The 144,179-nt window shown below is 35.7% G+C and overlaps 3 protein-coding genes across 4 annotated transcripts in view; all 3 read left to right on the top strand.

Annotated features, from left to right (window-relative positions):
- The window catches only part of LOC136035643 (HIG1 domain family member 1C-like), a 15,487-nt gene extending 4,747 nt beyond the window's left edge, over nt 1-10,740 (top strand). The window contains exon 2 of the mRNA XM_065717550.1: nt 10,368-10,740. Coding sequence (XP_065573622.1) covers nt 10,368-10,564 — 197 coding nt within the window. The 3' untranslated portion in view covers nt 10,565-10,740. The remainder of the gene's footprint in view (nt 1-10,367) is intronic.
- A 17,775-nt stretch (nt 10,741-28,515) lies between these two features.
- Nucleotides 28,516-117,943, top strand: LOC136035650 (calcium-binding mitochondrial carrier protein Aralar1-like). Of its 2 annotated transcripts, XM_065717556.1 has the most exons (18): nt 28,516-28,650; nt 40,061-40,105; nt 44,285-44,341; nt 48,039-48,181; nt 59,881-59,996; nt 63,897-64,036; nt 66,048-66,194; nt 70,747-70,891; nt 79,935-80,028; nt 86,266-86,356; nt 88,452-88,527; nt 94,970-95,178; nt 97,553-97,633; nt 101,134-101,274; nt 105,329-105,523; nt 106,264-106,366; nt 109,603-109,693; nt 116,566-117,943. In XM_065717556.1, exons 1-18 carry the CDS (start codon nt 28,615-28,617, stop codon nt 116,720-116,722), a joined length of 2,067 nt encoding a protein of 688 aa, XP_065573628.1. In that variant the 5' UTR covers nt 28,516-28,614; the 3' UTR covers nt 116,723-117,943. The 2 variants fall into 2 exon arrangements, with proteins under 2 accessions (XP_065573628.1, XP_065573629.1); XM_065717557.1 differs by lacking the exon at nt 40,061-40,105.
- Nucleotides 117,944-122,015: 4,072 nt separating this feature from the next.
- On the top strand, nt 122,016-139,920 carry LOC136035648 (cytochrome c oxidase subunit NDUFA4-like). Its single transcript, XM_065717553.1, has 3 exons — nt 122,016-122,171; nt 133,361-133,507; nt 139,710-139,920. Exons 1-3 carry the CDS (start codon nt 122,130-122,132, stop codon nt 139,764-139,766), a joined length of 246 nt encoding a protein of 81 aa, XP_065573625.1. The 5' UTR covers nt 122,016-122,129; the 3' UTR covers nt 139,767-139,920.
- Nucleotides 139,921-144,179: the final 4,259 nt, after the last annotated feature.

The raw sequence follows: 144,179 nt of genomic DNA, 5'->3' as shown, positions 1-144,179 counted from the left end.
CTTTAAATCAATTTGAAGAAATGAGTGACTTGCAGAGAGTTTGGTGCTTAGGCTATTTACAACTGGGTTTATATTTGTACATTAGGGGGGAGGGTGTTAAAGTTCACTTCTGATGTTAATAAATGTTACATTTGGATTCATGCCCCTCCCCCTAGACCTCAGTTTCCCCCCTTCAGCTGAAATTTAGTTTCTCAAAAAATCTTGTCAAAACTAAGATAAGTATACATAATTCAAGCATCCACAGAAACGGATAAGTTTTCTTTAGTATATCTTTACCCTTTTTGTTACTATATGGCCCATTTTTTAGTTTTCACTGTTGTTTTCACTTGATGTTGGAAACTTGGCTCCAATGTTACCCCCTTCCAAGATTTTGACAAAATTATACCACTACTCAAAGAGGGTGCTAGTCTATTTCTGCATCCTGACTTGTTAGCCAGTTGGCTGATACTTTAGTGATTGACCATAATAAAGGAAACTTGACATTCACTACCTCCTGGTATGGAGACAGTTCCAAAGCTGCCAGTAGCAGAATTTGATAGAATTCCAAAAGCTGCTAACATTTCAGCAGCACAGCTTGGCTTTTGACAGCTTTCCTTTAGCAAAAAATGGTATTTTCAGACAAAATCTGCCAATAAATTTAAAAACAGCCAAGAATCATGCTATTATGCTACCACACTTTTTGCATGGCAGAATAACTCTTTCAACACTCTTTTGAAGCATATCAATTGCTAGCATTACAAGATAGATAATGCTCTGGTGCATATCTTCTGAACTAAGTATTAAAACTAAAGTGTAGCTTTATTTGGTTCCTCATTTAGTCTTGTTACCAATTATAATGGTTGCTACCATGACAATTTGCCTGCTCCCCTCCTAATGAGGCAAGGTATGACTCATTGCTATATACAGAACTTCACTGATTTTGTTGTTTTTGCACTTATTTATCATTAGCTGGTTTATAATAGGAAGTACTGCTAATTTAATATACAAATAAAATTATTCATTTTTTTTTGTATGCAGCCTCATTAGTAGGGGGCTGGGACATACTTGTTGTGTTAGTGATCAATGTATTTGGAAACAGAGTTGAATGGTACTACTCTTTCATTGTTAAATTGTTCACAACAAAATACATCATGCACAAGAGTACTATCCCATTGCAATAATGTGATGTTCACTACTACTACTACAACTACTACTAATAATTCAGTGCAGCACCAAGCTGCCTGAGGCCAACACAGCTATGCACGGCTCCGCCTCCAACCTAATCTATTCAAGGCCTCCCTCTTCACACCCTCCCTGGAAGTTCCCATTTCTTTTAAATCTTTATTTATGACATCTTCCCAACCCAGACAAGGACAACCTGCTTTCCATGTAGCCCCATATGGTTGGCCAAAAAGGACAATCTGTCATCCTTCATCTGCAGAATGTGGCCTAGCCATCTCAACCTTTCTTTTGTTATAGCCCTAGAAAGCAGGATTAAACCACATTTTTCTTGGAAAGCAGTTGAGTTAGGTGAATACAGTCTCCAGCAATAGAGCCCAAGCCAAGTTATGTCATGTGAATGTCTTCTCACAAATTTGTAGTGTAAGACAGAAATTAGATAGAAAATAAAGAAATTTGCCATTTCATTTTCATTACAATGCTCTCTCCAAATATAATAATCACTGCTATTATTATTGTTATCATTATTATTTATTGAATACCTGTCTTTGTACAAAAAGAAAATGGCGGAGCAATGCAAATAGAAAAACAAAACAAAAGCAAAATATCAGCTATGACAAGGTAATGTGTTTCTTTGTAAGTGTAGAAACAGCTATTGGAATATCTCCTATGTGAAGGCTCTTCATGAGTTTGGATCGCATTTCCAAATTGGTTATCTCAGTAGGTATTTTGCAAAATGGAAAAAAGTGGAGTGGATTTTCAAATTATCAACATTTGGAAGAATCTTCCAGGTGCAATTTAGAGGATGTGGGGAAGCACCAAAGCTGTTCAAGTTGTAGTTTCATAGCCTGGTACCTAGTAAGTTTGGATGTTGAACATGTAACAATACAAGAGGTTGATCAGACTGCCAAAGCTATTTTTTATCTTAGGAAGGAACATGATTGTAATTTAATAGGTGAAGTAAGTGTTAAGGAGAATTAAGTTGGTGTTTAAAAATCTAAAAGGAGGGTCTGCTGAAGGTGTTGATGGTGTAACTATAACAATATTTAGGAAATTTACTTTACAGAGTTCACTGAAAAATTTCATCACTGATCCCTCTCCTATTTGCATAGGTGAGGGAGCTCGTACCGTTGCTGTTTGGACATGTTGTGAACAAAAAGGGTGTTGAAGCAATGGCTGAGAGGCTAGATTAACTACTTGATGATTTGTCAAATGGGAAGAACCTAATATTCTTTGGCAAGGAGACATGAACTTACACCAGGAATTATATAAAAAATTCACCTGAAAGTAAGAAGCGACATTGAAAATTAAAACAAATAGAAACAATAAGATAGTAAGGTGGACTGCCGCCTCCAAACACCAGACTATTCACCCTGAAGTTTTTTAGTACTTTAGCTTCTTGTTGTTCTATTTAAATGACAAACGTGTTTTGGGAATAGTTCTTACAGACTAAATTCAACATTAAGCGTAAAATCAGGTGTTGAAGAGAGGGGGGTTGACCCCTGTAATATATGTATACTTTTTTGTTCGTTTTAATGTGGCTCCTTAGGCGTACTTTCAGATGAAAAAAACTTTTATTATTTTATTTCAAATATTTTTTTTTAAATGCCAGGAAATCTGGCTCCACCTCCACGGGAAATCCCTCCTCTCCCCAGAAAGATCTTCTAGACAATTCAATTCCATCAAAAATTTATCCCGGATAATTACTCTTAAAATCCCCATGCGTAAGATTGGGTTGACAAAGAGAAAGTTAAAACAAATAAAAAGAATTTTGTTTATGAATTCTGGCAAATCCTCTCAGTGTATAATTCCCCTCAAAATTTCATCCGCGGAAACTTCCTTCCCCTTGGAAAGCTCTCCCTGGGGAAAATACGTGCATTGTTCTTTGGAATGGCTGCATTTTTCTTGTGGGTTTTCAACATCGCATGGTTTGCCAAATCATTTCTTCCCTTTGTGTTGCTCAGTTGAACATTACACCATTAGCAAATTACCGAATCACCACTTTGTTTCTTTGCGAGCCAGCCTTTGAACATGTCTTCAGTTTCCTGGGATTGTAAATATTTCTGAAAATAGTTGTCAGTTTCCCCCAAATATTTTCTTTTTCGAACTGGTAGAAACGAGAGAGCCATTTGCAAGCGAGGAGTCGCTATCATCGCTTTAAAAAATTTCTAGCTTCATGGAAATAATATCAGGCTGGGAGTTGTATTTTTTTTAGATATTTATATATATATTTTTTTGATATATTTTTTTAGCTTTGCCTTTGTTTGAATCTGAAAGATCGCTATCCAAAACAAAATCATCCCCGTGAAAATTTCCTATTTCAGTGAATAAAGCCAGTGACTTTTCAGCCTGGATTTAAAACAGATAACAAACACTTAACCAAGAAAATATTATAGTTCTTTTATAGTGAACAGATGAGAACTGTAAATACTAGTAGCAATTTTTATAAAGTCATTAACCTCATCAATTCATTAATAATATTAAAAAAAATATATATATTGTTGGTGGTTTCTAGATAGGTAACTTCTTTTGTCTTTTGTCTAGATAGGTAACTTCAGTCTTCTTTTGGTATTTAGCCAGTTAACAACAAGTTGAGTTAAGCCGGATTAATCGTGTAGTTTCGGAATAAATTATAAGTGAAAAATAGCTCTTTTTTCTGGATCTTAAGAAGCTGTTTGGCAAGTCTTCTTATGAATTATTTTAACCAGTGAAAGGAACCGTCCTTTGGCTTGATTATTATTCTGATTTTGACAGTGATTTAGACTGAGTTAAAGGACTGCTTTTAGTTGTTTAAAGTAACCCTAATGGGCAAACAGAAGAGGGGCAGTTCCCCGTCGCAAGCGCCGTTGTACCTGCGGGGAGAGTCTCCCTTTTGAACTGCAGGGATTAGGTGAACGGGGACTGACGCTTCCCTTCTTTATCCCTTGTTATTCCCTTGTTTATGTTGACCTATGCTCCGCCCCCGACTTCTGATTGGATATTAATTACGCTAGTCTTGGCTCTCGACAAGAGAAGTTGCATTTGATTTTTCCCGTGTAAAACCGGTTTGTGATGGGTGATACCCTAGTACGGAATGCAGTACTGAACATTATCTCAAGAGCTATGATAGCAGATGTGAAAACAAATGTTTTTACAAAGCGAGGACATGAGTTTTTCAGCCGTGAAGCGATTTTAGAAGCAAAGGAAATTATCTATTGCAAGTTGGATTTAGGGGAACGTGTAATAAAACATGTAAAGGACGAGGACAACTTGCTGGACATTGCGAAGATGTTCGCTTGCTGTGCCAAAGAAAAGAGACAGCTTCCTCAGTTCGTTATTTTTGAGCCCCGAGAAATTTACACCTGCAATGAAGAGATCGCTGCTTGTTTAGTATCCACCATCAACGAGATGAATCGTAAGTTCAATGGCCTCCTTGACCGTTTGAACCAGAAATCATTACCATGGCCTGAAGGCAACCCTGTTGCTGCTCAAGCTAATGAGTCTACCCCTTCTCCTCCGTCTTACTCAGTAGTCTTGAAAAAGCCTGCTCCTACCGTTATTACTGCAGAAGAAAAGAAAAATTTCCTGTCGAATATTTGGCGTGATGCTTTGAATGGTGACGATTTTAAACTCCGTCGAGGGAAATATGAATGGCGCCTCGTTACTAAGAACAAATCTGAAGCAGCAGTACCCGCAACATCTATTAACAAAAAATCACCTGAAACACTGACAAGCGCTAAAACTCCCACTTTCATTGGTATGATCAAGTTTGCCCCAGCTCATATTAATGGTGACGCACTGAAGAGAATTATACCGAATTGGGAAAAAGCAGATCAATGTGACAAAACCAGATCCTTCACATTATACTTCTCATCCCGCCAGCATCTGAACCTCGCCATGAAAAACCCTCCCAAGATTGCCTTGGAGCGGTACCCCATCAAGGAATTTATCTTTCTCCCAAAGCGCTGTTTTAACTGCAAGAGTTTTGGTCATATTTCTGCTACATGTTCTAGCCAGCAAATTTGCTATTGATGCGGAGAAGGAGGTCACGGCTCTAGCCCCGACAAGTCGTCCGTACAATAATCGGACGTACAATAAGAAAAATCGTCCGTGAGCTAAAGCAGCCCAATGTCTAATAGCCCACCCTGTGTCAAAATTACGTCGTGGAATATCAACAGAGGAGTCCCCAACAAACTTGCCATAATTCAAAAATACTGTGCAGACTGTGCCATTATGTTTATACAAGAACATATGCTCTTTCCTCACAATTCTCCTAAAGTTCTCGCATGAATTTACTTTTTACTTCGGGCGTCTTTCGGACGCCCCTCCGGTGGCTTGGCAATTATTAGCTGCCCGTTTATTGAAAGTAAGGTGTTATTTATGCATGATCACTTCTTGGCTATATCTTCTGGTAGTATCGCATTCTTCAACGTATATCTTCCTACAAACTACCATGATGATAAATAGAAGCGAAAGTTTAGGAACGCAGTTCGTGAACTAGCGAAGTGCCTGAAGTCTGTGACCCATAAAGATTTGCAATACGTAGTCATGGGGGACTTCAACTGCAACCTGCGTGACAGCATGTGTGCCCGTTGTCAGCTTCTAAACGGCATCTTTGATGGCAAACTTATCATCCTCCCAAAAGACAGTCATTACTCCTTCGTTCACAACTCTGAGTCTGCTTCAAACATTGACCATACGGCCTGCTCTAAGAATATTAACGGAAGTGTAACTGTTCTAAAAGACGCTGTCTTCGCTGATCATTTACCCCTACTAGCATCTCTAAGCATAAAACCAGCTCTGCGTCAACCCAAGAATGACAAGTGGAAAGTCATAAGTGAATTTGATAAAATTAATACTACTTTGTATCATCAGGTGCTGAACTCACTTCTTGTAAAGATACGAATCCCCTTCCATTTTCTTCGAATTTTGATCCCGCAGATGCGAGAGTACTCATCAATATATTTTGTCCCAAGATTACTCACTCGCTCCTCTTAGCTGAAAAAAGCAGTTCCTACTAGAAAGGTTATAATGAAAACAGAAATTCCCAAATTCTTGCAAAATCCGGCTCTAGTTAAGTGTTGCAATGATGCTAAGTTTTGGTTTAGAATCTGGCAAGATTGTGATAGGCCCAAATCCGGTCCTGTTAACTCTGTCCGTTTATGGACGAAACGAAAGTTTGACAAGCAACTGAAAGCTCATCATACCAAATTAAAAGAAGAATACTCCTCCAGAATCGTAAGTGACCCAAAACTAATCTGGAAAGCCCGGTTGAGCGAACCGGCCGCCGGAAACCCCATGATTCGATTAGCAAAAAAGATTCGGAATCGTACTTTTCTAACGAATTCAGACCGAAATACGTCTAATCCCTTCGCAAACCAGCTAGAATCGGTATTATCCAACCAGTGTCTTCCTGATTTCGTGGTTACTTACGGAAGCGTACATGAAGCTATTTTAAAGCTGAAGAAGAAACATTCCGTGATGTTGACGAACTGTGCATGCTAAATCTGCTACACGGTACTACTATGCTTATTGAGTATCTGATGCTGCTGTCCCAGATTATTTTCACCACTGGTATAGTACCTGACTCTTTTTGTGTCGGTTTGCTTTTGCCCATCCTTAAAAAAGGGAAATCAACAGATCAATGCTCTTCGTACAGGCCAATCACTCTTGCTCCAGTGCTCTGTAAAGTGCTAGAGCTCTTAGCCACAAAAGAAATTCAATATTCGTGCGGAATGCCTGACCACCAGTTCGGTTTCCGACCAGGTCTAGATTGTGCTAACGCTCTCTTCAGTCTTGCCGCTATTCTAGCAGATTCTCACGAACCTGGTGACCTTATAGTGATTGATGCTTTTGATGTGAGTAGAGCGTTTGATTAGTCGATTACTGCTTACCAGCAAGGTGTAAACCTCCGTGTCACTAGCGTACTGTACGATATGTATTGCCGTTTAAAAGCGCGTATAAAGATAGGTAACTGTATCACATCGGTGATTGTTACAGTAAAGAAAGGTGTCCGCCAGGGTTCATTATTATCCCCAAGTTTGTACAATAACAGCGTTTGAAATGCTCAGGCATGTGTCAATGTTTCATGTATCTTCAAGAATATAAATGTGCCGCTACTTACATACGCGGACGATCTAAAGTTTGTCTATCAGGGTTCTGCAATCAAATTTCTTGATGCTACGTGATGAATACCGAATAATCGGCCTCACTTTCAATATTTCTAAATCTGCAGTTCTTTTTTTCAACAATAGTGCTGGGTAGCGAGTCAATTACCGTTTTATTTCATGTCGTGTATCTGGGTCTGCCCTTAGGCTGTAACCTTAACGAAACTCGTCTACTGCTCGTCAAATACGTCGAGAAAAAACTCCGCACCACGTATGGGTCTATTGTCGCCAGCAGACTCCTCTTATGCCGAAAGTATCTTGCGAATAATTGTAACGCTGTCGCACAGCCGCATATTCTATGAATCGCGCCATTTTGGAATTTATTAACTGACACCCAAAAACGCAAGCTCCGGTCCCTTTATTTTAGGTTCGTGAAGTTCCTGCTGCGATGCCCCTTGTGGACGAGAAATACTTATATGATAGATTAACACAGGATTGCAGACCCTAGTATCGCGGTAAACCGGTTGATTTCTAATTTCCAGGCAAAATGGAACCACCCCTGGCTTAAAGATTTCGACAGTTCTTGATTGTGTCTTTTTCCATGTTGTGTTTTAAATTTCTCGCCGTTTTTCTTCTCTTTTTTCTTTTATTTTTTTTTTTTTTCTTGTAATCTGTTTTGTTCCAAGTGAAAAATACGGGTAATAAATATTTTACTTTTACTTATTTACTTACTTAAATAGCCTAAACAAAATTTAACCTATAAGTAAGGGGCAACACAAAATACTGCTAAGTATTTCTAGGTATAGCTAAGTCTTCATTTGTTTTGATTCAATTTATCCAGCTCCGAATGGTTTGATTTGACTCTCTATCCTTCCACTTTCCTTTTCTTTTTAAAATAATTTACTGATCAAACTTCTTCTTGTCAAACCTTGTCAAAGCAAAGCCTTGTTCTTTGGGTCACTCATTTCTTCAGGAGGGCGTTTAATTGGGTGGTTTAATTTCAGCATTGTTAGCATCCAGTTCATCATGTAATCGGGCCGAAAGATTTTCAACATTGACTGGTGCTGACGCGTTCAAATTTTGAAAGTTCAAGTCAAAAAATTTTCTTTTTTTGGATCAAACCCTTATTACCTAGGTCTTTCATTTGTTCGGAAGTTTATTAGGGTCGTTCATTTGTGGGTCATTCCATTGTTAACACACACAAACACACACACTAAATACCGCTAAGTATTTCTAAGTATAGCTAAGTCTTCATTGGCTTGATTCAATTTATCCAGCTCCGAATGGTTTGATTTGACTCTATCCTTCCACTTTCCTTCGACACTTTCACAATTTTCTGTATAAAATATTTTATATATTCTTCTAACACTGGATTAAGGATTCTGATCCTGTTTTTATTAAGTTAATTTTTTGGTTGATGTTGTTGGCTCTTTAATGTCATCTTGAATGCTTAATGTTATGTAATTTCTTGTTCCAGACTAGCCACCAACTGCGTAAGCTCTTGATGCTTCTGATCAAAATAATCCTTCGTAGTAGCAGTCATATTCAAATTCTTTAATGCTAGCAATAAATTCCTGCAAATGTGTTAAATCTTCTCTAAAAAAAACATCGAACGAAAACTTTCTCGCAAACTTTCTTCTAAGAAATAAAAATCCAGAGGGGCTCGCGTTAAAAAATCAAAATAAACAAAAACAAGCAAGCGCCTTGAAGCAAAACAGCAATCACCTCTGGTTACATTAATTGGTATTTCATTTGGCAAATAACCATAAACAGGTAAGGCTGATGCAATTAGCAATCACCCGCTTAGTCGAGACTGACTTTAAATCTTATGTAAGACTGATGGGGATTCCGTTTTAGTACCCATTTTAATAGCCCTCCCTCCCCCCGGAGACAATAGAAAATTACTCGGTTCCCTTTAGAATAATATTGAAGGACGTGACGCTTCTGTTTCCTGGAAATAGCGGTGCACCAACACGTCTTTGTTCCTAGGAAAATAGTCTCTTTAGTGGTTCTGGTCATAGAAAATGGCGGTAAAAATTCCTTGTTTGCTGACACGAAATGATGGAAAAGCATGAAAATTTTGGGCGATTTAAGAACCATGCCCGTACTTGGGAGGATCCTGAAGGTTTTTTTTAAACATAGTAAAAAAAATTGCTGATTTGACGGGGTCTCATAGTTTTTTTTTTAAGTCAAAGCCTATTACGTAATAGCCAAGGAAATCTTGATTTGGTGGGGCCCCCTGAAGGTTTTTCTCTTACAACCTTAGGTTTTTTTTAAAAGAAAAAACACTATTATGTAAAAAGCAAATGCTGTTGCATAGGTGTACTGTATACGTGCGCTCTAGTATTGCATCAGATCCAGGTGTGCATAATAACGTCTTGTGGGGTTAGTAGATCCAATAGTTACCTCCTATGTGTGTCATGGAAACCATGGAGGCATCACTACTCTTAACCCCATTTTCCTCTTTCACAAATATTTCTTAGATATAGATTCGCCCTTTATCTCCGACAAAGCCATGACAAAGATATCAATCGACAAAGCCATGAAGCTATGCCAAAGGCCTGAGACTTTTGATTCCGCCTTAGCTCATAACGTCTATGACAACCCGTGTCGTTTCATTTTGTTTGATAACACCTCCATTATTGCCCCCGTTAAAGGTATCATGTAAGTTTTCAAGGAGGCAGTTGAAATCAAAAAGCATATCCACCAAAGGACTGCCCTTAATGAAGATACTGAAGAAATTCATCCAACCACCATTTGTAATGAACTTATTAATTCTGATTGTTTTTTATACCTATTCACAAAATCATATTTTGCAACCTAATAGGATCTCTGATAATACCATACCTAATAAGCGATTAAAAAGCGGGGATAAAAGGCTTTACATAAAATAAAAGTTTGAATTGCTATTCACTGTCGGGTTTTTTATTCGGTTACCCTTTCATCATAACTTGATGGGAAGGGTCCAAATAAAGGGTACCCTTTCAATGTTACGTTACTTTAGTGTTCGTTTCAAGGTTATTTTTTTCACATTGTCCTGTGGGCTCTTTATCTGTATTTTTTATTATTTTAAGCTGTGTTGTTAATGGGGATCAATAATTGCTTCTTTTCTTCTTGTTTCAGGTTTGGGAGGCCTTGCATCTGCCCTTGGATATGGAGCATATATGTATAAGAACCGTGGTCAGATGTCGACATCAGTATATTTGATGCAACTTCGAGTAACGGCACAAAGTGCTGTGGTTATTGCTCTGCTTGGTGGAGTTACCTATAGTTTAATTACTCAGTATGTTTTAAGTCCAAAAGAAAAAGACAAAAAATAGCTTTTGTTGTGCTATCATAGGCACAATAAATTTTATAAGGAAACCTAAAAGAAATTTAGGAAAATAGTGAATATATTATTAGTGTCTCCTTGCATTATCAAAATTTTGTGGAGTTAAATAACGATGCTGTTTTATGGTTCGGCTTTTATTTATAATTAAAATACTTATGAACTTAATTTTTTGCCCAAAACTTATAGCTACTATTATTATTTATTAAAAAATCCGTCTTCTTAAAAAAAGAAACGTGACGGAGCACTGCAAGAAAAGCAAAAGACAAATGTAGAACTTTGAAAATGTAACTAGTGTAGAAGGAATTGGTTCTAAGTGTTGTTTGAAATCTTTGGTTTTGCTTCTCTGTAAGTTTAGCACCAGCTATGAACCTGTCGGTCCAAATTAGATATCTCAGTATATTTTGAAAAACGGAAGAAAGTGGACAGGATTTTCAATTTATCAGCGTGTGTAAGAATCTCCTAGAAGGGTGCAATATGGCGGATCTGGGGGAAAGTAACAGTATTGCACAGCATTCATAGATAAACGGTGATTGAAAGGAAGCTCAGTAGAGACTATGGAAGCATACGAAGCTGATATGCGGTGTTTTAATATGTTCTTTTTGGAGATGACAAGTGTGAGAAACTGTATTTCCAGTAGAAATACCGAAATAATTGACGTGGTAAAGTGGGTGAATCTTGGAATTTCCCAGTTCCACGAGGAACTGGGCCTTTCCGCTTAAAAAGGACTACGTCGGACTTCTCAGCGTTGAATTCAAGGCCAGACTTTAGTTATTCTATTTGCAGGTTTTGGAAGGTTTCTCAAATTTTATTTGATACTGGTCTTGAGGTTCAAGGTCATAACTATTGAAGTAACAAGATTGAGGCAGCGGCATCTTGCCATGTTCCATGTGGTTTTGTTTTTGTTCAACTGATTCGAAAGCAAAGGCAAAGCACTAGAATGGTAGGATCTCAATTTGTAAATGTTTTCAGCGCACTACCTTTAAATGTAGACATGGTGATTATAGGGATCCTTCGCATAAAAGGCTCAGCACCCCTTCCTCGCTCCATTTCTCTCCACCCCAAGAAAAAAACAAGAACAAGTTTTTAATGTATATGTTTTTCAAGGATAAATAAAAATTATCGACTGAAAAATACAGGAGTACTCACCTTAAATAACTGAAACATCAAATAAGCAAATCTACCCCCTCCTAGGTATAAAGGTATGCGTAATCATACTACCCCCTCCTGTTGTTGTTTACCCATTTTATTGGCCATTTGATGTGTGGTTTATTTTTATTAATTTCAGTGAGATTATATTTTTCTATTTTGTATTTCAGTTATATAGTCCTAATTTTTTATTGATCACTTGATGCAATTTTTCTTTATATTTTACTTGATTCAGCCATGTCCCGGGATTTTTAAGTTTTTTTACGCCTGAAGTGAGTTCAGCTGTCAAAGCTTGTGATAGCCTTTTGAAAATGAATATTATTTTTACCTTTATGTAAGATGCTTGTTCTCTCGGATATATTTTAAAACAACATTTTAACCCATTCTTCACACTCATGCCGAAAGGGACCAAACATTGCACCAAAACCGATGGAAAGTGGACCATGGTTCTGTGGGTTCTATATAGCCCGCTCTTCATTATTCAGGGGTGTCTAAATTTTCGCACTCATGCCAAAAGGGACCAAACATTGTACAAAAACCAATGGAAAGTAACCATGGGTTCTATCCTATGGTTCTATGGGTTCTATATAGCCCGCTCTTCATTATTCAGGGGTGTCTAAATTTTCGCACTCATGCAGAAAGGGACCTAACATTGTACCGGAACCGATGGAAAGTGGACTATTGGTTCTATCCCATGCTTCTCTAGGTTCTATATAGCCCGTTCTTAATTATTCAGGGGTATCTAAATTTTTGCATTCCTGCCAAAAGGGACTAAACTTTGTACCAAAACCAATGGAAAGTTGTCCATGGGTTCTAACCCAGCTACCGAAGGGTGGGCTAGGTATACTTCAAAATTAAGTTGGTGGAACTCAAAGTATATATATATATATATATATATATATATATATATATATATATATATATATATATATATATATATATATATATATATATATATATATTTCTATAATATGGGATATACTGGAATACTCTCATTAAATCACAGTGGAAGCTAATTTTTTGGATATCCTTATATTGGTCTGGAACTTCCTAGCCAACTCGAATGATTAATATCAAATCACTTTCTGGCGTTTCTTGAAATTATTATTCCTTTCGATGACACTGGTATGTCAAAAGTTATTTTGTTGTGTTTTTGTACCCGTGTCGGTGTTACATGTTGGAAGTGTTTTCGAAATTTTCTATTAAAATTGTCCTATCCCACAGCGCCTGAATTTCATCTTCTTCCTTTTAAGTCTTTTGGTCGATATTCTCCCACTAAAATAGTTTGTAATTTCTCATTCGTATCAGCTACCGATATGTGCCTAAATAAATAGTCCTCCAAGACCTACAAATTTTCCGAAGGTAAATAACGAATTCTTATGATGTTTTTCAAATTTTTGGAAGATATGTCGTACGAGCCTAACATTGAAATTATTTCATCTAAGCAGCCCACAAATTGAGGTTCCACCTTCCTTGAGTCGTTGAGCTACTAGTTAGTTTATTTTACGAAAGTTGTTTGTAGTTTGGCTCGTTGAAAGATATGCAAGGCGATGTGAATAGAGATTTTCCTTCGCATAAATTAATCATTCACACAGTGTAGATAATAACAGGGTTGCCACTTGTAGCACGAAAGTGCTATTTTATCACTATTTCATCATTTGTAGCACTATACCACATGCTACATTATGTGTAGCACTTTTGTTCTTATATGATCAAACTAAAAATGTAGACATATAAAATACATTACATGATGTGTCTCATATCAAAATATATATATATATCAAAACATTTATTTATGCGTGATAATAATCAAATACATTTAAATGCTCGTACGTGTACACTTTCCCGTTCACTGCTCTGATCAGGTCAGGATGTATTTTCATTCTTTTACATCAAAAAAGATATAAAAAAAAGGTATTAGTGATTACCGCATAATCGCACATAACCACAATTATGCCGATTTTATCCTATTTTAACCGACCGAGTCCATTGATTTTTGAATTGAAAATGGAATAGTTGTGGGAATATATTTGGAATCAGCATAATAAGCTGATTCTTTTGATGTAGCTATTGATGTTACAATTCCGTTTTTTGGATTCGAATATTTTCGAATATTGAGCCGAGTTGCTCCTTGCAACTCGATATTTATCTAATATTTTTTGTATGTCAATTATTTAGAATACTGTTGATTTAGTCAACTCTAAGTCTAAGCCTTCCACTTAGATTTATTTTTATCGTCCCTTAGGTGTTTGCTATATTACCCCATTTATGCTATTGAGACATGGAGTTTGTCCCCCCTCTAGACATAGTATTTGATACAATTTCCATTACCGTATATCAAACGCTATAGTGTACAAAAAAATGGGGTTCGATCCCATTTTTTAAGGCTAGAATGAAAGAAAATCGATGTGTAGCACATTTAAGGGAATTTTTAAAGATAACGATAATAATTTACCCCTCAGACTCTTTAATCTATGTGTGATAAAGTAGCAACTGTCTTATGGGTACATTTAAAGGAGATAGGAAGTGAAACCTGCAATTAATGTCCTATTTCGACAAAAATTCGTGTGGACTTCTTTAGTTTCGTTGCATATGCTAGAAAAATACATATATAATTTTTTGTAAGGCTCACTGTAAACAAAAAAACTAAAACGACAAAAAATGTGTTTATTGTCAATTTAAGTTTTTATTACGGGAGAAAAGACCGGAGCTGACACTTAAAATGAACAAAACATTAGTCATATATTATGCAAAAACGACAAAACTAGCTGAAATAAAATAACCAGTGATGGTAAAATATATTTATAGAATTCCAAAAGCTAGCACTTTACTGAAGACAGGCCTGCTTGCATTTTTTGAGAATTATAATTATGTGCTAAAATTTATCGATACCGTAGCTGGTGCAAAACTAAATAGGTTAGTGTAGGTTACTTTCTGCAGACCACTCATGAACTTTTCTGCTCCTAAGGGGATATCCTGATTTTTTGCATCGGTTTTGTATTTTCTATGAAGCACTATTTTTTAATTCTAAAAATATTGAGAAGTATCACGGGCTAGTTAATTTTACCTAGTTTTATCGATATATCTTCCGTAATCATCGAAGCAATAATTTTTATAGTTTTGAATTTCAACTTCGCTCTTTACTTCCGTGAGAAAAATTGCGTTCTATTAATTGATTATTTCAGAGGTCTAGTTTACTGCATGCTGTGTTTTTGTGTGGTCGAGAAAAAAATTATGGTAGTAGTTCTATGTTGCTTCAGTAAACTCTTGAACTTATGACCTTGATTTTAAAACTGATAATTTCAACATGGTTCGAGGTTAATCAGCGAAATTTTGCAGAATCTGGCGTCTATTTCTTCTCGATATCCATGAATGTAACCTCAGGCCTCTAGAAACTGCATGTGAAACTACTGCTATTACCAGCAACTTACTGCAGCACCAAGCCACCTGAGGCCAACAGTTCCACGCGCCCTCCTCCTCAATTCCAATCTATTCAAAGCCTATCTCATTACAACTTCCTAAGAAGTTCCCATTTCGCATAAACCTTTTCTTACAGTATCCTTCCACCCAATTCAGGGACGACCTGTTCTTCATTTTGCCCTAAACGGTTGGCCGACAAGGACAATCTTTGGCTATCTGTCATGCTCTATCCGCAGGACATGTCCTAGTCATCTCATCGTTTCTCTCATCATAGCCCTAAAAAGCGTGGTTGAACCAAATTCTTACGCTTCCTACTTAATCAATCTTTTCGGGTAAGTTCGTTAGGTTTGCTCAAATTTTCCCAATATATTATATCTCCAGCCTAAATTTCGCTCGTCGCTGAGTGCAAGGTAGGTTGTATTTGGCAAATTACAAGTTATAGGGATAGACGTATACATTTTTGGAATGAATATTTTTAAATTATACCATTGCAACTTTATGTTTTTCCTTTTAAGTATTGGGTTTATTTTTCCGCAAGAAATTAATTTGCAATTTGACGGAATATTCTAAAATATATAGAAGAGATCGCTATTTACGCTAGTAGGTACAATATAATATGCTAACGGGCTCGCCATGAGATTTAGTCGTTTTAAAAGTGTAGTAATGTTTCAAACTCTTAAGTCTGTAAATACATCTGATAGGAGGATTTTATTCTTTTTACACTACAGCTTGTTTACAAACTTATTAAATTTTATGTGTGAAGTCTTCTAGGTTATGACAATAAAGTCTTTTTTGCTATTTAAAAAAAAGATTTTTTTTTGCTAATCAATCTCAAAATTTTCTAAAAATGGCCCTGATAGTGACCAGAATAGGAAGTTTCGCCTACATCACATTCAGTGATAGTTCTAGGGCTGGACAGAGGCACAGATGCCCCCCCCCCTCACAATGTCATCTGACATTAAATTCCTTTTATTTCATATTTTTAGACTCATATGGTTTGCCTTACCCTCCCCAGATTAAGAGGCCTAAAACCGTTTCTGATCACACTTACAAGGGCTTCATAGTCTCAATGTTCACTGTAATTCCAACCTTCAAAAGCCCACATTAAATCATTTTAACAGTCTGCCAGACTCCATCAAAGGTTAATTGGTCATTAAATTGTTCAGTCTCCAAACTTCATTGATAATCACATTCATCCTATCACTTAAAACATATTATCAAACAATTCGTGGTAACGAACTGTAGTAAGGAGCGACCCGGCTCAATGGTAAACGAAACTCCAAAAAATAGAATTTTTTTTATGTGTTTCTGCTGTTGCATTGGTGATTTCTTTTTCCATTATAAGTTTCATCAAATTTAGTCTTATCTATCAAAATTTACGATCCTCAGAAAATTTGCCTTATTTTGGAAAATAGAGGGAAACACCCCTTAAAAGTCATAGAATATTAACGAAAATGCCACCATCGCATTCAGCCTATCAGAGAACCATGCTGTAGAAATTTCAAGCTCCTATCTACAAAAATGTGGAATTTCGTATTTTGGCCAGAAGACAGATCATGGATGCGTGTTTTTTTTTCCCCAGGGGTGATCGTATCGACCCAATGGTCTTAGAATTTCGCAATAGGGCAAATTCTAACGGAAATTAAAAGTTCTAGTGCCCTTTTTAAGTGACCAAAAAAATTGGAGCTCACCTAGGCCCCCTCCCATGCTCAATTTTTTCCCAAATTCAGCGAATCAAAATTTTGAGATAGCCGTTTTGTTCAACAGAGTCAAAAAAACCTAATAACTATGTCTTTGGAGATGGCTTACACCCTCACAGTCCCCGGGGGAGGGGCTGCAAGTTACAAACTTTTACCAGCGTTTATATGTAGTAATGGTCATTGGGAAGTGTACAGACGTTTTCAGGAAGATTTTTTTCTTGGTTGGGGAGGGGGTTACGCGGAAGGATCTTTCCATGGAGGAATTTGTCATGGGAAAAGAGTATTTCCACAGTATTTTCTAGCTTTATTTAAAACAAAAAATAATGAAAAAATGAATATGAAAAAGTTTTCTACTGAAAGAAAGGAGCAGCATTAAAACTTAAAACGAACAGAAATTATTACGCATATGAGGGGCTCATCTCCTCCTAAATACCTACTCTTTACGCTAAAGTATTTTTAGTAATTTCAACTATTTATTCTACGGCCTTTGTAATTCAGGGGTCATTCTTAAAGAATTGGGACAAAATTTAAGCTTAGTTTAAAGAGCAAGGTATTAACGAGTGGGAAAACCCCATCACATACGTATTAAAAATATACGAATATAGAAGTTTGTTGCGTAAGTTAACTCGTAAGTTACGTATGTTTTTTACTAATAAAAATGTTCGTAAGAAAATTAAAAGTTCTAGTTGTCTTTTTAAGTAACCAAAAGATTGGAGGGCAACTAGGCCTCCACCCCTACTCTTTTTTTGAAAATCGTCCGATCAAAACTAAGAGAAAGCCATTTAGCCAAAAAAATTAATATCCAAATTTCGTTTTAAGCATTCATGTGCGGGGAGCCAAAATCAAAACTTGCATTAAATCAAAGACGTTCAGAAATTAAATAAGTTTTAAAAAGTAGATTTGAGAAAAAGAGTCAAACTTTAGCGTAAAGAGCGGGGCATTGAGGAAAGAACAACTTCTTTCATATATGGAGTAATTTCTGTTCGTTTTAAGTTTTAACGTCGCTCCTTACTTTAAGTGAAAAAAACTTCTTTCTTTTTTTTTAATATAGACTGAGTTCAAAACGTATTAGCTACATTTCCCCATATTTTAACATTTGACCGTTGAAATCCGGCAAAAGAATAGATAATTTCACAGATTAGAATTTGGTAATATCGGAGTTAGGTAAGCACAAGCCTTACCTAATTTAAGCTTATCTAAGGGCTTTTGAATTTAATGGGCTAGACGTCTTATTCTTTTATTTTTTGGCAGTATTATTTTTGTGTTCAAGTGATTCGTTTAAAAAAAAAAATTAGATTAGGCAAAGCAGCGGAATGGTAAGATCTTTATTTATAGATGTTTCCAACATATTGTAATTATAAATGTAGGCCTACTCAATGTGATTTTGGAGATCCGTTTTGTACTTTATGTCATAATGACCATTTGACGTGAACTGATCATTTAACGGAAGATTTTTTTGTGCGTTATGTCTTATTTATTTTTTTGCTTAATTTATCGATTGGCCTGGATTTCACGTTTTTCCTTTCATATGTGAGGAGATTTCGGTGTCAAAGCCTGTAATAGCTTTTCAAATACAAACGTGATTTTGTACATCTCTGTGAGATGTTTATTCTTTCCTATACATTTTTGCAAGATATTAACCACCTTTTCTTTACTCACATGGGTTTAAATTTTCTTACTCATGCCAAAAGTGGAATCTGATTTTAACATTGTATAGAAATCAATGGAAGATTGACCAGGGGTTCGATCTCAGCTGCCATGTGGTTGACAGGGAAGGGGATCTGTCGGTTAAATATATTCCCCCGAAACTCTTGATTATGCTGGTTGAAGAGTTGGCGTCTTGTCTAACTGTGTTTTTACAACAACAACAGCAAAACTCCATATCAACAATTTTGGCTTTTAACAGGCGCAATTCAAGCTTAAGTTATTGGATCTCAAAGTGTGTTTTCTTTTTCTATTCCTACATAATGTGATTTACGAAAATACTCCTATTAAATCACATTGGAAGCTAGTTTCTTGGATACTGTCATACTGGTGTTAATTTTCTTTGGCCACTTCATTGACTGATGTCAAACCACTCTCTCGCCTTGAAATTATCACTTACTTTAGGGACACTGGTGTGTCAAATATGTCTTTTTCATTCTTTTCCTGTATCTGGATCGATGTTGCATGATGGATACGTCTAAGAGGCTTGAATATGAGCCAAACAACAAATTATAAGGACCTCAATTTCACATTTTAAGATGAAATCCAATAATATCTTATTGACATTTTCCTATCCAACACCGCTCAAATTTAAGGTTTATGGTTTTTTGGTCAAGTTTGTCACTATCAAAGTAATTTGGATCATTTATATCAGCAAACAGTACTTAAAATTCAAAATTTTGGAAGATACTTCTTTTGACTCCCCCGTTGAAATTTATTAATAATCTGATTACTTCTAAGGAAGAATGCAAATAATTATACTGTTTTGAACTATTGACGGTATCCACGATTGACCGTTAGTCTAAGTCCACGGGAAGATTTTTTGTGACCCCCCCCCCCCCGAATGAAAATCCTGGGTATGGTCGTGGTCATAATAGTAGTAATCTTAGTAGTAGTATAGGATTTTTAGTGGTAGTAGTTTTATATTTAGGCTACTAGTTGTGGTAGTAGTACCAGTAGTATTGGTTTTAGTAGGAGAGGCTGTAGCATTAGTAGTAGTTGTAATAGTAGTAGTAGTGGTCGGAGTAATAACAGTCATAACAGTAACAGTCGCAGCAATAGTAGCTGAAGCAGCCGTAGTAGTAATAATTGTAGCAGTAGTAGCATGCACATAATGTCTCATTAGTTCAACATCCCCCTCAGCATTCCCTGATGTTGGAGACACAAGGTCAAACGTGCCCCTTTCACAGCAACAAGACTAATGTGTAAACAATAGGCAACTTGCATATTAGAGCCCTTGCCACAGGAGCTGTCATCCCCGAAACATGGTTATTGGGCCTTTCAACTATTTTGAACAAAATAGCTTTCTTAAAATTATTATTGGATGTCTTTAGGGGAGGTTGGCTAAAAGAGGTGGAGTAGAGCTGCTTTTCCTTGAAAACTGTTGACTCCTAGAAAGGGCACCATAAATTTCCATCTTCTATTGAATGAGCCCCTCTGAAGTTTCTAAGACATCTCCTTTCGTACGAAGGGGCATAGGGAGAAAAGAAATTATACATTGCAGCCTTGTCGCCCATTACTTAGGCAGAGCTGCTGTGCTACCTATGATTTCTCAAGCATTAGGGGGCACTCGAACATCTTAGAAAGCTATCTAAATGAAGCAAATTGTAAAGAAGAAAAATCGAGGACATTTCCAGCCAGTTAAAAAAAAGGATAAATATGGAGATGATAAATATTAAAAAAATATATATATAGATAAAAGTCCTAAGGACAAAACAAAAACAAAACAAACATCAAAAAATAAAATACTAGATTTACATTGGTCCTCTCCGAGCAACGGTGAAAAGTAACTAAATAAAAACGTCAAACATTGAATGGCTGTTCAAAATTGGGAAGTTTTTGTTTGGTTTAAGTTTGAATCTTTTAAATCCAAAAAAAATTTTAAATGTTTGAGCCCTAATCACTTACCAGGCATGGTATTACCAGAAATCGGTTGGGAAACTCGGGCTGTGAATAAAAATAATAAAAAGAAATAGAATTTAAAAGTTTATCATAAATGCGGCTAAGGTAGGTTTCACCGGTGTCTCTATTAAGGCCGACTTTTTTATGTATATGTTTCAAATGACTCCCTAAAAACATGTATGAGACCTTTAATTCGGCAATAATGTAAATATTTTCAAATAGAATGAAATGGTAAGGATTATCATAAGCGTATTGAGCCAAAGTGGCATAAAAGGTTTCTGGCCCCCATGGCTATGTCTATTAATAGTATGTTTTACAGTGACCTCTCTCCTAGTTTTTTGGTGGGTTCTCCCAACATTGAAACAGCCACAAGAACACGGGATTTTCTTTTAAGGCTGTTTAAATGGTCATTTGAAAAATAAGGCTTACTTCTATATGCTTGGTATACATTTTTCTTGACAACACCATCGTTGGGTGGTATATGGTAGTTTTCATTCGCAGTTTTTAAATGGCGATCTAGGTATATGGCCACTAATAAATTAAAAAATAGTCTCAATGATCAAACTTTGGATGAAAGTCGTCCAGTTACCAAGTGACAGGTTACTTAAGGCAGCTTATGAAGATTTACTCTCGCAGGAAAAAAAGATCGCGGCCACTAAAAATAAAATATATTTTAGACAAAACAGGGTTTTCCTTTGTTTGGAATGAAGGTAGAGGACCAACAGACATAAATGCAAATTGGGAGAATGAAATTAAGATAGTACTAGAGAATCAAATGATTCAAAAATGGAGTGAGGAGATAAAAAAATCAGAAACATTAAAGTTTTATAAGGATGTTAAGGTGGTTTATGGGCAGGAGTTCTACTTTAAGCTGAATTTACCAGCTAGATATTTGGCGTTGTGGATGCAGCTCAGGGCTAACTGCCTGCCAATTAGTGCAAGATTTATAAAATATTCTAAAGAAAGATGTTCCAATGAAGACAAATATATTTGCCCGCTTTGCAGAGTTAAAGAGGATTATTTAGTGCATTGCTTAAGCCAGTAACTGGGGACCTCTACGATAAGGGAAGGGATATTCGGAAATAATAAGTTGATAACTCCAGGTGTCTTAAATAGTACGTCGCCTCAGTTTATTTGTAGAGTAGCAAGGTATCTGGAAATTTTGTTAAATAAATCAAAATAATAATAAATAAATAAAAAATCTCAGTATAAAGTAAATGTATTTATGTCTTTCTCCGAGTGTTAAGCGTTCTATTCAAGTACCTTTTTTCAAGTATTAAGTACTAGTATTAGGTTAATGCAGTGTTTAATTTAAGCGTTTTATGATGATACGCTGATCAACGTTTTTGTTATTTGTGTCTTTCGTTTGTGTTATTGTACTGTGTTTATGGCTGTATATTTGGCTTTAAAATACACTTATCCATGGGACCAAAAAAGTGACTTTCGTGCCACTTCTGGAGTGGATAAGCTTAGGAGTATAAGCAGCTCACTATTGAAATATCCATGGCTAAGAATCCTTAAGTGGATACTTAAGGTACCTCCTTTGAATACACACCTTTCTAGTTTCCTTAGCAAGTGAAAATTAATAAGAGCGTTTTGAAAAAAAATTCTCAGTGAAAAATACTTTCGCTCAAATTTGAAGCTTTATGAAAAAAAATTATGATGAATGCTACTTTATCCACTACTTTAAATTTTATCCTTACAGTATGAACAAAATATCTTCAAGAATTTTCAAAAAAGCTTGATACCCTTATTTATATATTTCTCCTTCTTCTTTTAACTGGTACTAGTGGGACACCGGGACATTGCAGGTGCGTCGAAATGTGGAGCCAGATGAAGTGTTCACAATTAGGGGTCTACTTCTACGTCAAGGCGTGCATGAATCAGTCGCTGGTTTTGACCTCTCACACAAGCTCGTCATTTTGGGGCAAGGGGTGGGGACTGATCCTTGAATTTGAAGAATTCTCGTGTTCTAACCTTGTAGTTTTTATTATATTATGATTTCAGTGATCTCTTATCCAAAGAGGCTGATATGTTTGAACCAAAAATAACGAAAGTATACTACGCATGAGAAGTTCTAAGTCTTTCATAGCATTGTGGAAGAAAATTTGCAATGATAATACCACGAACCACTATAAATTATATTAGTATACCACTATAATTATAACACTTCAGTTTTCTAAAAATCTCTATACATTCTTTATTGGATAATATTTTATAAATAATTGAATGTATTTATTTGCATCTTTTCAAAGATATTAATGGTTATATATCGCTTGAACTATTTGTATGACAAAATTGCGTTTTTTTTTGTAGGAAGTTTAAGAAAAATAGAAATTAAAACACATATTTATTGCCTATTTTAACAAAAACGTGAAATTTGGCCGTTTTCCGCCTAAGTTAGCCAAAACTCTTTTTGCAATGTTTATTGTATAAATTTAAAACAGCTGAAAACAAACAACATTTATTTTAAAGAACAATTTTCTTATGGAAATAAAGAGCGAAGTTGAAACCTAAAAAAAAAACAAAATTTTTGCTTTGCAGCTTATGCACCATATAGTGGCAAGACTTGTTCAAATAACCTGATATGTCCTTATATCTGAAGAATTCGGAAAAACCACCGCTTAAATGAAGTCTTAGCTTGCTTGAGTTTTTTAAAGTTGTATACTAAAATCTATTGATTTCATGGTCGCTGAAATACTATTGAGAGCTTTATACATTGATCTCTTAGTTTCTGTGGGCTACTTAAGGACTTTTTTGCTTCTAATCATGTTTTGTATTTTCATGGGTGCACTATGTGCAATGGTGTATTGGCATTTTTTTTTTCTCGGCAGTTCTTTTTGGCAAAAAATATAGGCATTTGGCACCAGGAAAGTGATATAACCAAAAACTAACTTATAGCAAATAAAGCTGCACCTTTGATGTGGTCACGCCAATTGGGAATGAGATTGTTTCACCCACTAAAATTTTGAAAAAAAACCTTTTTCGGTGTTTTTACTCAAAATAATCAAAATGCACTTTGAGATCTCGAAAAATACCTGTTTCAAATCTTGGCTTTGAAAAAATTAACCCCTCCCCCTCCCCTCATATTCTAGGACTGTTCCCTCCTCAAAGTCTCACTCTTTACGCTAAAGTTTGACTCTTTGTCACAGGTCTACTTTTTAAAACAACAAAAAGATTAGCATAAAGAGCGAGGCGCTTAGGAGGGGACAGCTCCTTTCATATGCGGAATAATTTCTATTCGTTTAAGTTTTAATTTCGTTCCTTACATTCAGTTAAAAAAACGTGTTTTTTATTTAATTTCTGAACCTTTTTCGACTAATGCATGTTCGAATTTGGCTCATCGTACAAAATTAAAATAAAATTTGGCAGATTTATTCGGTATATGATGGTTTGCCCCCTCCTCAATACCTTGCTCTTTCCGCTAAAACTGTTAGCACTTTTAAAAAATCTTATTGTTCTAATTAAACGGCCCCTGTAATTCAGTAGACGCTCTTAAAAAATTGGGACGAACAGTCAAACTTTACCGTAAAGAGCAGCGTATTGAGTAGGGAGCAACCCTTCATATATAGAATAATTTTTGTTCGTTTTTAAAATAACCCCGGTAAATCTGGCTCACCCTCTACGAAATATACCCCTTCCCTTGACAGAAAACTCCGTGGAATTTTTTTCAAACCTAATTTACAACCCCCCCCCCCCGTCAGATTTCCTCTACAGTTCCATACTCGTTTAGAATCCCCCCTCCCTATAAAATTGCTTGTAAACGATTCAGCCTGAAAAATTCTCCTTAGTATTCTTTTACTTAAATAAAACTTTAACCTCTAATCGGTTTCTCGATCACTTCCGAAATGCCCCGTCCGCGGAATTTATTCCCTGGAAATCAAAAATGCGGAAAAAATTCCCTGGATGATTCCCCTGGAATATCTCCACATGAAAAATTTGGCAAATAGAATGTTAAAAAAATTTAAAAGAATTTCGTATAATAATTCTGCCAAAACCCCCCAGTGTAACATTTTCCCTGCAATATTCCCCCCCAGGAATTTACCTCTCCAAGGTAGATTCTCCCTATAAAAATCCCCCCATGCACAACCCCCAAACCCTAGAAAAAATGTCTGTATACTTCCCAATAACAAATACTGTACATAAACAATGGGCGAATTTCATAGCTTACAGGCCTCTCTCAACGGACTGTAGGGGCTCATTTTGTACCTAAGGACATAATTATTTGATCTTTTAACTATACTGAACAAAATGGAAATCTAAAAATTTCGATCAGATAATCTGGGGAAAATGGGTGTGGGATGGGGCCCAGTTGCCCTCCAATCTTTTTGGTCACTTAAAAGCATGAAACTTCTACAGTAGGGCTCTCTGGTACGCTGAGTCTGATGGTATGATTTTCATTAAAATTTCTTTATTTTTAGGGGGTTTTTCCCCCCGTTTCAAAAATCAGGCGAATTTTCTCTAACACTAAACTTGACAAATCTTACATATTTGGAATCAGCATAATAAGCTGATCCTTTTGATGTATCTATATATATATATATATATATATATATATATATATATATATATATATATATATATATATATATATATATATATATATATATATATATATATATATATATAAATTAATTTTTTGAGTTTTGGCTACTATTGAGCCGAGTCACTCCTTACTTACAGTTTATTACCACGAACTGTTTGATTTCGTAAAAAGCATTGTCAGTTCACATGTCTGTAATTTTATCTTGTGTAGCTGCAATGAGACTAGAAGCTCTAGAAAAATTTAAGTCCACCACCTGTAGCTGCTCAGACAGAGGGATCGTGACAAAAAAAATCCACTAGATGGAGTGTAAATATAGATTCAAATGTCAGAAGTCTGGTTGCGAGTCCCTGGGCCTGAGCTGCTGATTCCCGTCACTTGATGCTTGAGTAATTGATAAAATGGTCAAAATACAGTTGAATCTATTCAGTACTCTATTCGTCGATCTATATCAATATGCCCATCTTGTAATAGATGATTTCTCCAGCCGATAACAGTTGTAACAGCGGCTTTCGGAGCGACAAAAAACAGTTGGTGGTATGTATTGCTATTCGTGATAAAAGAGTACAGCTTTTGAAGAATCAAGAAGATGAATGCCATTCATCTCGAGTTCTGAGTGCAATCGCTTAACTCAAGGTTGGGTCTATGAGCATGGCAGTTAATGTAAATTTCATGCATTGCAATTGCTTTAACATGGGCTTGTACACCTGAAAATCGGCTGCTCATGACACTGGCTTGGTATTCTTATAGAAAAAAAAAACATATTTCATCCCCCTTTGGATATTGAACAGTAAATTTGCCTCCCTTTCAGAGAAGAGTCAGAACAAACTTCAGGAAATATAGATCACATAATCCGTATATATAAACGGGATCACTGCTCCAGAGTCACGCAACCGACATGTATAATTTTATCACTGATGGGTAGCCTTATTCTATTATCAAATAGAATATTAAAGTTTTTCTTGTTTTAGTTGAGAGAAAGAGTCAAACTTAAGCGCAAAGAGCGAGGCGTTGAAGAGGGAACAGCCCCTTTCATATACTGAGTAATTTCTGTTCGTTTTAAGTTTAAATGTCACTCCTTACTTTCAGTTAAGAACAATTGTTTTTTTTATTATTTTAATATCTGAACGTTTTTTAGTTAACTCATGTTTTGATTTCGGCTCTCCGCAGAACGAAATTTGCATATTTATTTTTTTGGCTAAATGGCTTTCTCATAGTTTTGATCGAACAATTTTGAAAAAAAGGAGCGCGGAAGGATGCCTAGTTGCCCTCCAATTTTTTGGCTACGTAAAAAGGCAACTAAAACTTTTAGTTTTTACGAATGTTTTCATTAATAAAAGATATACGTAACTTACGGATTAGCTTATGTAACAAACTTCTACATTCGTAAGTTTTTATTACTTATGTAGGGGGGGGGAGGTTCCCACTCTTCAATACCTCTCTCTTTACACTAAAGCCTAAATTTTGTCCCAATTCCTTACGAATGACCACTGAATCATTAAGGCCGTAGAATAAGTAGTTGAAATCGCTAAAAATACTTTAGCGGAAAGAGTGAGGTTTTAGGAAGAGGTGAACCCCATATATGCGTAATATCTCCTGTTCATTTTAAGTTTAAATGCTGCTCCTTACTTTCAGATGATAAAACTTTTTCATATTTAATTTTTTCATTGCTTTTTTTAAATAATGCTAGAAAATCCTGAACCCCTTCATGGAAATTTTCTTTCCTCATGAAAAATTCCTCTATGACAAGTTCCCCTCAAATACCCCCTCTTCTCAACCCCTCACCCCAACCAAAAAATCCCCCTGAAAACGTCTGTACGCTTCTCAATAATCATCACTATCTGTAAACACTGGTCAAAGTTTGTAACTTGCAACCCGTCCCATGGGGACTCCGAGGAACAAGTCGTCCCCAAAGACATAGTTATAAAGTTTTTCGAATATGCTGAATAAAATGGCTATCTCAGAATTTTGATCCGACGACTTTGGGAAAAAATGCGCGTGGGAGGGGCCCTAGGTGCCCTCCAATTTTTTCGGTCACATAAAAAGGGCACTAGAACTTTTCTTTTCCGTTCGAACGAGCCCTTTCGCAAAATTCTAGGAAAAATGGGTCGGTACGATCACCTCTGGAAAAAATAAACCCGCACCCGTGATTTGTCTTCTGGCAAAATACAAAATTCCACATTTTTGTAAATAGAATCTTGGAACTTGTACATTAAAATTCTGTGGTACGCTGAGTCTGATGGTGTGATTTTCATCAAGAGTCTTTGACTTTTAAGGGGTGTTTCCCCCTATTTTCTAAAATAAGGTAAATATTCTCAGGCTCGTAACTTTTGATGAGTAAAACTAAACTTGATGAAACTTATATATTTAAAACTAGCATTAAAATGAGATTCTTTTGATGTAACTATTGGTATCAAAATTTCGTTTTTTTTTTTAGTTTTGGTTACTATTGATCTGGGTCGCTCCTTATTACAGTTCGTTATCACGAATTGTTTGATAATGAAAGTGGGGCACCACGGCTCCAACAAGAAGGCAATGAAAATGTGTAGTAGAAGGTGAAAATGTGTGAGACAACGAGAAGTGAAAATGTGTAAAAGAAGGCAATGAAATATGAAAGATGGATTTTCCATAATTATGTTTGGTAATGAAGCTCACAATAGATTGTTGTACAGTACTGCTCTGTTAGAAACGGATTTGCTTTAATTGAGAACACTTTTTTTGCACAAATTTCATTTCATACTTCAAATTAATAGAAATTGTAAATACCGATTGGGGTGACTCCTGAATTTAGGGGGGCTATAGCCCCATTCATCCCCCCAATGAAGCCAGTGCAAGGAAGGGAACTAAATCACAAAGCTGCTTTCCTGCGACAAAATGAACCTAAAGCTTAAAATGGAAAAAAATGAAACTTACTTCGTTTAAATAACAACTTTAGAGAATATATGACAATCCTTACGATTTGTGATCAGCTCAGTAACAGAGAGCTATTTTATTAATAAAGTCTATCTTCAGTTCATTTTTCACTTTTTTTTATTCCTATTAAGGAATTATTTTATCTTTAGTTGACTAAAAAATAAATAGACAAACTATTGCTGTTTCGTTAAGGAACGATTCCTTCCCTGTCCAACCAAGATAAATACTAGTAAGAACTTGCTACTGTTGCAAGTTCTTATGATTCCTTAGCCTAGTTGGACAGGGACAGGGTCATTCCTAGGGTGGGTAGCGCCTGAAGAAAAAAGTAATTTCGGTTCCCTCCTGCCGACCCAAAAATAAGTTAAAAAAGCTCCAGAAGACCCAGTTATGTCGCTTAGGATAGTTTATCCTGGTCCCCTCCTTTAGAATAGCCCTAGGTAGGGAAGGAATTATTCCTAAAAAACAAGAAAATTTTGTTTATTCCTTATCAGTTAACTAAAGTTCCCTAATAAGACCCATTAGCTAATAAGACATGGGAAATGATGAATGATTCGGACTGAGGCTTTTTTAACAAAACGGGGGTATAATTTGTAAAAAGCTTGTAATCGTGATTATAAGGAAGAAGCGATTGAAAAATTGGAAAACATTTTCTTTTCAGTTAGCGTTTTAAGCCTAGTCAATTCGCTATAGACATTTTATTTTATTTATCATATGGGAAAAGAAAATCAAAAAAATATCCCTTTTCAAGTAAGCAAATCTTTTGTTTAGATTAATTATTATTTTAAAAAGTGTTAAGCATGTGATTTGTTGCTAGCTAGGCCTATGCTATGCTACTTCAATAAGCATATTGTAAAATTTCATAATTAATATAGGGCAAGGTGAACATACTACTTGTCCATTTTTTAGCCTACACTCTTTTAAAATATAGCCTATACCACTTGGCTTAATCAGTTCACAATAGTCTGTGATTCCATGCCCAATTACCATTTGAACTAGCCTAAGATACAATTTAAGATGGAAAATTTAAGAAAGTATATAGCCTAGGTTTGTCATAGAAGGAAACATGATAATCTGACTAGCCAAGTAGGAACCTTCTGGATATTACAAAGTAAGAATAGTAAAATTCTAGTTGAGTGACTTCTTGCTATCTCAGAAAGGAGTTAGGTTAGGAAAATGAAACTTTCAGGTATGGGTCTACAGGCTAAAGTATATCCTGGGAAGGTATTTTGAAGTACCTACTACCACTCCTCCCTCTAGAGGGTCCTGACCTTTGATGACTTTAAAAATATATGTGTTATAAAAGTGAAACCTTGCAAAATAGATCTTCTACTTGAATAAAGTACAACAAAATTGTTTTCAGCTTCACAACTTTGCTCAATCCCAATTTATAATATTTTAAAGAATACAAACATGCTTCTTTTGCCCCTTTCTGAAATAGCAAGAAGTCACTCAACTAGAATTTTTCCCCAATGTCCACTCCTTCCCCCTCCAGAGAGCCCAGAAATTCACCTACATGACAAATCTATGTACCTATTGGAATTTTGACAAAACAACACTTTACTTTAATTTTCAGTTACCAGTTGCTTTTTCTCTGCCTTTAGTTCTGAAAAATGCAAGTCTTGTTATTTGAGTAGAATTCTGAGCCATATCATTTTTTTTTTTGAAATTTAAGAAGTGTATTTGCATATCTTTAAAATCATATAATAGTAATTTAAAGTAATGTATAATGTAATAGCACATCAAATATGCTTCTCATAAGAGTACAAAGTCCTGGTGTGTCCATTGATACACTGTTTTGTTTTGGGCACCAACCACTTATCCTGGAAAAATATTATTGCTTGTTCTTTGGTCCTTGGCAAATCCCAAATCTTAATTTGAATATCCATAGTGAGACTATATTCTATCACTATGCATTGCAAACTAACTGGTTATTGTCCCATGTGATCTTCACAATCAAAATTCTTAAGTGTTTCTTGTATAATATGTAAGTACACATTTGCAAGTGAATTGATTATTCCAGGCCTATTTAGGAACAGCATACTAAAGGAATTGGTAAATTTGACACAGTTCATAGGACTAACTTACAAATAAAGTGAATATATCATTATGCATTTTTTTTGTGCTCTTTCTAAATATAATAACTGCTTTACTTGGAAATTCAATTTGATTACAGAACATTCACCCTTTACAGACCAGTGGTGGATCCAGGGGGGATCAAGGAGCCCCCCCCCCTAAAGAGGTGGTGGATTTGTGGTTGGGACTGTTTGCTCTGGTTTGGGTTGGAATGAAAGTTTTTTTGTAATTAGTTTTTAATAGTTGAGGTTTTAATAAGTTTTTAATTATTAAGACTGTTCATTTTTGCAAACAATTTTGAAACAAGGCTTTAGCCACTTGGTGTGGTCTCTGTTAGATTTTACTAATGTTGCATACCACCAAAAAGTGTTTAATTAAATTTAGATTTTTCAAGGGAATCTGTCCATATTAACACAAAAGCCAACTGGGAGGCAAAAATCTTCATTGTATAATAACAAGGAGAGGAAATTTAAAATCCTGACTTCTTTAGGCTGTCAAAATGATGTTTCAGAATTTTGCTGTCACAACAGGGCTGAAAAGCAAAATATTCATTTCTTTTTACTGTCAATTTTTGTTCAAGTCTTGCTATGATGCTGAGGTGAAGAAATTGGTATCATTACTCTTTTTGGCTGTCTGTTTTGGTTTTTTGGGTTTGCTTTTTTGCAAAGCAGGGTGGTTTTTTCAACAGGGTGTTTTTTAAAAATCCCTCTTTAGGGGATTTGTATAATAGAAAGTAAATGTATGAAAAGTGCAAAAATTATTAATTCAAGTTTTAGATTTTGATGAGGAAATGGTGGTGACTACTGCCCATTTTCATCTAATTAAAGCTCTGCATTATATGACATTTCACCTCTTCTGTTCATCCTAAAACATTAAAATAAAGGCCAAACTCTTTAGAACTTTAATACAAGTTCACATAAGTATATACTTAAAACCAAGTATATGAGTCAAAATTCTCCTTCCAAGGTTAGAGTAATCATTTAAGAAAAATAAATTTTCAAAAATTGTTTATAAAAGAAGGCAAATAACTATCTGTTTATTGTTTTTTTTTTATCTAGCGGGTATAGATGGGTCTCTGAATTCTCATTTTGAATCAGAAGAATGGCATCAATATTTTTTCAGACATTTACTAATAAAATTTGAAAATTCAAACAACTTGAGTTAACCATGGAAACAGAATGCAAATGCAATATTACTTCAGAATTACTCACCTTCTCAATACCAGCCACTCACAAAACATAGTTATGTTTTTGTATAGGTATTGCATATATTTGTCCATAAAATTTTCTAACTGCTATTTATACTGCTGAGGATTTTTATGCTTACTTTGATACATTCCATCCAATCATATTTCCATGATTAGTTGTTTATAAATCAAAATTTCACTGGACAATTCTTTTACTTAATGCCAAATCTGAGTCAAATTTTTATATTTGTACTTAACAGACATATTGAGATTTAAATATTTGAATTGAATATTGGAAAATTTCAAGATAAAAAAAAGTAGAAGTCTACCACAGCTTGTAACACTGAGAATTTAGATATCTAATCTATACCTATCAAATAAAAAAAAATAACAGACACACAATAATTTGTTTTTAATTAGTATTTCAACTCATATACTTAATTTGAGGCAAATACCTACATGTATCTTTATTAGAGTTCATATTCTTCTGATAATTTTGGTTTTTATTCAATTTATAAAATTGTAAATTCTGTAATTTAAGTGAAATATATTGAATTTTAAAATGTGGAAAGAAATGGTATGTTGTTATGAAAAGTAAAATTTTTGGTAGTAATTTTTTTAAATTTTGTCAAAACAGTATTTCTGTCTATTGAACCATTATTTTCAAAAAGAAACAGTGATTATTTAATGATTTTTTCTATATTAAATAAAAAAACAAGTTTTTTTTTAACTGAAAGTAAGGAGCAACATTAAAACATAAAACAAACAGAAATTACATCATATATGAAAGGGGCTGCTCCCTCCTCAACATCCAGCTCTTTATGATTAAGTTTTACTCTTTCTCTCAACTCTACTTTTTAGAACAGTAAAAACTTTAGCATAAAGAGTGGGGTATTTCTAGTTTCCCTCCAATTTTTTGATTACTTAAAAAGGCAATTAAAATTTTTGATTTTTTACAAACATTTTTATTAGTAGAAGATTTACATAACTTACAAGTTAGCTTACATAACGAACTTCTGTATCTGTATGTTTTTATTATGTATATGAGGGGGTTGACTCCCTTATCAGTACATTGCTCTTTACACTAAATCTTAAATTTTGTCTCAAATCCTTAAGAATGACCCCTGAATCACAAAGGCCATAGAATAAATAGTTGAAATTACTAGAAATACTCTAGCATAAAGAGCAAGGTATTAGGAGGAGGTGAACCCCTCGTGTACATAATAATTTCTGTTTGTTTTAAGTTTTAATGCTGCTCCTTACTTTCAGTTGAAAAAAACTTCTTCATATTTATTTTTTCATTGCTTTTTTTAAATAATGCTAGAAAATCCTGCACTCCATACATGGAAATTTTCTTCCCCCATGACAAATCCCTCCATAGGAAGTTCCCCCAACATATCCCCCTCTTCTCAACCCCTCCCCCCAAAAAACCAAAAAATCGCCCTTAAAACGTCTGTATACTTCCCAATAACCATTACTACATGTAAGCACTGGTCAAAGTCTATAACTTATAGCCCTTCCCATGGGGATTGTGGGGGAGTAAGCCATCTGCAACGACTTGGTAATAAGGTCCTATAAATATGTTGAATAAAATGGCTATTTCAGAGTTGAAATATTTCAGTATTTCAGAGTAGGAGCCCTCCAATTTTTTAGTCACTTAAAAAGGGCACTAGAACTTTTCGTTTCCGTTAGAATGAGCCCTCTTGCAATATTCTAGGACCCCTCGTTTGATATGATAGCCCCTGGGAAAAAAACAAACAAACAAACATGCATCCATGATCTGCCTTCTGGCAAAAAAAAAAAAAAAAATACAAAATTTCACATTTTTGTAGATAGGAGCTTGAAACATCTACAGTAGGGTTCTCTGATATGCTGAATCTCATGGTGTGATTTTTGTTAAGATTTTATGACTTTTAGGGGGTATTTCCCCCTATTTTCTAAAATAAGATAAATTTTCACAGGCTTTTAACTTCTGGTGGGTAGGACTAAACTTGATGAAACTTAAATATTTAAAATCAGCGTTAAAATGTAATTCTTTTGATGTAGCTATTGGTATCAAAATTCTGTTTTTTAGGGTCAAACCCTAATTTTAAATTTTTTTATGCATTTCTATCTGTTACATTATAACAAGGAAAACATTCTGTTTTTCTTGTTACATTCCTAAAAGAACTAGTATTTAATGGTTAATAAATCTTTTATGAATATACAAGTTGTATCTTTATCCTCATATCCTACTCTTCATTACTACCATAGTTACTAAGCAAAGCCACAAAGTTAGGCAACATGCTAAATGGCTTTACCTCTACAAACTGTGACAAAGAGTGCATGACCCCAAAAGATAGTTTGAGATCTTTTTTTTTTTTGACAATAAAAAGATTAACTCACTCATTATAGTGGTCAAAAGTGTAAAGGCAAAAAAGTATACAGAAAATACTAAATATAATTTTTTTATACATGGTGAACAGCTTTTTATTTATTTTTTTTTTATGGCGGGATGGTTTTTATAACTTACTATTTTTTGTATCAATATTTTTATACCATTTCAATTTCAACAGATTTATTAGAACTTTAACCCTCTCCAGGTTTTGGATTAAATTTATGACCATTTCCACTTCCTACTTATGATGCATAGTTGTCAAGGTTCCCTTAAAAAGCGGGGCATTTCTTTGTTCTCAAGTTTATCCAAGCAACATACTATGCACCCCCCCCCCCTAAAGAAAATCCTGGATCTGCCCCTGTTTCAGACCCTCAAAGATGGACACCCTTTTCTCTTATATTTGGCAATATGTAGAATAACCATAGTCAACACATTTTAACTGCAGCTCTACTATGCTCTATCAACACCCCCCCCCCCTACCCCTCCTCATGTGCAAATATATGGCCAAAACTATATTTTTTCCAAATGTTTTCTGTGTTTTCTTATTTCCCCAGTGTTTTCTTGTTCTTGATTTCATCCTAGTCAATTCAGTTTACAGGGATACCAGTTTAGACAAGAGTGATTCTAACAGCAGTGTCTAAAATAAGAAGAAAAAAAAGCCTTCTTTGAGGGATTGTAAAGGGCTTAAAATTGAATTTCTGGTATAGGCCTAGGATTCTAGCCATTCATAAGGAAACTTGTTAAGAAAACAACTCTTACTTCATAATATGCACAATAATCCTAGCTAACACGTTTAGCAGGGGGAGAACCTTTATCTTCACTTCTCTCACTGTTGTAGGCTACAACTTTTGTTATAAAAAATTGTGAAAAATAAAAATGGATTCAATTTTATTTTCTTATATTCAAATGCTATATATGTAATTAAACACCCTCAGTGCTATCTAATTCTTTCTTGCAAAAACATATCAATAGACAAATAGTGATAAACTAGGTTAGTTTAGATGGAATTAGATAATGTTTGGGCATTGGTTCATAAATGATTTTCAAGATTTAGAGAATAGACACAAATATTTAAAAATGTTATAGAACAACTAGAAATACAAGGAAAGAATTAAAGATAAAGGTCCCTGCAAAATATGCTATTCTGGATTATTAAAATGGATTATTCTCCATACTATGAAATAAGAATTGTTTCCTTAACATGTTTCCTTTTGTATGGCTGGAATACTAGGCTTATACCAAATTTCTGAGTAAAGCAATTATTATATTTGGGAAGAGCATAAAAAAGGCATTGAGCAGGTCAATAAACCTTATTGGCAGGTCAATAATATAAACGACCCTAAATGAATGTTGAGTCAACCTATTACCTAATGTTTGCATAGGTAGACTGGGATAAAAGTCAAAAGTAGCACTTATATCAGTCTAATGTAGTAAGGTGTTTAATGAAAGATCTTAATCTGAACTGGCCAGCCATGACAAAAAAGAGAGAAATCTCAATGAAGAACAAACAAACATGATTATAGCCAGTAGAAAGAAAAGGTAAAAACTAAAACAGATATTTCATCTATATGAAAATAGGGTCTCTTCAACACTGGTGAAACAAAGATAAAAACTAAAATGGCCTAAAAACAAAGAAAATCCAAAACCAAGAAATAAGAACAACGAAATCAATATCTACAATTATTGCAACTGATCTTATAGGTCACAAAAGCTAATAGAGTTGCTTCAATGAGAACACCAAAGCAATTCAGCTGCTTTGGTGTACAGTTAATACAGTTTAAAGGACTAGAATGGCTACTGAACTACAAATGATCACAATACTCATATCAAACTAATCAAGCACTTAAAATCAACCAAAAGTAAAGAAAAAACAATTAAAAAAGGTTGTTTTTATGTCCAGCAAAAATACAGCAAAGAAAGTGAGTATTTTGGGAGGACAACTGCCTCTCTTCTTCAGTGCAGACCAATAAATTTTACTTGGGAAAACTACCAAAAATGTAGAAAGATAAAGAAAACCAAAACAATGCAGAGAGTTAACATGAAAGACAAACAAATAGAAGCCAATATTAGAAGGTAAATAAAATCAATAAAAGCCAAAATTAGAAGAATTAAAACTTAGCACCAAAGGCAAGCTACTCACCAATACCCAAAATTAACAAGAACTAATTAATTAGCAAAATCTGAAAACTTTTAGCTGCTCTTGTTGGATACTAGTGAATGATTGACTGGCTTGTTTTTTGCAGTATTTTGGTTGACATAAAACAAAAGCATTTTTGATTGTTTTTTCTTTATTTTTTATTATGGCCAGTGAATGTGGTTTAAGAAATTGTCTTCTTTGAAATTAACCAACAAAGATAAGATTAGAAAAAGGAAAGAAAACAAATAAAGTGAGTTTTGTTTCTCTTTTCAAACATGTTGCAAAATTACCTGCTGTCCTGTAACTAGTTACATCTGGTTTGGTTTTAAATTTCGTTTTTGAGGTTAGTTTGATTGGCTAAAAGCCGTTTAAAAAAAAAAAATAAGTGAATTATTTATCCCAAAACACAGCCATACAAACCAGGCTCAAGCAGCTAGTTTCAACCCAAAAGTTGTAGACCATTTCTTACTGAATTTGAAGTCACTGTATGACTAATTTTGTTTCCATCATTGTTCTCTACTAATAGACTAGTATCACAACCAAACCATAAACAACCTGTTTTCACAGCTTGTCAATCAAAGACAAACTTGAATTCACCCATGGAAGCTTCATAAGTCTTCAGTCAACCTTAGAATCATCCAAGTTTTTTTTTTTTTTTTTTTAACCAAAGAGATATCAATGAAGGAACAGTTTGATACCATTCCTTCACCTGAGGTTTTCAAAAGGAGACATGACAAAGAATGGAATGCTAAATCTTCAAGATATGATTGAGATTGCCATCATTAATTTCTTACAACTGCAACTCCAGAAAAAGCAAAGACAATGACAGTGATTAATAGAATAAACTTAGAAAGAAAATCTAAGGGTTGAGGGGCTTTTTGCTATTTTGAAGTGTAGTTATTAGCTGATTCAAATTCTCAGGGACGAATCAGGGCCTAAAATATACCATAGGAAAGTGTTATCAAGCTATTATTTCTACTTGTTCTTTATTTCTAGTGCTTAGGAGATTACATAAGATATAACAGGTGACCTATCTATATGCATTTAACACTGATTTTGGTTTTGAGTCTTTCATTTGCTGTAGTTATGGAAAACACAATTACTATTATTTTAGCAGTGTTTTAAGACATATTAAGCCCCCCCCCCCTCCCCCCAATCTAAGATGCAGATTTACAAACCTTTAAACCTTACAAATTGGATTGAGTAAAGGTGTAAGGCTCAAAACACTCTGCTTTCACCATTTCACCAGTAGTCTGCTCACGTCATTTCACCAGTAGAGTAAAGGTGTAAGGCTCAAAACACTCTGCTTTCACCATTTCACCAGTAGTCTGCTCACGTCATTTCACCAGTAGAGTAAAGGTGTAAGGCTCAAAACACTCTGCTTTCACCATTTCACCAGTAGTCTGCTCACATCATTTCACCAGTAGAGTAAAGGTGTAAGGCTCAAAACACTCTGCTTTCACCATGCTTTTCTGTTTTCACACTCTGCTTTTCTGCTCACATCATTTCACCAGTAGAGTAAAGGTGTAAGGCTCAAAACACTCTGCTTTCACCATTTCACCAGTAGTCTGCTCACGTCATTTCACCAGTAGATCTTTTTCTCAATGTTTTCACTTTTATATTTTAAAGATTTTAAAAGGTGATTGCCCTTTGGAAGCAGAAGGAGTAGTTCCAATCTTCATAGCAAACTTACTACATATTTCCAAAATTTATGTAAATTCTCTTGTGCTTTTATTTTAGCCAATCAGTTGACTAATTAGAGTTCTTATCAAACTTTTGCAGTTTTTACTTGGCAACATCTTATATATTAGTCACCTAGATGATTAGAAAAATGTTTTTATATATAATTTATTAGCATTTGGTTTTAACTTGTATATAAACAATTCTTTCTACATTAACTATGTAGCAGGTATTTCACTCCTCAAAATACCATTTACCCAACTCAAGTGCTTTTAGTGGTAGTGGTAAAATTTTTGATGATGTTTTTTTTTTTATCTGGGGAATTAGTTGATTCATGTCAATAAAACTTTCATGTTTCTTAAAGACATTATCAGCTTCATTTTCAATTTCCTTATATCTAAATAAATGCTATCACTAAAAAATGCACCATATATGGAAGCCAGTCCTGTGTTTATCTGCCCTAACTCATGATAGCTGTCATATGTTTCCTGTGGATCCATATTATCCTTAAGATTACACAGCGTACCATAACGTCTTAGTTTGTGCTAGTATGAAAGGTTTTGCGTCATAGTGTGAAGCAGCCTAACTTGTTAATACTTGGTAATTTAAAATTGGGTTAAGCCCTAATATGAAGGACTTTTAAATATTGATGCCAATAGCTTCTATCAATATAGATAACTAATACATAGTCTGTTCGGAAATGAGTTACTTCAACAATACACTCTTGAGATGAAGAATCAATAACATTGATGGTAATGACGAAATAAATTAGTATTGAAGTATAAAATATTGATTTTAAATTAAATGTTAACATATAATTATTATATGGATCTCGAGCAAAAAAACTTTCAGGAATGCATCTGGGACCTAAATTGTGGCTGGAAGGTCTTTTAGAGTATTACTTCCACCTTTTCATCCTCCAAATTGTGTTGAGCTTTGGTACATTCAGAAAAATTTGTATTTAAACATAAATCTTTCACAGAAGGAAATCTACAGTCCAAAATAAGGACCAAGGAAATGTTTTCAGCCTCATTATCTTCATTTAACCCTAAGATTACAAGTTTTTTGAACAGTTTTTAAAGCCTGGAGTCAAAGAGAGGTAAAACCTCTCTTATAAGCTCTCGTAAAACCTCTCTCTCTTTGAATAAAACCTTTGTTTTATTCAAAGAATTAAACAAAAGTATTGTGCTTGCAGTCATGTCATTTTATAAGTATTCAATACTGTTTACTGTGACATGAAAACCCAATGGTTTCATTTTTAGTCTTAAAGATTTTCCTTCTGCTGCCACAAAAAAACTTTATTTTTGGCTTGCTTTTACATCTAAAGATGAATGCCTTTCTAAAAATAAGGTTTAAATTTTTTTTTCTAGTTTAAGTTTCTATTAGCACAGTCATACCTAACAAAGCTTAAAAAAAAAAAAAAATAGGAAGAGTTTTTACTCATTACTTACAAATGTTGACATTAAGTTTTTAAATGATTTAAATAAGCCACAGATTCCAGCAGTTGAGTGTTTTTTAATTAGAGCTCTGAATTTTGTGAAATCAGTGAACCATTTTTTTTTTTTGTTATGGATCCATAATATGCTAATGAAAAACACAACGTGTTAGTAGCTAACCCCGAAGCTGTGTTAGACAGGCTCACTAAACAAAACTCTTCTTAGAGTCAGAGCTATATGTGTTGTAGCTCAAAACTTTCATTGTGACCGTTTTTACTGATTTCGACTTAATACTAAAGCCTTGTAGTAAAGTATAATAATAGCATTCATCTAGTGGTATAGCAAGGAGTTCACTTTGAGAGGGATCAAAATGTCCTTTTGAGCAGAAAGTACCTTTTTACAACAGTTGTTAAATCTAGAAACCAACTTTTTTTAAAGTTTTTTGAGGGATACCAAAACCCTACAAATCCTTCACTGATTATGCCACTATATTTTGATATATACTATATTACACACACACACACATATATATATATATATATATATATATATATATATATATATATATATATATATATATATATATATATATATATATATATATATATAAATTTACTGTTTGTCTGTCTGTTAAACTATTTACAATCTAATGTAAAAAAATAAAAAAGGGAAAAAAAACTAAAAAAAAGAAAAAAAGTTAAATTTTTTTGATTTGTGTTACAAAAATAAAAGAAAACACCAGAAACACTAAAAAAAAAGAAAAAAGAGAGAAAAAATTGGTCCTTTGGATAAAAATTTTGTCAATTTTGGACAGATTCAATGTTTTGTATAGTTGTACAGTATTTGTTAGTATCATAAGCTATTTTTGTCACTAAATAGATTCTGAGTGTACAATAAAGTAGGAAAACATGGACCAAACACAGCAAGGTTTATGGGACTTAATTTTCTTATTGACTTCAGAGGATTTAAGAATCAACTAAAAATCTAGTTTTATTGGTCTCTGAAGAGATAAATGTCCCAAAGCTGGTCATTGAGGAAAGTATTGGCTATTAGAAGTGTTTGCAATCTGTATGGTGTAAAATAGATTATTTGAGTGTCAATTTATGCGGAGAAAAAATGAGCCCTGGTGGATAAGTTGTACTTTGAATGTGACAGGGGTAAGTTTGCCATCATAGAATGAATTTTGTCAAATAATGCTAATAATGTGAAATTTATGCTAATAATGGCATTTTTTTCCAATCTATGCTAATGATGATTTATTTCAAAAGGTTCCAGACATTGGCTCAGTAAAGAAAGCATCATGTGAAAGAGAGGTATCACAATTTTTGGAACATACAGATGGTTGTTTGGGTAGATTGTTCTGGGAAAGCTTCTCTTACTGGATAGCAGTTTCTAAATTAACTTGATGTACCATTCATGAGTAGAAATAAATACTCTACATACTTTGTATAGTTCTTTGTGGATTTGAGGAAAAAGCCTAAAAATTTAGCTTGTTTTATTTGGTTTTTAACATATTATTTACTGCTACTACTAGCAACTCACTACAGCACCAAACTGCCAGAACCCAACATAGCTACACATGATACTCCTTCATCTTTATCTATTCAAAGTCCCCCTCTTCTCACCCTCCAAGAACTTCCTATTTCCCTTAAGTTTTTCTTTATGACATCTTCCCACCCTCAGACAGGCTGCTTTTCATTTAGCCTTAGACGGTTAGCCAAAAAGGATAATCTTTGGCAATCTGTCATCCTTCATCTGCAGAACGTGCCCTAGCCATCTCAACCTTTCGCTCATTATAGCTCTAGAAAGTAGGATTGAACCACACTTTTTGCACAACCTAATATTTGAAATTTGATCAGTCAGCTGGATACCCAAAACAATCTGTAGGCAATTTCTCTGGACAATATCTAGCAAATCTTTGTCCATTTCTTGGAGCGCTCACACCATTTAGGGATGATGTGCTGTTTATTTGGCCCTAGATGGCTTGCCAACAGGGACAGTCTTTGGCAATCTGTCATCTTTCGTCTGTCTTAGTCATCTCAACCTTTCTCTCATTACAATTGCTCTGGAAAATATCTAGAAAACTTTCCTCTGTCTTTCAGAGTGGCCGCACTAGGAAAATTACCCAGCAATCATAAAGTTAATGATAAGAAGTTAAGCAAAATATAAATCCAATTGTTTTTAAAATCTCAATTTATTTCTGCTTTATTTTTGGCCAGTTTAGTTTTTAAATAAAAACTATTTTAGAATCAATACAAAAAAAATATGCCTATCAAATTATTTTGGGTACCTGCCAGACAGACTACATTTTAAACACTAAGCTGTAAAAAGAATGTGGTTCAATCCCACTTTCTAGGGCTATAATGAGGTGAAGTTGAGTAGCTAGGACACATCCTGCAGAAGAACGATGGCAGACTGCCAGAGATTGTCCTTGTCAGCCAATCATTTATGGCCAAACGAAAAACAAGTCTTCCTCGAATTGGGTGGAGGAAGTCATAAGGAAAGATTTACAGGAAATCGGAACTTTTTGAGAGGGCATAGAGCAGGACGCTTTGAATAGATCTGAATGGAGGAGAAGCATGGGTAGCTGTGTTGGGCTCAGGTGGGCTGGTGCTGCAGTGAGTTGTTAGTTGTAGTTTTAGTATATTTAATAATTTGAGACAAAAGAATTTGTCTGCTTTCTATAAATTCAATGTTGCATTGAAATCCAACTTATATCAAAGTTTACTTTAGCTTGTTGGAATGTGGCTAGTTCTGCTCGGTAATGCATTTGCTGGTGCTAGTAGTTTCAATTCCTGTTAAGCTTGTGTGAAAAGTTTCCTCTCGTAATTGGTTCCCAATTCTCTTTGCACCAGTTCTGAATTATGTTTTTCACTTGATTCTGTACTGCAAACTGTAGCAGCATTGGTTCACTGGATTTACCAATGTTGAAGGATTATGAAATCCTACTGACCTTTTAGCCTAGATTTATAATCTAATGTTTCCCTTGAGCCTGGTCATGGCCTGGCTTTCCCGTAGAATCAGTCCACATCTAACGAATGCCACGGTTGGTTCTTTTTGTAATTTGCAGTAAAAGTAGTAGATTAAAATAGACTGTTCAGTTGTTTTTTTTATACAAAATACATCGACCTCATTAGGTAAACTGTTGTTTGTATTCAATTAATAAAAGGTTTGTGGCTATTATGATCCTGCTTATTTCTATTTTGCTTCAATTGGGAATGCTTCAATGTTTTAAGTAATTTTTTATTTTTCCCTCTTTAATTTCTGTTCTTGCTGCTTAGTCTGTCTTTTTCTCATGGTTGGTTTATTTTATAATTAGTGTAATTTTTGCTGTAGATTTTCCTATTATTAAGTGCTAATTTAGTTTGGCAAGTCCCTGCACTGAATTATGTTCTGACCATTGTTGTATGCATAAATACATCAGCCAAAGCTGGTCCCTATCTACTATGTATGTATTTCTATCTATTATCTCTCTATTTCCTCTTCTTAGTCTTTCCTCAATCTAAATTTAAAAGGAATTAAACTCCCATTCTCATAGTATTAATCCAATTTTTTCATAATTGTATCAAAGTTAAAAAGAACTACTTTTGCAAATTAGGAGAAAACTTTTGCCAAATTTACCAAACCTACCCTGTCATTTTTAAGAAATCTTAGTTAAATTATTACCACTTATTGTCATACAGACTACTGATGTATAGTAATTTAATTATTTTGTTCTTAAAGGCTATCATCTTGGTCAAGACTTTGTGATCAAAGGCCTTACTTTTATAATTTACTTGGTTGCAGTCAATTGTAAATGGAATAAGTGCCAAAGCTAAAGCCTCAATTTTTGTAGCCACTATAAAGAAAAGGGTTATAATCTCTTCCACTAATAAGAGAAGACTTCGATAATCTATTCTCCAAACTACTTACCAGTATCAGCTGTAGGCCTCATAATAGGAGGGGGCAAGGTATCCACAGGGATGTATAAATATAAAATAAACGGAATTTGATGTCAAATGTTAGAAAAACTGGGGGGAAGCTGCCCCCCACCCAGGCCTAGAACCGCCACTGCACTTACTTTTCAGGCTTGGAAGAGATGAGTTTGGCATGGCAAAAAACACTTAAGAGAATAATTGTGTAATTCATTAATAAGCTTAGAATCCTTTTTCTTCAGAAAAATAAGATTTTAATAGTGTAAAGACAAGCCTATTGTCTACATAATGTCTGGAACTAATCTCATTTGTTAAGGAAAGAGGGTTCAATTCCTTCTTTGCTTATGCAAAATTTTCACCTACTCTTTGCCCTCCTTCCTATTAAATGTTTGCTCTACATGGGATGATTCTGTCTTGCAAGTCACTGTATAATTGCTATATTCTGGCACAAATTCACGCATATTTCGCTCCTCTCCCCCTCATATTATCCCTGCCACCTTTCTGGCCCTTATTTACTTTTGATTAGAACAAAACAGTTGATAAAAAACAGTTAATCAAATTCAAAAATCAACGGACTCGGTCCTTTGTGTTTTATCAATCCGGACTGTGTTTTATGAGTGTGCAAAATATCTGTTAAGCCCCCCCCCCCTCTGGTGAAGAAACTAATAGGTATTTACACACGTTATAGACTGGACGATCCCTTGATAATCTTGATCAGGAGGGAAAGGTTCTTAAAGTCGTAAGACTTTATGCATAGTATGTACGAAACAACAGCCAGCATTTTGTAAATTTCTTTTGAATTTTAGTCCATGCTGGCGAATTCTCTCTCGAATAGTTATGTTTTTTTTTCCAGCTTGATCGTGAATAATTATTATACATTTGGTTATTTTATTTATCATTTTGTCATCACTTCTCTTTTTGGGGGGAGGGATGTCTTTTTTGTGTACATAGTCTCGCCTTTGCTTTCTGGTATTGTTATTTTTCTTTCTTGATATTTTAGCTAGTGATATATTAATTTAAGTTGTTTGTACATTATCCGTGTCTGCTGCTTTCTTTCATTTTGCTTTTCTGAATTTTTACTTCACCTTACTTCACTTTACTTCACTTTACTGTATTTTATTTACTCTATTTGTTACTGTCTTTGTACTTTTAAAGATGGGCTAAATCATTCATATTCACCTCTGCAGTCAGGGGTTTAATACATGACCAGGTTCAATAGATTTAACCTTGTCCATTCGTTACTGTGAGCCCCTTCAAATACTTTTTTTGTAAAAACTTTGATTCAAAAACTACTTGTAATAATATCCTTCATATACTTTTTAAAATAATATATTTTATTGGGTCAGTTAACTTGCTGAAAATCTCTTCGTCTCTAGGTTTCTGAACTGCATTTCTTGTGAGGTTAAAACAACTTGTAAAACTTTTTATAAGCAGATGCTTTCAAGTTCTTTTCAGTCTGTTTGTAAAAATCAAATGTTTGACTTTTTTGGGTAAATGTTATTATTGATATGTAACTATGAATGTTTTTAGTAAAACAAAATTTGTGACAAATTAACAATATACATTTTTTTTTTTTAGATTAGTAATTATTTAAAGCGAGCGGACACAGAGAAGTTAAAAGCCGTTTTTGAAAAGGTAAGTAAATTTTTCTTTAAGTGTATACTATACCAGTAGTATGGTTATTCCTGTTGATGGAAGGGACTGATTAATATCATGGTCCTTTTCAAAAATATCAAAAATTTATATCATTAAGCATTATTGTTCCGTTGAATCCATGTAATAGTTTCTATTTCTAGATCACTTTCGATTGGAAATCTTTTCGCCAATCTGAAAACTTATTTAAAAATTTCGGGTTATGATGGGCCACGATTTGCTTTTGAGTTAGATTGCGATTGCTTTTACTGCAGCAACCATGATGTGAGACTACAATCCTCCAGTGAAGGGTTTCAATGATGGCGATTTCAGTGGTGCACGTTACGTTTCCATCCCATGTCGACTTTGGAAATAGCACCAAAAATTTTCATTTTTGGTATAATATGGCCTTTTAATCTGACGCTACCAAGACAAATTTATAAATAGCTTGTAGATATGGCTGTTAGCTTTCAAATGAGCTTCTGATGTTCTCACCAGTGATGTGATAGTAATGAAGAAAAAATTGAATCACACCACTGTTACCCATGCAGAATTATGGCACTTGGTATTTACCAAGTGACATATAGCGATCGCAAATTCTGTCAGTCTGTTTGTCCCGGTTTTGCTAGTTTAGGCACTTCTAGATAAGATAGGACGATGAAATTTGGCAGGCTTATCAAATTAAATTATAAATAGTCGTTTCCCCGATTTGACCATCTGGGGGGGGGGGGGGCGGTTAATTCAGAAAAATCGAACGGGTGTTTGGATCTTAATGAAACTTGATATTTAGAAGGATATCTTGTCTCAGAGCTCTTGTTGCAAATCCCGACCGGATCCGGTGACGTTGGGGGGGAAACCTAAAATCTTGGAAAACGCTTAGAGTGGAGGGATCGGGATGAAACTTGATGGGAAAAATAAGCACAAGTCCTAGATACGGGATTGGCATAACCAGTACCTATCCGCTCTCTCTGTGGGAGCTGGGGAGAGGGTTAATTCTGAAAAATTAGAAAAAACGAAGTATTTTTAGCCTACGAAGAAGTGATAGGATCTTAATGAAATTTCATATTTAGAAGGAACTCGTAACTCAGATCTCTTATTTTAAATCTCGACCGGATCCAGTGTCATTGGGGGGTGTTGGGGCAGTGGGAACCAGAAATCTTGGAAAACGCTTAGAGTGGAGAGATCAGGATGAAACTTGGAGGGGAAAATAAGCATAAGTCCAAGATACGTGACTGACATAACCAGACCGGATCTGCTTTCTGTGTGGGATTTGGGGGAGGGGGGGGGTTGGCTAATTAGGGAAAATTAGAAAAAATTAGGTATGTGTTATTACGAACGGGTGATCAGATCTTAATGAAATTTGATGTTTAGAAGGATCTTGTCCTTCAGAGCTCTTATTTTAAACCCTGACCAGATCCAGTGTCATTGGGGGGAGTCGGAGGGGTAAACCGGAAATCTTGGAAAACGTGAAAATTGAGGTATCTTTATCTTACGAATGGGTCATCGGATCTTGATGAAACTTGATATATATTCGAATCGAATATTCGAATCGGATCCAGGGACATGGGGGTTAGAGGGGGGAAACAGAAATCTTGGAAACCGGTAACCTTGGAAAACGCTTAGAGTGGAGAAATCGGGATGAAACTTGATGGGAAGAACAAGCACAGGTTCTAGATACGTGATTGACATAATTGGAACGGATCCGCTCTCTTTGGGGGAGTTGGGGAGGGATTTCCAGTGGTTTGGAAAGTTCGGTAGTTTTGGACGTGCTAGGACGATGAAAATTGGTAGGCGTGTCAGGGACCAGCACAAATTGACTTGAGAACAGTCGTTTACCTGATTCGACCATCTGGGGGGCTGGAGGGAGAGGAAAAATAAAAAAAGGTATTTTTGACTTACGAATTGGTGATCGGATCTTAATGAAATTTGATGTTTGGAAGGACCTCATGTCTCAGAGCTCTTATTTCAAATCCCGACCGTATCTGGTGATATTGGGGGAGTTGGAGGGGGAAAGGGGAAATCTTGGAAAACGCTTAGAGTGGAGAGGTCGGGATGAAACTGGGTGGGAAGAATAAGCACCAGTCCTAGATACGTGATTGACATAACCGGACTGAGTCCGCTCTCTTTAGGGGAGCTAGGGGGTTCCATTGCTTTGGCGAGTTCGGTGCCTCTGGACGTGCTAGGACGATGAATATTGGTAGGCGTGTCAGGGACCTGCACAAATTGACGTGATAAAGTTGTTATCCCCGATTCGACCATATGGGTGGCTGAAGGGAGAGGAAAAATTAAAAAAGAGGTATTTTTAACTTACGACTGGGTGATCGGGTCTTAATGAATTTTGATATTTAGAAGGACTTCGTGTCTCAGAGCTCTTATTTTAAATCCCGACTGGCATTAAGCCTCTGATTTAAATCAATCGATCGATTCTTAGAATTTTGCTAGAGCTCATTGCATATGGGCTCTTGGCTCTTCCAACCTCGTCACAAGTGCCATATGAGCTCTTAGCTCTTGTTCAAGATAGGAGGCTGTACAATCGCAGCTCATGACTTTCAAAGATTGTGCTTTCAATGGTGTACTTTTATTTTGACTTGACCATATGCTTGAGTGGTTTCCAGCTCTTATTAAATTCTTAAAAATTTGTTTTCAAAATTACAAATTATTAGTCGTTTGGATCTTAGTAATTTTTATTAATTCTGAATTAGTATTTGCTGAGAAATGTTTGCATTAGACACATACATAGAACATGTGGTTTTAAACTTTCTGTTACTATGGGCTATTATTTGCTCTTTACTAGGTTGCAGGTATTGTTGCAACCACGATTTTTACCTTATATGATCGTTCTAAACCTTTATAGTGTCTTAAGGCTCAAAATAGGCTAGAATACAGTCAGTCATTTGACCAGCGATGTATCCAGGGGGAGGGGACAACCGGATTAGACACCCCTCCTCCTGCCAAAATTTTTGACCGACTCGTAAAAACGTAACAAAAAGGCTTATAAACAATTTTGTAATGCATTTTTTGAATCTTTATGCGCACCCTCCTCAAAAAAGAGAGAAAATGATCCCCCCTCCCCAAAAAAAATAAATGAATAAATCCTTGATACACCCTGACATCTGACATTATTATAAATGGAAATTGAAGCCAAATTATCATTCTGTTGATAAAGAATCTTGTAATCTCATTAGTTATTAATTGACACATCCTTATTCGTTTTAATTCGTTTTAATCTTTGCATTGAGTTGTACATTTGATTGAAATTTTATTATAAACAATAGGTAAAAGGCTCTTTTGTATTAAGCGGTTATTTTCTAACGGACCGTGACCCTTAGTCAATAGATTCGCACCCTCTACGGGCCCCACTCTCTGAAAAAAACGTGGTATTTCGGTTAGCTGTTGAACAAACGTGACGTACTTTATTAACCCATTTTCAGGTCATTTAACTTAAAATTTAATCCTGAATATATATCTAACTGTTATTGACGAGTGAAATTAACTTGTATTTATATTAGCTAATTGTTTTACGATACACTTGGCTTAGAAATGGGAATTTATTTTCGTAAAATATTATACTGGAAGCGTAACTTTTTCCTCTTCCGTCCCAGGCACTGAGTCAATGTTTTTTTTTTGTTTTGTTTTTTTTTTAATCCATGGACCACTGTTGGTTAGTTATAGTATACAGTAGCATCTTTCTCTATTGTAGTATGCTTCAACTGTCAAAAATGGGGAAAAGTATATGACAACGACTGATTTTGTTAGAGGCTTTCTTGGACTTTATCAACATCTAAACTACAATCCAGATGCTGTTCGTGTGATTGGATCAGTTGCTGATACTAGTAAAGATGGGTAAGTGTGTTTTTTTTCTAGATTTAGTACAAAAAACTGTAGATTATGTCTAATCATGGCCCTATCCAGGTCATTTTAGTGGTTTGAACACGCTCCTCTTCTTCCTGAAGTATAAATTACAGAAACATTCGCACTCATTGGTTTTTTGGGACCTAAGATAAATCTCTCATAGGTAAACCCCATCTCTCTCAAAGTCAAATCGCAAGCACGGGACTTGATGTCACCCATTTTGTCAAAATGTTGAATACGGTATTTGACGATCCTATAGTCTTCCAAACTCCTAGAGTTTGGAAAAATTGGAAGGTAGGTCTGTAAACCAAGATTAGGATATTGGAAGCTACAGTGATGACAGTGGTCAAATATGGTTCTGAAGTATGGGTGCTCCGAAAAGCGAAGGAAGATTTGCTAGGTGTTTTCCAAAGGAATTGCCTACGAATTATTCTGTGTACCTGGCTGACTGACCGTATTTCAAACAGTAGACTGCACGGAAAGTGTGGTTCAATCACGCTTTCTAGGTCTATAACGAGAGAAAGATTGAGATAGCTAGGGCGCGTTCTGCGGATGAAGGATGTCAAATTGCTGAAGATTGTTATTTTTGGCTAACCGTCTAGGGCTAAATGGAAAGCAGGTCGTCCGCGGTTAGGATGTGGATATGTCATAAAGAAAGATTTAAGGGAAGTGGAAACTTCTTGGGAGGGTGTAAAGAAGGAGGCTTTGAATAGATTGGGATGAAGGAGCAGTGAGGGTAGCTGTTTGGCCTTAGGCGGCTTGGTGCTGCGGTGAGTTGTTAGTAGTAGTAGTAGTAGAAGTAGAGTCTACGACACGCATTGAGAAGATTAGAAAGAAAAATGTAAGTTTTTGCTTGTTTTATGATATTTTGCATATCAAAATTGAAGTCAACAAGAACGTAATGCTGAAGCTAGCTTGTAAGTTAGATTTTCGAGGGAGAGGGGATTAGAAAATTAGAAAACTGAAATTTAGCATATAGCGTAATAAATTTGAATATTATGCATACATGTTACACATAAAAATATTTTGAGATGTTACTGATACTTCTCCGCGTATCTGTCTCCTTCTAGGAGCTTAGTGCAGAAGGATAGAATCAGTGTGAAGACATGAAGGTTAGAACCTTTGAGAAAACTTGTCGTTATTCTTATTGCTCTCTTTGTACATTTTAGCTAACTCCTGCTTCATAAACATTCTTTTGTCAACAAGTTTGAGATGATATATATTTTACTTAACCACCTCAAAGAAACGTGTTTCGGCAGTGGGTTTTTGTGGTCTAGATACAGGGGACCTAAAATGATAGTGCACCCGAAAAATACATTAGTGATCAGAATTACGTACACGTTTTACGGATCTGATGTAATAATTTATTTTTGCCAACTACCCTTTGCGATTCTACGTCGCGAAATTCTCGAGATTAGCAACACGCTCGAATTAATATGACCCTATCCTACTATTCCTTTCACTGCTATTAACATTTAACTGCAAAAACAAGTCGCGGGGCCAACCCATATGTTTATATAAACATATATATATATATATATATATATATATATATATATATATATATATATATATATATATATATATATATATATATATATATATATATATATATATATATATATATATATATATATATATATATATATATATATATATATATATATATGTCACTGTGAATGTCTGAAATGCCTTTTTCTCTGTTTGGGTTCAATTAGCTTGTCGAATCAGATTTTTCAGTCTTATGCAGGCTTTGATCGTAAAAGTTAGGTTGAATCAGGTTCTAGATCTCACAAATGGGATAAAAACCTAAACTAACCTAACCTGTCATCATCAAACCTTGCATAAACCTGAAAAAGATGACTGGCAAAGCCGACTAAGTCCATGGAAAAAAAAAGGTGTTTCGGGCGTTCACCAGTGTAACGCTGACATTCACCAATTTCGGACATTTAAGGTAACATTCAACCTACCTAAGACCATAGGTAAGCGTCCCTTGTTTACCTCTCATTTGAAGCAATCTAATGGTCCTATGTCGATTTTAAACTCTTGGGTCAACCTGCCGAAGACCATAGGTAAGCGTCCCTTGTTTACCTCTCATTCGAAGCAATCTAATGGTCCTGTGTCGATTTTAAATTCTTGGGTCAACCTGCCTAAGACCATAGGTAAGCGTCCCTTGTTTACCTCTCATTCGAAGCAATCTAATGGTCCTATGTCGATTTTAAATTCTTGGGTCAACCTGCCTAAGACCATAGGTAAGCGTCCCTTGTTTACCTCTCATTTCAAGCAATCTAATGGTCCTATGTCGATTTTCAACTCTTGGGTCAACCTGCCTAAGACCATAGGTAAGCGTCCCTTGTTTACCTATCATTCGAAGCAATCTAATGGTCCTGTGTCGATTTTAAATTCTTGGGTCAACCTGCCTAAGACCATAGGTAAGCGTCCCTTGTTTACCTCTCATTCGAAGCAATCTAATGGTCCTATGTCGATTTTAAATTCTTGGGTCAACCTGCCTAAGACCATAGGTAAGCGTCCCTTGTTTACATCTCATTTGAAGCAATCTAATGGTCCTATGTCGATTTCAAACTCTTGGGTCAACCTGCCTAAGACCATAGGTAAGCTTCCCTTGTTTACCTCTCATTTGAAGCAATCTAATGGTCCTATTTCGATTTTAAACTCTTGGGTCAACCTGCCTAAGACCATAGGTATGCGTCCCTTGTTTACCTCTCATTCGAAGCAATCTAATGGTCCTGTGTCGATTTTAAATTCTTGGGTCAACCTGCCTAAGACCATAGGTAAGTGTCCCTTGTTTACATCACATTTGAAGCAATCTAATGGTCCTATGTCGATTTTAAACTCTTGGGTCAACCTGCCTAAGACCATAGGTAAGCGTCCCTTGTTTACCTCTCATTTGAAGCAATCTAATGGTCCTATTTCGATTTTAAACTCTTGGGTCAACCTGCCTAAGACCATAGGTAAGCGTCCCTTGTTTACCTCTCATTCGAAGCAATCTAATGGTCCTGTGTCGATTTTAAATTCTTGGGTCAACCTGCCTAAGACCACAGGTAAGCGTCCCTTGTTTACCTTTCATTTGAAGCAATCTAATGGTCCTATGTCGATTTTAAATTCTTGGGTCAACCTGCCTAAGACTATAGGTAAGCGTCCCTTGTTTACCTGTCATTTGAAGCAATCTAATGGTCCTATGTCGATTTTAAACTCTTGGGTCAACCTGCCTAAGACCATAGGTAAGCGTCCCTTGTTTACCTCTCATTCGAAGCAATCTAATGGTCCTGTGTCGATTTTAAATTCTTGGGTCAACCTGCCTAAGACCATAGGTAAGCGTCCCTTGTTTACCTCTCATTCGAAGCAATCTAATGGTCCTATGTCGATTTTAAATTCTTGGGTCAACCTGCCTAAGACCATAGGTAAGCGTCCCTTGTTTACCTCTCATTTGAAGCAATCTAATGGTCCTATGTCGATTTTAAACTCTTGGGTCAACCTGCCTAAGACCATAGGTAAGCGTCCCTTGTTTACCTCTCATTTGAAGCAATCTAATGATCCTGTGTCGATTTTAAACTCTTGGGTCAACCTGCCTAAGACCATAGGTAAGCGTCCCTTGTTTACCTCATTCAAAGCAATCTAATGGTCCTATGTCGATTTTAAATTCTTGGGTCAACCTGCCTAAGACCATAGGTAAGCGTCCCTTGTTTACCTCTCATTTGAAGCAATCTAATGGTCCTATTTCGATTTTAAACTCTTGGGTCTACCTGCCTAAGACCATAGGTAAGCGTCCCTTGTTTACCTCTCATTCGAAGCAATCTAATGGTCCTGTGTCGATTTTAAATTCTTGGGTCAACCTGCCTAAGACCACAGGTAAGCGTCCCTTGTTTACCTTTCATTTGAAGCAATCTAATGGTCCTATGTCGATTTTAAATTCTTGGGTCAACCTGCCTAAGACTATAGGTAAGCGCCCCTTGTTTACCTGTCATTTGAAGCAATCTAATGGTCCTATGTCGATTTTAAACTCTTGGGTCAACCTGCCTAAGACCATAGGTAAGCGTCCCTTGTTTACCTCTCATTCGAAGCAATCTAATGGTCCTGTGTCGATTTTAAATTCTTGGGTCAACCTGCCTAAGACCATTGGTAAGCATCCCTTGTTTACCTCTCATTTGAAGCAATCTAATGGTCCTATGTCGATTTTAAACTCTTGGGTCAACCTGCCTAAGACCATAGGTAAGCGTCCCTTGTTTACCTCATTCAAAGCAATCTAGTGGTCCTATGTCGATTTTAAATTCTTGGGTCAACCTGCCTAAGACCATAGTTAAGCGTCCCTTGTTTACCTCTCATTCGAAGCAATCTAATGGTCCTATGTCGATTTTAAATTCTTGGGTCAACCTGCCTAAGACCATAGGTAAGCGTCCCTTGTTTACCTCTCATTTGAAGCAATCTAATGGTCCTATTTCGATTTTAAACTCTTGGGTCAACCTGCCTAAGACCATAGGTAAGCGTCCCTTGTTTACCTCTCATTCGAAGCAATCTAATGGTCCTATTTCGATTTTAAATTCTAGGGTCAACCTGCCTAAGACTATAGGTAAGCGTCACTTGTTTACCTCTCATTTGAAGCAATCTAATGGTCCTATGTCGATTTTAAACTCTTGGGTCAACCTGCCTAAGACCATAGGTAAGCGTCCCTTGTTTACCTCTCATTCGAAGCAATCTAATGGTCCTGTGTCGATTTTAAATTCTTGGGTCAACCTGCCTAAGACCATAGGTAAGCTCCCTTGTTTACCTCTCATTCGAAGCAATCTAATGGTCCTGTGTCGATTTTAAATTCTTGGGTCAACCTGCCTAATACCATAGGTAAGCGTCCCTTGTTTACCTCTCATTTGAAGCAATCTAATGGTCCTAATTCGATTTTAAACTCTTGGGTCAACCTGCCTAAGACCATAGGTAAGCGTCCCTTGTTTCCTCTCATTCGAAGCAATCTAATGGTCCTATTTCGATTTTAAATTCTTGGGTCAACCTGCCTAAGACTATAGGTAAGCGTCCCTTGTTTACCTCTCATTTGAAGCAATCTAATGGTCCTATGTCGATTTTAAACTCTTGGGTCAACCTGCCTAAGACCATAGGTAAGCGTCCCTTGTTTACCTCTCATTCGAAGCAATCTAATGGTCCTGTGTCGATTTTAAATTCTTGGGTCAACCTGCCTAAGGCCATAGGTAAGCGTCCCTTGTTTACCTCTCATTCGAAGCAATATAATGGTCCTATGTCGATTTTAAATTCTTGGGTCAACCTGCCTAAGACCATAGGTAAGCGTCCCTTGTTTACCTCTCATTTGAAGCAATCTAATGGTCCTATGTCGATTTTGAACGCTTGGGTCAACCTGCCTAAGACCATAGGTAAGCGTCCCTTGTTTACCTCATTCAAAGCAATCTAATGGTCCTATGTCGATTTTAAATTCTTGGGTCAACCTGCCTAAGACCATAGGTAAGCGTCCCTTGTTTACCTCTCATTCGAAGCAATCTAATGGTCCTATTTCGATTTTAAATTCTTGGGTCAACCTGCCTAAGACCATAGGTAAGCGTCCCTTGTTTACCTCTCATTTGAAGCAATCTAATGGTCCTATTTCGATTTTAAACTCTTGGGTCAACCTTCCTAAGACCATAGGTAAGCGTCCCTTGTTTACCTCTCATTTGAAGCAATCTAATGGTCCTATGTCGATTTTAAACTCTTGGGTCAACCTGCCTAAGACCATAGGTAAGCGTCCCTTGTTTACCTCTCATTTGAAGCAATCTAATGGTCCTATTTCGATTTTAAACTCTTGGGTCAACCTGCCTAAGACCATAGGTAAGCGTCCCTTGTTTACCTCTCATTCGAAGCAATCTAATGGTCCTGTGTCGATTTTAAATTCTTGGGTCAACCTGCCTAAGACCACAGGTAAGCGTCCCTTGTTTACCTTTCATTTGAAGCAATCTAATGGTCCTATGTCGATTTTAAATTCTTGGGTCAACCTGCCTAAGACTATAGGTAAGCGTCCCTTGTTTACCTGTCATTTGAAGCAATCTAATGGTCCTATGTCGATTTTAAACTCTTGGGTCAACCTGCCTAAGACCATAGGTAAGCGTCCCTTGTTTACCTCTCATTCGAAGCAATCTAATGGTCCTGTGTCGATTTTAAATTCTTGGGTCAACCTGCCTAAGACCATAGGTAAGCGTCCCTTGTTTACCTCTCATTCGAAGCAATCTAATGGTCCTATGTCGATTTTAAATTCTTGGGTCAACCTGCCTAAGACCATAGGTAAGCGTCCCTTGTTTACCTCTCATTCGAAGCAATCTAATGGTCCTATTTCGATTTTAAATTCTAGGGTCAACCTGCCTAAGACTATAGGTAAGCGTCCCTTGTTTACCTCTCATTTGAAGCAATCTAATGGTCCTATGTCGACTTTAAACTCTTGGGTCAACCTGCCTAAGACCATAGGTAAGCGTCCCTTGTTTACCTCTCATTCGAAGCAATCTAATGGTCCTGTGTCGATTTTAAATTCTTGGGTCAACCTGCCTAAGACCATAGGTAAGCGTCCCTTGTTTACCTCTCATTCAAAGCAATCTAATGGTCCTGTGTCGATTTTAAATTCTTGGGTCAACCTGCCTAATACCATAGGTAAGCGTCCCTTGTTTACCTCTCATTTGAAGCAATCTAATGGTCCTAATTCGATTTTAAACTCTTGGGTCAACCTGCCTAAGACCATAGGTAAGCGTCCCTTGTTTCCTCTCATTCGAAGCAATCTAATGGTCCTATTTCGATTTTAAATTCTTGGGTCAACCTGCCTAAGACTATAGGTAAGCGTCCCTTGTTTACCTCTCATTTGAAGCAATCTAATGGTCCTATGTCGATTTTAAACTCTTGGGTCAACCTGCCTAAGACCATAGGTAAGCGTCCCTTGTTTACCTCTCATTCGAAGCAATCTAATGGTCCTGTGTCGATTTTAAATTCTTGGGTCAACCTGCCTAAGGCCATAGGTAAGCGTCCCTTGTTTACCTCTCATTCGAAGTAATCTAATGGTCCTATGTCGATTTTAAATTCTTGGGTCAACCTGCCTAAGACCATTGAATGAGGTAAACAAGGGACGCTTACCTATGGTCTTAGGCAGGTTGACCCAAGAGTTTAAAATCGACATAGGACCATTAGATTGCTTCAAATGAGAGGTAAACAAGGGATGCTTACCAATGGTCTTAGGCAGGTTGACCCAAGAATTTAAAATCGACACAGGACCATTAGATTGCTTCGAATGAGAGGTAAACAAGGGACGCTTACCTATGGTCTTAGGCAGGTTGACCCAAGAGTTTAAAATCGACATAGGACCATTAGATTGCTTCAAATGACAGGTAAACAAGGGGCGCTTACCTATAGTCTTAGGCAGGTTGACCCAAGAATTTAAAATCGACATAGGACCATTAGATTGCTTCAAATGAAAGGTAAACAAGGGACGCTTACCTGTGGTCTTAGGCAGGTTGACCCAAGAATTTAAAATCGACACAGGACCATTAGATTGCTTCGAATGAGAGGTAAACAAGGGACGCTTACCTATGGTCTTAGGCAGGTTGACCCAAGAGTTTAAAATCGAAATAGGACCATTAGATTGCTTCAAATGAGAGGTAAACAAGGGACGCTTACCTATGGTCTTAGGCAGGTTGACCCAAGAATTTAAAATCGACATAGGACCATTAGATTGCTTTGAATGAGGTAAACAAGGGACGCTTACCTATGGTCTTAGGCAGGTTGACCCAAGAGTTTAAAATCGACATAGGATCATTAGATTGCTTCAAATGAGAGGTAAACAAGGGACGCTTACCTATGGTCTTAGGCAGGTTGACCCAAGAGTTTAAAATCGACATAGGACCATTAGATTGCTTCAAATGAGAGGTAAACAAGGGACGCTTACCTATGGTCTTAGGCAGGTTGACCCAAGAATTTAAAATCGACATAGGACCATTAGATTGCTTCGAATGAGAGGTAAACAAGGGACGCTTACCTATGGTCTTAGGCAGGTTGACCCAAGAATTTAAAATCGACACAGGACCATTAGATTGCTTCGAATGAGAGGTAAACAAGGGACGCTTACCTATGGTCTTAGGCAGGTTGACCCAAGAGTTTAAAATCGACATAGGACCATTAGATTGCTTCAAACGACAGGTAAACAAGGGACGCTTACCTATAGTCTTAGGCAGGTTGACCCAAGAATTTAAAATCGACATAGGACCATTAGATTGCTTCAAATGAAAGGTAAACAAGGGACGCTTACCTGTGGTCTTAGGCAGGTTGACCCAAGAATTTAAAATCGACACAGGACCATTAGATTGCTTCGAATGAGAGGTAAACAAGGGACGCTTACCTATGGTCTTAGGCAGGTTGACCCAAGAGTTTAAAATCGAAATAGGACCATTAGATTGCTTCAAATGAGAGGTAAACAAGGGACGCTTACCTATGGTCTTAGGCAGGTTGACCCAAGAGTTTAAAATCGACATAGGACCATTAGATTGCTTCGAATGAGAGGAAACAAGGGACGCTTACCTATGGTCTTAGGCAGGTTGACCCAAGAGTTTAAAATCGAATTAGGACCATTAGATTGCTTCAAATGAGAGGTAAACAAAGGACGCTTACCTATGGTCTTAGGCAGGTTGACCCAAGAATTTAAAATCGACACAGGACCATTAGATTGCTTCGAATGAGAGGTAAACAAGGGACGCTTACCTATGGTCTTAGGCAGGTTGATACCAAGAATTTAAAATCGACACAGGACCATTAGATTGCTTCGAATGAGAGGTAAACAAGGGACGCTTACCTATGGTCTTAGGCAGGTTGACCCAAGAGTTTAAAATCGACATAGGACCATTAGATTGCTTCAAATGAGAGGTAAACAAGGGACGCTTACCTATAGTCTTAGGCAGGTTGACCCAAGAATTTAAAATCGAAATAGTACCATTAGATTGCTTCGAATGAGAGGTAAACAAGGGACGCTTACCTATGGTCTTAGGCATGTTGACCCAAGAGTTTAAAATCGAAATAGGACCATTCGATTTTAAATTCTTGGGTCAACCTGCCTAAGACTATAGGTAAGCGTCCCTTGTTTACCTCTCATTTGAAGCAATCTAATGGTCCTATGTCGATTTTAAACTCTTGGGTCAACCTGCCTAAGACCATAGGTAAGCGTCCCTTGTTTACCTCTCATTCGAAGCAATCTAATGGTCCTGTGTCGATTTTAAATTCTTGGTATCAACCTGCCTAAGACCATAGGTAAGCGTCCCTTGTTTACCTCTCATTCGAAGCAATCTAATGGTCCTGTGTCGATTTTAAATTCTTGGGTCAACCTGCCTAAGACCATAGGTAAGCGTCCTTTGTTTACCTCTCATTTGAAGCAATCTAATGGTCCTAATTCGATTTTAAACTCTTGGGTCAACCTGCCTAAGACCATAGGTAAGCGTCCCTTGTTTCCTCTCATTCGAAGCAATCTAATGGTCCTATGTCGATTTTAAACTCTTGGGTCAACCTGCCTAAGACCATAGGTAAGCGTCCCTTGTTTACCTCTCATTCGAAGCAATCTAATGGTCCTATGTCGATTTTAAACGCTTGGGTCAACCTGTCTAAGACCGTAGGTAAGCGTCCCTTGTTTACCTCTCATTTGAAGCAATCTAATGGTCCTATGTCGATTTTAAACTCTTGGGTCAACCTGCCTAAGACCATAGGTAAGCGTCCCTTGTTTACCTCATTCAACGCAATCTAATGGTCCTATGTCGATTTTAAACTCTTGGGTCAACCTGCCTAAGACCATAGGTAAGCGTCCCTTGTTTACCTCTCATTTGAAGCAATCTAATGGTCCTATGTCGATTTTAAATTCTTGGGTCAACCTGCCTAAGACCATAGGTAAGCGTCCCTTGTTTACCTCTCATTTGAAGCAATCTAATGGTCCTATTTCGATTTTAAACTCTTGGGTCAACCTGCCTAAGACCATAGGTAAGCGTCCCTTGTTTACCTCTCATTCGAAGCAATCTAATGGTACTATTTCGATTTTAAATTCTTGGGTCAACCTGCCTAAGACTATAGGTAAGCGTCCCTTGTTTACCTCTCATTTGAAGCAATCTAATGGTCCTATGTCGATTTTAAACTCTTGGGTCAACCTGCCTAAGACCATAGGTAAGCGTCCCTTGTTTACCTCTCATTCGAAGCAATCTAATGGTCCTGTGTCGATTTTAAATTCTTGGTATCAACCTGCCTAAGACCATAGGTAAGCGTCCCTTGTTTACCTCTCATTCGAAGCAATCTAATGGTCCTGTGTCGATTTTAAATTCTTGGGTCAACCTGCCTAAGACCATAGGTAAGCGTCCTTTGTTTACCTCTCATTTGAAGCAATCTAATGGTCCTAATTCGATTTTAAACTCTTGGGTCAACCTGCCTAAGACCATAGGTAAGCGTCCCTTGTTTCCTCTCATTCGAAGCAATCTAATGGTCCTATTTCGATTTTAAATTCTTGGGTCAACCTGCCTAAGACTATAGGTAAGCGTCCCTTGTTTACCTCTCATTTGAAGCAATCTAATGGTCCTATGTCGATTTTAAACTCTTGGGTCAACCTGCCTAAGACCATAGGTAAGCGTCCCTTGTTTACCTCTCATTCGAAGCAATCTAATGGTCCTGTGTCGATTTTAAATTCTTGGGTTAACCTGCCTAAGACCATAGGTAAGCGTCCCTTGTTTACCTCATTCAAAGCAATCTAATGGTCCTATGTCGATTTTAAATTCTTGGGTCAACCTGCCTAAGACCATAGGTAAGCGTCCCTTGTTTACCTCTCATTCGAAGCAATCTAATGGTCCTTTGTCGATTTTAAATTCTTGGGTCAACCTGCCTAAGACCATAGGTAAGCGTCCCTTGTTTACCTCTCATTTGAAGCAATCTAATGGTCCTATTTCGATTTTAAACTCTTGGGTCAACCTGCCTAAGACCATAGGTAAGCGTCCCTTTTTTACCTCTCATTCGAAGCAATCTAATGGTCCTATGTCGATTTTAAATTCTTGTGTCAACCTGTCTAAGACCATAGGTAAGCGTCCCTTGTTTACCTCTCATTTGAAGCAATCTAATGGTCCTATTTCGATTTTAAAACTCTTGGGTCAACCTGCCTAAGACCATAGGTAAGCGTCCCTTGTTTACCTCTCATTCGAAGCAATCTAATGGTCCTATGTCGATTTTAAATTCTTGGGTCAACCTGCCTGAAACTCTTGGCAAGTATTTAAATCCAGTTTTCAGTAAAGTCCAACTTTCCAATATATTTGACACTCCCGATGTACTATCCCAATTCTCAATATATTTCCCAACTATCAAATATATTGGACAACTTTCCATTATAATTTCCTCTAGCAATTATAATGGAAAACTGTCCATTATGATTACAAATCCGAGCGTGAAACCTCTGAAAGAACCGAATATAGTTGACTCTAGTTCGGCATTGTGGAGTGACATGAGAGGTGTAGCATAAGTGGGAGGTAGTAACGTCGGCAAGAGGGGGGGGGGGAATTAATGCCAGGTTTTTCTTCTCACTCAATTCGACTGTCTTGGCTTCCTACAATTAGCCATGGCATGATGCCCACAACTATTCCATTTTAATTCAAATTTATATTATACTTCCAACACTTACCTTTTTGTTGTAGGTTAATATCTTTTGTTGAATTTCAAGCGTTTGAAGGTCTATTGTGTGCTCCCGATGCCTTGTATCAAACAGCGTTTCAACTTTTCGATGTCGACGGATCTGGATGTGTAACTTTTGGTATGTAGTATTTATTTAGTGCTTTCTTTTTTCATACAGCCGGTGAGATGCATGTGAAAATGTCTGTTATGATTAAAATTTGACGGGCCAATATCATCTCCTAGGTGTTACAATGTATAGGCCTCTCCTCAAAGATTTCACTTTTGTTTTGTTTTATTGTTTCAATTAAGTTATTTTTTATTTAAAGGGATTAATAGTTATTGATCAGACACGTTCACGGGTGTTTGATTTATTTTGTGGAATGGGGGGGGGGGTCAAAGCAATGCAGAACTGGCAAGTCATATGGGAATTATGGAAGAAGTAGTGGAAATCCGGGCCATTAACAAATAATTCTATCGGAAAAGAGGCTAAAAGTCGTCGAACTAAAAGAAACAAGGTGTATTGTAAAATCCAATATTTTAAAGTTGTGAAATGTTGGAGGGGAACCAATACTGGTGGATCCAGGGGGCCGAAGAGACCCTGACCTCCCCCAGGATTTTTTTGGCGCCTTTATTCCTTTTTATTCTGTTTTTCACTCTTCCAAATTATTGCGTCAATTGAATTCCATCCTTGCACAGTTTATTGTAAATAAAACTGCAAATTTTAGGAAGGAAATGTTTGCATTTTCAGGATTGTCCGGAAATGCCAAATTGAGCGAGTTCAATTCTTTAAGCTCAGTAATAGATCCTCAATATCCTGGATTGAATGTTAAATCCTTTCTTAGACGTCATAAAATTGTGACACATTTAAAGTGACAGACGAAGTCCACGAGAGAGATTCGTGATTAGTTCATTAGAAAACTGGTTTTATTTAGACCGCTTTTGAAATTTTTGTAATCGCTTTGCATGTCGCAATATAAATACAGATTGGTAATTTTAATATTGCATTATTCTTGCTAGGTTATGTATTGAAATATTTGTAAATTTCGGTTAGGTTACTTTACCTACACCCCCCTAATGTGCAAATATATAGCCCAAATTATATTATTGTATAAACTTAAGGGTACTTGTATTGAGGAAGCAAACCCTTTCATATACGTGATAATTTCTGTTGGTTTTAAGGTTTGAGGTTGCTCCTTACTTTCAGCTGAAGAACTTGTTGTTTTTATTTAATTACTTACAGATAGTATTTGTTAATAGGAAACATGTGGAACAAGTTTTTTAAAGAAAAGTAAAGAGCCTCATTGAACTAAAAATGAGTAGAAATGAAGTCAAATAATCTTCTGAGTAAAAACTATGGAGTCTGAAAAAAATAAATAAATAAAATATTTATTCTGTGAAAAGAAAATGTCAATAAAAATGAACAGAAATTAATTAAAAAAACTTTCTACAAAACAAGTTTGTAAAAGAATAATAAAGAGCCTCGTTGAATCAAAAATGAGTAGAAAAAATTCAAATAATTTTTCCAGCGTAAAACTACCACAAATTACCATCAATAAATGAATTAAACCCAAAATGAACATAAATTACAATAAATAACCCATAAGCTCAAAACAAGCAAAAATTACCATGATTAGGGCTGACAATTCCTACAGCTCCTCAAGACCAGAACATAATTTGCACTTTACTGAAAAAAAAATAAGTTCTAAATGTTTTCACCTTTTTGACTTACAAATAAAGAAGTATTAAGACTGTAAGGAATAAATATCCAAATATGTAGCCTATATCAAATTGGCAATATTCACGGTTTTTGTTTTGTTTTGTTTCTTTATTATTATACTAAAGTGCAAATTTTGTTCTTGTCTTGAGAACACATGGGTGTTGTCAGCCATACTCCTTTTAATTTTTGCTCGTTTTAATTTTGACTAGGTTATCTATTGTAATTCCTGTTAGTTTTGGGCTTCATCTAGAAAATCGTCCTTGAATAATTATATCATGAAAAGAGAAATCACCAATGCAACAGCACAAACACACAAAAAAAGAAGGAGAGAGAGACAGAAGGAGAAAAGGAAGACTGCTTTTCCTAAATTAGTGATTAATATAGACCAGCACTTGAATGAGGCCTTAACCCTACTCATCCATACAATCACATAGGTCAAACAGCATAACCATACACAATCAACCGTAAAGAATAATCCATGGACAGGCAGTCATGTCGTCAATAAGTATAAGTCGTTTTTGGGTATCTCAGGAAACATTATTACACTTGATTTTTTGTAATTTTTATTTGTTTATTTTTCTGTTATGCTTATGACGATAAGTTACTTGTGAAAATTATGACCCTAAATATGCTGGTTGATCGTCAGGGTATCTGCGCGTGCTATGCAAGCATAACAGTTGGTTGTGTGATTTGGTTTAAGACATGGAATGTTATGTGAATATTTTTTTTTTATTCATGGTCTTTGTAGCATTTCTACTTAATAGAGTTCAAGTTACGATAGTTACATTTTCAAAAGATTTGAAACATCGGCATCTTTTGTATATAAAGTTTATCTATTTGGGCAGCATATCTAATGTCACTGGATAGTCTCTGCTTCTCGAAACCTACAGATTTCTTAGCTTCTTCTACAATTGCTTACTTACGGAATATGTATTTGCCATTTACAGTAATAATTTTGTTTGTAAATTGGACAATTTTATCGTAATAACTATCGCCCTTCCCCCTAGCTGAGATGACATGCCTCCTTACCTCTACATATATTGTAAAAAAAAAAAAAATCAGGCCAACTTTGTAGACACAAAGGAAGGATTCTGTTGTAACGAGATAGATCGGAAACTTAAGCGAAAATGTGGAATGCGTTAGATATATCACACCAAAAGGTTTTTCTCCAGTTTGAATTCTTCGATTGCCAGATGAACTGGAACTTGAAGTAAAACTTATGTTAATATCCCACATTCAGAAAGTTTTTCACCAGTATTAGTTGTTCGGTTAAGACATAAATCGGAACTGAAAGCAAAACGTTTCTTGTATGTATCACATTCGGAACTTCTTTCTTCAGTTTGAGTTTTGATGATTAGGTAACGTGGAATTTATAGTCAAATGTTTCTTGCACACATCACATTCGAAAGAAGAGGATAGAGTTAAAGGTACTTATCCGGGTATAAAATCCGGAGCAGACATGGAAACCAGGGCTAGAGCCCCTATTTTCCATAATATTATATCTGTTTTACGAATAGCGAGTATATTCTCCAGAAAAGTTGGAGGGCGTACCCACATCCAGAAGGCATGTCCACCATATAGCGCGTGCCAAGCTTGGTGGAAGTGTGCCAAACATGTTGGAAAGTGTGCCAATCGAGGTAGAAACTACCCCGTGCGTGTTGGAACTGTGTGGCAGACGTGGTGTTTTGAGATGTACACCAGGTGACGGAAAGTGAATGTCACATTGGGAAAGTTAATATGTAATTCTATGCTTGTGAAAGTAAAGATTTGCCTGGGAAAAATCCCAATGAATCACATTGTGATTCATTTTTGGAAAAATCACAATCAGTGAAATTGAATATTCGCGCTTGGTTGCGGTATTCTCAAATCTTGGAATGAATCAGCAGTTTATACATTCATATGACATTCTGTTCTATTATCATGACGAAAACGTAAAAAAAATAAAATGTTATATTCAAATACATACTAGCTATAATATTAAGCTACCTTTTCCACATTTGGTCTCTTTGGAATAGAATTCCGGCTGTGTCCGAGCTTGTTGCGAATCCCCCTTCTCTCAAAGAAGAAATTATACTGAATCAATTAAGGACCGTCAATGGTTTCAAAAGGTTCAAAAGGTTCTGCAAAACTTTCCATTTATTATTATTCTTTCTACAAAGTTTGAGTTTAATGTGTCTTAGCAACCTGATAGTTAAAAAAAAAAACAAAAAAAAACAAAATGAACTAGAACACCCTAAAAATGTCATCCAATTGGATAATATTTATATTTCAATTAAATTTGGATTAACAGGTATACTTACGAGCATTTTTTCCATTTTCTAGAAAACTTTGCCGAGGTTCTTAAACAGACCGATATTCATCAACGGATACCATTTGACTTAGACAACGAATTTATCAAGGTTTATTTTGGAAAGGACAGGAAAAGGAAAATAAACTATTCAGAATTCAGCCATTTTCTACATGTAAGTTTATATACCACGGATTTTAGGAGATTAAAATGTGGCATTGTCCGAGAGGTCGCTTTCTCTTTCTCAGAAATCATTTACACTAGGTGATGTGTGCCATGCTTGGCGGAACTTTCCAAAGCGTGGCGGAACCGTGCTGCAGGCGTTGCGTTCTGAGATATGGATCAGGTGGTGGGAAGTCAGTGGCCACTCGGCATTGCCACTCCTCTGCCATTAACGATTGATATTGATGCAAAAAAAATATTTATTTATAGCCCATTTTGATAAAGACAGGACTGAGTTAAATGTAATATTGTAGGAATGTTGAAATCTGAAATGTATACTTTTAAATTTAGAAATTGATTCCTAAGAGCGTTGAAATTGATTAAAGAATAGGTGGAAGTTAACTGGTTTATGACCTTAGCTTTATAATATATTATTATACAGCTATAATAATAGCATTTCAGATCTCGAGTAAGTGTTGCAAATCACAAAACTATTTAGCTTTAGGTAAGGGCTAATTCTGAAGTCTCACTTTTGACTAGAAAAGTTCTCAAACCTGATACTTAGTGGAAATTCCCGAGCAAAAGTTACGTTAGTTGAATTCCGTGGCGTTTTGTAAAAAGGACCTAAGTCCACTTTTTTCCGAAAATGAATTAAGCATATGGTTCGAAAGACCTCGAAGAAGTCTATAGATAGGTCTATTCAAAATGACCGTATCTTTTATTCTAACTGAGTTATAAATTGTTCCAAAAAAGCGTAAGTTCCTTATTTTCTAACTTAACGAACAATTCAGCTTCGAAAAGTTATCTAGGAATCAGTTTAGAAGTTTCAAGTTTCTTAAATTCTAATTAGTAAGAGAGATTTTTATTTATTTTTTTGCTTTCAGTTTTCTCCCCTGTAAAATTAGGGAAAGTGGACTTAAGCTCTTTTTGCAAAACGCCAGGGAATTCGGCCTATCCTGCTCTTAATTTATGTGTAAATATTTGTTTTAATTTTGAACTACCCAACTAGATATCAGATGATCTATTCATTGTCCATCTGACCGAAGGATGATTTTTCTCTTACATCTTGATCAGTATCAATTCAATTTTGTATTTTTGAATCATCAATAATGATAATTATAATATAATTAAATTATCAGCTCAAGTTAATATCAATTTGAATTGCTTTCAATACAAGTGGTCTAAGTTTCATTCCGCAAACTTTTAGTTTAACTGTTGTTTCGTCAAAAAAATATATATTTTTGACGGAACACCTTAAATTGAGTATCCACACTGCCTTTCTATGAAATACGTACTTTGAAAAATAATGAACTTTGCCATTAAACTCTCCAAAAAAAAAATCTAGTGAATAACCCTAGTGAATATATAATTACATTATTAGTATAATATAATTACATTATTAATTCAAATTAACATCAATTTAAATTACTTTCAATACAAGTGGTCTAAGTTCCATTCCACAAACTTTTAGTTTAACTGTTGTTTCGTCAAAAACATTTTTTCGACGGAACACCTTAAATTAGGTATCCTTTTGTCAGACCACACTGCCTTTCTATGAAATACATACTTTGAAAAATAATGAACTTTATCATTGAACTCTCTCCGAAAAAATATCAGGTGAATAACCCAGAAGTTTGTTATTTTGTGAATGACCCGAAAGTTAATTATTTGTTTTATTTAAATATGTTAGTTTCAATTTTAATACTTTAGTATTTCTACTGATGACGTTCGCTGTATATGTGATCGAAATATCCAGACTGTTGTACCTGTTTTCATTGTCTAAATAATTTGATTTATCCCTATTTGAACTTTTTTTTGTTCGTAAAAAATAATGGTGCTTGATGCAAAAAAATAAGATATTTTTGGGAAAATTGAGGGAAACCTAGTGATATGTTAATATTTTGTTTCATTCTCCCAGAAGTATTACTTCTTTTTAATTCATTTTGTCAACAATACACTTTTGCCACTAATTGCACTGGTTCTGGTTCAAATTGTATTTATTTTATGTCTTTTTTTATTTCCAGGACTTTAACCAGCAATATGCAATTGTAGCATTCAAAAGATATGACCCCGAAGGAAGTGGAAGTATCTCAGTCTTGGAATTTAATGACATTTGCTTATCGATCAAGAATCATCTGCTTACTAAAGCCGTTCAAGATAACCTCGTTGCGGTAAAATTTGGATCCTTTTTGTACCTAAAATTGTAGGCCGTATCCAGGGAGAGAAGGGGTACGGGTTCGAGTCCCCTCCCTCCCCGAAGAATTTCTTCTGACACAAAAATGAATATAAACAAATTTTTGAAGCATTTTTTAAAGTTTTTCTTTATATCCCCCCCCCCCCCCCAAAAAAGATACTGGATACGCCCTTGTTGATTGCGTTGTCTTATGCTGCCAAGTACGCCAAGTGAAATGCCACTTTTCAGCTGAAAAGATGTCAAAAGCTTAAAACCTTAACTTTTTTGGAACAGTTAGATACAGGCTGCAAGATCCTAGGCAGGGCAGTGTGTTTCCCTAAAACTATATTCGAAAAAAAATATATCCGAAAAAAATTCGGGGTCCTGCTTTCCCTTAAAATGGAAAAAAATACACACAAATGTATGTATGTATTGGATTAAGGACATCCTGGACTATTACGGCATTTGTGTTATCTGTGCAGTGTTTTGCTATAGGTGAGTTCAAACTCTGGGTGCCGTATTACCAACAGGGTTGCCACCACGGTCAGTTCCTAAAGTGCAACAATTTCCTAAATGTCCATGCTGCACAGCCAATTTTTGGTGCTATAGTCAAAAACTCGCACCCCCTTGGATGTGGCCTTGGCTGACTCATTAGGAATGGAAATGTGGTCCTCGATATTTAGTGTCTGATTTTAGTTCTGGAATCATTGATTTTTTTTGTCTTGTAGTAGATATGAAGTTTCTATTGAAGATTTTTTTTTTTCATTTACTAAGGTGAAATTGTTTCCATCCTTACATAGTCGTCTTGGAACCCCCCCTCCCCCCCAAAAAAAAAGAATTGTCCAGCTCGTAAAAACGTAAAAAAGATGCATATAAACAAATTTTTGATGTGTTATTTTGTAAGTTTATTATGGACCCCCTAGGTTCAGAGATGAAAATTTACGATTTGAATATTTTCATCTTGACAATTTTTGTCCTTGAATATTTTGGTACTTGTTTGATAAACCCACTAGCGCTCAAGTTTTTCATTCATTGACGCATTATAGATCCTTTTTTTTCGTTAGTTTCTTTCAGCTTAGCGTGAGACAAGACAAAAAGAAGTGACAGAATAGATGGAAAATATATAGTTTTGGCCATATATTTGCAAATGGGGAGGGGTCAAAGTATTTGGACAGTCGGAGGTTAGAAAGCAATTCTTACCACATAATATGCTGAATAATGGTATATAACACAATAGGCATGCAGATCTACTATAATTTACCCCCTCCCCCTCCTTATGTGCAAGTATATAGCCCAAATTTGTTTCTAAAGTATAAAAAAAAATTTCTTACTTTGGTATATTTCATTAGGACTGAGCGTCAGAGAAACATTATTATTGAAACATTATTACGTGTCGGATTAGAAGAATGTTAGGTAGTAAGAATATAATACAAGTACCTTTTTTTGTTTGTCCTTGACTATTTTTTTTATTTATTCTAGTATTTTGAAGTCCTTGGTACTTCAAATTGGTACTAAAAAAAAAGCAAAAAAAACAGACTTACAAATATCAAATTTGTCGAACTACCACCAAATTTGTCGAGTAGCGTTTCAAAATTGATAAACACCATAAATTCCTATAATGCTGCTTAAAGTGTTCTTTCTATAACTGGATACGCAACCTGATGTAGCTTTTTTTTCCTTTAATAATTTACAGGTTCTAAAACATGTGTTATTTTTAGTTTCTGCAAATAAATATCTTCAAATTCAGGAACTGTACAAGAGACGGTAGCCTACTTTGGATGTACTGTCCTAGATTGATGTTCAGGTTCTTGTGTAGCTGGTTATTTGGTTTGGGACGGGGGTCAGTAGCGTGGCTCTGTAAGCTCAACCAGAGTCGACCAAGATCTAAATGGGTATCTAGAGAGATCTGAGGAAGGTAAACAAGAAGGGCTTGCGAAAGCACAGGATGGCTGGCTCCCAACCCCCCATTGCACTTCCTGGCTGAAGCGCTAGGAAACGGAAATCAGTACCACCGTTCTTTACCAGAAATGCAACATGCAAAAATAGCTTGATTTGAACCCTCTCTTTCACAAATAAATATAGTGTCATTTCGCAAATTATTGGCATTAAGATAGGTTTGTTAGCTTAAGTTTCTTATAATTTAACTAAAAAAAATACTCAAATATTATAAATATGTTATGAACCAATAGCGCTATCTTTATTCCGCCAAGCTATTTGCCTGTCTGACTATTTCTTTAGTGTGCGTAATATTTTTACTTTTGCCCTATATTCTCATGAATCTTGGCTAGGTTATTTTATGATTTATATTTTTTGTCATGTAATCTGAATCATTCTTTTAGATTTTCCATGAATGTTTGCGCTGGATAAGGGTGCGACTCTAGAATTTTAGAAAACAGAAAATTGAACAGCTTTTCAAACAATTCGTGGTAACGAACTGTAGTAAGGAGCGACCCGGCTCAATAGTAACCATAACTCTAAAAAATTGAATTTTGATATCAATAGCTACATCAAAAGAATTGCATTTTAATGCTGATTTTAAATATATAAGTTTCATTAAGTTTAGTCTTACCCATCAAAAGTTACGAGCCTGAGAAAATTTGCATTATCTAAGAAAATAGGGGATACACCCCCTAAAAGTCATAGAATATTAACGAAAATGACACCATCAAATTCAGCGTATCAGAGAACCCTACTGCAGAAGTTTCAAGCTCCTATCTACAAAAATGTGGAATTTTGTATTTTTTGCCAGAAGACAAATCACGGGTGCGTGTTTATTTGTTTGTTTTTTTTTCCCAGGGGTCATCGTATCGACCAAGTGGTCCTAGAATGTCGCAAGAGGACTCATTCTAACGGAAATGAAAAGTTCTAGTGCCCTTTTTAAGCGACCAAAAAAATTTGAGGGCATCTAGGCCCCCTCCCACGCTCATTTTTCCCCAAAGTCAACAGATCAAAATTTTGAGATAGCCATTTTGTTCAGCATAGTCGAAAACCATAATAACTATGTCTTTGGGGATGACTTACTCCCCCACAATCCCTGGGGGAGGGGCTGCAAGTTACAAACTTTGACCAGTGTTTACATATAGTAATGGTTATTGGGAAGTGTACAGACGTTTTCAGGGGGATTTTATTTTGTTTGGGGGTCGGGCTAAGGGTAGGGGGCTATGTTGGAGGATCTTTCCTTGTAGGAATCGGTCATGGGGGAAGAAAAATTCAATGAAAAGGGCGTAGGATTTTCTAGCATTACTATAAGAAAACAATGAAAAATAAACATGAAAACGTTTTTTCAAATGAAAGGAAGGAGTAGCATTGAAATTTAAAACGAACAGAGATCATTACGCATATGAGGGGTTCTAAAAATACTTTAGCATAAAGAGCGAGGTATTTAGGAGGAGATAAATACCTCTCTCTTTATGCTAAAGTATTTTTAGTAATTTCAACTATTTATTCTACGGCCTTTCTGATTCAGGGGTCAGTCTTAAAGAATTGGGACAAAACTTACGATTTAGTGTAAAGAGCGAGGTATTAACGAGGGTACAAACCCCCTCGTATACATAATAAAAATATAAGATTATGAAGGTTTGTTACGTAAGTGAATTCTTAAGTTACGTATATTTTTTACTAATAAAAACGTCCGTTAAAAATTAAAAGTTCTAGTTGCCTTTTTAAGTAATCGAAAAATTGGAGGGCAACTAGGCCTCCTTCTCCACCCCTTATTTCTCAAAATCGTCTGATCGAAACTAAGAGAAAGCCATTTAGCCAAAAATAGAATTAATATACAAATTTCATTTTGATAATTTATGTGCGGAGAGCCAAAACCAAACATGCATTAATTCAAAAACGTTCAGAAATTAAATAAAAAAACTATTTTTTTAGCTGAAAGTAAGGAGCGACATTAAAACTTAAAACGAACAGAAACTACTCCGTATATGAAATGGGTTGTCCCCTCCGCAATTCCTCGCTCTTTACGCTAAAGTTTGACTCTTTGCCACAATTCTACTTTTTAAAACAATTAAAAGCTTTAGCGTAAAGAGCGAGGGATTGCGGAGCGGACAACCCATTTCATATACGGAGTAATTTCTGTTCGTTTTAAGTTTTAATGTCACTCCTTACTTTCAGCTAAAAAAATTAGTTTTTTTTTATTTAATTTTAAATTTAAAGCACTTGTCATTTTTAAATGAAAACTAATTTTGGTTTCCGTCTATAACGCTGAGTTTAAGTGCTCTTCGAAAAAATAATGATTGGTTTCGATGATTTGTATATTACTAAGAATGTTTGTGCTGGATAAGGATACGACTCTAGAATTTTAGAGAACAGAAAATAGAAGACTGTTTAAATTCAAAGCACTTCTCGTTTTTGAATAAAAATTAATTTTTGAGTTTAAGTTAAGTAACGCTAAGTTTATTGGTTTCGATAATTTGTATGTTTTTCTAGCTAAACGTTGGCCTTGTGAATGTTTCCTGCCTGTTTTTCGATGAACTAATGATGACTAAATGAATCTAAATAATGACTTTCTTCTTTTTTGTGGTTTATTTTTTATCTTCTTTTTTTAGGCAGCTCGAAAAGCAACAGATGGCGGTAATAAAGTATCTTTCCCGTTTTTTTCAGCCTTCCTCACCCTTCTAGAAAACATGGAACTGGTGAAAAAAATATATTTAAATTCCACTGGAGGTCTACAAACTGCTGAAGTAACTAAAGGTATAAAAATTGTTTGTATCTTATGAAAACAGGGAAATTAAAATATATTGTTATTTGTAAACCAAGAAATTCCTTTTTGTCATAAAGCGGGAGAGGCGAATAATGCTAAGGATTTTATTTACTCGGGTTGCAAAAGCTTAGGAAAGTGGAGTGATAAGGTGCAACTGGCAAGTGGAAAAGGGTATAAAATTGCCCTTGGAAATTGGAAAAGGTATATTGGAAATTGCAGTGGAAAGGTATAAAAATTGCTTGTATCTTATGAAAACAGGGAAATTAAAATATATTGTTATTTGGAAACCAAGAAATTCCTTTTTGTTATAAAGCGAGAGAGGTGAATAATGCTAAGGATTTTATTTACTTGGGTTGCAAAAGCTCGGGTTGCAAGTGGAAAAGGGTCCACTGGAATTTTTGAGGAGTTTCTGTAAGCATCTAGGACCAGCAGGCAGTAAGCTACATAGGAGAATTTTGGGACCGAAACAGTGTCATTTCGTGCTATGGTGCGGACGTTTGGGGATTTGAAAAGAGGGTAAAAAACAGAAATATTGCATTTAGGAAATTTTTGTATATTATAAGGCTTAAATGGGAAATTCAATAGTTTTATGGCACTTGGTATTAACCAAGTGACATATGGCAATCGCAAATTCTGTCGGTCTGTCGGTCCCGGTTTTGCTACTTTAGGCACTTCCAGGTAAGCTAGGACGATGAAATTTGACAGGCATATAAGGGACCGGACCAGTTTAAATTAGAAATAGTCGTTTTCCCGATTTGACCATCTGGGGGGTGGGGGGGGGCCGTTAATTCGAAAAAAATAGAAAAAAGTGAAGTATTTTTAACTTACGAACGGCTGATCAGATCTTAATGAAATTTGATGTTTGGAAGGGCATCGTGTCTCAGAGTTGTTATTTTAAATCCCTACCGGATCTGGTGACATTGGGGGTGAGTTGGGAGGGGGAAACCTAAAATCTTGGAGAACACTTAGAGTGGAGGGATCGGGATGAAACTTGGTGGGAAAAATAAGCAGAAGTCTTAGATACGTGATTTAGATAATTGGAATGGATCCGCTCTATTGGGGGGGGGGGGTTAATTCTAAAAAATTAGAAAAAATGACGTATTTTTAACTTACGAAGGAGTGATCGGATCTTCGTGAACCTTCATATTTAAAAGGACCTCGTAACTCATATCTCTTGTTTTAAATCTCAACCGGATCCAGCGTCATTGGGGGGGGGACCAGAAATCTTAGAAAATACTTAAAGCGGAGAGATCAGGGTGAAACTGGATGGGAAGAGTAAAAACCTGTCTAAGATACGTGACTGACATAACCGGACCGGATCTGCTCTTTTTGGTGGAGTTGGGGGGGGGGATAATTTGGAAAAATGAGGTATTTGTAACTTACGAAAGGGTGACCATATCTTAATGAAATTTGATATTTAGAAGGATCTTGTGCTTTAAAGGTCCAATTTTAAATTCCGACCAGATCCTGTGACATTGGGGGGAGTTGGAGGGGGAAACCGGAATTCTTGGAAAACTTGAAAATTGGGGTATTTTTATCTTACGAATAGGTGATCGGATCTTAATTAAATTTGATATTTAGAAGGAATTCATGTCTCAGAGCTCTTATTTCAAATCCCGACCAGATCTTTTGACATTGGGGGAGTTGGAGGGGGAAATTATTAGAAAACACAAGGAGTGGAGGAATCGGGATGAAGCTTGGTGGATAGAATAAGCAAATGTCCTTGATACGTGATTGATGTAACCGTACTGGATTCGCTCTCTTTGGGGGAGTTGGGGGGAGGCGTTCAATGATTTGGCGAGTTTGGTGCTTCTGGATGTGCTAGGACGATGACAATTGGTAGGCATGTCAGGGACCTGCACAAATTGACTTGATAAAGTCCTTTTCCCAGATTCAACCATCTGGGGGGCTAAAGGGAGAGGAAAAATTAGAAAAAATGAGGTATTTATAACTTACGAGTGGGTGATAGGATCTTAATGAATTTTGATATTTAGAAGGACATCGTAACTCAGAGCTCTTAAATCCTGACCGGCATTAAGCCTCTGATTTTCCTTTTAAATCAATCTATTGATTCGTAGAATTTTGTTAGAGCTCATACCATATGAGCTCTTGGCTCTTAGCTCTTCTTGCCTCGTCACAAGTGCCATATGAGCTGTTAGTTCTTGTTCTATAAAGGGTATCTAGGTTATGTATTAATTAAGGGTAAAAAGGTTGGTTAGATCGATAACATATTGGGAAAAGGCTATTACCATAATAAACAAAAGGCCAGTAAATGCAGCTTATCTGACAGTGTTACTGGATAAAAGGAGAAGTTCATGGTATCGCAGGCGAGATTAATTTTGATTGGCTGCGGGTTATAAGGTATTTGGAATGGAGGGGCGGGAATAAAAGTGAAAATGGGTAATGTACCAAAATTAGTAAGGGGTGTTTTAGAAGACCAGAAAATTCAGAAATGGCCGTGTGAAGTCAAAGCCTCGAGTCACGTCCCTCCGAGTTTAAAGTCAGCTGATGGAAGTCTGAAATTATGATATTTAATTTAAAGCTGGTTTGAATGGTAATGATATTAAGCGGCATATGTCAGGGAGGGGTACTTTGTTAGCATTTGGAAAAGAAGAAAATATTTAGGGATGGATGGTCCTTACTCATTCCTATGTGTGGAGAAGTTGATGAGGATATGCTTCACTTTATCCTCTTTTGTCCCAAATTGCTAGATCTAAGGAAATATTAATTTTCAAATAAGGTAGTGCCACGGGAGCGGATGGTTTCAGTAAAGGGGTTCAAATTATTTTGTAATTATAAAAATATTGCAAATTTTATTTGGAATTATCAAATTATGAATAAAATATAGAAAAAAATCTTAGGGAAAGGGAACGGGCGAGAGCTTGAAATATTGTTGTATATATGTGTTTTTTTTTTTTTTTTTTTTTTTTTTTTTTTCTGTGTGTTGTCACAGGCCTGTGGCTTTTTTTGTATAGTAAATTTCTATTTATCTAATTTATCTATACCCACTAATCAAACGATTTAGGCCATTTTAGCCACATCTTTAAATTGATAAATTTGTCTAGAAATTTATCGTTTCTGGAATTTTTAATTTTGAATCATCATTTATTACGATATAGTTGTTGCGTAACTAGATTTGTAAAGACATTGAATCAACTATGAGAAACGCTGTGGTAGAGCATGGTCTGCATTCAGAAGTTGAATTTTTGGTACTAAAGTTGAAAGTGCTACTGTGGAATCCTCAATATCCCCTGACCAAGCTTTGTTGCAAACAAATCACCACTGAGAAATTAAAACCACCTGCTAATCCTAACGCAACTCCAGAGTTCAGAGTTGAAGGACCGTCGAGTCTTGAGGATCTTGAGAACCAGCATTCGAGGAAGTAAACAAAGACGAACTCCAAGTCGAAAGAAGGCGGCTTCGTGAGCTCATATTTGCTTCTCAATACCAAACCGTTTGAATTCTTGGAATTTATCTAATTATTTCCTAATTATTTTCTAATAATTTATCTGATTATTTTCTAAGCATACGTAGACTATTTTAGCGTTGAATTGAACTCCCTGAGGCGTCTGGTATTTCTCAAACCAACACAGTGAGGAGTGCCACCCAAGGTCGTATCCAGGGGGTTGACCCCCCCCCCCCCCTGAAACGTTCGTCTGACTCGTAAAAATGTAAGAAAATGAATTAAACGATTTTTTTTTTGATTTTTGATTTTGATTTTTTTTTTTTCGGATCTTGCCCATAGAAGGATTTCAACACACATAGGCGTTACCCTCCGGCACTCCCACAGCCAATCAGCGCGGAAAGATCTTGGCTCTACCGTCGATGTCGCGACGATAGCTATGTGTTGCTTTCGAAAAATGTTTGCGCAACTGGTGTTGTGCCCCACACACAAAGCGAAGCACACACCTGAAGCTCACAGTATTAGTTTATATTCATTCTAGAGCATGATGGATGTAATCCAGTCATTTATTATATTTTATTATTTTTGTGAATAATTGTTTCACTCTGTTGTAAGTACCATGTACACACAAAAATCTGCACAGGTGAATTGAGTTCGTTTTATCCCCAGTATTTTCCAAAATAGTCCATTTTAAGGCATGAAAGGGGGGGGGGGTGCTATTCATTGGACTCTGTAAGGGGGTGGTACTTTTAGAGTTTGTCGCGGTGGTACCAATGCTAATTATGGCACTGGGATATAGAGATTAAGAAAAGAATGTTAGATGTTCTTGGTATTCCGGAGTGTTAATTATATAGAAATTACGGAAGAACCTTCAAAGATTTGCTATATCTTTAATTTTTATTAAATCTTTACATCTTTAATTTGTTATGTCGTTTAATTTATATCTTAAAAAAAAAACAAATTTATTATCTTTATATTTGAAACTTACGTCAAAATTCATGTTATATGTTATGTCACATGCATGTTAAAAAGTTATAACAAAAAACTGCACATTTTGGACTCACGACCCCTTGCCCTACAGGAAGGCCTTTGCTTTATGTATCTTTGATTTATAAGCTGTAGTTCCAAGGGGTATGCATAACAATTTACAACCCAACTCAGCGCAACATAAGCAAAGCGAAAAAAAAGGAGCTTTCAGTCACCTTTCGCGACTAATTAGTCGCAAAAGTTGGCTCTTAGAATTTTGCTATTCCATTCATCTTTCTTTTTTCAGCTTTTTACAAATAGGTTTTATCCAAGCTTGATCTTTTGTGGCTCTGACTTTTCTCTGGATTTTCAATTTATTCTTGTTTTGTTTGATTTTTCATTTTTATTACTTTTGCCCCGGGACGTTTTGACCGGGATTAACTCCTAAATATTTACATTCAATTCTTTGGTTTTGTACGTGAGAAACATTTCGTTTTCCGGTCTTATAGCTATTTTTTTTATCCTTATCATTAATCGAGCACCTCGATTTTTTGGAGTATAATTTATCTTTTTTTGGGAAATGAAACAAATCAAAACTCGCTTTCTGATCTTCTCTTGCTGTTCTCATGGCTAAAGATTATACCTGCTCATTGGAAAAAAGGGAGAGCATCCTACAGAAAAAGCAAAATCCCAACGATAAATCCCAATGCTTATATTAACACATAAAATATGCACAAAAAATTAAATTTTTGGATGTTTAGAAGCTCTTTTATTGAAAACCAGTAAACCTTTCTTTGAAAAAAATAACAGATGTGCACATACGGAGGAGGAGGGGTCGTAAATAGTTCAACCGCAAGAATTTGTTATATTTTTCATTCATTTGGTCTGTTACTTGAGCTTTTCTGAATTTACTTTGTTTTAGTTTCTCCATTTTTCTTCTTGTTTTTCTATTTCTATTTTTTTTCTTTTATTTGTTATTATGGCACTTGCTATTAACCAAGTGACATATAGCTATCACAAATTCTGTCGGTCTGTCCCGGTTTTGCTACTAGGCACTTCCAGGCAAGCTAGGACGATGAAATTTGGCAGGCGTATCATGGACCGGACCAGATTAAACTAGAAGTAGTCTTTTTCCCGATTTGACCATCTGGGAGGGGGGGGGGGAGTGGGGGCCAGTTAATTTGGAAAAATAGAAAAAATTAAGTATGTTTAACTTTCGAACGGGTGATGGGATCTTAATGAAATTTGATGATGGAAGGATATCGTGTCTCAGAGCTCTTATTTTAAATCCCGACCAGATCCGGTGACATTGGAAGGAGTTGGAGGGGGGTGCCTAAAATCCTGGAAAACGCTTGGAGTGGAGGAATCGGAATGAAACTTGTAAGAAAAATAAACAGAAGTCCTAGATAAATTATTGATATAACCGGAACAGATCTGCTCTGTTTGGGGGAGCTGGGGGAGGGGAGGGTTAATTCTGAAAAATTAGAAAAAGTGAGGTATTTTTAAATTACGAAAAAGTGATCGGATCTTAATGAATTTTGAAGTTTGGAAGGATATCATTCTCAGGGCTCTTATTTTAAATCCCGACTGGATTCGGTGACATTGAGGGGAATTGAGGGGGAATTTAAAATCTGGGAAAACGCTTAGAGCGGAGGGATCGGGATGAAACTTGGTGGGAAAAATAAGCACAAGTCCTAGATACGTGATTGACATAACCAGAACGGATTTGCTCTCTTTGGGGGAGTTGGGGGGAGGGTTAATTCTAAAAAAAATAGGAAAAATGAGGTATTTGTACTTACGAAAGAGTGATCGTACCCTAATGAAGTTTCATATTTAGAAGGACCTCGAAACTCAGATCTCTTATTTTAAATCCCTACCGGATCCAGTGTCATTAGGGGGAAGGGGGACCGGAAATCTTGGATAACGCTTAAAGCGAAGAGATTAGGATGAAACTTGGTGGAAAGAATAAGCACAAGTCCAAGACAGGTGAATGACATAACCAGACCGGATCCGCTCTCTTTGGTGGAGTTGGGGGGGGGAGTAATTTGGAAAAATTAGAAAAAATGAGGTATTTGTAACTTACGAACGGGTGATCAGATCTTAATGAAATTTGATATCTAGATGGATCTTGTGCTTTAGAACTCTCATTTTAAAGCCTGACCAGTTTCGGTGGCATTGAAGGGAGTTGGAGGGGGAAACCGGAATCCTTGTAAAACGTGAAAATCGAGGCATATTACGAATGGGTGATCGGATCTTAATGAAAATTGATATATAGAAGGATCTTATGTCTCAGATGCTCCATTTTCAATTCGAATCGGATCCGTTCTCTTTGGGGAGCTGGGGGTTGTTAATTTGGAAAAATTAGAAAAATTGAGGTATTTTTAACTTAAGAACGGATGACCGAATCTTAATGAAATTTGATTTTTAGAAGGAACTCATGTCTCAGAGCTCTAATGAGCTATCCGTTCCCAAATCATTTTGTACTGGAGTCGTTACAAACATCCTGAAGAAAGGAAAAAACGCAAATGAATGTGGAGGCTACAGGCCGATTACTGTCTCGAGTACATCGAGCAAGGTGATGGAAAAATTGGTCCTTCGCGAAGTTATATCGAAGTGTGTTATAGGCTACAGGCAGTTTGGGTTTCGAAAGCATCTCAGCTGTGCTTTCGCCCGTAGACTTCTAAAGCGCATTCTTGCCAAGGCTGATTCACTTGATTGATCCGTACATATATGTAGTGTCGACATTTCCGCTGCGTTTGATTCAGTAATTCAGTCTGCTGAATTACTGAATCCAGACCTTGCAAATTGCCGGTGTTAACACCCATATAGTAGCTATGTTATCATTTTGGTACTCTAATAGCTATATAAGAGTGAAACTTGGGCTTGAAAAACTCAGTGAGCCAGTTAAACTAAAGAGAAGACTTCGACAAGGTTCCGTCTTAAGTCCGATATTATTTAACACGTTGACTTCTAAGGTTACAAAACAAATTTCTGACGGCCTAAGATTTGATACTTATGATTTGAGTTTAATAAGCTATGCTGATGATTTACTTATGTTGAGTTTCTCATTGAGTGTACTGAATGATAATTTAGATAAGCTTGTATCTGGTTATAGCACTATTGGTCTACAAGTTAATGGCCAGAAAACTGAATTTCTGGTTTTCAGCTCTGCCGAAACAAGAGGCACCAGCACCAACCGTATCCGTAGATGGTGCTATTATTGCACCGTCTTCTTCGCTCAAATATTTAGGTCTTCGGTACGGCCGAGATAAGAAAACTACCAGAACTCTTTGCCTTGATACCCTTGTGTCTAACCTGCGAGTGAGCTATGCTAAACTAGCCCCGCTGAAGTATTCTTACAATCGGCAAATTTTGGCGAGGATGTACAGAGCAGTGGCATTACCACATGTTCTTTACCTTTCCCCGCGTTGGAAATGGTTCACAGAAACAGAGAGACTAAAAGTTAGGTCCGCGTTTTGTAGATATTTGAAGTTTTTGATACGCATACCGCTATTCGAGAGAAACTCATTTCTTTTGAATAAGTATCAAATTCCAGATCCCCGTGAAGCTGTGGCAGAACAGGAAACTAATGCTAGAAAAGGTGCCCTTGAGCACCTTTATAATTTCCTGCCGTTGCACGTCATATGTGAGCTATGATTGTATTTAGTGAATGTAATCTAATCGTTTAATCTTGAAGTATTGTTTTTCGCCTTTTTCTTTTTATTTTTTTCTTTATAGTCCGCCATGTTGTTGTTCTGATGGTGGGCTAAATAAAACTATCTATCTATCTATCTTATTTCAAATCCTGACCAGATGTGTTGACATTGGGGGGAGTTGGAGGGGAAACCGGAAATCTTGAAAAACGCTTATAAATGTCGTAGATGCGTGATTGACGTAACCGGACCGGACCCGCTCTCTTTGGGGGAGTTACGGGGTGGGGTTCAGTGCTTTGGCGAGTTTGGTGCTTCTGGACGTGCTACGACGATGAAAATGTTTAGGCGTGTCAGGGAGCTGTACAAATTGACTTGATAAAGTCGCTTTCCCCGATTCGACCATCTGCGGGGCTGAAGGGAGAGAAAAAATCAGAAAAATTGAGGTATTTTTTACTTACGAGTGGGTGATCGGATATTAATGAATTTTGATGTTTAGAAGGACCTCGTGACTCACAGCTCTTATTTTAAATCCCGACCGGCATTAAGCCTCTGATTTTCCTTTTAAATCAATCTATTGATTCTTAGAATTTTGCTCTTAGCTCTTGTTTTTTTGTTTTCTTCTTTTTTCGTTTTTTTCTTCTTTTTTTTTCATTTTTTCTTCTTTATATTTTTTTTGTTTTTTTTTCTTCCTTTTCTTCGTTTTTTTTTCTTCTTTTTCTTTTATGCGCCTAAAAGCAATGGAGGATTTGAGATTGAATACAGCCAGGTTTCACACAAATATTTTAAGTCAACCCTGTTGACTTTAAATATAAAAATATTTTTTAATATTTTAAAATATTAAAATAGGTAATTTTCAGGAAGTATTTTTTTCGTGTGAGGAGGACTTGTAATTTTTTATATATAAAAAAAGTTTTGATATCTGGCCTTGAAAAAGACTGTTCTACGTTTATTTATTCTTTTATTCAGCAGGCTCTACACTTCATAATTTATATATTTTCCTTTTTTTTTCAGAGGAGTTCTTGCATTCTGCACAAAGTATGTCACAGATAACGCCCTTAGAAGTAGATATCCTTTTCCTCCTTGCTGACCTATTACATCAAACTGGGTTTGTACTCTTTTCTTTTGGCTATATTATGTCATTCTTATGAACCGAAGGTGTATATGCAAATTTCTTTTATTATGAGAAGGGAATAGTAAAAAATCGAATTGTTTGAAAATTATTGGCAAGTGTTAAGATTAAAAAAAGGTAAAGAATACGTAATTGGAGTTTATAGTCCATACTGGCGGTGCTGATCTCCGTTCCCTGGTCTTTCAGCCAGGAAGTGGAAGGTGGGGCTAACCATCCTTTGCTTTCACACACCCTCCCTATTTACCTTCTCCAGATTTCTCCCGGTGCCCATTTAGAGCTGGGTCGACTCTGGCTGAGCTTACAGAGTTTCGCCACTGACCCCCCGTCCCAAACCATGGGTACACTAGCATTCGAAATCTCTCCCTTTCGGACAAAGGATCTTAAATCAGCGCACCAATCCACTCGGTTAGGACTATAAGATTGATGTATATACTTTGATATATTTGTTTAACTTTAACAACAATCAAACAGTTCGTGGTAACGAACTGTAGTAAGGAGCGACCCGGCTCAATAGTAACCAAAACTCTAAAAAATTGAATTTGGATATCAATAGCTACATCAAAAATATCGCATTTTAATGCTGACTTTAAATATATAAGTTTCATCAAGTTTAGTCTTACCTATCAAAAGTTACGAGCCTGAGAAAATTTGCCTTATTTAGGAAAATAGGGGGAAACACCCCCTAAAAGTCGGAGGATCTTAAATGACACCATCAGATTCAGCGTATCAGAGAACCCTACTGTAGAAGTTTCAAGCTCCTATCTACAAAAATGCGGAATTTTGTATTTTTTGCCAGAAGACAAATCACGGGTGCGTGTTTATTTGTTTGTTTTTTTTTTTTGTTTTTTTTTTTCTTTTCCCCAGGGTTCATCGTATCAACCAAGTGGTCCTAGAATGTCGCAAGGGGGCTCATTCTAACGGAAATGAAAAGTTCTAGTGCCCTTTTTAAGTGACCAAAAAAATTGGAGGGCATCTAGGCCCCCTCCCTCGCTCATTTTTTTCCCAACGTCAACGCATCAAAATTTTGAGATAGCCATTTTGTTCAGCATAGTTAAAAACCATAATAACTATGTCTTTGGGGATGACTTACTCCCCCACAATTCCTGGGGGAGGGACTGCAAGTTACAAACTTTGACCAGTGTTTACATATAGTAATGGTTATTGGGAAGTGTACAGATGTTTTCAGGGGGATTTTATTTTGTTTGGGGGTGGGGCTGAGCAGAGGGGGCTATGTTGGAGGATCTTACCTTGGAGGAATCTGTCATGGGGGAAGAAAAATTCAATGACAAGGGCGCAGGATTCTCTAGCATTACTCTAAGAAAACAATGAAAAATAAACATGAAAACGTTTTTTCAAATGAAAGGAAGAAGTAGCATTGAAACTTAAAACGAACAGAGACTATTACGCATATGAGGGGTTCTAAAAATACTTTAGCATAAAGAGCGAGGTATTTAGGAGGAGATAAATATCTTGCTCTTTATGCTAAAGTATTTTTAGTAATTTTGACTATTTATTCTACGGCCTTTCTGATTCAGGGGTCATTCTTAAAGAATTGGGACAAAACTTACGATTTAGTGTAAAGAGCGAGGTATTAACGAGGGTACAAACCCCCTCGTATACATAATAAAAATATAAGGTCATGAAAGTTTGTTACGTAAGTTAATTCTTAAGTTACGTATATTTTTTACTAATAAAAACGTTCGTTAAAAAGTAAAAGTTCTAGTTGCCTTTTTAAGTAACCGAAAAATTGGAGGGCAACTAGGCCTCCTTCTCCACCCCTTTTTTCTCAAAATCGTCTGATCAAAACTAAGAGAAAGCCATTTAGCCAAAAAAAGAATTAATATACAAATTTCATTTTAATAATTTATGTGCGGAGAGCCAAAACCAAACATGCATTAATTCATAAACGTTCAGAAATTAAATAAAAAAAACTAATTTTTTAGCTGAAAGTAAGGAGCGGCATTAAAACTTAAAACGAACAGAAATTACTCCGTATATGAAATGAGTTGTCCCTTCCGCAATCCCTCGCTCTTTACGCTAAAGTTTGACTCTCTGCCACAATTCTACTTTTTAGAACAATTAAAAACTTTAGCGTAAAGAGCGAGGGATTGCGGAAGGGACAACTCATTTCATATACGGAGTAATTTCTGTTCGTTTTAAGTTTTAATGTCGCTCCTTACTTTCAGCTAAAAAAATTAGTTTTTTTTATTTAATTTAGTTACAAAATCAATATGATTCACCCAAAACCAAATGGTTGATGTGGTTGAATCAGGTAAACAAAAATATACATATAACATCTTTTCAATTCACTATCATAAGAAAAAAAGAAAAAAAGAGAAAATAAATTTAAAAAACGATAAATTAAGATAAAATAAATCCACAGGGGAAGCAACTACATACCATATCCAACATAGGACAATTAGTATAGCTTACGAGGAAAAATGGCTGTTCGAATTCAAGTTTCATTTGATTAAGGAGTATCAGGTCATTAATGAGTGATAAAAAGAAATTTGGCAGGAAAAAGAAAAAGTCCATAGTTGACGGTTCATATAGTCCATCGTTGGTTGTTTGTAGCGTAAAAAAGGCAAATATTTGAGAAGTCACCCAATATTCAAGGTATTGAGTTATTGTTGTTTTTTGGGGGGATATTCCTTTTTTCTTTTTCTGCTGTTTTTTTTTTTTTTTTGTCTCATTATTATAATTGGTGTTGTTATTATTATTATTGGGCAGTATGTAATAAATTAAAAATGAGAATAGAATAAAATTCAAAAGGGGAGGGTGCTGGTCCTTAAAATAGCAAAAATGATATATTTTTAACTTACGAATGTCTGAGAGCTGTCTCAATCGTGTCTCAGGGCTGTTATTTTAAATCCCGACCAGATCTGGTGACATTGGGGGGGGGGGTGGTTTGGAGGGGGAAACCTAAAATCTTGGAAAACACTTAAAGTGGAGGGATCGGGATGAAACTTGGTGGGGAATATAAGCAGAAGTCTTAGATACATGATTTACATAATTGGAACGGATCCGCTCTATTGGGGGGAGGGGGTTAATTCTGAAAAATTAGAAAAAATACATAGAAGTTCATAGTGTCCCAGCTCAACACTTGCTTATTATCAATATTACCCGATTCTGCACTATTGTATGCCTACAATCTTGAGTAACTACCTCTCAGTCCCTCCCAGACTTTTTGGTTTATGTAAGAAATTGAATTGATTGCTTATTTTCTTTTTCTTTTTTGCTTTAGACTGTATGATAGATGAAATTTCACTATATATATATATATATATATATATATATATATATATATATATATATATATATATATATATATATATATATATATATATATATATTTATATATATATATATAATAGACTTGATGATTCTTTACCTATTGATATGTAAAAAAAAGAGAGTATTTAGTATTTTTGTGCAATATTGATCTCACTTTAGAAGCATTGTTATTCGTTTTTTGGTATTTGAACTGCAGATAGAAATCTTTTTGTCCATTAACAAAATGAAGTTTGGAAATCTCTGAAAAATTAATTTTTATCGAATGGGTCTTCTGTTGCTTATGTGTCTAACCATTTATTTAATTTTGAGAAAAAAAGAAAAATGACAATTGCTAGTTAAAGCAACATAATGTAGTTGAATCCAAATCAGAGGGTGGGTGCCAGAGGGTGTTTGTGGGGAAGGGTGCAGAGGGAGCACTTATCTCGGACGCAGAAATTTTTGCGGCACAACCTTTCAAATAAATAATCTAACGGTTATATTCACTTTATAATTTGAAATTTTATTCTTATTAAAATAAAGTAGAAGGCGCAGTTAATAAATGAAAGAAATTAATAAATTATTAAAAAAATAACTTTGATTATTGCTCTTTCCAACTAAAGTAAACATTTTCATCATCAGTATGCGCCGGCTGAGCATAGTAAGAGCTGAGTAAAAAAAAAAAACAAGTTGGGTTTAAAAGTTGAGTTTTCATAGAAAAATGTAATGTAAGCCATGTATTGAAATCTAGGAATGAAATATTCTGCGTTTTCGACTCCTCCGTAATGCCGGGGTCATTTTACAGCAAAAAAAAACTAGCTGTGTGAAGCGAGGGAATACTCACTGACGTCGGAAAATGTATACTCCTCTGTTTCCCAGCCACAGCTCCGTCCATTAAGTCAAGGTTGTCTGAAATTCATCCTGATAAATTAGTAATAATTTTTTATAAAATTGGTTATTCTTCCGATAAATCATACTTTCCAATAATTCGCTCGGAATAAATCGTTTTTAAGATGTCGGAATTCAAAAGTATAATCCTTCCATACTCTAATAATGGAGACTGATAGTCTTAAGAAGTGTAATATGGGTAATTATGCTCAACATTTTTCACAATATATATATATAACCGCAACATATATATATATATATATATATATATATATATATATATATATATATATATATATATATATATATATTATATATATATATATATATATATATATATATTATAATTCGAGTGTTTACTTAGGGTACTTAGTAGATAGGCTTATAGTCCTCGTTGCAGCTACCTCAGAGAAGTTTGTGTTTTTGATCAAAATTTATTTTTCTATCAAAATACTGGTTTTAAATTTTTATTTGCCATTTAAATTTTTTGGCGTAAATACTTCTCATGTACTTTGTATTTTCATCGTTTTTATTTTGCACATAAAAAGATATTATTTACAAGATTTGGTCCTCTCAAAATGAGTATCCTTTTTCCACTATATCCTCCAGCTTCTTTTCTTTAGTAGGGTAAATCCTCACATGCTATTGGCGAGAATTTTTTACATGGAAACTGCTGCAAAAACAATTGTTTATCAGTCTATGCATCATATTTGTCAAGTTTACGAAAACACTAAAAACAAATTTATCTTTGTAGGATCATGTAAAGCTAACCTTTTACTGAAAACGGCTTAGAAAACAAACTTCGTGGCTTTATTCCCTCGTTTTAGTTGGAAATTCTCCGTTTTCGTGTCTCTCTTGTTTTTCCTCCCTTTCGTTTTTTTTTGTACTTTCAATATTTTTTTATGTTAATTAGTGCCACTCCAAGCGTCAAGGGATAGTGACATTGTGTTTGTGTGCCTCTGATTATTTTTTACTGCAATAGAGCTAATTTTGAATTAAATGAGTAAGTTTCATATTAGGTTTATGTACGCAATATTCAATCATGACGCACAAATATTCACTAGTAATATGTTGCAATTTGCCTCCACCTTGTCTCCCTGCCTATTAGTGGACATGAAACCATTCGTTTCTATCCCCATCGGTATGAACTCAGGGTAAATTTCTTGGACCACTCTTTTCGCTTGCAAAGTTTGAGAAAAGGAAATAAAATAGAATAAATAGTTTCTTACCGTGTATAAGATTTAGTTATGGGGTAGCACAGTGGATTGATGGAGGGGTGTAAATTGTTATAAGGCAGGGAGGCAACTGCCCCCCCCCCCCCGACTCCTAGATGTCAGTTTGCCCCCCCCCCCCTCCCTCAGATGAAATTTAGTTGCTACAAAATCTTGTAAAAATTAAGATAAGTCAGCATAATTCAAGCATCCACAGAAACTGGTCAGTTTCCTTTTGGATATCTTTAACTTTATGGTACTGTATGGCTCATTTTTCAGTTCTCTCTGTCATTTTCACTTGACTTAGGAGCTTTTCCCTCCTCAGAATTTTGACGATATTACGCCACTGGGTTGGCGCTCTGTGGCAATACAGGGTCCATGGATCGACGTAAGGCTGGGTGACACGTTTGTTACCAATTCATGTCAAAAGACTGAGCAGCTGAAACATCGGTATGACGCCCTATGTGCCACAAATGGCTCTAAAAGGCCATTATCCTTATCCTATAATATCGATTTGCTCTACCAATGGCTCTAAAAGGCCTTTATCCTTACCCTATAACATCGAAACATCGATTTGACACCCTATGCGCCACAAATGGCTCTAAAAGGTCTTTGTCCTTGTCCTGTAACATCGATTTGCTCTACCAATAGTTCTAAAAGGCCTTTATCCTCATCCTATAACATCGAAACATCGGTTTGACGCCTTATGCGCCACTAATGACTCTAAAAGGCCTTTATCCTTATCTTATAACATGTATAATTGCCGTACGTATTGGCTACTTTTTGAATAAGGATTACCATAAAATAATAAGAGATAAATAATTACGATTGTTAATTATTTTAGTCGTATCACATATGAAGATTTGAGGACAATAGCACCTGACCATTATTTGAAACAAATTACCAAAAGGTTTACAGAAGTAAAAGCAGTATCGGTAAGTAGTCATCATTAAGTTTTCTGTGTATTAGTCGGTTAGTGTTGGACTGAAATTGATAAAAATGCTAGGTATCAATCACAAGTACGTATCCAGGATTTTTGTTCAGGGGGAGGGGATATAAAAAGAATGTTTGAAAAAAGCACTACAAATTTGTTTTTATATGTTTCGTTTACGTTTTTACGATTCAGACAATTTTTTGCGGTGGGGGGGGGGGGGTCAAACTCGATAAAACCCCGGGATGAAAATTTGAGAGAAACCTTCTAGGAGCAGTTGAACACTAAACTTCAGAGTTTAAAATTTGACAATGTGGAAGGTGGATAGACTAATTTTAGAAAAACAATTTGTGAATTTGCTGAAGGTGTCTTAGGGAAGACTGTTAAGACTACAACTAGGAAGAGTGTCCTAGGGAAGAGTGCTAAGACAGCAACTAGGAACATTAGTCAAAAAGCTTTATGTTTAATAGAGAGTAGAGGGGGTTTGTACACGAATTATCTGAGTGATAGATTGTATGAAAACAAAAGGAATGTAAAGAAAGTGGAGAAAGCGTTAAAATATGAACTAAGGAGATCTGAAGTGGAGGCCATGGATAAAGTTGCTGAGGTTCTGGAAGATGCAGCTAGACGGCATAATAGTAAAATTAGTCAAGGTAGGAATGGGGCCACAATTAGTGATAAGGAAAGAGCTAAAGAGAGATGGGCGGAACATTTTGGGAATGTGCTAAACTGAGATACAGTTGCAGCAAAACATATTGATGAAAATGAAAAAGTTTGTGATACCTTGGATGTGAAGGAAGTTTGTTTTGTGAGGAAGAAGGTATTATAGATTTTAAATGAAACATAGGCTTGATTCTTCTATTAAACTTAAATTATTTTTTTTTACCTGCCAAAAAAGTTTTGTCTGATCTGTAAAAACTGCGCTTTTTCCATTTTTAAGTTGCGTTGATTTATCCTTTCCGGGAAAATCAAAATTTATCCGTAAGTTCGTAAACTAAATTTGATGATCTTAACACTGCTGTCGATTCAATTATTCAAATAACAAACAGAATTAATAAGCAGTAGTACAATTTTTGTTATGCCTGTTATGTGCAAATGCTTAAATACTGGTAAAAATCACTCAGTAAAAAGAAGAAAAAGCAGATTTTGCTTATGGAAAGCTTTGATTCAATATTTTCCAGGAATTTAATTCCTTTGATAAAGTTAACCAATAATCAAATTGGTTATGTAAATCAAATAATATATAAATATAGATTAAATATTTTACCCTTAATTACACTTTCTGCTCTAGAAATTTCCTTTTCGCCCTTTCTTTAGCAGGAAGGGGAGGGAGGATATTGCAATAGATTATTTTTACAAAAGAAAGGAAAATTACAATAAATCAGTGCTAAATGTGTCTATTATCTTTTAAAAAAAGTTTATTTTTAATTAAAAGTGTCTTTATTATTGCCTTATTAAAGCAAGCGCATTATTTTTCTAATTTTGTAAGTTTAGAAAACATTTTAGCTGTTGGGAATTCATTCGTACGATTCCATATTGATATTCTAATATACTTCTCATTCCCTTTTGATTCTTCCTTTTTAATAGCCTATATCTTTTATATGTTTCAGCATTTGCGCTCTATGATAGGCTAGATGGAACAAAGATACAAATGTTTCTTTGATTCTTATGTGCAAAGGAAAATGAAAAAACTTTGACCCCTGTTTTCAAAATAGTAAAAATGCTTCCTTTTTCTTGTGGGTGGGTATACTTGAACTACGTCTCAACACTGAACATTGTGTCAAATATTCTAAATACTTAAAAACATAATATAACATCGTGAATCGGTCCCTATTTTGCGGAAGTTTATAATAAGTGATAGTGACGTAATATATGACGTAATATGACGTAATATATGCATTATTATTGTTTTTATTTTTTGTAAAGATTGCTTAAATTAGCCTTGTGCTAGAGTGTATGTCTAAACAAACCTAAGTTTACGTATAAAGATCTTTTTATCCAATTTGTGAATATAAAAGAAGTAGTTGATGGTTTCAAGCGTTTCTTTTTGTGAGTATTTATTTGTTTTTGTTTGTAAAGTTTTTCCTTTCTATTTGCAGAGTCCTGAAGAGCGAGGTGTTTTTATGCAAATTTTGGAAAGCGGATATCGATTCGCCTTAGGTTCTATTGCAGGAGGTAAGTGCAAAGTATAGTTATAATAGCAATTTATTGTCCAAAAACCTAACAGAGACAAAATCAATCGGTAGCATACCAGAAGCGTCGATTGCGAGAGTGCTACTAACAAAAAAGAACAAGAAATAAAAGAGAAACACTAATAAAAACAATGAACAAAAAAAAAAAAAAGTTAATCTATAATAAGCAAAAGGGTGAAACCGTGTACCGAAAACAATTCATACACAATAAAACAACATAATATCATGATCCCGAAGGAAAAAAAACTAAACAATTATTGTCTATTGTCGATTGTAATTCCGTCAATCTCAGTCTGTTTCGAATTTGTATTTACCAAGCAATTCCACACGCAGTTCAGATTTAAATTGACTAATGTGTATTTCCTTGGTACTTGGGACAAGCTTATTCCACAGCCTAGCCCGTCTGTAGATAACTGAAAAAGCGGTCCTACTTGAAACTAGGTGAAGAACGTCAATCTCCACTTGTCCGAGTTCCGTGACTATGAACGTTGGACCTTTCCCGAAATATTCCTGTAAAACAATCTGGAACAGTATAGAATCAAAATAGTTGGAGGAGACTAAACCTTTAATTTTTGCCATGTAAAATGGGGGTGCCATTTTTACCATCTTCAAGGGGTTGAGTAAAATTTCTTAACTAACAAAAGCTGCGTTTTTCATCATCAAAACTACGATTGTCTTATTTCTATCATGAAGGATCTTACTCCTCTGATTTGGCTTTTGGTACGGCCTCAGTTTTCTGGAATACTTTTCCTGCTACTACTAACAACTCACTGGAGCACCAAGTTGCTTGAGGCCAACACAGCTGCGTACGCTCCTCCTCCATTCCAATCTTCTTGAGGCCTCCCACTTTTTTTCTGGAATGAACACAGAAAACGTCAAAATCAGCTTTGGTGCTTATCTCTGTTTATTCAAATTTATTATTTTATTCAAATATATTATATATTTATTATTTTATAATATAATATTATTTTATTTATTAATATTATTTTATTATTATTTTGTTTATCTGTTTATTCAAATTTATTATTCTTATCTCTGTTTATCTTTGTTATTATCTTTGTTATTCAAGGCCTCCATCTTTTATTTTCTGGAATTAATACAGAAAGTTTTTGTAATCAGTTTTGGTGCTTATTATTCACTAAAAAAGTTAAGTTGGTTCTTCTGCCAATATAGGAAGATCTTGGTGAATACTTCGTTGATTTTTCCATCAATTTCTTCTTAATTCAGTTGAGGCTTGATAGAGCTGAAATCGTTTGAGAACGATTGAGGCTTTAGTTTTCAGGCTTCATAAAGGCTCTATTAGTTGAGGTTTGATAAAGGCTCTATCAGTTGAGGTTTGATAGAGCTGAAATTGTTTGAAAACGATTGAGGCTTTAGTTTTCAGGTTTGATAAAGGCTCTATCAGTTGAGGTTTGATAAAGGCTCTATCAGTTGAGGTTTGATAGAGCTGAAATTGATTGAGAACGATTGAGGCTTTAGTTTTCAGGCTTGATAGAGGCTCTATCAGTTGAGGCTTGATAGAGCTGAAATTGTTTGAGAACGATTGATTCCTTAGTTTTCAGGCCTGATAGAGGCAATATCAGATGAGGCTTGATAGAGCTGAAATTGTTTGAGAACGATTGAGGCCTTAGTTTTCAGGCCTGATAGAGGCTCCGTTTCTAGGAACAAATCCTAGAAACCGGAAATCTTGGAAAACGCTTAGAGTGGAGAGATCGGGATGAAACTTGGTGGGAAGAATAAGCACAAGTTCTAGATTCGTGATTGACATAATTGGAACGGGTTTGCTCTCTTTGGGGGAGTTAGGGGGATTTCCAGGGCTTTGGCGAGTTCGGTGCTTCTGGACGGGCTGGGACGATGAAAATTGGTAGGCGTGTCAGGGACCTGCACAAATTGACTTGATAACAGTCGTTCCCCGATTCGACCGTCTGGGGGGACGGACAGAGAGGAGAAATTGAAAAAATGAGGTATTTTTAACTTACGAATGAGTGATCGGATCTCAATGAAATTTGATGGTTAGAAGGACTTCGTGTCTCAGAGCTCTTATTTTAAATCCCGATCGTATCCGGTGATATTGGAGGAAATCATGAAAATCGTGAATCATGGAAAGGGGAAATCATGGAAAACGCTTAGAGTGGAGAGATCGGGATGAAACTTTTGGGAAGAATAAGCACAAGTCCTAGATACGTGATTGACATAACCGGACTGAATCCGGTCTCTTTAGGTGGAGTTGGGGGGGGGGTTGTTAATTCGGAAAAATTAGAAAAATTGAGGTATTTTTAACTTAAGAACGAGTTACCGAACATTAATGAAATTTTATATTTAGAAGGAACTCATGTCTCAGTGCTCTCATTTTAAATCCCCACCAGATCTGGTGACATTGAGGGGAGTTTGGGGGGGAAACCGAAAATCTTGGAACTCGCTTAGAGTGGAGAGATCAGGATGAAACTTGGTGGGTAGAGTAAGCAAATTTCGTAGATACGTGATGGACTGGATCCGCTCTCTTTGAGAGAGTTGGGGGGGGGTCCAGTGCTTTGGCGAGTTCGGTGCTTCTGGACGTGCTAGGACGATAAAAACTGATAGGCGTGTCAGGGACCTGCTCAAATTGACTTGATAAAGTCATTTTCCCCGATTCGATCATCTGGGGGGCTGAAGGGAGAGGAAAAATTAGAAAAAAATAGGTATTTTTAACTTACGAGTGGGTGATCGGATCTTAATGAATTTTTCATATTCAGAAGGACTTCGTGTCTCAGAGCTCTTATTTTGAATCCCGACCGGCATCTCTGTTTTTCCTTTTAAATCAATCTATTGATTCTTAGAATTTTGCTAGAGCTCTTGCCATATATGCTCTTGGCTCTTAGCTCTTCCGACCTCGTTGCAAGTGCCATATGAGCTGTTAGCTCTTGTTGCTTGACACGGTAATCACTATATTCTATTAGAACATAGCTTTTAGTGCGTTCGAGCATTCCGAGATTACTTATCCGACAAGCCTGATTACTTATCCTTAGTTTCACGAGACGTGAAAGACCTTAGGGGTTAATAAGGTTACTGCTTGAAATGGTCTGGGTTAATTGTTTGATGAATTACATCTGCCAACCCTGGAAAATCCAGGATTACAGGGATAAGTGACGTCATATATAAACAAAAAAATAAGCCTTTTCAAAAGCGGAAAAAATATGTGAAACTGTTCGCAGAAAGCCAAAAGGGACAGAATTGTGGCACACTTTCAGGGATTTGTAAATAAGCTATGTTTGCCCACAGTGTTTCAGTTGACTAGTTGCCGGATAAGTATTTGTTGTTATCTTTTATGAGTTACTAGCTGTTGGGGTGGCGCTTCGCGCCACCCCAACATCTAGTTGGTGTGCCCCCCCCCCAAGCCCCCCCGCGCGCGTAAGTCGTTACGCGCCATTGTAGTTGTGTCCCTATGTCCCACCTGTGAATATAGATATATATATATATATATATATGTTTTTAACTACGTAAAACTTGCGAATATACAACATTCTTTGCTGTCCCATTGTCTGTGCATATAAATAGATTGTTTACCGACTCTTGAAAATGCAACATATAATGGTCCATGGGAAAACAATCCGGATTCAGATCTATACCTCATGATTCTAATGATTGCCCTTGAGCTTTGTTGATGGTGATTGCTAATCTACCATTCCCTGTGTCGCCATCGTCATTTATATATCCCCTTGTGCCCCCCGGCATCCCCTTTGTAGTTTTGTCCCTGTGTCCAGGTCGTCATTTGTGTCCCGGTGTCCCAGTCTTTGATTTCTCTTTGAGTGTCCCGGGCGTCATTTATATTCCATGTGTCCCGGTGTCTCGGTCGTCATTTATATCCCCCTGTGCCCCCCGGCGTCCCCGTTGTAGTTGTGTCCCTGTGTCCCGGTCGTCATTTATATTCCCTGTGTCCCGGTCGTCATTTGTATCCCGGTGTCCTGGTCTGTATATACATTCGTTTTTTAGTTTTGTTTTTCTCCTTTATTTTTTTTCCTTTTTTATTTTTTTTCTTTTTTAGTTTATTTAGATTTTTAGATTTTTTAGTTTTTTTATTAGTTTTTATTTTTTTTTCTTTTTAGTTTTTTTGTAATTTTTACCTTTTTTTTAGTTTTTTTAGTTTTTTTTACTTATATCCTGGTCGTCATTTATACTCCCTGTGTCCCGGTCGTCATTTGTGTCCCGGTGCTTTGTTGATTGCTATATTTTTTTAGTTTTCTTTTTCTCCTTTATTTTTCAGTTTTTTCCTTTTTTTTAGTTTTTTTTTCTTTTTTAGTTCTTTTAGTTTTTACCTTTTTTAGTTTTTTTTAGTTTTTTTAGTTTTTTAGCTTTTTTTATTTTTTTTTTATTAGTTTTTAGTTTATTTTATGGTTTTTTTCCTTTTTTTAGTTTTTTTTTTTTAGTTTTTTATCTTTTTTTAGTTTTTTTTAGTTTTTAAGCTTTTTTAGATTTTTTTATTTTGTTTTCTTTTTTTTTTGTAGTTTTTACCTTCTTTAGATTTTTGCTTCTTTTATTTTTTTAGCTTTTTTAGTTTTTTTTCGTTTTTTCTTTTTAGTTTTTTTGTAGTTTTTATCTTTTTTATTTTTTTGTATATTTATTCATATTTTTTTAGTTTTCTTTTTCTCTTTTATTTTTCAGTTTTTTCCTTTTTTTTAGTTTTTTTCTTTTTTAGTTTTTTTTAGTTTTTTACCTTTTTTAGTTTTTTTTAGTTTTTTTTTAGTTTTTTTAGTTTTTTAGCTTTTTTAGTTTTTTTATTAGTTTTTATTTTTTTTTGTAGTTTTTGCCTTTTTTTTATTTTTTTCAGTTTTTTTTAGTTATTAGATTTTTACCTTTTTTTAGTTTTTTTTAGTTTTTTAGCTTTTTTAGTTTTTTTTTCTTTTTTAGTTTTTTTTGTAGTTTTTACCTTTTTTAGTTTTTTTCTTCTTTTGTATTAGTGTGAAATAATTCAGACGTCATATGCGGACAAACATGACGTCACCTGATCCATCCACAGATCCACACACAGACAACTTATTTTTATATATATAGATATCTGGGGAACTTAACATTAAGTGGATTAGTCAGATAAAGGATGCTCCAATGCACTATTTATGCTATATAAGCTACAGAGTTAAAACGTTTGAGAGCCACGTGAAATCCGATATTGCTTTAAACTTTTCTTATATATCTTATGTTTTTTCTTTTATATATTTTTTTATATTACTTTTGTTTTGTTTAAGTCAAACCAAGAATCGGCCAGGCTAATGTATCTTTCAGTAAACTTTCTCAAATTTGTCGCAGCCAAAAGTACTCTCTCCGACTCAAGCTGAGGCTGTGCAGCAGCAACATCCTTCAACATCAACAGTTGCAACAAACATCAACGGTTGCAGCAGCAATCAACAGTTGCAGCAGCAACTGTGCAGCAGCAACATCCTTCAACATCAACAGTTGCAACAAACATCAACAGTTGCAGCAGCAATCAACAGTTGCAGCAGCAACTGTGCAGCAGCAACATCCTTCAACATCAACAGTTGCAACAAACATCAACAGTTGCAGCAGCAATCAACAGTTGCAGCAGCAACTGTGCAGCAGCAACATCCTTCAACATCAACAGTTGCAACAAACATCAACAGTTGCAGCAGCAATCAACAGTTGCAGCAGCAACTGTGCAGCAGCAACATCCTTCAACATCAACAGTTGCAACAAACATCAACAGTTGCAGCAGCAATCAGCAGTTGCAGCAGCAACTGTGCAGCAGCAACATCCTTCAACATCAACAGTTGCAACAAACATCAACAGTTGCAGCAGCAATCAACAGTTGCAGCAGCAACTGTGCAGCAGCAACAATGCTTTGCTATGATTCTGAAACTTTGCACGTACGTCAAATACTTGAAAAGAAACTCCTCGCGTTCGAAAACATTTGTTTAAGGTGCATTATAAATATCCACTTGTCCCAAAAAGTAACAAACGCCACTATACAACAGATCAGCCGCTGATAACCAAAATGATCAAATGTAGAAAGTGGAGATACCCCGGTCATGTCATCTGCATGGCTGAAACTCGACTACCGCATGTATTCCTCCAGTGGTAGCCACGTGGTACTAGAAGAAAAGGACGCCCTAAAAACAGCCTACGACGCAGCTACCGGGCTGACCTCACACGACTCAATGCCTCAATCCAACCTGAATAGGAAGATGTCTGGGTGGCTGCAGCGATGAGAGATGACTGGTGACTTCTTGGATGCCCTAAGCGCCTCTGGAGGTACAGGAGGATCTAAGGTCTTAGGTAAAGTATCTTTTGTTTTAGCTATGATGAATAAAAGACCCTACCAGTATATTTCAGGAGTATTCATATTATACTAGCAAGGTATTTCAAGGTCAAAGATTTTTCATTTGGTTGCCACCTTTTATGTATAAACATTTTTTTTATTTATTTTTAAATTATAGCTGTCGGAGCTACTGCTGTATACCCTATTGATTTGGTGAAAACCCGTATGCAAAACCAAAGGACTGGATCCTATATTAGTGAGCTGATGTACAAAAATTCTTGGGACTGTTGCAAAAAAGTCATTCGTCATGAAGGATTTTTTGGCTTGTATAGAGGACTTGTGCCTCAGTTAATGGGGGTAGCACCTGAAAAAGCCATTAAGTTGACGGTACACTTTTTTCTATATTTTAGTTCTCTGTTTTCGACTCGCTTTCTTTCTTTAATCCTCTCTTCGTTTCTTTCCCTTTATTCCCTTTCCTCTCTACGTCTATTTCCCTCTATCCCCTTTCCTCTCAGTTGTTCACTAAGAGTCCAACTCGTACGTACCAGGTGTGCAAGAAGTTCCAAAGCTGTCAGTAGCAGAATTCAAAAATCTGCCTACACTTTAGCAGCACAACTTGTGTTAGCAAAAAAGATGAGATAGTAAGAAAAAATTCGTAGAGCGAAATACAATAAGGGAGAAGTGTATTAAGGATCCTGAAAGACGTTTATCAACTGTTTGACATATTTGAACATCGGTACTGACACAGTAATTCGTTGAAGTTATGATGCATTTTAAAGCATTTTATTTATTTATTTATTTATTTATTTGCCTCAAAAAATGAGGAGTAAGCTACAATATAAATATAAAGAAAAGACAAATGATAATGCTTACAATAAAAAAAATATCAAATATTAATCAAACACTTAAAAAAAGAAAAAAAAGATACAAAAACACTTGCTAAATAATTTAGCCTGTTACAAAAAAACTGTTACAAAAAAAACGGAAATAAATTGTGGCCTAAAAAGATAATTTTCGCCTTGTCTTCAAATGTTTTATATTTGTCTTTATACAAACTACAGGATCCTTCACTTTAAGCTTTAAAACAATCTCAGTGTTACTAAAAGGAAGGGGAAAACCAAGTAAAAATAAGAAACTTTAATGGGCGAAAGATCAGAAGGTCTGAAATTACGGAAGAGGAGGGACGGGAACAATACGTGAGCCAGAGCAACAGTGCTATACATACGACCAAGGACGTCCCGACGGTAAAGACCCCGAAAACGAATTAAAAGACCAAATGCCTTGCGTAGTTTCATCTGAATATGCTGAACCAGGACGGGTTTAAAATCTCTTTTCGAAGCAGCATAAGGTAATCCCAAATAAGTGACTATTGGCGACGACTGGAAAATAACACCATTGCCGCAATCGAGGGTCGCCCTGACATTATCCTCTAAACAATTTACAACAAAAAATTGACATTTTTTCAAAACTAATAGAGACCCAAACCTTTTAAACAATTAATTAAAATATTAAAGTTAGAAACAAGACTAGACTTGGACCGGCTTAGAAGGATAATATCATCAACATATGCAATGTAAGACAGATTTCGAGATAATGAAACAAAAGAGCAGGAAAGAGAATTAAGGGCAGTAGCTAAACATGAATGAAATATATAAGGAGAAATAATTCCTCCTTGTCTAATTCCTCTACCCAGTTGAATTAATTTTGACTGAGATGAAGACGAACTCGGACAAATACGAATCTTTAATCCAGAATACCAAGAGCAAAGGACTCGAATGACAGCTAGGAGCAATCCAGCATGGATTAAAGCGAGCAGACCAGATGCATGAGAAATGTTATCAAAGACCCAAAAAGAAGGAGGGAGAATTGTATGGACTAACACTTATGGCTTCGATTTAAGTTACTTAAAGAGTAGATTGGTGAATAGCTTTTAATAAGTGAAACCAAAATAGGAAGAACTAAAGTTCATGTTTAATATATAATTATAAGCTATAATACCCTTAATGGCTTAGCCTCAGCAAGGTATTATTAGAAGGCTGAAATGGCATTTCGACAATTGGCATATCGTAAAAATCTTATCTGTTTTCCTTATGTCAACTCTACCACAGTATCGTAAAAACATGGAATTTAATCCCATTTGAATGCTGGAAATTGGACTCATAGGTCGTGAAAAAAGATCAAAATTACTGCCTGAGCTTGGAAACACATAGACAGAGAAGGGAATAATGTCTTGCTTTTATTCCCGTTCACTGCCCGTGTCAAGAAATCCACAGTCTTGACACTCTCGTCCAATTCAACCTAAGTTCCATTACCCAACCAATGCGTTAGGACCTTCCTTTCTCAGTCCTTTTCTCCTCACCCGTGACTCTCTAACAAACCCACTCCTCACGACCAACACTGAATTCATTCAGGTTAATTTGGGGGACTTGCCCACTGGCAATATAAATCTCCCGTTCATAGGCTGTCTCAGTAGATCGCAGTGCAAGTTGCTGGTCTACCGTTTACAACACTCCGGCCGGTACCCAAGTCATCTACAAGTGATTTTGGCATTCGACCTCAAAACAGAGTAAAGCAGAGATAAAACTTATTACATGGTAGTAAAAGATATTAAAATAGAGTAAAGCAGAGATGAAACAGATTTCACAGTTACTTTTATTACAATTCTTCTTTTGTTTAAGCGCACGTAGGCTCGTGAATCGAATTAAATTATTATTTGATTAAATTATTATGATTATTATTTATTGTGCAATTTCTTTTTTAGACAAACGATTTAGTTCGTGACAAGCTAACCGACAAAAATGGAAACCTCCCACTCTGGGCGGAAGCTGTGGCTGGAGGATGTGTAAGTCTATGTCTTGTTTAATTTCATCTATACCAACCATTTTATTATCTATATATCCGTTACTGTTTTTAGATCAAAAATAATAATAGGCACATTCTACTTCCGTTTTTCTTCTAGACATATTTGTCCTTATGAGCGCAAAATATAGGATTGGAAGAAAATAATATATTTGTCGCTCTAATGTGGGTGTTATGGGATCACCAACTATTTGCTCTCCAAAAATTAGAACGATACCCAGTGGTTTAGCGTTTGCGGCAATCCCTAGGTGCAAAAATAGTAAGGGAACATAAATTATATCTAACTCAAGGAGTTAAAATTCTGACAAAGATTCAACATTTCGGACAAAATTTTCGAAAAAGTCGGAAAAGTTTCCAATCTAACAAAGATACGACATATTTTTTCTTTATTTTTATTTTTCAATTTCTGTACTTAGTTTCCTTGTATCTCTATTCATGTCTCCGAGCGGCACTCCCATCTCTTAAGCCGTCAAAATAGTACTCGGTATTCGTTATTCGGTTTCCTTTCGGTATTCGGTATTCGTCTCAAAACTATTGTTCACAAATTATTGTCTCCTCATTTGATGAAAATCTCTGGCCTCCCAATGCAATTTTTAGGCGAGGGCACAGAAAGAAGTTGCTTGGGGATCGACTTGGTGAGTAAGGTCAAGTAGTTCAAACCATATTTTTTGGATTTTTGCCATGGCCATTGTTGAGGTGTAATACGGTGATTGTCCTGGTGAAACAGGATTTTCTTTTTCTGGAAATTTGGCCGTTTGTTTTTTTTCGTATATTCTGCCTTCTACTTACCAATTATGGATGTAAAGTATGCTCCTGTAAGGCTTTTCCCTCTTTGAAGTTAATCAATTAAGATAAATCCATGATTATATCAGATAAAAAACAGCCGCCTTCCCGGCCAAAAAAAAATAGTTTATAGATATATATATATATATATATATATATATATATATATATATATAATATATATATATATATATATATATATATATATATATATATATATATATATATATATATATATATATATATATATATATATATATATATATATATATATATATATATATATATATATATATATATATATATATATATATATATATATATATATATATATATATGTCGAATTGACGTTTCAGTTGTCGGATCTTTTCTTTTCTGTTGCCCGACCTTCAACGCGTTATTCCATCAAAATTCGGGAAGTGGTGGGGGGGGGGGGGTTGAAGCCATTTTTCCCAAATCAAGTGAAAATGACAGTAAAAATTAAAAATAAGCTACTTGGTACCGTAAATGTACTATTTAGTACTGTAAAAGTAACATAAAGGTACTTTATAGTACTATAAAGTTAAATATAAATTAAAAAACTGATCTGTTTCTGTTGATGCTTGAATTATCCAGATTTATCTTAGTTTTGACAAGGTTTTTGGAAGAAACTAAATCTCAGCTGGAGGGCAACTGGGGTCTGGGGGCGACAAACCGAGGTCTGGCAGGGTTAGTTCCCCCCCCCCTGGCCCATAGCAAATTACGCCCCTGCCGACCTTGCGGTAGCTGGAATAGAATCCCGAGCCCCTTACTGCCAACCAGAGCTTGAGTCCACTGTGCTACCTCAGGAGTTTAAATAGAAATTTGCGGACCCCTGAATCCCGAGCCACAGTAGAGTCACATCTGTCCATAAAAAAAACATAATTTCATGAATGACATGGCAATTTCCTTGATTTTAAAGTTCGCACCAACCCTAGTTTGTGTCCATCTGTTCTCTTCTAGTACTAGTACTACTAGTACTACTACCTCTCTACTAGTATTACTTATTTTTAACTTTTGTTTAAGAATTATTTAAGTTTAAATACTTTTTTTTTTTTTTTTTTTTTTTTTTTTTTTTTTTTTTTTTTTTTTTTTTTTTTTTTTTTTTTTTTTTTGTCAGAAGGAAGATCACGGATGCGTGTTTATTTCTTCTTTTTTGCTGTTTTGTTGTGTTTTTTTTTTCCAGGATTTATCGTATGAACTGATGATCCTAGAAGATCAGGAGAGGGCTCATTTGATTGGAAATCAGAAGTTCTTCTACATTTTTTAAGTGACCAAAAATATTGTTGGGCAGCTAGCTCTCTCCTACGCTCATTTTTTCCTCAAAGTCTTCTGATCAAAATTTTGAAATTGCCATTTTTTCAGTATAGTCAAAGAATCTAATAACTATGTCTTAAAGGTTGACTTAACCCCACACAGTCCCCGGCGTAAGGGTTGCCAGTTATGAACTTTGCCCATTGTTTGCGTATAGTATTGGTTATTGAGAAGTATACAGACGTTTTCAGGGGATATTTTTATGGTGGAGGGGAGGCTTATTTGGGAGGGTCTTTTCATGGAGGAAGAGAATTTTTCATGGACGGGGAGCCGGATGTCCCAGCATTATTTCAAAAAACAATAAGAAACAAAATGAAGAAGCAAAATTTTTTCAACTGAAAGTAAGAAGCAACATTAAAACTTAAAACAAACCGGAACTTTTACGTATATGAGGGGGTCGCTCCCTTGTCAATACCTCGCTCTTCATGCTAAATTATTTAGTACTTTTTAAAGAGCTTTTTATTCTAGTTAAACGGCCTTCGTGATTTAGAAGTCATTCTTAAAGAATTAGTATAAAATCCGAACTTCGGCGTTAAGAGCGAGGTGTTGATGAGGGGGCGGCCCGCTCATATTCGTAATAATTTCTCTTTACTTTAAGTTTTAATCTTGCTCCTTACTTCCAGTTGAAATTTTTTTTTTCATTTAATTCAGTATAAGACTTCAATATGTCTTAGAATTCTTTCGCCATAAGTTGAACTTAGCTGACTTTCTAGAATAGCTAAATGAAGTTTTAACGTCGTGGACAACTATATTAACTTTATTGACGGTGGGAGACCATCTTGATCACATCTTGACGGTTTATTGAAGCTTGGTATTTTTCACCATTGATCCAATCCTTTCTCCATTTTTGTTTTTATGTTCTCTCTCTCTCTCCCTCTCTCACTCCCTCTCTCTCTCTCTCTTTCTGTCTATTCGTCTTTATATCTATTCATCTTTTTTTTTTCATTTAATTCAGTATAAGACTTTAATATGTCTTAGAATTCTTTCGCCATAAGTTGAACTTAGCTGACTTTCTAGAATAGCTAAATGAAGTTTTAACGTCGTGGACAACTATATTAACTTTATTGACGGTGGGAGACCATCTTGATCACATCTTGACGGTTTATTGAAGCTTGGTATTTTTCACCATTGATCCAATCCTTTCTCCATTTTTGTTTTTATGTTCTCTCTCTCTCTCCCTCTCTCTCTCTCTCTTTCTGTCTGTTCGTCTTTATATCTATTCATCTTCGGGTCATATTTATCGACCTACCTTTACCTCATTTATCTCTATCCCCCATATCATTTTCCTATATACTTTCATTTCATCCTAAGTAATTATTATCTAAGTGAGTACACGTTTACATACTTCTATATAATCAATTTTTTTAGGCCGGAGGCAGCCAAGTAGTATTTACAAATCCATTAGAAATTGTCAAGATTCGGCTTCAAGTAGCTGGTGAAATTGCAACTGCAACAAAGGTGTCAGCACTAGGTGTTGTCAAAGATCTTGGATTTTTCGGGCTGTACAAAGTAATTGCATGTTTATACTTAGTATTTGGTTTAGAAGTTAACTGAATAATTTACCATCAAATACTTGTTGTGGTCATTTTCCCTAAAGGCTGAAACATTGGTCGTTCTGTAATCATAATAAACACAGATTGAATTCTATTTCATGTTTTCATTATGTGGAAGGGTTGAAAATTTATCATTTCCTGGTTTCCAAAATAAAAATAATAAGAAAATAGGATGGCAATTTTTTCTCTGTTTTCGATTTCCTTCCTCTTTTGATCAATATATCGAAGTGGATCTGCTTTAATCACAAAAAGAGATGACCACATCAAATTTAGTGTTGTCAAAAAAACTTGTCACATACTGACCAATCGTCTGTGTTGCGCAGGTACCGATCTCCAGACTCGATGTCTTCGGTAGGGAATGCAATGCGGGGGAAGGAGGGGGAAGACATACAACTCAATTAAACATTAAATCAAAAGAAAACAAACAGAATAAAGATTAAAACATAATTCTAAAAAAAATGTTTATTATCGGCGAAAAATTTTAACGTAATGACTAATTTGATAATTCAATGGGTAAAGAAATAAATTTAATTTTATACCAGATTAATTACTTCATTACATACATAATCGTGAAAAATGGTTGATCTCAAATAACTATGCGAGTTGAAACGAAGGGATATGTTAAATTAGCAAAAATATGATAATTCATTGTCGCCAACTTATATTGCGTTAATAATCTTGTGAATTATCTTTCTATTTGTTCCATACACATGCTGACGGCTGAAATTCGTATCCCAACAAAAGCCAGTTTATAATATGTTTATGGACAAGGTTGAAATCAGCAAATTGTAGTTTTTCACTATGTTGTGATTTTCTTTAACTTTACTTGTACATAGTTTTTTTTTTTTTTAAGAATTGAGGCAATGCATAATTTTAGTATTCTCGAAAAGGTTATACAATTCTGCTCTTCTTCAATTCTCTGCTTGAGTATTTTAAGAGCTAACTCTTTTTAGCCTCGAGGACTCGTATCAGAGACATACTCAGGGGGATGCCTCGGGGCCTAGAGAGATCTTTAGAGCTGAAATAGTCTATTTCTACGTCTCCAAATGCAAATCTTGTTCTTTTATGTACCGTATACTCTCTTCTGGACCTGTCGGAATATTTTGTCACAACTTAAGGTGGGTAATATTTCAAGGTACAACCCAAAAATCAGAATTTCTTATGGCAAAGTATTTTGATTTTAAAGGGCTTGTAAAGCCAACTTTCACATCTTGCAATTTAAAAGACAAGTAAATTTTGTTTTTTACAGAATATTAAGCGAAAACACTGACCTAATTTTAGGATAAATCCAAGAATTTTAATGATTATCTTATCCAATTCCTGCCGTTCAGGTGATGCAAATTTTGCGTGATAGGTCAAATGCTATAAAAATAGGCGATAAAATACATAATTGACTTCGTGTAATGCAAGATCAAATCTTTGACAAACATATTATATAAGGCTATTGATGTTGGTATGAAAGTTGGATCACCAGAATCGTCAATGTAGACAAGATAAGTTGAGGAGCCTTTTGATTGGTCAGATAAAAATTGCAGGAATTTTCACAAATAAAGAGGTATATGCTCTCGGCTCAAGCGAAACCCCGACGTTCGAAAACCCGCCTGATTTCTTAACTTTCTTTCTTTACTGATTTCTTGCTAAAATGGGTTAGAAAAACATACCATCTTGGAAAATTGGAAAACCATAGGCCTAAAAATGTACTTAAAAATTTTTTTTTGTTTTTTCTATGTGGCGTATAAAATGATATTCATTTACAAAAGATCTATGTCAAATACAAATTATTTGTAACCAAATCTTTCGATAATGGTATATTTTAAAATGAAATATGTAATTTTAACAGTAGTTTCAATTTAATCTCCAATCCTGTATTTACCAGTACTATCTGCAGTGGTACAGTGCAAAAAAGGTAATATCAAATACATACCTTTTTGAGTTGCTAATTTGTTTTTACTAGCTCACAAGAACAAATTTCAAAATGACCCACCTCTCTGGTACTTGCTCAGGAAATCTGCTTGTGTGTCTTTTCACTCTCAGTAGAAATATATTTGATCACTTTTTATAATTGCTTTTTTTCTTATCCGTGTATACTTTTATACTTATAAGTATACACTTACATACTTTTTACTTTATATGCTTTTATGTATCTTCATTACAAATTTTTGCTCATTTGACTACCTACATCAAGTTGATGGCCGGTATTTACAACCCCCCCCCCCCCCCCGCCCGTGGGAAATAAGGCTTTCCAGGTCTGAGATTTTTAGTTTTGTCTTTTTCCGTAAGGGGGAAATTTTAATACTTGTGTATTATGCGCCACTCGCTCAAGTTTACGCTGTGTAAAACTCGAGAACAAACCGGTTTCTTCGTTAGTTTATTTCAGCTTAGCACGGCCCAAATTTGTTTCTAAAGTAACGAAGAAATAGGTTTGCTCTCGAGTTTTGCACATCGTGAACTTGAGTGAGTGGCGTATAACACACAAGTACCAAAATTTTTCATGGAGAGAGAGCTGGATTTCCCGGTATTATTTAAAAACGATCAGAAATTAAATTTAAAAAACAAGTTTGTTCAGCTGAAAGCAAGGAGCAACATCAAAACTTAAAACAAACAGAAATTATAACGTATATGAAAGGAGTTGCCCCTTCCACAATACCTTGGCTCTTTACACTAAAATTTTGAATTTTGTCCCTCAAGAATCCTTTAAGAACGATTCCTGAAACACAATGACCGTTGAATTAGAACAATAAGCTTTGTTTTAAAATTCTATAAAAAAAATTAACGTAAAGAGCGACGTCTTGAGGAGGAGGCAACCCCTTTCATATATGTAATAATTTCAGTTCATTTTGAGGCCTGATGTTGCTCCTTACTTTCAGTTGAAAAACTTGTTGTTGTTTTTTTATTTAATTACTTACAGATAGTATTTATTAACAGAAAACATAAGTTTTTTAAAGAAAAGTAAAGAGACTTATTGAACCAAAAATGAGTAGAAATAAAGTCAAATGATCTTCTAAGTAAAAACTATGGAGTCTTAATAGAAAAAAATAAAAAGATATAAAAAAAATTTTATATGAAAAACACTATGTCTTCAAAAAATGAACGGAAATTAATACAAACTCGTTTCCACAAAACGAGTTTGTCAAAGAATAGTAAACAGCCTCGTTAAGCCAAAAACGAATAGAAACAATTTCAAATACTTTTCCAAGCATAAAACTACCACAAATTATAATAAATAACCGATTTAAACTCAAAACGAGCAATAATTATCATGAGTAGGGCTGACAACCCCCGCACCTCCTCAGGACCAGAACATAATTTGCACTTTACTGAAAACTAAATACATTTTAAATATTTTCTCTTTTCTGACTTCAACAAATAAAGAAGTATTAAGACTATAAGGAATATATATTATAATATGTGCATCAAACTGGTAATACATGGTTGTTTTTTATTTTTTTTTTTTTATTTTTTTTTTAAGTAAAGTGCATATAGGTTCTGGTCTAAAGAAGACATGGGTGTTGTCAGCCACGCTCCTTCTAATTTTTTCTCGTTTTGAGTTTGACTAGGCTATCTATTATAATTTCTGTTAGTTTTTCGTCTCATTTGTTTATTGATGGTGTTTTAGTTTTACACTTGGAAGATAAGAAAACAAACTCGTAGAATCTGACAACCCTTTCGTCCGTAAAAACTTAAACAATAAGAATTGGTTGATTACCAAAGCCAACTATCCTTTCAAAGGATAGCTAAACCTTCTTAAACTTTTTGGTGCCATATGTTTAACTTAATTTTGATGATTATTCAACTACATTTTTTTCTTCTTTAACTTTTTTTTTAATTTGGCACCGGCTACTGCCAAAATTGCAGAATTTCATATGGAAGTCTTTTCATCACAAATGGATTTGCTTTTTTTCCAAGTTTTTAAGATACTTCTGGTGTTTAAATTCCTCTTTTTCCCGTTGTTTAGCACTTTTCAACGGAACTTTTGTTATAGCCCAATACATTTTTACTATTATTTACAGGGAGCTAAGGCCTGTTTTCTTCGAGATATACCATTTAGTGCCATATATTTCCCAGCATATGCTCATGCAAAGGCTGCACTTGCAAACGAAAATGGCTACAACTCACCGTGGTCGCTTTTGGCAGCTGGTGCTTTGGCTGGTGTTCCGGCTGCATCTCTTGTTACTCCCGCAGATGTCATCAAAACTAGACTACAAGTATGTATCTCTGTTCCTCCTCCCTCTCTCTCTCTCTCTCTCTCTCTCTCTCTCTCTTTCTCTCTCTCTCTCTCTCTCTCTCTCTCTCTCTCTCTCTCTCTCTCTCTCTCTCTCTCTCTCTTCAACCTTCATCTTCTTCCCAAACTGTTCAATCCCGTCGCTCTACCTTATTATCTGTACATTTCACCTTTCTGGACGTTGTCTTCAAATACAGACAATTCGAAACTTAGTTCAGCTTTCTTTCGCCTCACGGAATATCTTATATGTTTGTTTCTTCACATGGATCTGCAGTTCTTATCTTGAAATAAAATTTAACGCTACCGACGCCATTATTGCCATGGATAAGTAAGTTTCTGTGTATAATTAGTTGGCCAGTTCAATTAAGTGTAAATAATAAAAAAAAGAAATTTGATATAACTATTTGCATTTTTCTGTTTTTCTTGTATTATGAAAATTGATAGATATGATTGTAATATTTTCCTCTACCTTCACAGGCCATGGAGCCTTTTGTGGGGTTGTTACAAGAGATTGTTTGAAAATTCGTTAAAGCCTTGATTTACTTTGAAATCTTCAATGTTTACCTTTAGCATTTTTTCTCTTGTTCTTTTTTATCATTATAAATAGTTAATATATAATATCAATAATATAATAATATTAGTAAAATATGATAAATATACTAGGGTTAATAATATAATAAAAATCGACTTCTATAGTATGCCACTTTTTTATATCTTTTTTAGGTTGTAGCAAGGCAAGGGCAAACAACTTATAGCGGAGTGTTTGATGCAGCACGGAAAATATGGGCAGAGGAGGGAGGAGCAGCTTTCTGGAAAGGAGCTACAGGTATTTAATTTTAAGTTACTGTAATACAAAACGTAACTTAATTAATTTACATTACAAACTAAACATAAAATGGAATTTAATGTAATGATGTATAATTTAAGGTAATTTTGTAGCCCATTTAAGATAAGCCATCTCGACAAAAATCTTCTAGGAAGGCTTATCCGAAACCAGCGCACTAATTACATAATAGATTGACTTTTCTTTTTTCTTTTTTTTCAGAAAAATTGGTGTTACGGAATATTTTCCTTCCATAGGAAGAAAGCAATGATGCAGTTTGATATGATTTGCTTGATAATCAATTAATGCATTAAATTGTCCAAATTTAATTTATAATTTAAGGTGAAATATAATTTAATATGATTAAATAATGTAATGTAAATTTAATGTTTTTACTACCAACATGTTGAAAAATGTTTTTTTTTCTTTTTGTCAAGGTCGTATCCAGGATTTGTTTTCTTTTTTTCGGGGGAAGGGGGGGGGGGCTTACAAAAAAACTAAAAAGCGTATCAAAAAATTTTAAGTGCGTTATTTTTACGTTTTTACGAGTCGGGCGAAATTCTATGGGATGGAGGTAACTCCCTTGGTTACGGCCTTGCTTTTTGTTTTGCTTTATTTTCAAACAAGCGATAGAAAAGTTTTCTATAGAAAGCTTCGTGACGTCACCAGTTTCAACATAGTATCCTGCTAATTTTGGTATGTATGACTCCAGGTACTTACCGGTTGAATGTAATGTAAGATATTAGAAAAATGAATTGGTTTTTTTTTCATTTTCTATTCTTTATTCTTCTTTACTTTATTTTTTTACTTTTTCTACTTTATTATTTTATTCTATTTATTAAATAAAATATTTAACATATTAAAAATATAGATGCTCTTGAATTGGCAGGAAATCCTAATTCATATTTGGAATTAACCATGGCTAGCCAAAAAAATGTGATAAACGTAAAGTTAGTTTGTTTAATTTCTAAGAAGTTGAATGAATATGCTAATTTTGTACGATTAACGTTATTTTCCTCTTTATCTGTCAGTCAATCAGGTGATTATTCAAAAAGAAAAGAAAAAAAAAATTGAAGCAAAGGAAAAACAGGAAAATAATACAGAAGAAGGGCAGATAGAGTGACAAAGTGCAGAGAAAAAATGAAGAAGGAAAGAAGAATAGGAAACAGTGTTTCAGTAAAGTACTGAAAATTCCTGCAAAAATGAGAAGAAATGAGGAAGGAAAGGAGAATAGGAAAAAGTGTTTCAGTAAACTACTGAAAATTCCTACTGGAAAAAATTGAAGGAAAACACGTTATCATCATTGGCGCCTACATTGTCAAAGACAAAGCAAAAACAGGAAAATAATGCAGAGGAAGGGCAGATAGAGTGACAAATTGCAAAGGAGAAATGAGGAAGAAAGGAAAATAGGAAACAGTGTTTCAGTAAACTACTGAAAATTCCTGCAAAAAAATGAGGAAGGAAAGGAGAATAGGAAACAGTGTTTCAGTAAACTACTGAAAATTCCTGAAAGTTCCTACTGAAAAAAAAATTGAATGAAAATACGTCATCACTATTGGCGCCTAAATGGTCAAAGACAAAGCAAAAACAGGAAAATAATACAGAGGAAGGACAGATAGAGTGAGAAAGTGCAGAGAAGAAATGAGAAAGGACAGAATTGATAATTGATAACATATATTTTGGAGATTTTTTTTTGATAAGTATGTAACGATGTAAGATAGAAAAGATGAACCAGGATAATATGTTGTAAATTCATATAATTCAATCACACATAGTTTTGCCATGAATTTCCTTCTTGGATGCTATTTGTATTTTTGTACGTACTAGATGAACAAACCGGAAAAATCTAAAGTGATAGACGGGGTAATTCGAGAGAAAGCAGTAGAAAAAAACTTTTATATTAATTTGAGCAATTAAAAAAAAAGAAAAAGGATTAACATAATTGCATCCAACCAACGAAAAAGTTTGTATGTATTGTACACACAGCCCCCAAGACTGGGACCTGGCGGTTAATTCTATTCCCATGAAATATCTATGGATCTCAGTCCTTTCTTGATGTTGGGCAAGGTAGAAACACCTGATTCCTGGCACTAGTAAAAGTAATTAACTATGTATTGTATAGAAAGCATTCTGAATTTCATCTGGGAGGGTGAGGGGTAGCCTAAGGAGCCAAGTCTCTCATAGGATTGGTTCAACCCTTCCATGAATGTTTTGGCAAATTAAAAATGTTTATGTACAAGATTTCGCCTCTAAACAATTTCTGAAGCTATATTCACAGCTTTTTTTGAAGCTATAAGAACTAATAAACGTGGAGAGTGTTCAGCCAGAAAATAAGAAAAAACTAAAAATTATAATAAAAGGAAAGAGAATTCAAAAAACTGTGAAGAATAGGCCAAAGCCATAAAATGAGTACTGGGAGTGAAAGAAGTATAAATATTGCCAATCTGAATGCAGCCATATTTTGATGCAGCTACATTCTTGCTTTTTATGTGACATGGTGACTCTTCTAATTTTTTGTTCTTTGATTGTTCTATTTTTCAATTCCGAGCTTCGACCTTTTTTTGTACGGATCTTGTTTGTGTTCAGCCTGTTCCTTTTTCCCGTGATTTTGCGGTTTCTTATGTTTTTTTATTGTTCTTCTGCTTTTGAAGTCTTTTTCGAATTATAGGTTTCTCTGTTTATTGATATTTTATGGGCATCGTTATGCACGGGGATGGGTTTGTATAGAAAGTGGTTAAAATATCTACGAGTTTCTTTATCTTTTCCCTTTCGATAAAATCCAAATAACCGCGCTGCTTATCAAGTTTAAAAATAAAATTGTCCCTAGCCGAGAAAATTACATAAGCTGTAGCTTAGTAGACATGGAGTACTTTGTCTGTGAGGACATGGGTTCGAGTTCTGGTGTCGGGACGGGAAACGGGGGACAATGGCGTGACTCTGTATGTTTATGTTTAGCCGGAGTCGACGCAGCTCCAAATGGGTTACCTTGAGAAATAGGGGGGACACGGAAAGAGTTGGATGATTTACCCCCAGCCACGCATCTCACTCCCGGCCGAAGGTAGTGAATCAGGAGATCGGTACCTATGCTACGCAGTCCATTGGTCAGAATGCAAAAAAGATTTTTTTGTTTTTTGTAATTTATCCTTAATTAGCCTGTATTATTGCATGTTTTGTACCACATTTAGCGTGTGAAGTGTAATTTTTTTACGTCAGCTTAATAATTAGGTTTTTTCATTTAGCTCGGGTTTTCCGTTCTTCGCCACAATTTGGTGTTACCCTTGTTACCTACGAATTGTTGCAAAGATTTTTCTACGTTGATTTTGGTGGATCGTAAGTTGTTTTTTCTTTTTTTTTTTATATTATAGAAAGTTCAGTTTTTAAGTGCATTTTGTTTATTGGTTATATCCCCTAATTATGTGATTTATGCTTCCGTTTAGACTTTTCACTTCCTGTAGAGTCTTATTCTGGTTCAGTCTATGTGCTTTAAAACTTCAAATAAAGATACATTCTTTTTCTCGTAATGCACAAAAATTGAAAAGGCGTTTTGCTCCTTTTATAATGCTAATAATGAAATAATATAAGCAATAAAACAAAGAGAGAGAAATCTCAAAATGAAGAACAAAACAACGATTGTACTACCTGTAGAAGGAAAGGAAAAGGTGAACTAAAACGAGGGGTATTTTGTCTCTATAAAACTAGGAGTCTTCAGTACTAAACGTAGAAAAAAAAACTAATTAAAGGAGTTAAGGTAAAATCAAAATATAATCCTAAAACTAAAAATAATAAGAAAATATAAGAAACGATAATGTTAATTTGTTTTTGACATATTAACTTCGACTACACCTGTAGTCTCTCTTTAAACAATAATGTTATCGGAGTCTGTTGGATCTGTTTATACGTAGGAACACGAGTCTTGGTACTAGGCCATGTAGGCTTGGTACTAGGCTAGGATAGGGTGGTTGTTAAATGGATCAGTAGTTACCAAATTTCTGTAAAAGGTGGATGTAGTAGTGATTGCTGTCTCTAAAGCATCAACTAGAAGCCATGTTGTGACACCTTCTTAATATCCAGATGGGTTGCGTCCGGCTCATTGGCTTGGTTGTCCTAGAAGGAAATATATCACAACATTATTCATATACAATGTTAAAAGTAAACTAACCAAAAAAATGTTTTTTTAAGGATGTCAGAAAAACTGCTATCAAAATGTGTACTATGTAGATTATGGGAAGTTGTCATAGTCTCTTGAAAGAGTATATTGCTCGATCGTTCATATAGGAATGGTAACAGTTCCATCGCTGAAAATAGAAATTGAACGTTTATATTAATTATGTGTCGTTTGTTTCTTTGATTTTTTTTTTTGCGTAATACCCGAGAAATTTGAGTGGGGGACTACCCTGTTTGACCCCCCTGTCCGAAATACATTTTTTCCTCCTTGGATTAAGTCAGATTGCCAGTCAATTGCCAGCCCGTTGCCAGTCAAATTTTTCAGTTTTATGCAAGGTTTGATGGTGACAGCTTAAGTTGGGTTTGATTATGGTTTTAACCTGTTTCTGAGATTTATAGCCTAATTTAACCTAACCCAACCTAACGAAAACTACCTTCAACGTTTGCCATCAAAGCTTGCATGAGACTGAAAAATTTGACTGGCAACGCTGACTTAATCCAAGTAGGAAAAAATGTATTTCGGACAGAAAAAGCTGTCCGAAAGCTGAAAAAGCTGTACCGAAAAAGCTGATTCGCAAAGGTAATTGAATCCAAACAGAGAAAAGGGAACTGGGAATTTTGGACATTACATATTGATATTGGTTTGTTTCTTGTATTTTTTTTTGTTTTTAGTTTAAGGAATTATTTCAATATCTTAATTTTAGATTTTATAGATTATTTTAAATTTCACCTCTTTTCTTTTAATTAGTTTTCTCTATATTTAGTGCTGAAAACGCCTAGTTTTTTACAGGCGAGATATCCGTCGTTTAATTTCGTTTTTCCTTTACTTTTACAAGATAAGGTTTAAAAACAGATCGGTGGCCGGGCCACCAAATTGTTGAAATTTTCTTTTTTCGTCAAAACATTTCACGAAATAAGTAAAACAAAGAAAAAATAATTAAAGCGTCAGTCTATTCAATGAAAAATAAAAAGAATGAATTTTGATCAGAAACAATATGGTAGGGAGGACACGATGCTAAAATTTGGTTAAAAAAGGGAGGGGCAAGATCAGTTACTGAGCTGCCAAGTGGTAAAAGAGACCAGCACCTGTCAAAACAACACAAAAGGAAAACTCTATGTTATAGCCCAGAAGTAAGGGCTCGTGTCTTTAGTATTAGCCTTTTATAAATTGTCTTCTTGAATGTTGGTACCAGAAACGCAGTGTGCTTAGTTTCTAGGGTAGGTGAGCATGGCTGTAGGTGACTATTTATCTGCTCTTGATTACGTTTTGCAGATTACGTTGTGCGCAGTTTAGTGATTCTTATGTTTTTTTTCTCTGCCAACCAAAAAATCTCAGAAGTTTCAAAACTGTCGAAGTTAGGCAAACTTTACGAAACATTTTACGAAAACATCTGCAAAAATATAGCCCGTTGAATCACTAATTTTACCTCTAGCTTAAAAATAACAATAAATCGCTTCCGCCAGTGAGCATCCTGCCTTAATGTAAAAATTGTCATCAAAACTCTGATTTTTGTTTTTTGTTGTTTTTCTTAGTAGAGGCGCCATTTGGGCCAAATCTTGAGGTGGGCATGGGGCATTTGACAGAACTTGAGACTTTTATTATGAATCTAACCTACTTTCAAAGTTTACAATGATTAATAGCAAATAGCGTAATTACCCCAAGGGTCGTCAGATAATTACGCTCTTTGAACAGAATGGACATCGTGGATAATTATGGCCGGAAAAGGGCCCTTTGTGGTGGAAGCTTGGGCCCCCTGGAAAATCAGGGGTGGGCATTTGCCCACCCCTGACCCCCCCCCCCCCCAAATGGTGCCTCTGTTTCTTAGAAAGAATCTGGTTTTTGACTGCATCTTTGTGACCAAGAAACCGGTTAATCCCGGTCAGTCAAAGTTTGGTCGTTTATGCGCTCGTATTTTTTAATACGTTTCCTATAGTATCATTTATTCAATATAATAAGCAGTGGCATCGTTTGGGGGAGGGCCCTCTAGAATACATATGTTATGTACTTTAAAGAATAAATCCTCATTTTTTGTACATATATTGTATTTTCAACATCGAATTTAGTCCGTAGAGAGAGAGAGAGAGATCGGTATATTTAAAAACTATCGTAGCATAGAGCTAAATTCAGTTTTTTTACAAAAATCATACATTTAAACAGAAATCACACACTACAACTCAGCATTAAAAACTGATGTGAAAAAAGGCACAAATGAGTTTGCGTATCGATTGGTTCGTACTTTAGGGGGTACAAGTTTATTTCGTAATCGAGTTCGGCTATTGGGAGGGGCTGGTTCGGGTAGTAGTGATTGGTGGCTCTTATTGGCTAGGATGAATGTTCCAAATTGGTGAATAAGGTGTTCCAGCCGGACTTTAAATGGAGATAAATTTTATTTAGCGAGGGCTTGATCGTAGGGTATGCCACGGTCTCGGAGTATAATCCTTGTTGCTCTTTTCTGGACGCACTATATGTCGCGTAATAGGTACGCTGTGCGGATAGCAGATGGACCCCACACCGGGCACGCGTACTCGAGCAACGGGCGAACATAACAAGTGTAGGCATGGAGAAGGCACACCCAAAACGCCTCATTTTGGTACGTGTCTGAAGGCTTGCATTAGCCTTGTGGACGTAAATTAATATGGGCACTGAAACTACAGTCACTAATGAAAGTTACTCCTAAGATTTTTATTTCGTTCACAATCGGGAAAGGGACTAGAGGCATATCTATATTCCGCTTCAGAGGGTTGAAACGAATTATCTTCGACTTGGCTACGTTAATGGTAAGATTATGACTTGAGCATTCGGTCTTTAGCTGATCAAATAACTGGTCTGAAAACTGCTTTGTTATGATAGTGTTTTCGACCAGGTAAGCGAGCACTAGGGACAGATCATCTACAAACTTGTAACGGTCGTCGTGATGGTTAAGCAGGGAATTAATTACATCCAGGAAAATTATTCCAGCTAATTTTGTGCCTTGTGGGGCCCCGCAAGAAGTATCTGACCATGATGAATCCGAATCGTTTTCGTGGAGTGCAAAGACTTTATGTTTTCGGCCAGTTAAGAAGTCAAGTACAAGGCCAAGGGTGCATCGTTTGGCCCCCATTTCCTGGAGATTCATGCCTGCAGTCCGGTGGCGGATTAGGTCAAAGGCCTTTCGGAAATCCACAGCGCAAATGTCGACGAAACAGCTACCTTTTTCAAGCCATTGGAGGACGCAGTCAAACATCCGTACTAGGTAGATTGTAGTACTACACTTGGGGAGTCCACCGTACTGGAATTTATCAATACGCCCATGAATTTGTTTCAGAAGAAACTTGAGTATATAGGCCTCAGTTACTTTCGCCAAACAAGGTGTAAGTGAGATCGGGCGGAGATCGTCGCATGCACTAGGGGTGCGCTTTTTGGAATAATTCTAATATAGGCCCTTTTCCACTGTGACGGAAAAAGCCAGAAGCAAAACACTCGTTAATGATGCTGGACAGTGGTAATGCTATGAAGGCTGCATATTCACGTAGCAGTTTGGCAGTTAATTCACCAGGGTATGAAGATGTATTCGGTTTAATCTTCCGTAATTCCGTGTAAACATCAAACTCACTGACTATTATGTTGCTCTCAGGCTCACATTTTTCATTTATGGTGGACTTTTCGTGAGCCGTAATAGTTGGATAGGTAGTACAGATCTTGGTGAAGAATTCACTCACTTCTTCTGCACTGATTAAGGACCCGCCATCATTGCTGATCTTTACACTGTTGTCATAACCTTGGCCGGCCACCTTTTTCACAGCGTTGTGCCACTTTTTGGGGTCTGAAGTAAGTAATTGGGAGGGCATGGTTTCACGACCATACCGAGCTTTGGCTTTCTTTACCAAAGAGACTATTTGATTTCGCAATTTCTTGCCGTTGATTATATAACCACGGGAGTAGAGGCGAGACCTCTCTTTTATTAGTAATTTAATAGCTGGAGATATCCATGGTTTGTCGTATTCACTAACAACAAATGATTTTGTTGTAAAGATCTTTAGGTATTGACTGTATAAAGTGGCATTGAAATCGGATACCTTAGTTTCCAAGAGCACGGTATTTTACACTTCGGGGAAGTCATATATGCCAATCCGTCGACCGTATTCACAGATGGCCGACTCCGTACAAGGACGAACAGTGACACGGGATAGTTTGGGCTTTGGTAAAGACTCCCTTGCTTTCCAAAGAATTGCGTTGTGGTCTGACATACCAACGGGACCAAGAGAAAAGGGAGGGGAGTAAAAATCATCACAATTTGTGAGTATAAGGTCCAATATGCCCCCCAAAGAATGGGTGGGTATGTGTACTACTTGTTTTAAAGACAAACAAGATGATAACCAGCTCTTCTTGGTTTGGTTAAAGTCACCTCCTATAATAAAAGCAGGGCTACTGTATATACTTCTCAGGTGATCAACAGTCAGGACCCCTCGTCCCCAAAAAACTAAGAAAAACGGTTTAAAAATGTATCTTTTCGTCCCCCTTCATTTTGGTTGTGCACGTGGTTTGTGATTTTTCTTTTTCATATCTATATATATAAAGTTGATGAAATTGTTTCCTACAACCGTATGTGCGGAGTAATTACACATTTTCTGTATTTTGTGGTCTTAAATTTTTATTTTTAATTAATTTTTACTTGTTTAAAAATCAAAGAAACCGTTTGTATAGATATTTTGGAATAATATTTTCATTCGGGAAAATAATCATCTGTACTGCTTTTTAGTTGCATTATGATATGGATGTCACTGTAGTCTCCAAAACAGTGCATAGATTTTGAAAGGACTTGTCTTTAAAGCAATCCTTAGAAAGGAAAAATAACAGTAGCCTAGGTAATGAAATAAGGTAAATTCTTAATTTTGCTGTTGTAACTTATTTCACTTTGGTAAATTTATTTTGCTTGTCCTTGGGCATAAAAAAAGGCTTGAATCAACTACTTTTTCGCTTGTCTAGAGTGACATCATGAAAGTTAGAAGGGGCAACTTCATTCGCTTGTCTAGAGTGACATCATGAAAGTTAGAAGGGGCAACTTCATGGGACCGGGGTAAGAGTGAAGCTTTGACTAGAATGGGCTGGAGTATGGGCCTGTGCGGCCAGTAGGGTCATATCATGGAAATGAAGGGAGTGGGTGGCAAAAGTGTATTTTTCTTTAAATCTAGTAAGTTGCCATCTTTGTTGATCTTAATTTGTTCAATGAAAATGCAAGAAAGGCCATTTTTTAATGAAAATACTAAAAAACCGTATCAAAACAAAAGAGAGAGAAAGATGGGTTTATTAATATAAATAAACAAAACAAAACAACCAAATGGCCCGAAGCAGAGCTTGTTTGGGCCTACAATCCCATTACACATACAAATAAAAACAATACAAAAAGGAGAGGAAAAAGAAAAAAAGGAAAAGAAAAAGAAAAAAAATCAGTTACCCTGTATTTTGATCGATTCGGGATTTCATTTCAAAAAGACAAAAAAGATGAAACAAAAAGAAACAATTTCCATGTATAGGAGGGGGAAATCTTTCATGACAGATGCAAGCCCCTCCCAATTAACGCCGCAGTGTACATCTGTTTTAACCTCAAGTCATGTGGTGCTGTGTGCTTAATTGTTGATAATAATAATAATAGTAATTTACTTCAAGGTTATTTTAATTTTTTATCTTTGAATTATTCTTTGGAGTGACTAGGACACGTGCTGCGGATGAAGGGCAACAGATTGTTAAAGATTGTCCTTTTTGGCCAACGATCTATGGCCAAACAAAAAGCAGGGCCTCCCTGAATGGGGAGGAGGATATCATAAGGAAAAATTTAAGGGAAAGGGGAACTTCCTCGATTCAAAGAGGGAGGCTTTGAATCGGTTGGGATGGAGGAAGAGTGTGCGTTGCTATGTTGGCCTTAGACGGCTTGATGCTCCAGTGAGTTGTTAGTAGTAATATAAAGTGTCTTGTATTTAATAAAAACGTGAAACTACTTTGCCTTCTTTTAGAGAGAACGTGTTTTCAATTATCCATGAGTAAATTAATTTTATTTTAGGCGTCCTGCTGGATCTGAATCTCGGATAGTGACAAGTGCAGAAACTGCAAGGAGCTTGAATCCTGATCATATTGGAGGCTACCAAGTAGCGTTACCGATCTTAGATGGCGTGGAAAGTAAATTTGGCTTAGTATTGCCCAAATTTAAACCCCACTAAAGATAGTCTCGTTATTAGTAGTGAAAGTTTTTCTGTAATAATTTAGGCTTTCTGTTTGGTGGTGGCATTTGCGTCCCCCAAACCCCTTTTCATTTTCTTGTCATCTGATGATTATGATGATTATAGCTGGTGATCTTAGTACTTGCAATCTGTTATAAAAGATTATAGATTGTAGTTAGTAATGGAAAGGAAATTAATTTATTGCAATAGAAAGATAGATCGCTCATGTCTAAAGCGTAAAGTTAGTCCTTGATCATGTGAATTAATTTAGAAGCTATGTAACTTGTGATGTTGGCCAGAAAAGGGGGGCTCTAAAATAAAGTTGTAATGCACTACTGAAAAAGGGAAAAATTCATCAATTGAAGTTTTTTTATGGCGATTCAACATTTGTATTGTATTAGTTTTAACCCGTTCTTGTGAATTTAAGTTTTATGCGGAATACAATATCCTAGTTGTCTTCCATCATTTCTGTATATCTGACTCTTAGACTATGTAACATAATTTTACGTCATAACAAGACCCTGAATAAAAAGATCCTCCTGCAAGTATCTAAAAACTAAGTCTTTTTATTCGCTTTTATGTAAAATTACAAAAATATAATTGTTTTTGGAACAAAGTTCCAAAGTTTAGTATTGTTGAGTATTTTTAGAAATGTTTTCCTATCTTGCTTCTAAAAAAAAATCTTGGGTTGCTTTACCCTCTTTTAATCATTTTTAATCATTTTTCGCTTAATCAACAATTCTATTGCTGGTAACTTACGGGAAAAAATTTTGATAATGACTAGTCCAAAGTAACCTTGGATAAACAAGTCTAGAGATTTACTTTCGACCCGTATTGTATCAGATTAACAACCCTTCGTGGTCCTTTCGTCGGGAGAATGTCTTTGCCACTTCAATGCGGCAACTTTTCAACCCGTCTTTCATTGCATTGGATTAACGACACTTCTTGACTATTAAAGTCCTTGTGTCGGGCATACCCGTTCTATTAACTAGGCCTAAAACTCTTACTAACCTAAAACTTTGTCAAAAATTCAATAAACCTTTGCTGCCACCTATTTGCTCGTGGTTAAATCGATTTAACCATGAGCAATTAGAGGAAAGATCAGGGACTATCAGGATAGTGTTGTACATGAATATGATTTGGCCAGCTGTACATTTGAGAATATTACGTAAAGTGTATTTTGGGCTGTTCAGATATTTGTGAATAAATAATTTGAGTTTATTATTTGGATTTTGATGCGAGAAATTCAGACACTCTGTGCGTTTCTGTTTCTGTGCGTTTCTGACGAAAGACGTGTTTCTATGCGTTTCTGACGAAAGACGTGTTTCTGTGCGTTTCTTCGTGTTTTCTGTGCGTTTCTGTGCGTCTCTAGTTTTAAATTTGGATACTCGGATTGGTTGTTTAAACTGACTCCACTTTCTAATTTTTTTTTCTCTAAATGACTATTATTTCTTTCATCTTGTCACCTGATAAGGAATGGTCTTTATGCGATATTCCCTATAGGATGATTTTAAATAGAAAGACACCTGATGCTGTGAAATAGGTTTTCAGTGCATGACAAGTCTCGTAAGGATCTCGTAAAAGGTTCAAATCTGGTATCCCTCCCATCCGCTTTGGATCTCATCTGTAATATATATATATATATATATATATATATATATATATATATATATATATATATATATATATATATATATAAAATGAAAAAAGAAATCACCAATGCAACAGCACAAACACGGAAACATAACCATCAAAAAAAAGACAGAAGGAGAAAGGAAGACTGTTTTACTATTTAGTAATTAATATGGATCAGTACTTGGATGAGGCCTTAACTCTACTCATCCATGCAGTTACATAGGTCAAACAGCATAGCCATACACAATCAACCATAAAGAATAATCCGTGGATAGGCCGTCGTATCGTAAGTAAGTATAAGTCGTCATTTATCAAATATTAAAAACGATAAAAAAGACAAATAATTCAGAGGCGACAACCCAACACAAGGGCTCATCAGGAGAATACACACTTGCCTATAGGGTTTCGGCCCTTTAAATTCCCTACCCAGGCAAGTGGCGTGCTACCATAAATTCCCTATGGTATCCCCGTGCTAGGCATCACCCCCCAAAAATATGCCAATGAAAAAACAAATGTAAAACAACCAAGTAACTTCAGAATTTGCTTCTTATACCTTGCTTTTGCCCCTTGTGTAATTATATTAATCAGAATGAACATACCAATCCAAAATCTATATTAATACTGAACAATTATTAAAAATTTTACATTATATCAAATCGTCTATGTGACCTAAATAAAATTCAAGGAAATGAATGCAAAATAAGACCTTTTGAAGACACAACACATAAAAAATCCTTCGAAAATATATATATATATATATATATTGAAAAAAGAAATCACCAATGCAACAGCACAAACACAAAAAAAGTAGCTAAAGTCTAAAAAACTTAATTTTAAAGAAAAAAAATTGTTATGTAACGAATTCTAACTAAGTTTTCTAAATCAATGCAACGTCAGATAAGTTTTATTTATCCAAAAATATTGTATCATATAGCTTTTGAATGTATTTCTGGCAACACCGGCTAGGGGTTATTGTCAACATCTTAGTCACTGTAGTGTCTGCATCGTAGCAAAAAGCTAATCACAACTCCTAGGAACGGCACAAATATACTCAAAAGGGTTATCTGGTCTAGCTTCAAAAGATTTTAGAAATTTAAAAATTGCCGGTGGCTACTCATTGCTGTGACAGGTGAAGATGCTCCATGAACATCTGAGTAAATCCATGGACGTTATCAGTGAGGTATTTTAACTTTTTGTGATTTTCAATTTGTCAACTTAGCAGCAATAAAAATGTTTATAAGGCTAAACTAATAACGAAAGGAACAAATTCAACTGAGAAATTTGGTCTTGGTGTGATATATCATCATGCATGAGAAATTTAGTGGCGGAGACTTTGAAAACTTGGCAGGTGACCGATTCCGTCCATTAGTCTTCAGCTCCACCTTCCTGTGTCCCTCCAGGTTTTTGGTTGATGGTTTCGTTGTTCAGCGTGGACTGAAAGTTGAAGAAGGAATCATCCATTCCTTTGCTAATGTTGGTAAAATAACGTTTCTTCAGTCAGCTCCTTCCAAATCTGATTTCAGATCGTTATCAGCCAGTATCTTCATTGGTGTAGAAATGTCTTCTGACACCTAGGGCGGGACTTCAACTTATCGTCCCCTCCCTCATGGTTCTTTTTCTTCTGAGCTATTTAAACATAAAAATAACAACACTCATTTGAAGTCTTTACATTATGGAAACAAAGAAGTGACAGGAAAAGTAAATTGTACGTTTTAAACAATTGTATGTAAATAATTTATTAAATATAGGTTCTTGTACGCTTATTGTATGCTTAGTCTAAACATATTCAACGAAATGAGTGTGTTTAGGGGAGCAAACTCACCCCCCTCCGAAAATTATTCAAAAAGGGTAACGAGACATTCGGTTTGTCTTCTTAAGACAAACCGAAGACTTTATCTTAAAACCAAAAATTTTCTGTTACTTTATTTTTAAAAAGAAATCCACTTTTTGATTTGTTGACCCAGCAAAGTTCAATTACTATAGATAAGATTTCAACCAAAAAATAGAAAAAAAATCAGTCAATCATACAATCACAAATCCCAACAAAGTCTCCATGGCCTTTAAAAGAGGGAGATTATGAAACAAAGCTTTTAAACATTCAAACGCATAATATATGAAACATTTACTCCTAAAAATAGAAAAAAAGAAAGAAGAGACAGAATGAAAAGAAAAAGAGAGTTCATTTAAAAATGAGAAAACCGACAATTGAAATCAGGCGATGCGGAACTTTCCGGGCTGGACAAAAGAGAATGATAAAATATTAAATAAAAAGATACACATTTAAAAAATCACAGATTAAAATTGGTTTATGCAAAATCAGCCATCGGACGCTTCAAAACCATTATCTCTTTTTATGCAACTAACTTGGGAAAAAAATCAATAAATACCCCTATTGAAAGAAAAAAACACCTATTGAAAAATACATTCAAATAGAAATGAAAAAAAAAAAAATTGATAAACAAATAAAAAAAAGCATCTCTAACAATTCGTAAATTAAAACTAACTGTCAAAAAATCAACCACCAGACGATTGAGTATTGCAAAGAAATAACTTCAACGAGCAGCAGCTTGAAATGCTATTGAAGATGCAACTAGAGGGCTAAAATCAGACCAAACGCAAGGTGTGGCAGGGACTTTTATATCATCAAAACAACACAGGTAATATGAGGAGCTTTCAGATACAAAGGTAGGAGTCGAAAGTAAACGAAGCACATGTAAGGGCATAAAATGAACGAAGATTTAAAAGGGAATTAACAGGAAATTGATTTGTGCCAAAAGCATTGAGGTTTGCGGCAGCTGTGTCTGCTCGAAGTCTATGACACCTTTAAGAACGAATTTTAGTAGGAGAGGGGAGAATTTTACGAGAGTTTTCGTTGTAAGTGCCTTGGGATGTTTCAGTGAATGATCTTTTCTTAAGGGATGAGCTTCCCATTTTGATTGCTATGCTTGAGAACTAATTTGCAAACTTGAAATGTATTTAGATACCATGAGAAGCCATTTTATATTTCTGCAATGAAGCATCATAGTTATTCATCATATGGCTTGCATATATCACATATCATCATATAACGAATCATATTTCATACTCAATTTGGAGGCTGGAAGCTAGAAGCTCGGGACTAAATTTGATATGGTGGATTCATATCCCTCAAAAAATTGCAAATAGCAGGTAAGGTTTTTCCATACTCGCGGAAAAGGGGTCTAGGACCTTTTACCAGAAGGTGTGAATTTTATCATGGGTTCTTGATGATCTGGTTGATAGCATAGGTGGCGTTATTTAGCTCGTACAAAGTCACTGTTAAGCAGAGATTCTGTGAGCCTGGGTATGGATGATGAAGTTAAGGCAGAATTGAGAAAAGATTGATGGGTTATGGTTGCAGTGAGTGGAGAGTGATATATATTTTCCAGACTTAGGGGAAGTATTTTTTGTTTAATCTTTTCAAAGAAAAGACGGAAAAGGGTTTTTCCTTAAAAACAGCGCCAAAAACATTTTCAAAATATAGGGGGCTAAATACTCTACCCTTCCTTCATATTGGTGCCATTAGTGTCAAGGTCTTTGAATTTTCAAAAATTCAACGAAGGTTAAAATTCGAACTTAATCCAAAACTTCCGAGTCTAAACAGTTGAACACCATCTGACTTAGGTGGGCTGAAATGGACCTTACGAAAACGCATTGCTCTTCATTCATCATTTTCATTACACTGTTATTTCTTCAGCTGTTGCGAAAACGACAAAAAGAAAGTGTAATTTGTTGTTAAATAAAGCTCACAAAGATGCAAGGCTTAAGTCTTAAAGGAATGGCTAAACACCCATCTGTAAGTTAATACTTATCTAATTTAACTAGCCTACTCACTTCTTGGTAAACCCAGGCTGTTTTTAACTAGTTTTCTTAATTTACTTAAGTAGGCTTAGATGCCTTTTTGGTAAAATTCGGGTTTAGTGACTTCCTTTATCTCGGAAAGGGGTTAGGTTATGAAAATGAAACTTTCAGGGATGGTCTACAGACTCAAGTATATCCTGGGAAGGTATTTTGAAGTACCTACCTCCACTCCCTCCAGAGGGTCCTGACCTTTGATGGCCTTAAAAATATGTGTGTTATATAAGTGAAACCTTGCAAAATAGATCTTCTGCTTGAATGAAGTAGCCTACAACAAAATTGTTTTCAGCTTCACAACTTTGCTCAATCCCAATTTATAAGGTTTTATAGATAGGCTATGCAAATACATTTGCTAAATTAAAAAAAAAACATTGATATGGCTCAGAATTCTCAAATAACAGTAATTGCATTTTCAGAACTAAAGGTAGAGAAAAAGCAGTTGGTAACTGAAAATTAAGGTAAAATGTTGTTTTGTCAAAATTTCAATAGGTATACACATGTAATGTAGGTGAATTTAAGAGCCCTATAGAGGGAGAAAGAGTGGAGGTGGGTACTTAAAATACCTTCCTGGGATATACTTTAGCCTGTAAACCCATACCTGAAGGAATTTTCCTAACTAAACCCCTTTCTAAGATAGCAAGAAGTTGCTAAACTAGAATTTTATTGCCTTTTCTACTGACAAACTAAATTGCATTATTTGTAGTATACAATTTAACTAGGATATAGTCTTGGGAAGGTATTTTGAAGTAGGGTAAGACAACTGGTACTGGGACACTTTGACCACTCTGCCTATTCTGGGACAGAATCTTTGATTGGATTACAACATGTCCAATACTGGGACAAAAGACTTTAATCTTGGACACCCAATCTATACATTTTTCTGGGTTGCTTCCAAAAAAACCTGTTGTCTTTTGTCCCAGTATTGGACATGTTGCAATCCAACCAAAGATTCTAGAGGTTAAAAGATCTTTAAAGATTTAAAGAGGCTGTGTCCCAAAGTCAAACCTTAAAACATACAGGAATTAGGAGAGGCAGTTGGGGGGCTACTGCCCCCCAAACTCCCTGCATTTAAAGACTTTTGTACAGGTTTTTTGTTGTGGGGGCTGCCACCCCCCTAACCCCTGCTCTTGGCTTTGGAAAGGCCCTCTTTTAATTAACAAAAAATTGAAATGAATGAATAATGGAATAACTTCAAAAAATGTTAAACACAAGAGGACAGGAGAACCATTGTGCCAAAACTAGTAATTAGTAACAATGAAGTCCCCCACACACAAAAAACCTGTACAAAAGAGTCTTTAACAGCAGGGGGTTTGGGGGGGGGGCAGCCCCCCAACTGCCTCTCCTAATTCCTGTACATTTTAAGGTTTGACTTTGGGATGCAGCCTCTTTAACTCTTTAAGAAAAGTTTTTTTGAAGTTTTTTTCATATTATTTCTGTATGTTTTTCTTTTGTGAAAAAAAAACCACCCAATAAGAGACTTGAACCTGAGACTTGAGAGAGACTCAAGGATTAAAAGTCCCACACTCTACTGACTGAGCTAACCACCTGCATGCGTGTAAATATAACTTTTAAAATTTATGGGCTCTTATGGAGAAATGGGTTAATTAAGTGGCTAATGCATGATTTCTGGAAACCAGGGAAGGAGTTATCAGATCAAGCAGAAATTTCACAGATAAGCTCCTGGGCTGTAGAGGACCTTAACTTGTGAATTTCAGCCCAATTGGACAATGTTAAAGGGGTGGGGTGGGGTTGGGGGTTGAAACTTTTGGGGGGTTAAGATTTTCCTATGAAACTTTCAAGGAAACTTACTTGGAGAATTCCGCATCAAATGAGTCTTCGTACACCCGGATTGGATGTCAGCTGTGACCTGTAGGCATGGCAGAAAAAAAAGAATATGAAAATTAAGTGGCTATGCGTGGTTTCTGGAAAACAGGGAAGGAGTTATTGGATCAAGCTGAAATTTCGCCAATAAGCTCCTGGGCCCTAGGGGACCTTAACTTGTGAATTTCAGCCTTATTGGACAACGTTAAAGGGGGGCTGGGGCTGGTGGGTCAAAACTTTTGCCAGATTTTCCCCATGAAGGAAAAGTTGGAGGGGGATGAAATTTGGCAGGCTTCTTAGTTGGAGCTTGGGCTACAAAATGCATCCCTCTGTGACTACTGGAACTGAAGATCGCTTAACATTGTTGTGGTTTGCCTCTTTATTGAGGCACAAGTGTGCCTCCTTGATATACATATATATTAATCACTATTTATAAGGCACAGATGATGGGTAGCTCCAGTTGTATCTTGAAGGTTTGGCTTCTAATTCTTTGTCAAGTCTTGTTTTAAAATCTTCAGCTGATGTTGATGACACTGTCTCCCACTTTAACAGTTCCAATCATTGATGACCCTTTGGATAAAGAAGTCTTGTCTGATTCTACTATTAACTTTGGGCTTAAGAAGCTTTTTAGAATGACCTCATGTTTGTCTTTTGTTGGGTAACTGGATTAAGAGCTCATTTTGGGTTTGGTTGACAAATATGTATATGAGAGACATGTTGCTTTGCTTGTGTTGGAAGGTCAAAGATGGTTGTTTTAGTTTAGATAGCCTTTCACTATATTGTTTCTTGTCAAGTGCAGAGATACACTTGGAGGCCCTTCTTTGTATACCTTCAATCAACTATGTATTACCTTTGTAAGAAGGACCAGCAAGACAGGTTCCATAGTCAAGAACTGGTCTCAATTGCCTTCAATAGCTTCAAGAAGATTCTATGTGTTTGAGTCATCTAGATAAACAGTTTAGTGATTGCTGACTTTGGCATTCTTTACTATAAGTCAGACTTATTAATTAATTCATTTTGTTAGTAATTTGATCTACATAGTCACTTTGCTTGTGTTGGAAGGTCAAAGATAGGAGTTTTAGTTTAGATAGTATTTCACTATATGGTTACTCACCAAGTCCAGAGATGCACTTTGAGGCCCTCCTTTGTACACCTTCAATCAACTATATATTACCTTTGTAAAAAGGACTAGCAAGGCAGGTTCTAAAGTCAAGAACTGGTCTTGCAATTGCCTGGTATAGCTTCAAGAAGATTCCATGTGATTGGCTAGTAAGTTTTCTTTTAATAAGTTGAATGCTACAATTTGCTTTGGAAATGGTTTGTGTAGAGTATTCATAGAATGTCAGAAGATTATCTATAGTGACTCCCAGGTCTTTGCCACTGGTGTAAGTTTGGAGAGAAACAGGAGACAATATCTTGTTATCATTCATAGGGTATTGGTCTACAAGATTATTGTGACCAAAACAACACAATAATCTCACACAGTCTCTAGGTCAGATTGTATTGATGATTTATCAGGTACACCAAATAGTTTTGAATCATCAGGATAAAGGGTATAGTGGTTGCTGACTTTGGTAATAAATGGTTTCTGACTTTATATAAAGAAGAAACAATGTGGGTCCCCAACTGTTTCTTAGGGAACACATTCTTAGAACATGACAGGGCTGGGCATAGTTAAATTTGCTTTTTGTTGTGAAGAGTTGAACAGTCTGAAATCTAATAGCCAGGAAGTTCATTAGCCAGTCTGTTAGTTCATGGTGCATTCCTGCTACTGTTAACTTAAAATAAAGCCAATTATGTGAGTCCTTGTTGAATGCTTGGCTAGATCTAAAATAATCAAATCAACAGGAAGGCCTTTCTCCAGTAACTGGGTAACATCTTCATAAGTGCCTAGAAGCTTAGTTTCTACAGACTATCCAGGGAGAAAGCTGTGCTGTCTGTTGGAGATCCTCTCAAGAACTTATGCAACAGCAGACATGGGGCTGATAGGTCTGTAATTATCAGCTTTGAATCTATCCCTCTATTTAAAGATAGGTGTGATATAGGGTAGTCCTTATTGGAAGGAGACATACTTTTGATCAAGTGAATGTTGAAAAAGTATAGATAGTGTAGGGGCAATTTCACTAGCAGCTTCTTTTAGCAGATGAGGGTGAATGTTATCAGGACCAGTGCTTTTGTTGATGTCCAGCCTTTTGAGTTGTTTTTCAACCATGATGTAGTAACTTTAATGTTACTTGTTTGCTTCTGGATGTTGTACTTTAAGCTAAGGAACATTATCAGATTCATCTGTGAAGACTGATACAAATTGCTCATTTAAAAGATCAGCTATATTTTGGGTGCCAATGTCTTTGTTTCCATCAATTGCTTTTAAATGTTTTATGGATCTCTGGTTATGATAGGGACAAATGCAGGGATGTTATAACTGCCTTCAAACTTGTTTCAACAAACATGTCCCTGATTTATTCTTGTTTGCTGCCACCTCTTCTACCAGATGTCTCTCAAAGTCTATAACTATCTAAGATGTCATGCACACTCTGCCAGAGAAACAGGTTCTTTTAAAACAAAGTTGCCAGCCTTTGGAATAGACTGTCAGAATATGCTGTCTCTGCAACACCTCTTGACACTTTCAAATCAAGAGTGGATGCTGAATAGAGTGATGTTGAGTGGAAATATGATTGGACAGCCCATGAGTCTTCAACTCATCTTTAATTCTTCACAGAGCCTACAAGGAGGTAATACTTACATTGTTCCAATCTGCAATTTGAGGGTTAGTAACTTTGGTTACTAACCCTTAAAATAACATGATCAGCTATAGATCAGCTATGTTTTGGGTGCCAATGCCTTTGTTTCCATTAATTGCTCTTAAATGTTTTATGGATCTCTGGTTATGATAGGGGCAAATGCAGGGATGTTATAACTGCCTTCAAACTTATTTCAAAAAACATGTCCCTATATTTATCAGAATTTAGATCAGCTATATTTTGGGTGCCAATGTTTTTATTTCCATCACATGCTGTTAAGTGCTTTATGGATATCTGGTTGTGATAGATGCAAATGCAGGGATGTTATAACTGCCTTCAAACTTATTTCAACAAACATGTCCCAGATTTAATCTTGTTTTCCATCACCTCTTCTACCAGATGTCACTCAAAGTCTCTAACTATCTAATATGTCAGTCACCAGCCTTTGGAATAGACTGTCAGAATATGCTGTCTCTGCAACACAGTCTTGACACTTTCAAATCAAGAGTGGATGCTGAATAGAGTAATGTTGAGTGGAAATATGATTGGACAGCCCATGTGTCCTCAACTCATCTTTAATTCTTCACAGAGCCTACAAGGAGAAAATCCTTAGATTGTTCCGAGCTGCAATTTAAGGTAATTTAAAGTGATATTTGCTTGATACATAGTTCCAGAATTTCTTAGGGTTCAACTTACTTTGGTTGGTAAGTCTTTCTCAGAATTATGGTATAGTTGTTTGTGAGATTCCTTAATTTATCTCAGGCTTTCATATATTTTTCATAATGGCCTGCCTTATCCTTTTTCTTCAATGGCATTTCTTTGTCATATTATGGGAGTAAACCAGGTAATTGAATATGCATATCTTCTAATCTACTATTGGTATTCTTAAGGCATACTTTGGTAAGTAGAACCAGATCATAATCTTTACTATAAATTAGACTGATCAATTCATTGATTTTGTTAGTAATTTCATCTATATTTGCTAACAGAAGGTAAACATCTGGACTTGCTTTTGAGTAGCCATTGACATCTGGTCCTTGTTCCTTATTTTCTGTGTTGGTAGAATCAGTAGATTGACAGAGAGAATTGTCATTGAGGCTTTGTGGACTGTTTGAAGTATCTGATGTCATACATACCCATTTCAAATGAGGGTAATAGAGTAGAACATGGGACATAAACACTTCCATCATCATCATTACTATTAAAATGATTATGACATATGGCAGCTTTATATTTGCATGGGTGTTGGGGTGTGCATTTCTACAACACTCAGTGCTCTGTTTTTTTCTGTTTTTCTGTTCAGTGCTTCTGTTTTTTCCCATTAAAATTATCAAGTTTTTTTTTCTCCAATTGTAACTCTGTCTTTCAGCTTGTCAACAAGTGTCTTATGTCTAGTTCTCTCTCCTTTTGACATGTCACTATAAAAACAGATATCTGGATTTTGCTTGAAAGACTTTAATAATGGCATGTTTAATCCAAATTGTAGGCACAGTGAAAAGTAAAGGGGGAGGTATTTGAACAGATTCACTGGTTAGCCTAGGGGGTAGATATTTTAAGTTGTTGATAGGAACAGATGGCAGACCTTACTGAGACTCCAAAATAGTTTTGATCATGAGTATTATCATCTGTAGTCACAGGAATGCCATAAGCAACTAGGTTATTTTCCTGCTGCTCTATATATTTTTCATTGCCCTCTAGTCTTCTTAGATCAGCTGCACTTGGCAGCTGATATCTGCTCTTAGAGTCTTTGTTTCTGCCTTTAAAGTATCAGGTGTAGTTTGTTTAACTTTGATGACATTGCACTTTGATTCTACTGCTAGTTCAATAGTTTCAACTTTGGCTTTAATCGCTTCTATGTTGCTGATCAGTCCTTTAGGTAATGTGTTCATTTGGTGAGCTAGACTCAATTGTAAGTGAACAACAGAATATTGAGCTTCTATCATTGCTTTGAGATAATAAGGAAAATCCCAAGAATTGCTATATAGCCTAAAATGCATAGAAATAAAACTTACAGAAGAAAGTAAGGAAAGTTAGACCTATACAAGTTTTAGTTCTGTATAAATTTTGTAATTTATTAACATTCATACAAAATCACTGGCTTGGCATTAATCTTGTAAACTGAGTTTTAGTGCTGTTTTATTGGGACTGAGCCTGCAGAAATGGTCAATACAGTTGATTTTTAACAATTAGCTATTTTGGGATTTCTGAGCATGTTTTCTTGCATGAATTAGACATTTTTTATGTTATGCAGATTTGCATTTTTTTTTACAAGCAAGACTGAAAAATCATCACAATATGCAAAACTGCTCTTATCTTCTGCAAAATGCAGTATGAAGGTATTAATGGTAATTCCTAACTCAGTTTAACTAGAATTAACAATTATTCTGGAAAATTATGACCAAATTAAGAATTTTTGGAAAGATCTAAGTTGTGGTGTAATTTAGTCAAAATCCTGAGGGGAGGGGCTAAGTTGGAGCCAATTTTCCCAAATAAAGTAAAAGATGAAAAATAAGCCATATACTACCATAAAGGCAAATATATACTACAGAAATCTGACCTGTTTTTCTAGAGGCAAACTCAAGTTTTTGAAGAAACTGAATTTTACCTTTGGGGGCAGGGGAAAACTGGACTCAGGGGGTAGTTATGATCTAATGAAATGCCTTCCAGTTATCAATTCCTTTTGGTTTCTTTATGTCTATATTTTCGTCCTTGTTATAAGAATAAAGCAAGGGCAATCCCATTTGTATCTTGAAGGTTTGGCTCCCTATTCTTTGTCAAATCCTCCTTTGAGGATACCAGTTAATACTGGCTGCTCCAACATTCCAATCATTGCAAATCTTTGGCTAAAAGGCCATGTATGTATCTTTTATTGACTGAGGGCTTATGAGGCTTCTTTCAGTGACCCTGTGTTTGTCTTTGATTGGCAAGCAGAATGAAAAGCATGGTTTTGGTTTGGTTGACATACTTGTTTGTTTATGGTGTGCTACAGCACCTGCATCAGGAAATTAATGATGACATCTTAGGTTATATAGCCTTTTGCTGTATTGTTTCTTGCCTAGTCTGAAAATGCATTTAGCTACCTCCTCACTCTTGTTTGTGGTGTGCCACTGGACCTACATCAGAAAATTAATGATGGTAGCTTAGGTTATATAGCCTTTTAGTATATGGTTTCTTGCCTAGTCTGAAAATTCATTTAGCTACCTCCTCTATACCTCCTTGCTCCTGTTTGTTCGTGTTGTGCCTCTGCACCTGCATCAGAAAATTAATGATGCTAGCTTTAGGTTATATAGTCTTTTACTGAATGGTTTCTTGCCTTGTCTGAAAATGCATTTAGCTACCTCCTCACTCTTGTTTGTGGTGTGCCACTGAACCTACATCAGAAAATTAATGATGGTAGCTTAGGCTATATAGCCTTTTAATATATGGTTTCTTGCCTAGTCTGAAAATTCATTTACCTACCTCCTCTATACCTCCTTGCTCCTGTTTGTTTGTGTTGTGCCTCTGCACCTGCATCAGAAAATTAATGATGCTAGCTTTAGGTTATATAGTCTTTTACTGAATGGTTTCTTGCCTTGTCTGAAAATGCATTTAGCTACCTCCTCACTCTTGTTTGTGGTGTGCCACTGGACCTACATCAGAAAATTAATGATGGTAGCTTAGGTTATATAGCCTTTTAATATATGGTTTCTTGCCTAGTCTTAAAATACATTTAGCTACCTCCTCTATACCTCCTTGCTCCTGTTTGTTTGTGGTGTGCCACTGCACCTGTATCAGAAAATCATCGATGGTAGCTTCAGTTTATATAGCCTTTTACTGTATGGTTTCTTGCCTAGTCTGAACATGCACTTAGCTACCTCCTCTGTGCCTCCTTGCTTAGTGCAGCTTGTGTTTGAGTTTGGGGGGGCATAACAAATATGGGAGGTATAAAGAAAGTGCCAACAAATTCATCAGTGTTTTTTTGTGTATTTGACACATGTCAATTCATTAGTGTATTTGACACATAAGCTAAATTAAACTAGGAACATAAGCTAAATTCCAAGGTGTCATGGCTGTTCCAACAACTTTTGGAGGGGGTGTCCTCCTCCTCTGACCTTAGATGTGCCCCTGGCTACTAATAACAACTTGCTGCAACACCAAGCATCCTGAGGTAAGCACAGTTATGCACACTCCTCCATTCCAATCTATTCAAAGCTTTCCTGTTTACACCCTCCCAGGAAGTTTCAGCTTCCCTTAAATCTTTCCTTATGACCTCCTTAAGAAGTTATTTCAATATTATCATTATTTTTATAGCCATGTCTTTTATTTTCTCTCCTGACTTAGTCAAAATAATTTACATGGGGGGGGGGGCTCTGGACCCAGGCTCCTCCAAAATCTCACAATTTTTTATTTTATTGTTATTTTCTGATATCTCTCACAGAATAGGGGATAGTGGTTAATTACTGATCTAAACATAATGTGTTAACCGTTTTTGATTATATTTTGGGCTGAAATTACCTGATAGGGTCACCAGCATAGTATCAATTCATTTTCTGTCTTCTCAACTTCTCACTCTTTCAAGCAATCTGAGCTAACTGTTATCTTTTAAAGGTCATCTGTTCTGGATGGTCCTTCTCTAAGGGATGAAGCAGTTATTCGTGCAATCAAGCCCAGGTTTTTTCAGTTGACAGTCTAAAACCTTGAGGTAAAGATAGGACAAGTATAAAAATTACAAAAAAACAACAGAGTGTTCTCCAGCTTTTGGGTAAAAAGTGACAAATTTGTGAGGTTGACTTGGAAAAACGTGGCAATAGTGATCAGCTGAACATTGCTGTTGTGACTGGACCTTTTACTTCAGTTTGATAATCAATACCAACTGCTGAGGTAGTAGCAGACAAACGTGATGAAATAAACATTGAGATTGACATTGGAACTTTTTTTTGAAAGAGGAGGCTCAGTTTCGGATAAAACAAGGACTATCCTTTCCCAGTTCATGTCACAAGCTCAAAAAAACGAAAGTTTCAAGTTAGCTGGATGGATAAGTACCCTTAGCTAGTATTTTCTTCAGTGAAAAAAGGGTGTTTCTGCAAGTATTGTGCTTTGTTTGCTTGTAATCAAACTGGAAGGAGGTTTCACCAAAAATTAGGACAGCTTGTCATGGAGCTTCATGTGAATTGGAAAAATGCCCTAGAAGACTTTTTTAAACATCACTCAAACTCCTACCGTAAAGATGATGTTGTTTAGGGGGGAAATTTTTCTGGCAACAGTGAGCAAGCAAAAGTCCTCTATTGCAGAAGTGTTGAAAAGAGATTAAATAGAAATAAACAGAAAACGGCTTTGTCCCATCAGCAAAACAATATTGTTTTGAAGAGATGGGCAAGGATTTGCATTGCATGGGGATGAGGATCCAGGAAAATTGACGTTTGTAGAGCCTGTAAAAACAATGGAAATTTTAGGACTTTGCTATGCTACTGGATGGAAGACAATCCAATTATGAAAGAGGTGTTTGAGAAAAGTGTAGGCAATGGCCAGTACTGCAGCTCTAGAATTCAAGCACTGTATGATGGTTATTCATGAAGCAGTTATTTTCTTTCACTTCAGTGCCAAGTGAAGTGTTGTCTTAAAAACTTGCACTGAAGTCAATCTGAAAGGAGTGTGTGAAACGTGATGGGTTGAAAGACACGATGCAATACAGATATCAGTGCAGTTAATTGTTCAGATCTTGAAGGCCCTAGAAGGCGTAGAGACAAATGGGGACTCCAGGGCATTGTCAAAAGCCAGAAGTCGGCTCAATAACATCCTTAACTTGGACTATATTGTAACCCTTATTGTGATGGATTTTTTTTTCTGGGGTACACACTGAATTTGTCTAAGCTGCTGCAGTCAGAAAACATTGATATGGTTATGTGCATTCAGTGTCTCAAAAGTGTGACAGAAATATTTCTAGATACATAAAACAAGGTGGAGTAGTTCAGTCAGCTGTTTTCAGAAGTCACCTGCATATGCCAAGAATTGAAAATCACCATTGGCATGCCACAAAAGAGAAATATCAACATCTCACATAATATTCCAAAGCACATACAACCACTCAAGTCACAAGTCACTAAGTTAATCTGAAAGGCCTCAGTAGAATCCTATCTTTTGTAGTAAAAGAGCCTATTAGTGATGTTAAAGAACTGGTCAAGTTATATGCCTCAGATCTAATAAGGATGAAGGCCAACTAAATGGCTTCGCACTTTTGAACGCCTATTGAAATATTTCTGTATCAGTGGATGTGATTTTGGAAAAGTTTGCTTTTAGCTCTGCTCATAGGTTGCAATTTACAATATAGGGTGAGCCTTTATTTATTGATATGTATGCTTTTGGTTTTGTAGGTGTTATGTAATATAATAGGCCTTAATCTTCTGTTTTGAAGGATTTGCCCCCCCCCCCCAAAAAAAAAAAAACAACAAACAAATTCCTGTTTACGCGCCTGTGTTAGCCTATGTGTAAACACAAAAGTTTGAAAGTTTGGAAACTCCTAAGTTGGCCAAGTTCCAAGTGCAAGTTCAACTGAGAATAAGTGCCTTATCTAGATTTTTCCTTTTAGCTCATTCCACTCTTTGTATTTGTTGGTGGTGGTTGTGTTGGCGCCTGTTTCTACTTGATGAGACTAGCTTCCAGGAATCCAGATGTTTCATGGCAAAAAAAATCCAACACTGAACCCTGGCAAGAGTATTCTGACAAGCAATACAAAGTAAGTATTCAAAAGTATTTTGAAAAATCAAGTTGTATTTTAGGCCTAGTTTTAAATTAGGTATGTACCCATTGAAGGAAAGGGGTCTTAAATCTATTTGATTTTCAAGAAATTGACACTAGACAATTGTGAAATGATAGTATAATAACTCTAAAATGACAGGTGAAGCTTGAAAGGAAACAACTAATACATCTCCTGCTTTATTAAAAGCAGGAGAAGCAATATTTCTCCTGCTTTAATCATACTTTAAGCCTCTTGTTCAAAAAGCTCAAATTTATTGTTAATCAGAAGCAGAACAGAAATAAGTTGTGCATAGGTAGATAGATACTTTATTTCGTGATTAAACCAGAAACAGGTATTTCATAGAGAAAAAAAAATGTACACACTACATAAAAAGAAAAAAGAATAGACACTACCAAAAACAAAACACCACTAACTAAATGCGGGATAAAAATCGTTTACAATAGTTTGAACTCCTATTATTTCTAATTATCAGCAATAAAGCAAACACAAAGCTTATTTTCGTATTCACTTAACTCAAACTCCATTACTATAGGTGCTTTACAATAAACAGGGCAACCAAATAGAAGATGACTACATGTTTCCATTAGACCACACAAGCACATTGGAGAATCAGCTTTCTCAATCTTATTTAATCTTTATTTTCAAAAAAGTTAGCTGGCCATATGCTAACATAATTTTTAAACACATCAAACCATTTTGCATGCGAAAACTCTTTTAAAGAAAAAAAATTTCATTTAAAATAACCTTACTAAAAACATTCCAGTTAGGTTTCAAAACTAGGCTAAACTTTATATACAAGCGGTCAGATAAGGATGGGGGTCATTTATCACTTCTCAGCTGTCTACAAGTTTTTAGTAAATTTATTCTAACTTCTGTGACATCGCGGCTGGAATATGAAAATTCATAAGTTGGCATATCTGGGTCATTCAGTACTACTAATGGTTTCCTGGCAACAAAATCCTCGATGGATTTACCTTTCAAATCAGAAGAAATATTATTAAGCCAGAGGAAGCTCTTTGCATTAAAATCTGCCCCCAAAACATAATTTGAATGGTTTCTAAGACTGTCTGTACTTGCTAAATAACTATCTACTGAGCACAAGGATGGAGGGCAATACATGGATAAAACTAGAATAGATCTACTTTTAAGATGAACAGACACTGTAACACATTCATTGGTCGAGGAGTCGACCAATCAAATATCACATTTTGAGCAACAAATATCACATTTAAGGAATTTGCGGACAAGTATAGCAGCACTTTAAAATCTTTTCTCAAACGTTGTCTTTGAGAAGATATTGTACATATTCGGTACAGATGAAAGTTTACCAGATTTATTAATATAAGGCTTTTGGATAAGCACGACATCAGGGCATAAGTCGACCAGTGTTTTTTCTAATTGTGCTGCTGCAGCATAGCAATGCTGTCGGGTAATTTGTAGAAACTGTAAGTTGTTCTTATACATATTTACATGTGATGTGTTCTGCATTCATGATAAATAATCAGTATTTTTTTTTTAATTGTTCGGTTATTTCTCTGGCTCCTGGGCAATTTTTGTAATCATAACATGGATGTGGCTCTTAATTTAACTGTCGCTTATTATACGAACGGCAACACGGGCGATGATTGAAGGATTTAGTACATTTATTGTAGTTATGATTGCTGATGCACCAAGAGCAGGTTAAATCACCCTTATGATCAGACTTCTTATAGTTGAAAAGGCAACAATTGGTGCATCATATAAGGTTAATGTAGTCCTCGTAGTGTAGGGATAAAAGTTCAAAATTGAGGCCTCCTCTTTTTAAAATTTCTCCTCTGATTTTTGGGCTCATCTCTAATATTACGCTGCAATTTTTTCCTTTTCCAATAATAGTCACCACTTCCAAGGTTTCTCCAGCAATAACAAATTTTCCCATATCTGGATTACCGTGTTCTATAAATTCTTTGCGCTCTGCTTTATTTTTGATTATAGGAACACTGTTCACAAGCATCCTTGGCGGGTATTTTTTTAATTTTCTCGAAGTATATTTTAATGCTACTGAATTTTTGTTGCAAACACAAAGAGCATTGCTTAAGTCTTGTTTTAAGTTAAGTTCAACAATTATTTTTCCTTCTCACCCTTGTTTGATTTTTTTTGCAGAAAATTTGCTGAAATCTTATCTGATTGTTTTACTAATGTCCAGCTCTATTTTTGCTGGAGGTTCTCTCCTTTTTAATGAACTTTTGCCTAATTACTGCAAGGCTCAGGATTAATTCTAAGGGTTTCAGGACCTTTAACAACACTAGAGTAGAATCCACGATTTTCAAGAGAGGATGGAACCATTGTATCTTTATTTTCCAATTTTTCGTGCAATTTGATTATATTTTGAAGATTATCGTTTCGCAGTTGAGTTTTGCATTTTCTTAGGTAGGAGGTAGGGAGTATCCCTACCTCCTGTTTTTTTTTTTTTTTTGGCTTGGCAAGAATTCCTTTCAAGATACCAATTAGAGTACCAATACTTGTTGCATCTTCTGTGCTTAATTGCAAAAGTCTCATCAGCAGCTTGATTATCATAAAATTCTTCCATTGTTAAAATCAGAATAAAACACTAGAAAAATCCTTTAATGGCAAAAGATATAGTTATTCACTCAAGACCCATAACACCATTTTCCAAAATGTTGCACGACTCCATCTTAGAAGTTTTGTATTGTATCAGATTAACGACGCTTCTTGACTGCTAAGGTCTGTGCGTCGGCCCTGCAGTGCATTGCTACAGCATGACTTGATGTCTGGGTCCCGTACTACCTAGCTAAGGTCAAACCCACTGCGCCACCACAGGACAAAACATTGCCTGTGGCAGGAATCGAACCTTCGGACTAAGTCCAACGTATTTTCCGCTGTGCTACACAGGCTTCATCAAGGTGATCATCATCTTAGAAGTCAAAGCATGAGCTGTCGAGTTTGAATTTCTTGCCAAAATTTTTTTTTAGATATCTAAGAACAGAGAATTTTTAATAGTAGTTTCGTAGTCAACTTTTTAGTGAACTAAGAATGCGTTTTTCCAAAAAAAAAATCGAAGCTAAATTAAAAGTTACAAAAAAACAGCAACATCTACGTATTAGTTAACTAGTTAAGTAAATCAAATGAGGCTTAGATGGAAATTATGCTCGTAATAATGCTCATGGAAATTAAAACGCCATTACGCATTTTCTTTTTTCCTAAAGATTACTATTATATAGTCAGTCAGGGCTAGTCGTCCATAAATCGTAGAAATGGACAATTATTTCCACCAGCGATTTTCTTGTCTATTATTGATACGGAATATTGGATCATTTGTATTAAAAACACTTTTACGAAACATTTGTACCAAGGCAAGAGATGTTTTGGCAACCACTTTGGAATGCTCATGTTTTAAATCAGAAGTGTAGAAACCTCTTCCCCGTGTTCGTCTTTGATTTTCTTCCTTGATAGTTAAACCGTCTGATTATCGTTTGGATTGTCTGATTGGCATTATTTCTTCGAAGCGATGTTGAGTTGATTTTCCAATTAGTACTACTACTAACAACTCACCACAGCACCAAGACTCCTGAGGCCAACACCGCTACGCACGCTCCTCCTACATCCTAATCTATTCAAAGCTTCTCTCTTTACACCCCCTTTCTCATTTCCCTTCAGTCTTTCTTAACGATATTTTCCCACCCCAACCGCGGACGAATTGCTTTCTGTTTGGCTGAAAAGTACAATCTTCAGTATTCTGTCGTCCTTCATCCGTAGATCCTTTAATCCCTTCATCCTTTCTTTTATTGTTTTTGTGCCAGATCCTAAGAAGGAATCTTCATAATAATGATCCAAATAATTCATATACACTATTTTTAGTCCATAATGCTAAAAGCACAAACGAAACAATCATGTTTATCTTTCACTCAACACAACTATGGCGTTCTCCCCAGAAGCGTTAAAAGTCAAAATTTTTAGAGGGAGGGGGGGTGGATTTTACACACTGATTTGAAGGATATTGATATAAGAAATGCTTCATTTTTTCAAACAGTTCATGACAACGAACTGTAGTAAGGAGCGACCCGGCTCAATAGTAAACGAAACTCTAAAAAACGAAATTTTGGTACAACGAGTTACATCAAAAGAATCGTATTTTTATGCTCAAGTTTAGTCTTATCCATCAAAAGTTACGAGCCTCAGAGCATTTGCCTTATTTTAGAAAATAGGGGAAACACCCCCTTAAAGTCATAGAATCTGAACGAAAATCACACCATCAAATTCAGCGTATCAGAGAACTTTATTGTAGAAGTTTCAAGCTCCTATCTACAAAAATGTGGAATCTTGTATTTTTTTGCCAGAGGACAGATCACGGATGCGTGTTTATTTTTTTTCCAGGGGTGGTTGTATCGACCCAGTGGTCCCAGAATGTTGTAAAAAGGCTCGTTCTAACGGAAATTAAAATTTCTAGTGCCCTTTTTAAGTTACCAAAGAAATTGGCGGACACCTTCCCCCACGCTCATTTTTTCCCAAAGTCACCGGATCAAAATTTTGAGATAACCGTTTTGTTCAGCATAGTCGAAAAACCTAATAACAATGTCTGTGGACGACTTAATCCCCCACAGTACCCGAAAGAGGGGCTGCAAGTTACAAACTTTGACCATTGTTTACATGTAGTAATGGTAATTGGGAAGTATACTGATGTTTTCAGGGGAACTTCTTTGCGTTAGGGGAGAGGGGATTACGTGGGAGGATCTTTCCATGGGGAAATTTATCACGAGGAAAGAGAATTTCCATGAAAGGGGCGCAGGATTTTCTAGCATTATTAAAAAAAACAATGAGAAAATAATTTTTTTTCAACTGGAAGTAAGGAGCAGCATTAAAACTTAAAACAAACAAATTATTACGTATGCAAGGGGGTTCGTCTTCTCCTTAATACCTCGCTCTTAACGATAACGTATTTTTAGTAATTTCAACTGTTTATTCTACGGCCTTTGCGATTCAGGGGTCATTCTTAAAGAATTGGGACAAAATTCAAGCTTTAGAGTAAAGAGCGATCTATTGACGAGGGGGTGAACCCCCTCATATACGTAATAAAAATATACAAACATAGAAGTTCGTTACGTAAGTTACGTGTATTTATTACTAATAAAAACGGTCGTAAAAATAAAAAGTTTTACTTGCCTTTTTAAGTAACCAAAAACTGGAGGGCAAATAGGCCTCCTCCCCCACCCCTTGGTTTTTATCAAAATCTTCCGATCAAAATTATAAGAAAGCCATTAAGCCAAAAAAATTAATATGCAAATTTTGTCTTAATTATTCATGTGTGGTGAGCTTTATCAAAACATGCATTTATTCAAAAACGTTCAGAAATTAAATAAAAAAAAAGTTTTTTCAACTGAAAGTAAGGAGCGACATTAAAGCTTAAAACAAACAGAAATTATTCCGTAATATCCATGCCCCGCTCTTTACGCTAAAGTTTTTTATTGTTTAAAAAGTAGAGTTGTGAGAAAGAGCGAAACTTTAACCTAAAGAGCGGGGCGTTGAGGAGGGGACAACTCCTTTCATATACGGAAATAATTTCTGTTCGTTTTAAGTTTTAATGTTGCTTCTTACTTTCAGTTGAAAAAACCTTCTTTTTAATCACCGAATAAGTGATCTTCTTTCATTGAATTCGCGTCATATATTTCGCGCCAGCATTTAACGACTGACTGAAAACATAGGGAGGGCGTACCTCCTATAAGTGAAGCCCTTGGCTCTATCACAAAATAGTTTCCCTTTAAAAGCTGGAACTCCGTTTCCATTCTTTTGGTTATGCGAACTACAGCTAACAATCAGAAGTGTCCACGATTCTCTTTGTTAGGTTAAGGAGGGCCTCGATGGTCAATCATCTTGATCAGAAGTTTCCGTCAATCGATTGACGTGTGTTTCAATCAACCCTTCAGTTTTGACCAAAGCTAATGTAGCACACTTCTTTTGATCAAAATGATTGGGTCATTCAAACTTTCTATCAATCACCGTCAGCGCTTGACTCAAGCGTCCATCAGGTTTCTAGACAGTCAATAGTGCTTGAGTCAATCAGTTGACATAAGCTTTCAATGAAAAGGATTGACTGGTTATGGCCTCCTTTACAGTTTTTGGTTTTTCTATCATAATGAATAATTAGTTGTATAGAAATTTGGGTAACTTGTTTTTTCTTTTTCAGTTCTGGATGCCAACAATGAAATTTACTCCTTCTCCAGCTCCCAAATACACAGAGTAGGAATAATCGAACCTCTTTTTAGCCATAAAGTAGGCATTGACTGAGTTTATTTACCTTATCCTTTTTTTAATGGAATATTCGCTATTTATCCCTTTAAGATCTGTGGATTGGTTAAATCATTATATTTTATTTTTAATAAAGAGCTGTTCGAAAATTTTCATTATTTTATAACTGAATAAAAATAAGTTAGTCTAGGTTTACTGATGATATTAAGTAGCAAATTGTGTTTGTAGAGCAGGGTTCCAGTGGCGTGACTTCATCAAAATCCTTGGGGGAGGGGAAAGGGAGCCGATTCTCCCAAGTGAAGTAAAAATGACAGTGAAAACAAGGCATAAGGTGCAATAAAGGCAAAGGTATACTAAAGAAACCTGATCTATTTCTGTGGATGCTTGAATTATATAGGCATATCTTATTTTTGACAAGATTTTTGGCGATGCTAAATTTCAGGTGGGAGGAAGGGTATTTGGCCCCCTGCCTCATAGCAAATTACGCCCCTCCAGGGGTCTCCACCAAAAGGTGTGAGAAAGGATCTCTGGGAGTGACTTACTAAAGGTTGATAGCGCAAGCAGCATTTCAGAAAAATTAGTCCTTTCTTACAGGAGTGATAGTTTTATTGAAATTCAAAGGAATGCAGCACCAGAAAAGGTTAGAAACCCCTATTTTAGATTTAGATTAATATGGGAGAACATTGGTTAGACCGAAATGGATCAATATATCATGAAAGTGTTTTCTGGATATGTTTCAACCTTGCTTTGGACAGTACAGGACCTGTACTTCTTCAACTGCTGAGTCTTTCCAGGTTCATTGTGGCATCCAATTACTGTTTATGAGTTTCGTCCTGTCTACTGTGATTAACTATAGAAGGCTCTACAATCGCCACTCAGTGGTGGTCTGAAAGCCGCAAGTATTTCCAAGAACCTTTAATGGGACTGGTTGAGAAAAATGCCAAAGAGAATGGATAACTTGTGAGAATGGAAACTGGCGCTAGTGTCGGCAAAAAGACCATTGACACCATCTAGCTCTTGGCATTTTCAGCCTTTGCAATCGTTTTTTTTTGTTAGGAACTGAGATCAGTCACCTATTACCCGACTACATAAATTAATTATTCTTATTAGTACACTAAAAAAATGCCAAGTATTGCCAAATGCTAGATGGTGTTGAGTTTTTCTGTGTCGAAAATAGGGCTAGTTTCTACTCCTGTAAATTATCCATGCTCTTTAAGCCGTGTCGTGTTCGCACCTCCGGATATTTGTATCGTAAAATTTTGTATAATTCCATCATTGAAGCATTTCCACTCTTGAATGTTCAGGGCATTTCAAACGAGGGCCCAATCCCACTACTGGAATCAACCTCTACAACTCGACTGATTTCAATTCGGTGGTGGTCTACGTTTATGCCGAACGGATGTTGCCCAACTGTCCAATAGTTTTTGATTATACTTCTACCTAAGGTAATCCCGATTCTCTTCAGGGTTTTGCCTAAGCAAGTTTGTTACATGCTTAACATACTCTAGTTTTTATTCAAGACTTTTCTGAATCTTTCTTTTATTCTTAGCAACAAATTGATACAAATAAATATTCGAAACGACGTGAAAGCTACAAAGGAATACAATACAGGACTAGACATCAATTTTGGTAACCATATAACACATATAGCCTATAATTATTTTGATTCTTCAATTGTAACAAATCAAAAATACTATTTGTCGACAATTTAAGCGATCAGAAACAAAGGTACAGTGTTGTGTAAATTAAATAATAAAAAAAAAACGAATAAGAATGTCGGCATTCAGTTTATCTCTGAATACAGAGAATCATGTTAAATACAATTGTATAATGAACTCTGCTGAATTAGCATCCCATTTCTAGGTAATATACTTATGAAAATGCTAAATGGTCCAATGCTTGGATACGAAAAAATATGGAACTATTACATAGAGATCCGAGCTTAAGCCACGTCGAGTTGATTTATGCAGTTTCTATTTACACTGTAAGCATTTGAGTTACGAGTATCGATGATGCTACATTTAGCGAGTCTAAAAGATTTTTCAACGAGTCCCTTATTCGCCCATTTAGGAATTAGTTCAGGATTGTGACTATTAATTTAATGAACTTAACATATAGGCTGCTAAGTGCAAGTGAACAAAATTGAATCCCTTGCTTTTGGTTATATTGGTGCATGACTATTGCAAACACTAATTTACTATGAAAGGCATTTCAAATTTACTGAGATAGGTTATGACCATCGTCCAGTAAAAGCTTTTTTCCACCACCCTAGCAAAAATTGTTAGTTAAAACAATTGTTAGTTCTCCAACCTAACAAAACATTATTGATGGATTTCTCTAATACATTGACCTGTTGAAGAATATTTTGTGTAATATTCAAATCTGATAATGGTTCTGCATTATAAACATTGACGGAGATGTTTCTGCAGTATTCATAACTATTAATATATCAAAAGAAGATTGCTAATCTTTCTATGAATACCTTCAGTGATAGGCTAACTTAGTAGGCTATGCTGTATTTTTTCTAAGCTTGTTTTTTTAATGGTCTGCACGATTGATACATTTTTGATAATTTTTAGATAACACTTCGGTAAAATTCTAGTTAACTGAATTCTTGCTATCTCGGAAAGGGTTTAGGTTAGGAAAATGAAACTTTCAGGGATGAATCTACAGACTAAAGTATGTCCCGGGAAGGTATTTTGAAGCAACTAACTATACTCCTTCTCCCTCTAGAGGGCCCTGACCTTTGATGACCTTTAAAAATATGTGTGTTATAACAGTGAAACCTTGCAAAATAGATCTTCTGCTTAATTGAAGTACAACAAAATTGTTTTCAGCTTCATAACTTTGCTCAATTCCATTTTATAAGGTTTCAAAGATATGCAAACACATTTCCTAAATTTTGAAAAAAACATAGATATAGCTCAAAATTCTACTCAAATAACAGGAATTGCGTTTTCAGACAAAGGCAGAGAAAAAGCGACTAGTAACTGAAAATTAAAATACAATGTTGTTTTGTCAAAATTTCAATAGGTATAGACCTATCATGTAGGCAAATTTCAGGGCCCTCTAGAGGGAGAAGGAGTGGAGGTGGGCACTTTAAAATACCTTCCCGTGACATACTTTAGCCTATAGACCCATCCCTGAAAGTTTCAGTTTTCTAACCTAAACCCCTTCCGAGATAGCAATAAGTCAATTAACTAGAATTTTACAAATACTTCTTTTTCCACGAGCTAAAGAAAACTGTTAGTTAATAGTTGGATAGCGGAAAAATGTCTTAAAGAAATACATATTTTAATAGCCATCTATAAACTTTTGAAACATCTCGACTAGCGAACAGAATTTTGCTTAGTTTACGAGTGGACTGAAAAATGGTCATTTCACCTGTTTTTTTTTAGCCAAGACTTAAAAAAATGTCGACAAATGAATCTGGACGCACGAAACAAGGTGTTCATATGAAAAACATCTAGAGACCCAACCCCTTCCATGAAAATGGTACTTTGGAATCCACTATTGTCGTATTTTTTACTACAATGCTCTTTGTCTATAAAGTAACGGGGCAGCTTATAGGCTGGCAATTTCAAAAACTGAATTTAAAAAGCTATCGAATAATTTAGCGCCAAGTTTTGATAGATAGCTGCTTTTGTGAAATCCATATAAATCCTAGAAGCTTTAGACAAAATGAATTTCATTGGTTCATTTAGGCCCGCCTTGCATTTTAATTTTGACCAATAAGGAAAATGGGGTGAAATTCGATCAGCCCTTCCTATCAGAATTTATTAATCTTGTGCAAGAGGTATGATATATCTTATGAGTCCCACAGCCCATCATTAATAATTATATTATAATTTTTATTATATTATTTTAATTAATTTTATATAATTTTAATTATAATTAAATTACACTTTTAATAGATAGTTGCTTTTGTAAAATCGATATAAAAGTATTAACTTCTCAATTTTTTACTTCATGCTGATAAAAATCCAGATTGCGTAGAAAGCAGAAACTGGAGTCGAATTTGTTTACACTAATTCAAAAGCCATAAGAACTCTACAAAATAAGAAAGCAATTACAAATTAAAACAATCATATTCGAGATTTGAAGGATTTATCATGACCATAAATGATTGTATTTATTTAATATATTATTTTAAAACAGTGAGTAATATAGATATTATATAGCCTATATATAATTTATAAATCATAATCATAAATGAAAAAAGAGTTCTTTATTCGTGATTTTAAGGATTCATTAGGACCATTGTTAGAATCAACACAGCTACGCACACTCTTCCACCCCAACCTATTCAAAACCTCCCTCTCCACACCCACCCAAGAAGTTCCCATTTCCCGTAAATCTTTCCTTCAGCCCCATTCAGAACAACGTCTAAAAATAAATATATTTTGAA

The sequence above is a fragment of the Artemia franciscana genome, chromosome 14, assembly GCF_032884065.1.
Source record: "Artemia franciscana chromosome 14, ASM3288406v1, whole genome shotgun sequence".
NCBI lineage: Eukaryota > Metazoa > Arthropoda > Branchiopoda > Anostraca > Artemiidae > Artemia > Artemia franciscana.
The sequence above is the reverse complement of the archived record's forward strand: the minus strand, read 5'-3'. Positions and strand labels throughout refer to the sequence as shown.

What these genes read in the sequence shown, in the direction of transcription:
- LOC136035648 (XM_065717553.1), top strand. Translation starts at nt 122,130, where the DNA reads ATGCAAGGCTTAAGTCTTAAAGGAATGGCTAAACACCCATCT. An exon ending in GAATGGCTAAACACCCATCT is followed by an intron (nt 122,172 to 133,360) that starts GTAAGTTAATAC and finishes TTTTCCTTTTAG; the next exon opens with CTCATTCCACTCTTTGTATT. An exon ending in ATTCTGACAAGCAATACAAA is followed by an intron (nt 133,508 to 139,709) that starts GTAAGTATTCAA and finishes TTTCTTTTTCAG; the next exon opens with TTCTGGATGCCAACAATGAA.
- LOC136035650 (XM_065717556.1), top strand. Translation starts at nt 28,615, where the DNA reads ATGGGAAAAGAAAATCAAAAAAATATCCCTTTTCAA. An exon ending in AAAAAAATATCCCTTTTCAA is followed by an intron (nt 28,651 to 40,060) that starts GTAAGCAAATCT and finishes TTATTTCAAAAG; the next exon opens with GTTCCAGACATTGGCTCAGT. An exon ending in TACGTTGATTTTGGTGGATC is followed by an intron (nt 109,694 to 116,565) that starts GTAAGTTGTTTT and finishes ATTTTATTTTAG; the next exon opens with GCGTCCTGCTGGATCTGAAT.